At 43.6% G+C, this 144,179-nt stretch overlaps 2 long non-coding RNA genes across 2 annotated transcripts; one reads left to right on the top strand and one right to left on the bottom strand.

The window, feature by feature from the left end:
• Positions 1-29,114: 29,114 nt before the first annotated feature.
• Positions 29,115-133,560, bottom strand: LOC112583399. Its single transcript, XR_006548614.1, has 5 exons — positions 133,032-133,560; positions 98,030-98,093; positions 45,050-45,136; positions 35,647-35,777; positions 29,115-29,312 (listed from the first exon to the last, which is right to left on the bottom strand). It is a non-coding gene; the product is annotated as an uncharacterized LOC112583399 (long non-coding RNA).
• LOC123331830 lies at positions 133,320-137,338 on the top strand. The gene is made up of 2 exons (XR_006548636.2): positions 133,320-133,438; positions 136,427-137,338. It is a non-coding gene; the product is annotated as an uncharacterized LOC123331830 (long non-coding RNA).
• The last annotated feature ends 6,841 nt before the right edge of the window (positions 137,339-144,179 follow it).

The following is a 144,179-nucleotide window of genomic DNA, read 5'->3' as shown; positions in this document are numbered from 1 at the left end:
CAGCCACCAAGGGGTATATCTCTGCCTGTGTGGTCGGTGAGCAGGATGAGAAAGGGAGGGGTCGCTGTCCAGCCCCTGTAGAATGCAAGCACCAGGAAAGCATGAAAGATGGCCAGGCACCGAGATTCTCTAGCCTGCCTTTCCACATTACACACACACACACACACACACACACACACATACATGCATGCACACACACATACATGTGCACACACTGCCTGACAATGCAGCTCTGCACATCAGGCAAACTGAATCCCATTCATGAAACTAAGTGTTCCCTCCATTCATCGAGAGATTCGGAGTTGTGATCGCCACTGTGCAACAGTGGATAAACTCCAGCTAACCCAAATTGTCATTCCTAAGTGCAAAGGAACTTAGAATCCTGTGCTGGGGTTGTATGTCAGAACAGTTTGGTTGCTAGGCAGAAATATACCCAGCCTCCAGTGAGAGAGAATATACATAAATGCGTGGGGAGGTGTGTTTCTCCCAGGACCTCTTCCTGCCTCGCCTGCCATCTCTAATCAGCACAGTCAGCGACACAGGAGGCTTCCATGACAGCCTCCCTGCCAGGGCGTCCAGAGGCTTGAGCCATGAAACCTGTTCTGTAAACAGCCCAATCTCAAAGGGTCGGTTTTATTTGTTTACATGCCCTCCACTCAGAAATCCACAATGTACAATATTTGGTGACATTTCCAGCATGCAGATAGTAGCCGTGGCTAGGCAGTAGGCACGTTTGAGCCATCAATTTAGAAAGCATATGAGGTTAAAATGTTCTTTAATGAGGCACAACTCTGCAGGGACCAGCTCTGTATCACGGTTTATATGCATATTAGATTAATATGCATATTAGAAAGTGTGAATTACCTCTGCATACTGTAATAACCATCCATAAGACTCTAGGTATAAGAAAATGTATATTTTAGTACTAGATCAATGGGAAAAATCAGAGGTAAAGATTGAGTTTACATATGAAGAAAATATTACATTCATTGAGAAACGGGCAAAACATCAAGGCTGTAAGTGGTCCATTAAAATCCTAGAAAAAGCATCTGCAATAATAAATTGTTGACTATAAGAGCTCATCATAATTCCGTCACAAGAAAGACTATTCTTAGAGACCTAGAAGGAAAAAAGAAATACATCAGCAATGTACTTTGCCCTCAGGTCACAGGATTCTGCGTTTACAGGAAAGAATTCAGCCTGCAGGAATGGTCAGTAACAATGACCAGATTTATACCAGAGAAGCTTGTAAAGATAAAGGGGGACAACGCAGCAGGGGTGGAGGAGGCTCATAAATAAACGTGTCCAGAAGCAGAAATCCAGAGTTTCCTGCTCTTTAATAACATAAAGCTCGGCCAAGATAACACAGATTTATGGATGAAGTAAAATAAGTTATTCAACCAAACCAAGATGTTTGTTATAGCCATTCAGGCAAGAGCGAGACCCACTACAACCTTCCACCAGTGACTGAGGCCATGCAGGGCTGGGAGAGTAATTGAATCTGTCACGCAGGGCTTGCCCACAATAGGCAGACGCAGCAATGCAGCTGAGAATGCACTTCAGGGCTTACGCTTCAGATGGGTGATAAGAAATGGATTAAGACAATAAAGTTTTATAAGTACAAACCTGATGAATATATCTTTTAAAGACTTCCATGAAATATCCTGGAATAGGGCCAAAATAATATACCTTGGCCAGTGTATCACCAGACGTCTGGTTGGTTGAGAAAGCTCATGGAGGCAGGGAGCCCACCTGAACAGCCATCCTAGCTCAGTCCACGGTGATGAAGGAAGCAACACCGTGAATCCAGCACCGTGCCAAATACTTAATATACAATGGTGAAAAGTTTCTCAAGTTGCTCATAGTTAATTACCAAAAAATATCTCCCCAAAACATCAGTGCAGGTTGAATGTATAGTAGGAAGTTGCAAGGGAAAGTGTAGCTGAGAATGGCTTCCGTAGAGGTTGGAAAGCCTCCTTGCAGCCTGGTGAGTCTTGTGATCAAATAATACCTCCTTAATGGTCTAGTTTTAATTTGAGGGAGAGGGGTGGGCTCTGAATCATATGGAAACGTATTCTATCATATAAAGGGAAAGACTCAACTGCTACAACCCTTCGTACATTCACTTTTCATCAAATCTGAAGCAGCTATTTTGCAACCGTGAGGGAAAAGCCAAGAAAATCACAGAAATAACTCTGATGTCACCTAATGACTAAACCAACACCAGCACCTGCCACCTCCTTGCTGTCTTGTTAAACAGAAAAAAACCCACTGATGTGTTGAGACCACTATGCTTAGTGTAGCCAAATGCATTCCTGACTACTAAATCTTCAAAGGAGTGTCTCTCGTGCAGTAATTCCATTAACCAGTGGAACCACTGGTCCCTTATAGCTAAAGAAGTCCAGACTCCCTTGCCTTTATTTGAGATTCTTGTTAGTCTGACTTCTCCCTTCCTTTCAGCCTTGTGCACCCAGTGTGAGACGCTCTGGTCTCATTAGGATGGCCTTGCCCCAGCCCACCAACCAACCATTACTCCTGCCCCTGTCTGCCTGCCTGGAAGTGCCAATGAGGCACACCTCTGTTTCCATCAAGCCTCCCCAACTCCGATAGCCTTCTCAGAGCTGAGACTAAAGCACACGCTTACTTTCCCAGATCTCCTGTGACAACCAGCATACTGCTGGTCCCACCACGGGAGACCACACCGGAAATCCAACAGGAACAGGGCTTAACTGTGTTTGATCGGACTCCCTGGCTTGACTGGACAACTGAGACCCAACGAGATAAAGGGACTCGCTCAGGGTTACACACGGAAGTATTAATAGACCCAGAACATCAGGCGGCTGGCGCCTCGATGGACATGTTTTCCACTATACTTCATTGTCTAAAAGAAAAGTGCCAATTAGAAGCACAAAAAGTAACAAAGCTGGTGATGACTGTAATGGATGATTACGTCTTTTCAGAGGGCATGAAAAAGAGAGCTGAGTAGAGGCTGATGTGAAGGAGCTCCTTTAGTATATAATTAACTGCTGGCTTCTTTGTATTGTTCCTGTAATGAACTCAGCCACAATCTGCAGAACAACCTCGCCCGCAGGGGCAAGAAGCCGTGCCAGTCTCCGGAGAAGGCTGCTGGCGGTGGGGGTCCTCGCGAGGCTCTGAGTCACTGGGGACGTTTCTCACTCACCCGCCTTTACGATGATGTGACCTAACAGATGATTTCTTGCTGCAGGCAGTTGTCAGTTTAGGCAGAGATGCTGAGCGCACAGCCCTTGGGTTTTCCACGTGCCCAGACCTTACAGCAGAGGAAAGATGCGCAGAGCCTGGAGTGTGCCTCAGTTCCGATCCTCTTTCTAACCAGCTGGGAGAAGTGCTCTTGGCTGATTTGAGAAAAGGTGCTCAGCACATTTTGGGAGCCTGTGATCCCCCGAATGACTTAACTGGAGACCACAGAGGAGGCGGAAGATTCACAGACACAAAATCTTACATTTTCAAGGCAGCAGGAGCCCTGGAAACGACCCACTCCGATCTTTTTTTTTTTTTTTTAATTTTAAAGATGAGGAAACTGGGGCCCAGAGAGGGAAAGAGACTGGCCTGTGGCCACACAGCCAGGGGGTGGCAGACCTGGCAGATGCATCTCCCTGAACACACCCCACCCCCGTACCCCCCAGACCTGGGTTCTTTATGCCCAGAGTGTTGACTATCTCACAGCCCACTGAAGTGTCCTGATGCTCACAGAAAGATATGCTGACTCCAATCAAGAGGTGGGTTGGGGCCACCATTTTCCTCCCTTATTAATCAGTAAGTGGGCACAGGGGCCTCACTTGCCCAAAACATCATCTAAAAAGCAGTTTCCCAGGTGGTGAGTGAAGGACTTGACAAGACTGGCAGCTGCTTTCGTTTAAACATAGAAGGACAGACCAGCTGACAGAAGGGGAGGACTATCCAAAGTGATGTCTTTGTCTCGATATCCAATAGGAGGTTTTAAAAAACTCTGAAGGGAAGTGGGAACTAAGAACCAGAGATACTAATATCTGTCCAGAGCCAGGTAACTAGGGACAAACCAGTATTAATCAAGAAAGAAAACTTAGACAAGGATGACACACTGAATTCTTAAAAGGCCATGGAACACTTACAAACGGCACACAGAATCAGAAATGTGGAATTAAAAATGCACACTGCTATGAGTCGTCTGTGTTTCCTGCACTATCACCTTCCCAAACCCAGGCTGGGGCGCCTGAAGCCACGTCTCAGGTCAGGGCTGGCTTCGTGAGGGGTGACCAGCGCAGCTGTCCAGGCCCCTGGGACCAGGGCTTAAGGCCCTAAGGTCCCTGTCTCAAAATTCTTAATTCCATTTTTAATTTCTGTTTCGTAATTGAAGTCCGATGGGAAAGCGGAGCACACCTGGGCGCCTTGGAGCCTCACAGACTGGCTCCCCTGCTCCCCTGGCTGGGTCTCAGCTGCCGCCAGCTCCTGGTGCCCTGATTCTGCCCATCCTTGCCCTCTCTCCCCTCCTCCACCATCGTTTGTCTAGGCTGACAACCAAGTCACTTAGGTTGGGGACAGCAATGTCATCTCTCTCTGCTCCCAGGTGGGGGTGAGTGGGCACAGCAGAGATGCTAGGAGGCTCTGGGCTGTGTCTTAAGGCAGAGAATGGTGGCATCTGTCCCCATTCTGGCAGTGGACAGCCTGGCAGGCGTGAGCCTCTTGCCTACCTCAGATCCAGGTACCAAACACTTCCCCAAGTGGAGGCTGCAGTCCCTTTGAGGACACCAGTCCTCAGTGAGCTGGGTCTTTGGGCCTGAAAGGAAGAGGAGATTGGTTCCCATAGAAACTGTAGGGGCCAACAGAAGGGGATCCTGGAAGCTGGGGGACCACACTGCCAAGTAACAGGGTTGCCAGGAACTCGGGAGAGTGTATACTGACCTTGCAAGCAAGTACTCCTATGGCCAAGGGAGTACAATATTAAATTGCAAATAAAAAGCCAACATAATAGAGAAAGACATAAGCTGTGTGACCTTGGGCTAACTTAACTTGTAAAATGGGAATAATTGTACACACCTCACTGCTCTGCCTGTGAAATCATCTGGCACTCGGTACTCAATAATTTTGTTTTGTATTTCAATTGCAAACACCCTGGCATAAGGCAAAGAGTGTGGATTTTGGAATCTGGCAGTTCTGCGTCAGAATTCCAGAACCGCCACTCACAGTGTTACTCTCAGAGAGGGAATACATTCAAAGAGAGCCTAGGTTTTGTCATGCAAACACAAGGTGATGCTATCCTAAAATCCAGAGCTGTTCTGAGAATTAGGAGACAGGGAGAGAGATTTTATAAAGTGTACGGAATGTAGTCAGCACCTGATAAATGTTTACTTCCTTCCATCACACACACACACACACACACACACACACACACACACACACACAAAGCTTTAATCAGAAATAGAAAGTGAAATGTTAACTAATCCTAATTCTTTTTTTTCCCCAACGGCTAGGTATGTGAAAGCCAAACATACTTGTGGGAACTCAAGATTATTTTTACTTCCTCATAGAAAAAAGTAACTTTAAGGAAACAAAACAGCAAACATAAAAGTCAAAGACTTCTCTGGAAGCTCAGTGGTAAAGAATCCACCTGCCAATGCATGAGACACAGGTTCTATCCCTGATCTGGCAAGGTCCCACCTGCTGTGGAGCAGCTGAGACGCCCGCACACGGCAATGAACAGTACCCCATGATGGCTGCAACTAGAGAAAAGCCCTCGCAGCAACAAAGACCCAGCACAGCCAAAAATAAATAAGTATTTTTTAAAAATAAACATTAATTTTTTTAAAAAGTCAAAGACTCACTTTAACAATGGATGGGCAAACATCTCCTTAGATGACAACCTTGGTCATTGTGGTTTCCCTGCCTTCAGACATCGACTGCACCAGGGGTTCGGGCTGGACCACAGCCTCCCAACCCAGCTGCCTTCGCCACAGGCCAGTGACAACGGGCTCACCAGAATTCCCCACACAAACATCATCTCTGGGTTCCCACCAGCGGCTTTGCATCTCTCTCTCTTCTCTCAGGAGATAAAATATTGACTCACTATATATATATATATTTTTTAATAAAGGCAAATTTAAGCTTTAATTTGTATTTTAAAATAAGTTCTCCTAGGACATGGACCACCAGGGAATTAGTTACAAACGGCTCTTAGCGGTACACATTTAATGAACATTTAACTAAAGAAAGAAAATTGCTGGTATGCATGATCTCTTTTTTTTTTTTTTAACTGCTGAGTACCATAAATCCAACCTGTCATTTCTTTTTAACTACATTTGCCATAAAAGCACTTATTTTACAGCTGCCGTGACATAAGCACTGCTGTTTCACCTGATGATTAATACAGTAATTAGCATCAGTTCTAATATCCTCAGCAAAAAGGCCACGCTTTAGATGTTGCTGTCGCACTGAGAGGTTTTCGGGTTTCTAAAACAAGCTGGCACTCACAGAAGGCTGCATACGGGGGCCTGTGGAATGCATTCTCTAATGTACATCGTGGAGATCAATTGATAAATTACGTCAGGCTGGGTTAGTCATCATACAGAAAATATCATTAGAGGTAAAAAAAGGCAAGGGAGGAAGTGGGCAGGGGTAATTTGTTTTTCATGGTTGATTTATGTTATAGAACTATCCTTCTTAGTCAATTAGCAAAAGACAAAATGCTGGGGAAAATATAATAAATTTCAGAAAAGAAGAGGCTATTTCAGAGATCTATGGTACACAGACAAGAATGACAACTCTTTTGAAACCAGGATCCCGTGGAGTCAGCTGGAAATGATATTTCTGACTATGGATTGTGTCCATGGGGCCCCGCCAAGTGCAGAATTGGGCCCTGGGCTCCATCACATCCTTCCTCCCAACATGTGTTTCCTTAGAGTGGATCTGAGGACACCTCAGGGAGAGAACGGAAGAGGACCTAGGTGGTCCAGAGAGGTTCAGGGTTCGTTCCTCACAGAAACTTCAGGATGCTGAGCTCAGTCACCAGGGAACCTTTCGTCAACCAGAGCCCTCTGTGGTTACAAAAATAAAAATTAAAAATTGCATTGATTCATAGGTCTTGCTGAAAACAGACCCTCTCTCTTTTTAAGAGCTTGCCTTGGAAATCTATTAGGGAAATTTGATTCTTGGGACAGGATATAAATTTTCTTATCAGCCCTATAGTCACTGACTTCACTGTCCTTCCATCATTCATTCATTCAGTAAGCACTTAGGCTGTGTCTGACTTGGGCGTGGCCCTGGGCAGACAGTGACTCTTGTTTAGGGAGCCTGCTGTGTAGGGGAGATACTAGTGTGGGCTCTGGATCCAGGTGTCACTAGGTACTAGCTAAGGGACTTCAGGTAAGTTAACTTGCCCAAGCCAGGTCTAAAAGGGGGGTCATAACTGTATCTGTCTTATAAGGTTGTTGTGAGGATTAAACGAGGTAATGCCTGTGAAAGAGCTGAACACAGGGTCTTGCTCATCATCACTGTTCAATAAGTAGAAACGCTCACTCCTACGAGACAGTCTCAGGACTGTGCAGGGAGGTACAGGAGTTGCTTCTGCAATGCTGGGGATGAACTTGTACAGAGCCATCTGAGCTCTCTCCTTGGGGGTGTCTGTGGGGTCTCCCTGGGATCCATATGCCTATCTGCAAATAGCTTCTCAGATCTGCAAATAGTTTCTCAGATCAGAGAAAATCATCAACCAACAGAGACTGAACAAAGCATCTCACATTGATCAGCCCAGGGCTTCATTAACCAAACTACCCAACCCAGACATACCCTGGCAGGGACATTGGTCGTGTTTTCTTCCTCTCTTTCCTTCTCCTTCTCCCCTCCCCTCTCTCTCCCCTCTCGTCTCTCACTTGACACACCCTCAGACCCCCTTCCCTTCCTCCTAAGAGAAGGACAGAGCCTTTATGGTCTTGGATAACCCCTGTCATCTCTCAGGAGCCCAATCAGAGTGAACCAGGAGTCGGCTGCCCAAAAGAAAAGTGAGTGTAATTCACAGACTCAGATCTCCCGGGGCTGGGAGGAGTCTCAGAGGCTCTTCCTGTCGGAAGGTCTCAGGTCCACTCTCTGATACAGCCATGTGCCCTGCTGCCAGGCGTCCGGAGTGGAGGTGGGACGATAGCCTGACCTCCCTTCTCTGGGGCAACAGCGATGAGAGTGAGAAATCACCCTGTGTTCTTGCTGCATCCATCACCCCTTAGCTCTGCCCTTCCTGGCGCTCAGGATGCTCTGTTGGAATGTTTCAGATGGCTTCCTTCATCCAACAGGGGATGTATCGAGGACCAGCACACCGAGAGGCTTCTGGATACAGGGCAACTTGTCTTTGCTTTTTTTTCCAAAGGGACTACAGCCAACCCAAACCCACCCCAGCCATGTCTTCAGCCACTTCCCACTCTCTAAAGTGTGTCTGTTCTTGAGAGGTGCCTGATCAGAGGATGAGTTGATGCCAGTGCCGGGAGGGGTGAGACTCAGGGAGAAGACTCTGAAGACCAGCCAGGAGCCAGGGACTTGGAGTGGGTAGGACACATGGACCCCAAAGGTCTGTGCTAGCCTGCTGCCTTGGCCTGACCTGGACAGCCAACTTCTCTGTGTCTTCACAGGGTCCTCCTTTGTATTTATCGATGTCACAATTTCCCCTTCTGTTTTTGTTTTTGTTTTTTGGCTAAGCCTTGCAGCACGTGGGAATCTTAATTCCCCAACCAAGGATTGAACCCACGTCCCCTGCATTGGAAGCATGGACCACCAGAGAAGCCCCCTCCCCTTCTTATAAGGACAGCAGTCATCTTGGATTTGGGCCCATCCTAATGACCTCATTCTGACTTAATTACCTCTGTAAAGATCCTGTCTCCAGAAACCCCCACATTCTGAGATGCTGGATGTTAGGACTTGAACACATGTATCTGGGGGGCAGGGGGACACAATTCAGCCCATAAGAGGAGCACATTGGCAGCACCTCACAATTCCCGTCAAGCACGTCTAGGTTCCACCCGTTGCTACTAGCCTAAAGCCACCCCATGGCCTCCACGCCATCTTCTCAGGATAAGACTTCTTGACCCTTGAGAGGGGCTCTTGTCTGAGCTTAACACGTAAGGACATTTTTCAGTCCCCAGAGCAGCTGTGGGGAGTGTGACTTCTGTGGTGGACAGCTCAGGGTGAGGCTCACCCACGCGAGTGTGAGGTGACTGAGGCAGACACGCTTAGCCCTGTTTCTGGCTCCATTTTCACTCCTTCCGCCTGCCTTTTTGTCTCCATTTGCTCAAATGTGAAGGTGGCCAATTGGTCAAATTTCACACATCTTGATAAACTATCTGTACTCCTTTCTGCATTAAGAAGACTCAATTGAGCTGTTCTGTTGTCAGCCAGGACCGCCACCTCTCCCTTCTGAGAGTGGCAACGATAATTCCCCAGATCTCCCTTCTCTGGATAGTCCTGGGTTTGTTTTCCATCGAGAGGAACTCCCGTGAGATTTGGGATGGGGGCAATCATCTGCAGAAAGAGTTACAGCCAGATACGTGGAAAGATGAGAGATTTCCCATGGGTTCCTGATAAGTTCTGTACCAATGCAGACTGAGACCCTTCATGGAGCTACTTGGAGAGTCTCAAGAATCGCAGGCAAGCCTTTGAGAGCCAGCTTGGAGCCATGGGCTGACATCCTCAGTGTCAACTACTTTAACCTTCTGGGACAGGTCCCCCAAACCTGCGGCACCAACTTCTCTGAACTGCTGCTGCTGCTGCTGCTAAGTTGCTTCAGTGGTGTCCAACTCTGTGCGACCCCATAGACGGCAGCCCACCAGGCTCCCCCGTCCCTGAGATTCTCCAGGCAAGAACACTGGAGTGGGTTGCCATCTCCTTCTCCAATGCATGAAAGTGAAAAGTGAAAGTGAACTCCGCTCCCCTAAATCTTCCAACTTACATGCAAGATTCAAAATCTATTTTCAAAATCTATTCTGACCTCTTTATCTGCAGATAAAGTGGCTTATATTTTTCTAACCAAATCCTGTCTGATACATACATATATAATAAAAATAACCCATCATACCCTCATGCATTGCTGAGAGGAATGGAAAATGGTGCCACCACTGTGGGCAAGTACTTGGCAGTTCCTCAGAAAGCTAAACAAAGAACTGCCGTATGATCCAGGAACCCTGCTTCTAGATATATACCCCAAAGAACTGAAAACAGAGACTCAGACCCCTGTATACACTGATGTTCACTGCAGCACATTATCCAGAACAGCCAAAAAATGGAAACAATTCAGACGTCCAATAGATGAATGGACAAACAAAATGTAATATATACACACGTAAAAAGGGAATAGTTTGCTCAGGAAAAGGAAAGCAGTTCTGATACATGCTATGTATGAACTTTTAAAACATTATGCTCTGTGTTGACTTTCTGCCACATATCAACGTGAATCAGCAATACTGTAAAGCATTTATCCTCCAATTAAAAATAAATTTAAATTAAAAAAATAATCAAACATTATGCCACAGAGCAACAGAGCCCTGTGCACTACAACTATCGAGCCCGTGCTCTGGAGGCCAGGAGCCACAAGCACTTCTGAGCCCACATGCCGCAACCACTGAAGCCCACACACCCGAGAGCCCATCCTCCGCAACAGGAGAAACGGCCACACTGAGAAGCCCAAACGCCACGACTAGAGAGTAGCCCCCGCTCAGCGCAACTAGAGAAAAGCCTGTTGCTCAGCAATGAAGACCCAGCACAGCCAAAAATGAATAAATATATTTTTAAATAAGTATGCTAAGTGAAATAAAACCTGCCCAAAAGGACAAATGTTATATGATCCCACTTACATGAAAGATCTAGAATAAGCAAACTCATAGAGACAGGAAGTAGATTATGTTTCACCAGGGGCTGGAGAGAGGAGGAAATGGGGTGTTTTTATTTAATGAGGACAGAGTTTTTCTATTTGGGATGATAAAGAAGTTTTGGAAGGAGATCTTGGTGACGGTTGCACAACATTGTGTGTTCACTTAATGCCACTGAATTGTACACTGTTGTTCAGGACCCCAGCCCAGTGCAACTCAGCTTCAAAGCTATAAGGTTTATATCGAGCCAGTCACAATTGAGATCACAATCCTTTACGGGAAGTATTCGCCTTATGGGTATAAGTGAATACTACCCTTCTGTTTCCATTTCAATACAGACGACCATTTGTTTGCTTCTTTTAAAAATAAATCCTAAGAATGAAACTAGAACACTTCTAACTCCATACACAAAAATAAACTCAAAATGGATTAAAGATCTAAACATAAGACCAGAAACTATAAAACTCCTAGAGGAGAACATAGGCAAAACACTCTCCGACATACATCACAGCAGGATCCTCTATGACCCACCTACCAGAATATTGGAAATAAAAGCAAAAACAAACAAATGGGACCTAATTAAACTTAAAAGCTTCTGCACAACAAAGGAAACTATAAGCAAGGTGAAAAGACAGCCTTCAGAATGGGAGAAAATAAAAGCAAATGAAGCAACTGACAAACAACTAATCTCAAAAATATACAAGCAAATCCTACAGCTCAACTCCAGAAAAATAAGTGACCCAATCAAAAAATGGGCCAAAGAACTAAATAGACATTTCTCCAAAGAAGACATACAGATGGCTAACAAACACATGAAAAGATGCTCAACATCACTCATTATCAGAGAAATGCAAATCAAAACCACTATGAGGTACCATTTCACACCAGTCAGAATGGCTGCGATCCAAAAGTCTACAAGTAATAAATGCTGGAGAGGGTGTGGAGAAAAGGGAACCCTCTTACACTGTTGGTGGGAATGCAAACTAGTACAGCCACTATGGAGAACAGTGTGGAGATTCCTTAAAAAACTGGAAACAGAACTGCCTTATGATCCAGCAATCCCACTGCTGGGCATACACACTGAGGAAACCAGAATTGAAAGAGACACGTGTACCCCAATGTTCATCACAGCACTGTTTATAATAGCCAGGACATGGAAGCAACCTATGTCCATCAGCAGACAAATGGATAAGAAAGCTGTGGTACATATACACAATGGAGTATTACTCAGCCATTAAAAAGAATACATTTGAATCAGTTCTAATGAGGTAGATGAAACTGGAGCCTATTATACAGAGTGGAGTAAGCCAGAAAGAAAAACACCAATACAGTATACTAACGCATATATATGGAATTTAGAAAGATGCTAACAATAACCCTGTATACGAGACAGCAAAAGAGACACTGATGTATAGAACAGTCTTTTGGACTCTGTGGGAGAGGGATGATGTATAGAACAGTCTTTTGGACTCTGTGGGAGAGGGAGAGGGTGGGATGATTTGGGAGAATGGCATTGAAACATGTATAATATCACATAAGAAAGGAGTCGCCAGTCCAGGTTCAATGCATGATACTGGATGCTTGGGGCTGGTGCACTGGGACGACCCAGAGGGATGGTACAGGGAGGGAGGAGGGAGAGGGGTTCAGGATAGGGAACATGTGTATACCTGTGGCAGATTCATGTTGATATATGGCAAAACCACTACAATATTATAAAGTTAAAAAATAAAATTAAAAATAATTTAAAAAATAAAGGAGAAAAGTGAAAAAGTAAAGCAAATATAAAATAAAAATAAATCCTATAAGAGTTTCCTGGTGGCCTAGTGGTTAGGATTCCAGGCTTTCTCGGCCATGGTCCAGGTTCAATCCCCAGTAGGGGAACCAAGATCCTGCAAAAAGCAAGTGTGGCAAAAAAAAAAAAAAAGTAAAAATAAACCCTAATTACCTATTTTAGGTAATTATGAAAGCCATGGACAAGTCCTTATTTGCATTTAGGAGCACTGAGAAAATGACCTTGGGGGTCAGCAATCTTTGGTTTCCTTAACTATGTGAACTTGAAAATGTTCCTTCACTAAGCTTGAATTCTTCCATGTTAAAAAAAAAATGGAGGAAGAATTTGAATTGGTGAATTATCAGGTTCCTTCCAGGTCTTGGAGCTTTCTTCTTTGGTCAAAACAAAGCCCAGGTTGCACCAGATGTAAGCCCCTCTAGTTTTTAGTTGCTCCACAGGTCCAAGAAGCTTTCTCAAGGCAACAACCAGGAGAAGGCCCCACACTGGAGACCCCAGGAAAGGGAAATTCAGACACAGAGAGACACAGAGAAGTTCAGTGTCCTCACCTGAGTCCCCAGGCTGAGGATCCGATGCCACGGCTCCTCCCAGAGACCACCCTGCCTTTTCGTCTGACCAGCTGGTTTGGCCACCTCAAAATGGTTTTAGCTTTAAAAGCTTGTAGCCTGTGGTGTTGGAGAAGACTCCTGAGAGTCCCTTGGACTGCAAGGAGATCCAAACAGTCCATTCTGAAGGAGATCAGCCCTGGGTGTTCTTTGGAAGGAATGATGCTAAAGCTGAAGCTCCAGTACTTTAGCCACCTGATGTGAAGAGCTGACTCACTGGAAAAGACTCTGATGCTGGGAGGGATTGGGGGCAGGAGGAAAAGGGGATGACAGAGGATCAAATGGTTGAATGGCATCACCGACTCGATGGACGTGAGTTTGAGTGAACTCTGGGAGTTGGTGATGGACAGGGAGGCCTGGCGTGCTGCGATTCATGGGGTCGCAAAAAGTCAGACAGGACTGAGCGACTGAACTGAACTGAACTGAACTGAGCCTGTGATGGTTACGTAATTTCATGATGGGGCAATTTGCAATTTTGTATACAGAATTCATGATTTATGCTAAGACACTTCAGTTGTGTCTAACTCTGCAACGCTATGGACTGTAGCCTGCCAGGCTCCTCTGTCCATGGGGTTCTCTAGGCAAGAATACTGGAGTGGGTAGCCATGCCCTTCTCCAGGGGCTCCTCCCAACCCAGGGATTGAAGCTACATCTCTTACATTGCATTGGTAGGCAGATACATAGCCTAATTATAGGATCCTCCATAGAGACACACACAGGTAGAAATCCTGCCTTATGGCATAAAAAGTAGATATCCCTGGTTGGGGAACTAAGATCCCACAAGCTGCATAACATGGCCAGAAAAAAAAAAAGATTCTGATCCTGAGGAGGATTAATTCAGAATCCTATATGCAGAGGAAGAGAATGTAGACTGACTGTAGGGGATGGGAAGCAGAAGGAAGCCAGAGAAACTTAAGAAAAGGGTCACTCAGCATGGTGACCTGCCTCAGATGGCTCGTCCCCTGGGCTAACAGGCTCATCCTGAAGTTGGACCCATCGTCCCCAGTTTCGTCCACCTAAGGAACCATCAAGATTTGGAAAACTCAAAGAAAACACATCAAGAATGCCTACATTTGAAGATTATGCGGACTTTTGGGAAGGACTTACTTCTCTGGGATGTTGTCAAATTCCAGTGGAAACTTTACAATCTCCCAGCTTTGAGGGAGAATGGAATCTGCTGGGCAGGAGATGAGACAAGATACCGTCATAAAGTCTCTTCCATCCGGTCATAAGATGAGCCCGGGGCCACACAGTTTCTAGGAGGAGCAACCCAGCCCACTTCTAGGCCAAAGGATCGCACTTTCTGCTCCCACAGCGCTCACAGGCCCCTGGCGCTTTAATCCACGAGAAACAGCAGGGTGATGAATCTGTGGGCAGAAATCCAATTTCCTAAGGATTTCAAGAATGTGAATTGTTTCCTGGATAAGGGCTAATGACAGCTAATAGGCCAGTGCTGGGTACCAGGCCAATGACCTCGCAGCAGCTTCCGATTTCTGTTGGCCATAATCACAACTTCCACTGCTATTTTCATCCTCCCCTCATATTATTGGCAGCACAGCCACACGTTCACGATCCTACCGCTCCCAAAGGACGTCAGCATGCCTACTTTACAAACGTACACAAAAGCATCCGCTGTCCCCCAGTGGCCTCGTAGGAAACAAACCTGCACAGGGATAAGCTTAATGTCCCCCTCGATGGCTCTCATCTGTATGCACCATCCAGTTCTGTTTGTTCAAAAGCAAAGGAAATGGAGTTGCTTTAAATTTATGAGCTGACAAGTTTCTGAGTCATGGTGAATCACGGCTCAATATTCACCTGAAGCTCAGGGGGTGAGCTGGCTCGGGCTGCATCTCTTCGGGGGGCACAGCAATTCACTGAAGGATCACTCATGGCCCTGAGCCGCCCAGAGTGAAAGATGGAAGGCTGGACGAGGCCAAGGTCAGCACGCCCACGGAGAGAGGCTGCCGCACACCAGAAAGCACTTCAGAGGGCAAAGATGTCAACCCAAGTGCTGGTTAAGCAATGGTAAAATAGGGGTTGGGACCTGAAAATATGGAAAAGAAAACAAAAATATTGGCTTGACCAGGTAAGTCTTGGATGCTAGAGAAGAGCCCGCATAGCACGACCCCAGGGCAAAAACTGCCTTGGAATTAATCAGCCTAGGCCCTGGGACACACTCCCTATTTCCAAGCCCTGAAGGTAAGAAATTTCCAACTCATCTCTTAAGAATCTGCACAAAGTGATCTTTTTTGAAGTTCCTGCCTCGATTTCCCCAGAACTGGTCAGTGTGAGTCACAATTTTTACCACATGCAATATGAAGGTTTGGTTTTCTGGGGAGGTTCGCATCTTTTTTCATTGAGGTACAGTTGATTTACCATGTTGTGTTAGTTTCTGCTGTACAGTGACGTGAATTAGCGATATGTATGCAGAAATCCAAAAAAGAGGGATGTATGAAGATTTGTTTATATGTCTGTCTCCCCGACCTGAGAAGGCGATGGCAACCCACTCCAATACTCTTGCCTGGAAAATCTCATGGATGGAGGAGCCTGGTGGGCTGCAGTCCACGGGGTCGCTAAGAGTCGGACTCGACTGAGCGACTTCACTTTCACTTTTCATTTTCATGCATTGGAGAAGGAAATGGCAACCCACTCCAGTGTTCTTGCCTGGAGAATCCCAGGGACGGTGGAGCCTGGTGGGCTGCCGTCTATGGGGTCGCAGAGTCGGACACGACTGAGGCGACTTAGCAGCAGCAGCAGCCCCCACCTGAGATGATAATCATCTCAAGAGTGAAGATCAGCTTGGAAGTATCTTTATACCCGCAGGGACTGGCATGCAGCTGCTGCTGCTAAGTCACTTCAGTCATGTCCGACTCTGTGCGACCCCAGAGACGGCAGCCCACCAGGCTCCCCCATCCCTGGGATTCTCCAGGCAAGAACACCGGAGTGGGTTGCCATTTCCTTCTCCAATGCATGAAAGTGAAAAGTGAAAGTGAAGTTGCTCAGTTGTGTCCGACTAGCATAGCACTTAATAAATCCTTTTAGATAGGGAGAGGTGAGAAACAAATAGGAGGGAAGAGAAAAAGGCAGAGGGAGGAGGAAGGTAAAAGAAGGGTTTAGCTTTCAACTCGATAAGAGACTTGCTTTATCCAAAGGAAATGATCCAAACTGGGTTGTACTGGAAGACAGCAAAGAGCAACTACAATCTAAATTTGCTGTGAATACTATTGATAAGATTCTACGTTTTACATTCTTGATTGACGAGGAACATGAAAAGAACTGATGAGAGACTGTCAAAAAAATTATTTCTAAATGGGATGATCTTCTTGTGGATAAGATGCTGCAGAGCTGCACCCATAGCTGCCAGCCTAATTAGAGATGCTTACCCTCCACCCAGTCAGTCCCAGTGAGTCAGGACAGAGAGGAGCTGGGCCACTCTGCTCCCCAGGGGCACTGGGAGACTTCCTTCCGGCAAAGCGTTCTGAGGGATGCTGTGAGATTTCCGAACCGCCCACCTCACTGCAGTCCTGATCAGTTCAAGCCTTCCTGGAGAGATGAAACGAGGACGTGGGACGATTCAGCTGGAGGCAAGGAAACGTGAGAGAAGCACACGTGATATCACCGCCCCCTCGATTCGGAAGCCTCACTCCTTCCTTTCCCTGAGTGACTTCACCTCTTCTCCTCACATTCGGTTGGAACAAGGGCCCTACGGAAGGCATTTCCGCTCATGAGTCCTGCCACCAATGCAGAGGTCGCTCTGGATGGGTTTCTAGAGACACCAAGGGGAATCTTGAGACTTCACATCACTTGGTTGGATAAACACGAAGCACAGAGAACAGTACAAATTTGTGCTTTTGTTAAAATCTGTACATACACAAATATATAGAAATAAATGTAAATATGTGCATATGTGTACATATGTGTGTATATATACACATTCATAATAATACATGTATATGTATTGTGTACACATTCTTTTATTCCCTAGCTCCGTCCACTGAAAAGACCTGGAAGCAGTGACTCATCAAGTGCATTTAGCACACACAGCATTAGATGCTGATGTCTAAATGCCATCTGGCACTAAATGGGAGACAATCCCATTGAGAGATGTCCTGTAAAATCAGCTGCCTGAAATCTCTGAGACTGTCAGGGTCATGAAAGTCTAGGTGATGAGGAACTGCCACAAATTGAAGGTGAAAAGGCCTGACAATGAACTGGAACAGCAACTCTGGGATACATCCGTTTACTGTAAAGCGCATCATGGGGACAACTAGAGAACTCTGAAGAGGATCTGAGAATTAGATTGTAGCAATGTATCAATGTTAATGTTCTGATGTTGGTGACTGTGCTATGGTTTCATAGGAACAGTTTTGTTTACAGGAAAGGTACCCTGAAACATTTAGGGGTGATGGGACGTGATGCTGATAACTTTTCCTCAAATGACTCCGAGGAAAGATCTTTACACTTTATACACACACACACACACACACCCCTACATATGTAGGCGCATTGTAATATGTAGGAAAATAGGACTCTGTTCATAGATGATACATGCTGAAGTAGTCAGAGATGAAAAGTCATAATGTCTAAATCTTACTTTCAAATGATTTGGAGAGAAAAATGAAGTGTAGCAAAATGTTACTGATTGGTGAATCCCCGTGAAGAGTACCCTGGATTCATTCCTTCAGGTATTCTGAAGGCTTAGAAAGCAGAGGAGGTGACAAGCGACAGAAAGTGGTGTGAACAATAAAGCTTCTAGGAGCTCTAAATGGGGGGAAAAAAATTAATGAAAACCCAAAACCAAAGGAGCATGCTTTTAGGGATGTTCCTGACTTGCTTTATGACATGGAGAAACATGTTGGGACTTTTGCTCCCTTTCAAAACAAAAGACACTAACTCAGGAAAAGCTTGTCCTGGGGTCGTAAAGAGCTTAACTGTATTCTAGCTTCTGTTAGAGCGCCTTCTACTCCCACCAGGTGTACCAGGATGCAGCCAAGGCCGTACCGATTCCTGGCACACAGAAAACCACCTCTCATTCTTCCCGCCTCCATGTGAATGCACTGCAGGGCATCCCTCAGGCTCCCATCTGTTCTCCCTGCAGCGCCCTAAATCCTCCTGCCTCGTGGAGAGGTCACAGGAGGGGTGGGTATCGGAGCCCTCATCGGAAGGGACTTATAAGACCCTGTAATGGAGACGAATCCACTTGATCCTGTAGTTACACTGCATTGTACCTACAGCCTAGAAGCTTATCAGGGGCCCACAAAATGCTTGAGATTTTTCAAGTTAAAAAAATATTTAGTTTGAGAAAGAGAAAAGCAGCCCCTTACATCCAGGAGCTGGCCTGGTGCTATCAGCTAGGCCTTGGCATTCTCCTATCGAACAGAAACAATTGCCCAGAGAGGCAGCATCAGACGAGGCTATTGTGTAAGAAGGACGGATCAAGACAAAACAAGACCAACCCGTGATCATGTCAAAACACAGACAAAACCTGAACACTGTTTAAGCCAAAACACACCAAACATCCCCCCATCCCAGCTAAAATTAGTGACCTTAGCTGTTCCACCAGTCACAACTTAAGGCTCCATTAGTATCCCCTCGCACCTCCAGAGAAGATTTATGAAGATACCCAATCAGAATTACCCTACTTCCTGACAACTTCCTGACAATCCAGAGCCAAGCCCCACCTCCCTGAACTCTCTCCCAGAGCACCAGCCCAGATCCCATCCTTTCCAGCACCCACTATGAAGACGTCTGATGGTTCCTCACGGTGTATATTCTCCATCACTACAGTGAATAATGAACCCTGTGTGTACGTATGTGTGCTTAGTTGCGTCCGACTCTTTGTGACCCCCATGGACTGTACCCCACCAAGCTTCTCTGTCTATGGAATTTTCCAGGCAAGAATATCGGAGTGGGTTGCTCCTTCCTACTCCAGGGGATCTTCTTGACCCAGGATTCAAACCCAAGTCTCTTGAGTCGCCCGCATTGGCAGGCAGTCTTTACTACTAGTGCCACCTGGGAAGCATATAATGGACCCTAACTTGTTCAGTGCAAGTGTGTTCCAGGTGATCTTGATTAAAAGGCATTGACAAGCTCCATGTGCTAAAGAACATTTGGTGCCAGAACACTGTAAAGTGAGAGTGAAAGTTGCTCAGTTGGGTCTGACTGTTTGAGACCCCATGGACTATACAGTCCATGGAAATCTCCAGGCCAGAATACTGGAGTGGGTAGCCATTCTCTTCTCTAGGGGATCTTCACAACCCAGGGATTGAACCCAGGTCTCCCACATTGCAGGCGGATTCTTTACCAGCTGAGCCGAAGCCCAGAACATTGTTTAAAAAACAAAAACCCTAATTGGTAAATACTCAGCAAAATGACACTATGTCAACTTCCTTCGTTGTTAAATTTATAAGCCATAAAATTTTATGCCCTCTGAAAACAATTTGCATGTTACATTAGATTTTTGCACTGCACAAGAATCCCCAAGTCTGCCGGCTGATGACTGAGAAATAGTAGCCAAATGTCAGTTAAATGGTTAGCCAATTATATAAGCGAATTATGAATTATTATGTTTGACAGAACCCAAAAGTTAGGGTGCCTGGGGCCTGTAGAGACTGTAAATACCCCAATGGAGAAGGCGATGTGCAAGGTTTGTTTGGTAACAGAGAGGCGTGAGGGTCAGAGGGGAAGAAACACCACTAGGTCGTGGTTCTGCCCTTGAATGGAAACCAGTGGGCCTGGAGACTGGATCCACTTTCCCCACTACCCCACAGTCAGGCTTTTTTTATAATTATTATTTTGTTTGCTTTTTGTTTTTTATTTCTTTTTAATTGAAGGATAATTGCTTTACAGTGTTGGTTTGACTTCTGCCATTCATCAACATGAATCAGCCATAGGTGTACATATGCCCCTCCCTCTTGTACCTCCCTCCCACCTCCCACCTCCTCCCACCCCACAGTCAGCTCTTTAGTAATACTCTCCTGCCATCCCACAGGGCAGACCCTGTGTTGGTTGGCTGTTAGATGGGTCACATAGCCACAGGCGGATGAAGTCAGACCAGCACCAAGCTGCCCTTACCAAGGTCAACCCCAGGCTGCCGGCACCTTCGCCTCCCTCCTGGCAGCTCCTGGTTCCTGTCACCCCCATCTTCTTTTGGGGTGCTCTCCCATTGGTCCTCAGCCTCCCTGACATGAGGGCTCTTCTCTTACTCTTCATCTTCTTGCCTCCACGGCGCCCCGGGGATCCTCTGCTAAGTCCGAAGCTTCTTTAAACACCTCTCTTCCTTACGATCTCCTACCCCGTCTCTCCCAGACACACAGAGGAAGCCAGTCTGCCTGCGCCCGACAACAGACATCTGCCCCAGAGCATGACTGTCGAAAGGAAAGCCTCTGGAGGAACTTTCCTTGTCCATTCAGCAGTCACACTTCTGGGACAAAGAAATAAAACCCAGAACTAGAGACTCTGAGACATTTGGAAGTGGAAATTGAACTTGGAAATGACTTGTCATTTTTCATTTGAGAAAACCACGGGCTGTGGGGTTCAAGTTTTTTCCTGCAAGGCTAGGAAGCCTGATTTTTGCCTTTCCCCCTGAAGTCTCTTGGTTTTATAATTTAGTGGGAAGGAGAAACGTTTTTTTTCTTTTTCCTTAGTCAACTTTCAAAAATATAATAACTGTGAAATGGTACGTGGTTTGTTTTTTTTTTTCTAAAGCCCCCACAAAAGGCAGTGCAGTATGAATTATATCTTTGTCGGTACAGGTTATGAAATTACTCGGGAGAGTCATTTCTATAGAGACTGGCAGTGCAAAGCCTATAACTCAATGGAACGCAATTCCACTCAGAGCTCCCAGAATGTAATTGATGGAAGGAAGCAACATAAATTACCTTACCATTCTTCATGGATAATGTCTCTGTTTCCCACACAATCTCATTTTGCACACAAAACAAACAAAACCAAATTCAATCTCCCAAATTGTGTCTCCCCTTGTTAGCTTTCTTTTAAAAATCCTTCTGCCCACGTCACCCAGAGCCAACGCGCTCCTGCCAGGCAAATTAAGTCCGGTACTGGCAACATGCTTGATATCCTCTCCCCATTTCCCTCCCCCGTCCTGATCCTCCAGCCCTCCTTTATTTCAGACGGAAACTTCGTTTGGAGCAGTGACAAACGCATAAGAATCAAAAATTTACCAAGAAAACACCAGTCAACTTGGCTTTGATTTCATTTTCCAGGCAGACTTGCAGCAGAACAGCAGATTCCTTTGTCCCTCTTTGCAACAACTAGCAAAATGGTTAACTGAAAAAAAAAAAATCAAGTTCTCCATGGTCAGGAGAAAAATGATGGGGGCTGGGGTAGAAGGGAAGGGTAGGATACAGCGTAGATGCAGAATCTAAAAATAAATGGTATAAGTGAACTTATCCATAAAACAGAAAAGACTCACAGACTTAGAGAAGGAACGTATGGTTACAGAGAGGGGGCGGGAAGGGTCGGGGGAAGGGATAGTGAGGGAGTTTGGGACCGACATGCACACACTGCTGTATTTCAAATGGATAACCAGGGACTTGCCCGAGAGTCCAGCAGTAAATCCACTTTCCAATGCAAAGGACATACGTGGGTTCGATACCTGGTTGGGGAACTAAGATCCCACATGCTGGGATTGGGGGTGGTGGAATTAAGCTCATATGACACAACCAGAGAAACCTGTGCACCGAAATGAAGACCCAGAGTAGCAAAAATAAAATAAAGTAAAATGTATAACCAACAAGTACCTACTGTATAGCACAGGGAACTCATTCAATATTATGTAACAACCTAAATGGGAAAAGAATTTGGAAAAGAATAGATACATGTACATGTATAACTGAATCATTTTGGTGTACACCTGAAGCTAACACAACATTGTTGATTACACTCAAATATAAACTTTAAAAACAATTCTGAAGTATCACACCAAGAGCTTGATCCTGATCTTGAGAGCATTTCACTAAGTGAAATAAGTCAGACAGAGAAGCACATATACTGCGTGATATCACTTACAGGCGGAACCTAGAAGATCTGAACTCATACAAGAAGAGCGTAGAATAGTGGCTACAGGAGCTGGAAGTGGGGGGAACTGGGGAGATATTATTAAAGGGGACAAACTTGCAATCAGAAGATGACTAAGTTCCGGAGATCTAAAGCACAGCCCAGGAATGACAGGCATCAATACCATATCGTAAACTTCAAAACTGCTCAGAGACTAGATCTTAAATGTTCTGACCACAAAGAAGAAATGTTAATTATGTGACATGATAAAGGTGTTAGCTGACACTACAGTGGTAATCATACTGCAATAGATAAATGTATCAAATCAACACCTTGTACACCTTAAACTCACACAATATTATGTGCCGATTATATATTAAAAAAAAAAAAGGAAAAGACTGAGACACCAGGAACCAGAGCCCTAATCTAATAAGTTGCATTTGACTCTTTGCGACCCCATGGACTGTAGCCCACCAGGCTCCTTTGTCCATGGAATTCTCCAGGCAAGAAGACTGGAGTGGGACTTCCTTCTCCAGGGGATCTTCCCAACCCAGGGACTGAACTTGAGTCTCCTGCATTGCACGCAGATTTTTTACCGACTGAGCCACCAGGGTGTTGTATATTGCAGTAGATAGAGGCATCAAATCAACACTTTGTACACCTTAAACTTACACAACATTATGTGACAATTACATATTAAAAGAAAAAGACTGAGACACCAGAAATCAGAGCTCTACTCGCACAGGAGGTTAGGGCAGGTCCCCAGAGCTCATCCCAGAGCTCCAAGCTTCAGGGCTGCTCACTAATTTCAGCTCTGCCCACCTGAAGAAGTTAGATCTGCAAACACCCGACTCAGGGACTGAATGTGTCATTTGGAGTCTCTCTGATCTCTCAGGAAGGATTTGGGCAGATAGGACCTGACAGCTGCAAACAAAAACCTGTGCCTCTGTGTCTCCTGTCCCTGTGACCCTAAGAAAAGCAACGTGTGAAGCAGGTGTTATTCCTGAACTCTTCATCTGAGTCAGACTGATTTCCCGAACTCTTGATCTGAGTCTGATTTGAAAAACGAGATTGGAAGTTTTTGTAATCTCTTCCAGTTGTAAGTTCTCTCACTGAAAGTACTCAAGAATTTAGCTCTACCTATTGTGGATTTTGTTTTCCACCAAATAAAGTATAAGGGGCTAAAATTTGGTCCCTAGAAGTGTGTCAGACCAGTTGCAGGGGGTTTGTTAAGCCGAAGTCTATAAAAGCGATCTATAACCAAAAGACATTCCAGTGGAGGCTGACAGAGGATAGATGGAGTGATAACTCAAGTTCGGGAAGGTTGATTCAAGTGTCTCTTAAGACAATGCCGAAAGCAGCTTGATTCTGCTCTGAATTGTCCTCTAAGGAACCCCAAGACTGGGTATAAATCCACCTTTTATTTGCATGACTTAGCTTACACTCGTGGATTCGTTTTCCTCCTGCTCCTCCCAGTCCAGTTGACATAAACCCATTTGTTCTGTCTTCTATGAAGGTCACACCCACTTTAAGTGGACAGAGCCTAACACCAATTCTGGAAATGACCCCCTAGCAAAACACATCTGCTGAATGTTTTTGGCATCTTTAGACTGATAAAGAGTATAGCAGGTACAAGGTAAAAGAAATACACCTTTTAAAAAAGCCAATTAGAGAAAAAAAAAAAGGTGGAAGAACTTCCCTGATGGTCCAGTGGCTAAGATTCTGCACTCCCAAAGCAAGGGGCATGGGTTTGGGGAACTAAGATCCCACAGGCTTTAAGGTACAGCCAAAAAAATGGGGACAGCCCATTTGTGTTGTATAATTTTGACAGAGACAGAAGTGGAAAATTCATTCATTATTTCTTATTATTCATTGAACAAACGTGTTCAGAGGGCCTTGTGTCCCGGGTGGAGTGCCAGGTGTCAGAGATACAAAGGTAAAACTTGTCCTCCCTTGAGACGCCCACAGGGGAAGTGGGGAGCAGAGGCACTCACAGCTGAACAGTTAGCACACCCCATAGGGAACACCCAGCAACAGCACTGGGAGAGGAAGACAGATTGCCTGAGGACCAAGGCCAGCTTTGCAATGCAATTTTTTTCTGAGTTAAGACTGGATGTGGGGACTTTAGGACTGGATGCGGGGACTTTCCGGGTGGTCCAGAGGTTAAGACTCTGTGCTTAGATCCTTGGTTAGAGAACTAAGATCCTACATGTTGCACAGCACAACCAAAAAATAAATAAATAAGCGTGGATGTGCTAAGGAAAAAAAAAACAAAAACCTGTCAAGTCACAGAGGCCAGGCACAGGCTGAGAGCAAGATACAGCTGGTTATAGCCAAGGATAAACCAGTGGAGCTGATGAGGAAACAAGAATTCACACCTGATCCATCTAATCAGACCACTCTTTGATGTCTGTGTGTCCTGATAATATGAATTTTCCAACTGACACGGTGAGTCTTCCCACTGATACAGCAGCTCTCAGTTGATGTTTATTCTTTGTATCAGTGAGTTGTTTTTTAAATAACAAACTTGGGTGGGTTTCTCCTGGACTCTCTGCATCTGGGCAGACTCAGTCCTCACGTAGCAGAGGTCACCAATGCCCCATCACGTAAAAATGAACCAAACTGGATGTCCCTGAAACCACAGATTTTTTTTTTTTAATGATCTCCCTGGCCCCTAAAGGCACCAAATTTTCAAATCTCCAGTTACTGTGGCTTTAAGAGACTACCTGGTTACTGAGGCCAAAGAAGGATCCAGCAAGATCCATGACAGCAACAGAACGTATTCAGCCTGCAGCTGTTACAGGTATCATTTATCACCAGTATGCTTTCCTTAGGTTAATCTGAGATGTGTGTGTGTGAGTGAGCGAGTGTGTGTGTGCGCGCGCGTAATCAACAGGAATAATTTCCATTCCAGTCTTTTTTTCATAGTTAGTTTTTCCAGGCCCCTAAAAAGCCTAGTGGTACATAAGCCAACAGGATGCCCAGATGCTAATGTAGTCACTGCTTACATGCAGGTAGCATTTCTCTCTGACTTTGCTCCCTGGGGCTTCTGCAGAGAGTATTCCGGGGCTAAGCATTGATATTTTTTAACAACCTGTCCCAGAGTCATTTTTGTCTTCTCAGGTAGTAAATATGTAGTATTCATCTTCCACTCCCTTCTGGGAAAATGAAAATAAATAATGACATGAGACGACTTCAGCCTCAGGTCCCTGAACTTGCCGGCACCTAAGGGGACCCCGGCCTTTAGAGGGAAAGGATGTGGCTGGTCTGGAAAGTTCCTCACTCCTTCTCACTCTAAGGAACTGGACAGTGATCTTGAATTTCTGAATCTCTCACCGACTCCCTTGAATGTGTGTCTTGTTTTGAGATGAGGTTCAAGTAGTTAGCTTTTACTGGGGAAGAAGGCAGACACCAAGGTAGAGTGGAAAAGGAGCAACTGCGAATCAAGACAGCGAGTGGGGGCCCGGACTGTTGGATTGAAAGAAGGTGAGAGACTAGTTGATAGGAAGAAACCAGCCCAAAATAGTGACTCTAGTAAGCTTGAGTTGTGCTTCCTACTTTGTCACATCCTGTGCCTTCAAGGTACGGATCAGACTGTAATTTTGTCATAATGTGACACAAATACAGTGGCTGACTAGTCCTGTATTTTACTAAGTTCTGTTTCTCTTACTTTGCAGCCTTTCTAGTGGTCCAGCCACTATCACCTGACTCTCCGTCCCCTAAGGCTGCCGTAGGATATTGGACACCCTCTGCTGACTTCCTAGATGTAGGGCCAATGCCTTCTCCCCCCACCCCCACCCCCAAATAATTCAGTACTGGAGAAACACGTGGCCCCCCTAGAATTCTCAAGCCTAGCATTCAGCAGTCCCAGGCCCGAGTACCCCTCCTTGGCCAACTATCACCTGTATAATCTCAGGCAGACCACCCAAGTCTCCTTCACCTCACTATTTTTCAATGATAACATTGAAAAATGATAAGATTCCCTCAACCAAAGAGGGGTTTGGTATAGCACAGGGAACTCTGCTCAATGTTACGTGGATGCCTAAATGGGAGGGAAGTTTCAGGGAGAATGGATACATGTATATGTATGGCTGAGTCCCTTTGCTGTCCTCCTGAAACTATCACCACATTATTAATCAGTTATACCCCAATACAAAATAAAAAGTTAAAAAAACAAATAGGGGTTTGGTGGAGATGAAGTGAGACGATGTTTTGTTTTGCTTTGTTTTTAAGTCACTTAGCACAATGCCCAGCATAGAGCAGGAGTTTGGTATACAAGAGCTATTTTGACACATTACGATTTTACATTAGGTGTTCATGCAGAATCTGTAACAATCGTCCTTTCCTGCTCTAAGATGGTGATTCTCCTAGAGGCAGTAACTGGAAATGCATCTCCACGTCAGAAAATTTGCTTTCCAGGTTGACTCAGGGACCAAATTACCCTGAGTGGACAATCCTTTCCAATGTGGAAAAACTGGGAGTTAGAAATTTAAGGGGAACAAAAGAAGACACTTGAGAGTCCCTTGGACTGCAAGGAGATCAAACCAGTCAATCCTAAAGGAAATCAACCCTGATTATTCATTGGAAGGACTGATGCTGAAGCTTCAACACTTTGGCCACCTGATGGGAAGAGCCAACTCATTGGAGAAGATCCTGATGCTGGCACAGACTGAAGGCAGGAGGAGAAGGGGATGATAGAGGATGAGATGGTTGGATGGCATCACTGACTCAATGGACATGAGTTTGAGCAAACTCCAGGAGAAAGTGGAGGACAGAGAAGCCTGGCATGCTGCAGTCCATGGGATCACAAAGAGCTGGACATGACTTAGTGACTGAACAACAACAATAAAGAAGCTAAAAGCATATTTCTACAGAGAATAGTAACAATATAACAACAGCTGTGGTCTGTGGTAGACAAGCCCAGAATGAGTAGTAGCGTCCATCTCCCTGGGCTAAGTCTGTGTAGAGATGCTTAGGAAGCCTGGAATACACCATCTGTCACCAGATTCATTCCTTGTTGTGTTGTGTGGTGGTCAGACTCTATTGCATCCATTATCTATTGAAACCGGGATGCTTCAACACACCAAAACAGACGGGACCAAATCCTAAGGCAAAGCCTGTGGCTCTTAAGCTCAGGACAAGTTCAAAAACTGGGGAAAGAATGGGGTGGCCCTGATTGTCTTAGGTAAGGAAGCCTGCCCATCAGAAACTTGGGGAGAGTCAAGGTCAGTTCAGAAGTCCCAGACCCCCTCACCCTGTGCACACCCCAGACCTCACCAGCTCTGAAGATCCATCTCATCTCACCACATCCAGTCCAATGTTTCATCCAGTTTCCCTTCCCAAATAATTTCTGAGACCTCCTCTACCAGCACCAAGAATGCTCAAACCTTCTGCAAGTCAACCTCGGTGAGCTTGCCCCCAAGACTAGCTACTCAGCTCCATACAGCAATCTCCCCTCTGGCCTGAAACGCCAGCCTCCAGCTGCGAGTCACCTCCGCTCCCCTCTCCTCAAGCCACTGTCTCCCATGAATGGACAGAGACCCCCTTCCTGAACCCCTCCCCCACAGCAATGGAGGACACCAGATGGAAACTGTGGACAAGACCACACTGAAGGTTTTGAGGCTCACCAATGAGAAACATGATAGTTGGAATACATCTGCCATCAGAGGGGTCAGAACAGGCTTGTTTGGGGTCCCTTCTGGCTGTAGCCCCTCATCTTTGAGAAGCAGATCCCACCTTTCCACTCCCTTTGTCTCTTACCAAAAACCATCCACTTACAGAGGCTCAGATCCGCCTCAACCACACCCCAAGCCGACTATCGTGCCTTGGTGGAAGACGTCTGCACCAAGATTGCCTCCCCACGCTCCCTTCAAACACTGGCCACCCGCTCTGACGCAGGTGTCACCCAAGGGCCACTGAGGGGCTTCCAGAAAACAACCAGGGCTTGGTCTAAAGCAAACGGATGCTTTCACCAGAACGGCAAGCTGCTTTAAAACCTTTTTCCTCCTTTCTAGCCACCAAGACTTCAAAATCTTAAAGCCTGATTTCACCCAAGACACTATTAAAATAGAACCTGCTCTCTAATTGAAATCACTTGTAAAAAAGAAACTTCAAAGGACCCATGTCTCTACCAGCTGAGCTTCGTGACTCCCATCCTACAGGGGGCCGCTGGCTGTGTGGACAGACACAGACCCTCGGCGCTGAGACACCCTGTGCTTTGTCCCTCCCTCGGTGGAAGGGCAGCTCCCATAGACTCTGTGTGCCCGGCATAATTGCCTCCACTGAAGGCCGATGAGTCACCCCATCACCACTGCTTTCTTCCGTTCTTGCTTTGCGTCAGCTGAACTTAGTCAATAGAACGAACTCTGTATGGTTCAAGATACTGTAGAGAAAAGCTTTTGGGGGGGTCAAACTTAGGCTTTAAAAAATATCAATTGGAACTATAGGTCTTTTTCACAAGGTCAGGCACTCTCTAGGTGTTTCCACTTATGTTTCAATATTTTGGCAATCCAGCACAGATTCATAGAGGGTGTATGCAAAACACACATTTAGTTGTCTCAGCCTTGACCATGCCAGGCACCATTCACAGGTAGGTCTACGGGAGAATTCATCCCGAGTTCCAGTTGGAGATGTCTAGGCTGGAGATGTCTAGGCTTATCTTCCAGAGAAGGCCCTGGCACCCCACTTCAGTACTCTTGCCTGGAAACTCCCATGGACGGGGGAGCCTGGTGGGCTGCAGTCCATGGGGTCGCTAAGAGTCGGATACAACTGAGCGACTTCACTTTCACTTTTCACGTTCATTCATTGGAGAGGGAAATGGCAACCCACTCCAGTGTTCTTGCCTGGAGAATCCCAGGGGCAGTGGAGCCTGGTGGGCTGCCGTCTATGGGGTCGCACAGAGTCAGACACGACTGAAGCGACTTAGCAGCAGGCTTACCTTCCAGGCCCTTCCTCCCACCAGGGTCCTGAGGTCCATGTTGATGGAAGAAACTGGACTCTCCTCGAAGAGCTAGGATTTGAGGTTCCAGGGCTTCCAGGATCCTGGGTCAAGAGGGAGAAGAAGAGAGAGCCTTAGAAGCAAAGAAGAAAGAACTAGGATCTGTATGGGAGACAGAAAATTCCAGAGAATACATACACATTTGAAAAAATGTTGCAAAAATCACTTAGAGAATTAGCGTTGACATTTGAGTCAGGGGCATGAACATCCTGATTGTCTCCTGTCTTCATCAAACAAAGCTTGAGTTATTGCTTCCCACATGCCAGGGGACATGGTGTTGACCAGCTCCCGGCTCTGCTACCATAGAACACCCAGCCCAGCAGAGGGGCGATGGGGGTGCGGTGCTTTGTATCAGGTAGGCAGAGTTCGCTACAAGAACAGGCAGGACAGTCAGCCTAGTCTGAAAGATCCTCAAGCTTTCCTTAATGCCTGAGCATCAAATAAAAGGTGGCTTCCCTGGTGGCTCAGACGGTAAAGAATATGCCTGCAATGTAGGAAACCCGGGTTCAGTCCCTGGGTCAGGAAAATCCCCCAGAGAAGGGAACGGTAACCCACTCCAGTATTCTTGCCTGGGGAATTCCATGGACAGAGGAGCCTGGCGGGCTCTATGGGTTGTAAAGAGTCGGACATGACTGAGCAACTAAGCACACACACGGAATAAAAACTAAGCAATGTCTTCCATCCCACAAAGCGTGGATTTCTACCCCCATGCCAGGCTCTCCAGCCCTCCATCTCTATAAACAAGCTCCTTCAGCAACAACAGAATTTTGTGGATTCACTCTGATCTCCAGGGGCACGGCTGACGATGACCCTGGGTGTGGAGTCCAGCGTTGCCGGGAAAGGCCAGGCAGGAATAACCCACAGGGAGCCTGCGTGAGTGAGGCTGACATTCACACCCTGGTGGGCTGCCCCCAGCTGGCTCTGCAGCCTGGTTCCCTACTGCTGACCTGCCCGTCACACACACACACACACACACTCCAGATCTGGAGGGGTAGGCACTTAACGAATTTTGTTCCCCAGCAGGTGAGCGGCCCACTCAATCCCTGGCTCACAGGTCAGAGTGGGAAGCAGTCTTCCGGCAAAAAGCACGTCCTCCTCTCTCTGCAGAAACCTGCATTCAGCTCCGGGCCCTGGGCGTGAGGGAGCAAGGCTCATAAAAGTCTGATTAGCTGGCTCGTGGGCAGGGGTGAGCTCAACCCATAATTGGACAAAACAGAGCAGGAGCTCAGCGTTTGCCAAAGGGAAGAAGTCGCCTTTGTTCTAACGCAGCACTTGGGTGTTTAGTTAAAAAGACAAGCCCTGCTGACCCCTGATGACACTTGGCGGGTGGCTTTGTGCTTCTAATAGGAGCCACAGCGCTTTGGCTCATTTTAAATTACTACCAAGTGTTGTGTGGGTTGGGGCTTCTTCAAGGGGAAAAAAATCAATCTGAGGGGAAAAGCTATTCCTTAGCAACAAAGGAAAAAGAAAGAAGGCAGTTCTTTTAATGGAATCTGAGATGGAATCTAGCTTAGTGGAGCCAGAGCAAAAATAGCTCTTATCTGATCAAGGTGCCCGAGTTCCACTTGACGGCGGTTCAGGAGGCCCAGGCTCGGGGCTCGGGGGACCACAGCCAGCATCATCAGGGAGGGACAGTCCTCCCGGCGGAGGGGCGTCCAGCAGGCCTCAGGACGGCAGGAGTCAGCTGTCACAGTCATTCTGTCGACGTGTATTTTTAATCACACTCTTTTTCCAAATACAAAAAAGCTGAAAGGAAGTGATTTCAGCAGTCTGGGTAACAACGCCAACGGGTAATGGCCCATCCACTATGGCACTCTTTGTCGCACGTGCAGAATATGGTGGAAACTGGATGGTGGGCGCTTAGTTACACAAGCTCCCAGCACAGAGATGGGGAACAGGGTATAAACTGCACGGTGAAAGTAGAGATTAAACAAATAAGTGAGGAACCAGAGAAAAGGGTAAAAACTATTGGATGAAACCAGGAAATAAATATACCAGTCTGTGCCTGTAGGGATCTATGCGGTTGTGTGCTTCCATTAAGTGGATATGGTTAGCACACCAAAGACCCCACACACACTCACACACACACACATTCACACATTGTGGGGGTCTCTACAGCTCTGGGTGTGAGTGTGTGTGTGTGTGTGTGTGTGTGTGTGTGCATTAAGCAAGATCATCCGGCTTGAGGCACAGTTGTGATGCACAATAATCCACCTCTAGTCCCCACGCTGGCTTTCTCTATTGTCTTAGCACAGGGCTCAAATTTTCCACTTTCCAGAAAGAATCTACTCACATCTCAACAGCAGTGTGACTTAAGAGTTTCCTGAAGATTTTGTAGAGAAATTCAAGAAGGATACTGTGTCACATACTGCACACCACACTCTTCAAGTCTCTATCTACTAGTCCATTTCTCCCCAGCCTGCGGTCAGTGGGGCTCACTCTCTCTTCCCTTGAAGCTCTCATTCCTAGGAGTCCAATCTCTTAACTCCAAAATGTTCCTCCGAATCCCCTATCTCATCCCTTGCTTTCAGCTGCTGCCTGCCAACTCACATAATCTCCTTGCCCAGAAATCAGCAAACCAAAACTCTCAGCTCCAGAAAGAGACTCGGACACATAGAAAATAAACTTATGGTTACCAAAAGGGAAGGGGGTTAGGGATAAGTTAGGAATTAGGTATTAACAGATACACACTACTATATGTAAAATAGGTATGTAACAGGGACCTACTATATAGCACAGGGAACTATATTCCATATCTTGTAATAACCTATAATGGAAAAGAATCTGAAAAAGCATATATAAATATATGTATTACATATATGTGGGTGCTGCTAAGTCACTTCAGTCGTTTTCGACTCTGTGTGACCCCATAGACGGCAGCCCACCAGGCTCCCCCTTCCCTGGGATTCTCCAGGCAAGAACACTGGAGTGGGTTGCCATTTCCTTCTCCAATGCATGAAAGTGGAAAGTGAAAGTGAGGTCGCTCAGTCGTATCCGACTCCTAGCAACCCCATGGACTGCAGCCTACCAGGCTCCTCTGTCCATGGGATTTTCCAGGCAAGAGTACTGGAGTGGGTTGCCATTGCCTTCTCCGAACAGATACACACTACTATATATAAAATAGGTATATAACAGGGACCTACTGTATAGCACAGGCAACTATATTCCATATCTTATAATAGCCTATAGTGGAAAAGAATCTGAAAAAGCATATATAAATATATGTATTACATATATGTGGGTACAGATATATATAACTAAATCACTTTGCTCTACACCCGAAACCAACACGACATTCATTGTAAATCAACTACACTTCAATAAAAATAAATAAATAAATACATAAAAAAATGTTCCAGTTCCAAGATCTGCCCTTTTAGGAGGAAAGGGTTGGCTATACATAACCAACAACAAAATTTTGTCCTATCAAATGTATCAAGAATTCAGGCACAGAATTTGGAAGTCACTTCCAGTAAAGCAACAGGCCTATCATTAACCCTATATCGTGACAGTTATGCCCTTCAAGGGGCAGGGAAAGGTCTCGATGACATTTCTTCTAGAGTTTTCTTTTGTCAGGGAGTCTGTGACCACACCCACATCTGCCTCTGGGTTATTGTCATCACTACAAAAACATTCAGGACTAGTTCATCTGTTCTAATCCTTTGCACAGAACACAATCCCAAATTCTGGGCTTCTTACACAAGATCACACTCATTTTCAGTATATCTGAGTTCATAATCCAGCTGTAAAGTGATGTGGCTTTTTTTTTTTTTGCTCCCAAATTCTCAATAATGATCACAAGTGTAAATTAATTCAGGCTTAAAATATAAAATGGACTGACTGCCCACCACTCCCTGAATTATGCATGAATCGAGTGGACAGGGTTCTTTGTCATCTATGCACACGCTCTTCCTTCTCTATTTGTAACACTTTCTCTGCACTTTTGAAAGTGAGGCTACAGTTCATCAGTGGCTGTTGACAGCATCCACTCAAGACTGAACCCTTCATTCTGGACTCTTCAGAACTTGGGAGTTCCCCAGACCTTCTCCAGCCGTGGGCTTCACCTGTGCTCAACTGATGAGGCAGGAACCTCGGAAAAGTTCCCCACTGGGATCAGCAGAGTCCCAGAGAAAAACCGGTGACTGACACAAGTTCCCGAAGTCAAACCAGATACCAATTCATTCCAGAATGACGGCAATTGAGGGCCACCTAGTTTGACATTATAATGGAACTGAAGAGACTCGGGGAGAATCAGTCAATTAGTCAAGAACATGCAGCCTCTGGGAGCCAGAGCAAGGGTCTGAGCTTGGGTGGGCAGCAGCCTAATGCCTGGTGGACAATCACTGGGGTCAGACAGGTCAGGAAAGCCTAAGGACCTGGGAGAGATTAGCTCAGAATCAGATCATATTCAGTAACCAAAAGAAACGTCCTTCTCCTCCAAGACCCATGCAATAACAAACCAAATCACTTTCTCAGAAACCCTCTTCTCTGGTCAGATCTTCAAAATAAAGAATCTCTGGTGGCAGGCGAAACCCACTCAGCTGAGGGTAGAGGGTCAGGGCCCTGGGGGATGGACCTTGCCCACTCTCACCCTGGGAAATTCACTAAAGCCCTGCCAGCCTCAGGAACAGGAAGTTCTGCTGGGCAGAGTTGTTTCTGTTGGGTATGTATGGTGTCTTTGACTGTACATCCCATTTTAGAAACCTGGACAAAAAGAAAAGGAGAGGAGTCTGGTGCAGAGAGAAAGAGCTTTGTAGACGGGCCTGGGTTATGTACGTAGGTAACCCCTCTGACCCTTAATGTCTTCATTTGTGCACAGAAGATTCATAAGTACCAACACTGGTATGGGACTTAAAAGTGACAGACACCTTCCTAAGAGTAAGTGGTTCACATATACCAACATTTCATCCTCGGAACCCTTGCCGCTGTTATTATCTCCCTTCTTCTGAGCTGGATTCCAATAATGTCTCCTGTCTCTACTCTTACCCCCTTCAGACCCCACATGACTGAAAGCTGTGCTGGAAGAAAGGACCAAGGCATTACCCCACAGCCCAGAACAGAAACAAAGCGGGAACGTGGCTGCCATTGCTGCTCCTGTTGTTGTTATCATTTTTCTGGTTCAGTTCTGTATATGCTGATATGGCAGATCCAGCATGACCCCAGGGGATCTGTCCTCATAGGCTTACTATGTTCTCATTTCAAACCTCGTGGAGGCTGGCATTATGACCATGTCTGCATGGCCAGATCCATCAACTCAAATTTCTGATCCGTGACTTTTCCACTAAGAGCAGGACTCTTCCCTTTGGTCAGATACAAGCTTCAAGAGTAAGGGGGCTGCCGGTGGGTTCAAGAGTGAGGGGGCTGCCACCCACCGGAGGTTCTGATAGGAACAGAGACACCTCCTTCTCAACCTTTGCAATTCCAATGCGAAGATTAAAATGCGACATCACTTAAGGACCAGCACGTTGACAGACTGTGTGACTCAGCCAACTCAACTTCCTGGGCCTGAAGAAAGAATGCCTTTTTTTTTGTCCTCCGCTCAGGTAGATAATTCACTTCCTTGAAACACGTCATCAGTGTGGAAAAGTTGTTTTTGAGTGGAACCTTTCTGACGTCTCTATTTGGTGGCAGTGTTTCTACAGCGCTACTGTTGATCCTTGATCCAGAATTGTAGGTCGTGTTCTTGGCCTGGCCCTCAACAACAAGACTGTGAAGAGACAGAAACCTGGGCCAGAGTTATCCTGGCTAGAACATTTGCAGTTGAATCTACAAGACGCACTTTTCCATCAAGGTGGTGACACCCCACGCAATCTGCGGAGCCCCGTAGGGTTATCTCACCCCCTCAGAGTAATATGAATCTGAACATACGCGGTCTGCCAGATGTCCCCTGCCATGAAATAAAGGATTAGAGTTAAATAACAGAGTTTTACTGCACACTGATGATTGAAATTTACATTTGAAATAGGAGAGCAAACAGAAGCTGAGACAAGAGGTAAAGGAACGCCACATGCGCGCACCGGGTGCTGGGGCCGTCCTTTGCATCCTCAAGGGCAGCCAGGGAGAGTGGACAGACCGTGAACCCCAATGCTGCACGGACCAGAGGGCAAACCTGGAGGAGCGGGGTTGATTGTGAGACCTCAGGCATGACTCGGAGATTGCTCTGAGCCCGAGTTCCCTCGCCTATGTGAAAAATTCTTTTCTGAGACTGTCATGAAGCAAGGCGATATGAATAGATGCCCCCCACCTCGCCCCAGAGTAAATAATCAATAAGCATCATTTTCCCTGCTTTCTTGGCACTCCAATGGACTCTGGCTTCTTCTTAGAATTCGGACTCCTCCTGGGTTTTGGTATGGGTGAAATCTCTGCATATATGTTTACCTGCAGGCAGCATTATTTGAAGAAACTTCCCCTTTGCATGTTTCTTGCTCCACGGACACCCAAGTATCCCAGGACAGTTTCCTCTCAGAGAAACCACACAGCCCTCAAACTGTTGCTTCTCCTTTCTCCTGCTGTGGTTAAAAAAAAAAAAAAAAATCAGAAGAACACAGGTTTCTGGGCTTCCCTGGTGGTGCAGTGCTTAAGGCTCTGCACTTCTGCTGCAGGGGGTGTGGATTCCATCCCGAGTCAGGGATTGACTAAGAACCTCCAGACAAAAAAAAAGAACAGAGGTATCCCATCCATCCTCACAGGTAACCAGAGAAACATCAGTACTTTCTTCTGTTTTCCCTTTCTCATCCTCCTCCCGCTCATCCGTTTCTCTTGACTGTCCTCCTTCAAAGCTGTTGGTTTTGGTGCTCCCAGCCAAGGAGGAGAAGGGAACCAACAGGTACAGGTGTGTCCACATGTGGCTGTCTCACCCAGCCTACAGTCCCTGCTCCAGTTCCCTCTTCTGAAGCTTTCCTTCCCTCTCCCCAGATGATGAGCTCACACCACATTCCTCCTGTCCTCCAATCCCTCCTACTTCCCCAACCCCCATAACCCCCATCACCAATGGTAGGCGAGCATCCCTTCACCAAGCCCACCCTATCATTCCATCCCCTGGTTGTTCACTTAGGGGAAGGTGTGGGTCTCAGCAAAGCCATGAGATAAAGTCAGTGGTTCTGTACCCATTTCACAGGTGAGAATGTTGAGACTTAAAGAGTTGAAAGGACATAAGTTGATGGTAGCAAAAGAGACCTGCAGGGAGTTCAATGGTAGCCCCCACAAAAGATCTGTCCATATCCTAGGACCTGTGAATGTCCACTTTGGGGGGGAAAGGGTCTTTGCAGATATAATTAAGATTAAGGGTCTGAGGGGAGATTATCCCGGATTTTCTGAGGGGCCCCAATTCCCATGATGATGTTCTTACAAGAGTGAGATAGAAGGAGATTACCCAGGAAGAAGGGAGGGCCATGTGACAAAGGAAGCGGAGACCTGAGTGATGTGGCCACAAGTTAAGGAACAGCCAAAGCCACCAGCAGCTGGAAGAAGCAGGAGAAAGAGTGTCCCAAAGCCTCGGAAGGTCAGACTTCTGGCCTGTGAGAGAATACATTTCCACTGTTTTAAGCCCCCAGTACTTTGGCCACCTGATAGGAACTGCCAACTCACTGGAAAAGAACAATCCAACTAAAAACAGGCAGAAGATTTGAATAGATATGTTTTCAAAGAAGACACACAGATGTACCAATAGGCATATGAAAAGGTGCTCAACATCACGCATTATCAGAGAAATGCAAATCAAAGCTACAATGAGACATCACTTCACACCTGTTAGATTGGCTATTATCAAAAAGACAAGAAATAACAAATATTGGCGAGGATGTAGAGAAAGGGAACATTTGTACACTGCTACTGGGGATACTAATTGGTGTAGCCGCTATGGAAAACAGCCTAGAGGTTCTTCAAAATATTAAAAACAGAATGACCATCTGATCTAGCAATTCCACTTCTGGGTATCTATCCACAGAAAATGAAAATACTAACTGGAAAAGATCTTTGCATCCTCATGTTCATTGTAGTGTTATTTACAATAGCCAAGATATGGAGACAATCTAAGGGTCTGCCAGTGGATGAATGAATAAAGAAAATGTCTACAGATATGAAATACATGGGATATGAAAAAGCGAAGTTGTTCAGTCGTGTCCAGCTCTTTGTGACCCCATGGACTGTAGCCTACCAGGCTCCTCCATCCTTGGGATCTTCCAGGCAAGAATATTGGAGTGGGTTGCCATTTCCTTCTCCAGGGGATCTTTCTGACCCAGGGATTGAACCTGGGTCTCCTGCATTGCAGGCAGACACTTTTCCGTTTGAGCCACCAAGGAAGTCCATATGGAATATACTTATCCATAAAAAAGAATGAAATCTTGCCATTTGTGACAACCTGAAGTGGACCTAGAAAGTATTACGCTAAGTGAAAGAAGCCAGACAGAGAAAGACAAATACCATATGACTTCCCTTATACACAGAATCTAAAAATAAACAGACGAACCTCATAGATGCTGAGAGCAGATTGGTGGTTGCCAGAAACAAGAGGTGGAGGCGGGAAAAATGGGTAAAGGGAGTCAAAAAGCACAAACTTCCAGCTATAAAATAAACAAGCCATGAGGATGTAACGTACAGCATGGTGACTATCGTTAATAATGTTGTACTGAATATCTGAAATTTGCTAAGAGAATAGATCTTAAGAGTTCCCATCACAAGAAAAAGATTTTAACTATGTGCAATGACAAATGTTATCACACAGACTTATGGTTGGTGATCATTTTGCAATATACACAAATATTGAATCATTGATATACACTTGAAATTAATATAATATTACAGGTCAATTATACCTCAATTTTTTAAAAGAAGAGATTTATCATGGGAATTAACTCACAAGGTGATGGAAGCCAAGATGTCCCGAAATCTGCTCTCTGCAAGGCAGAGAGGCAGGAAATCTGATGGAATGATTCAGTGTGGGTCCAAAAGCCTGGAAACCAGGGCAGCCAGTGAGTCAACACCCTCCCAGATACACTCAGAAAAAATGTCTTACCAGTTATTTGGGCATTCCTTAGCCCAGTCAAGACAGCACATAATTAATTATCACAGCATCCTCCATAATAAAATAAAAAGACACGTAAATAGAATGACTGCTTCATAGTAAGGATGCAATTAATGTTAGCTAGTACTGTTGGGGGTTTTATTTTTGCAACAATTCTTTATTTGGGGCCTAATCATTCAGTATTTTACAAACTACTCAAAAAAGGGGATCACAGAGGCCCCACACGTCTGAACCACCATCACAGGTAAGTGAGTAATCAAGTGGCAGCCTTCCTCTCCATCACAGTAGCTTCAGGGCAAAGCCAAAGAGAATTGATCCAGCCTTAAAATGTCATATGAATCATGATGCCAAAATGATTTATGTTCACCTTAGAAGGTAGTTAATTCCATCCACCTCGACTGCCTGCCTTTGCCCTCCTCAGAGTCTGGGATTACATTTATTAACCGGAGAAGGGAACAGGATCCTGAGAATACTCAGCAACCTGCTGGGCTGGGAGGTGGTCTGAGACTCAGCTTCTCCCTGACATGGAGGCCTGGCCAGGGATCGTCCACAGAAAGGCCTTTGGGAACCACAGCATCACTAGGGGATAAAGACAGAGGAGGGGAGGAGATTGACTTAAAGAGCATCCAGTTGTACAAACGCTGCCTAGACTTATCATAGCTCCTTGGACAGAGAGCTATATCCAGCTGGGGAATTCAAATAGAAGGGAAATTGACGAGAAGATGCTCAATGTTGTTAATTATTACAGAAACGCAAACTGAAACTACAGTGAGGTATCACCAAAACCCCACAAATAATAAATGTTGGAGGGTGTGGAGAAAAGGGAACCTTCCTACACTGTTGGTGGAAATATAAATTGGCACAGCCACTATGGAGAACAGTATGGGGGCTCCTTGTGTGATCTGCTGTGCTCAGTCGCGTCCAACTCTTTGTGACCCCATGCACTGTGCCTGCCAGGCTCCTCTGTTAATGGAATTTTCCAGGCACGAATAATGGAGTGAGTTGCCATTTCTACTCCAGGGGATCTTCCTGACCCAGGGATTGAACCCACATCTCTTGCATCTCCTGCATTGACAGGAGAATTCTTTACCACTAGCACCACCTGGGAAGCCCTGGAGGTTCCTTAAAAAACTAAAAATAGGATTACCATATGTCCCAGTAAGCCCACATACCAGAAAAAAACTCTAATTCAAAAAAATATACGCACCCCAATGTTTACAGCAGCACTATTTGCAATAGCCAAGACATGGAAGCAACCTAGAGAGCATGTTCAAAAGCAGAGACAATACTTTGCCAACAAAGGTTCGTCTAGTCAAGGCTATGGTTTTTCCTGTGGTCATGTATGGATGTGAGAGTTGGACTGTGAAGAAAGCTGAGCGCCCAAGAAATGATGCTTTTGAACTGTGGTGTTGGAGAAGACTCTTGAGAGTCCCTTGGACTGCAAGGAGATCCAACCAGTCCATTCTGAAGGAGATCAGCCCTGGGATTTCTTTGGAAGGAATGATGCTAAAGCTGAAACTCCAGTACTTTGGCCACCTCATGTGAAGAGTTGACTCATTGGAAAAGACTCTGATGCTGGGAGGGATTGGGGGCAGGAGGAGAAGGGGACGACAGAGGATGAGATGGCTGGATGGCATCACTGACTCAATGGACGTGAGTCTGGGTGAACTCCAGGAGTTGGTGATGGACAGGGAGGCCTGGTGTGCTGCGATGCATGGGGTCGCAAAGAGTCAGACACAACTGAGTGACTGAACTGAACTGAACTGAACTGGAAGCAACCTAAGCATCCAACCACAGATAAAAGAATTAAGATATGGTACATATATGTAATGCAATATTACCCAGTCATAAAAAGAATGAAATAATGCCATTTGTAGCAACGTGGATGGAACTAGAGATTATTTCCAAATCCTATCTAGAGAAACATATTCTAAGCACGTGTGTGTTAGTTGCATAGTCATGTCCAACTCTCTGCAACATCATGGATTGGGGCTCACCAAGCTCCTCTGCCCATGGAATTCTCCTGGCAAGAATACTGGAGTGGGTTGCCATTTCCTTCTTCAGGGGATCTTCCTGACCCAGGGATCAAACCCAGGTCTGCCATGTTGCAGGCAGATTCTTTACCATTTGAGCCACCAGGGAAACCCTAATAGAATATTACCCAGTCATAAAAAGAATGGAATAATGCCATTTATAGCAACATGGATGGAACTAGAGATTATCATATTAAGTGAAGTCAGGGAAAAACAAATATGATATTACTAATTTGTGGAACCTAAAAAAATAATGCAAATGAACTTATTTACAGACTCACAGACATAGAAAACAAACTTATGATTACCAAAGAGGAATGGGAAGGGGAGGGATAAGTTAGGAGTCTGGAATTAATCTATATGCACATTACTGTATATAAAATAAATAAGGTTGCACTGTATAGCACAGGGAACTATACTTAGTATTTTCTAATAATTTATAATATAAAAGAATCTGAAAAAGAACATATATGTATGTGTGTATACATATATGTGTGTATATATATACATAAACATATATATGTAACTGAATCACTTTGCTGTACACCTGAAACTAACACAACATTGTAAATCAACAACACTTCAGTTTAAAAAAAGAGGAGTGATTGACTCTCAAACTCACATCCATGTGCCAGGGTCATTCATAATTTCTGTTCTTCAGCTTTCCCTGCCATGAAATCTTTAATCCCTGACTTCTTCCTGTTTACTTGCTTCCCAGAACTATCCATTCATCTGCTCTCTAGGGAGTAATGAGTCCTTCCTCATTCACAATCATTCAAACAAGGCTGCAACCTTCCATGCATTTTCCAGAAGAAGCATCTTTTAAATTCATCTTAGAGGATGAGACCTTTCTCACTGTCATTTATCAGTGTTGACATCTAAGACTGACTGAGCCAGGTGACCTGATTCCTGGTTGCAAACAGAAATAAATCTGAGGGCTCACAGTCCTTAATCTGCCAGGTCTCCTTCCCCAAAACTGTTCTCACCATAGTATTATGAAGTTAAGGGCCCTGGCTCTTGAAAGTTCCTAAATACTTTAAAAGATGTAAACACTTTATTCTCTCAATTTTAAAAGGGCATGCAGGGACTTCTCTGGTAGTCCAGTGGTTAAAAAAAGACTTCACCTTCCAACTGAACCAGGGTATGTGTTCAATCCCTGGTCGGGGAGCTAAGATCCCGCACGCTTCACAGACAAGAAACCAAAGCATAAAACACAAGTGATATTGTAACAAATTCAGTAAAGACTTTAAAAATGGTTCACATAAAAAAAAAGGGGTGGGGGACATGTAAGGGGTCTGGGGCTGCCACCCTAAAGTGGCTGTTAGGAAGTGAATATTTCAGATTTTTTCTTAGCAACAGCTCTGCAGGAACTTTCCAAACTGATTATTTGGCTCAGGAGAATCATCACTTCAGCCAACATTTTATATTTCTTATCTCTACTTTTCTTAAGGCATGAGTTTCAAAAGGCAAACTGAATGAGATTAATTCATTACCAGTCAGGCTAGGCTCTCTCCAGGTTGACATCAAGGCTGCACTTTTATGCACCTTTCCTTCCTTAGCCTACACGAGCAGTCTTCAGAAAAAACCCAACTAACTGGACTTGACTGGTATGATGGTTGGATGGCATTATCAACTTGATGGACGTGTGTTTGAGCAATTTCCAGGAGTTGGTGATGGACAGGGAAGCCTGGCATGCTGTAGTCGATGGGGTCGCAAAGAGTCGGACACAACTGAGCAACTGAACTATGTTCTGAACCTATCCTTACAACAAAAATTATAATTGAGCAATTTGTTATGAAGAGATAACCAAAACTGCATTTCAACAAATGTCCTAAAAAGAAAGAAAATGAAAAACTACAGGTGAAAAAACATTTATCCTCAATAGTAATCAAAGAATGCATATATGATGCTATGGCTTTTTAAATTACTAAGTATAAAAATAATAATATCCACTACTGGGTAAAGTACAGAAAAGCAGGCATTTTTATATACTGCTTTTGAGAACATAGGTTGGTAGAAGTTTTTGAAGAATACTTGCAACATAACAAAAATCTTAAAATATGCTTATTTTTGCCCCAGCAATCTCACGTCAAGGCATTTATCCTAGGTATATGATTTTTAAAAATTAAACATTAGGTATAAAGACATTAAGCTGTATTTATGATGGTAAAAAATTAGCCAAACAGATTATCCAATAATAGGACACTGGTTAAAATTAACAATGGAATAGAAATATGATAAAAAAATTTTATCACTAAAAAACAATACTTGAGGTTACTGATTACTAGTAATGATGTGCTAGCTTGTATCCAACTAACAATTCTACTGAAAATAATAAGAAATTCTATACAATTGAAAAAAAAAACTGGTTTTAACTTCCAGCTTTTGGTCTAGTATGTAAGGAACTCTCATAACAAGAAAAAAGCTGAACAAACAAAATTAGTAGCTCTTCATGCATCCATTAGAATATTGAGGTTACAGGGAACACACAGTCCCTCAGAATTGGAGTATTTAAATAGACAGGTGGATACAGAGAATTGGAATTTACTGGAGAATTCCAGGAGCAGAAACCTCCATGGGAACCAGTATTCAGGGAGGAAATCCTGAAATGTAATTGACAAATTGCTGGAGGCTCAGTGTAGACAAGTCAGAGAGAGAAAAACTCCAGGGAAGGGAGGGCCATCCTAGAGGAGTCACCACATTTTTTTAAGTGTTACCTCCTGGAGATCTATCAGGTCCTCCCAAGGGAGATCAGAAGAAAGTTCCCTCCTGCTCTTGGCAGGGAAGGGGGAAAAGTAGTCACATTGAAATACACCTAGAGCATTCTGTTCTTCATAATAAGGTTGGCTTTCAACAGACTGTTTTTTCAGAATCGAACCAACTGAGATTCTCCCAGAGCCTAACCATCCATGGGAAAGGAAACACCCAGTCCCAGCCTCTGGCCTTTCACCTGGTAGAAAGGAAATACCCAACTCCATCCTCCCCCCTCTAGCTTTCCTGCTCACCTATACATGCGTGTTGGAGGTAGGAACAAACTAAAAAGCACTGGTAAAATGTGGCAGCCCAGGAGCACATGCTCACTAAAAAACTGAGACCTAATTGTAGGAGTGTAGAATGCTCTCACCCCGCAACACCTTATACCATGTCAAGAGGATTCCTGCTGACAACCGGGCAATGCAACTGAAAGAACCACACATCTTAGAGCTTCTTTAAGAAGAAGTCTCGAGGAAAAAGCAATGAGGGAAACAAAAACAAAGACACCAGAGGAAATCTGATCCTCCAACACCCACAACTACAGTAAACAGTAAACATGACTGAACCCCCAGCTAGGTCATCATAAAAACTCACACTAAAGTACTATATATGTATATAGTATATATCATGTCCAGCTACCTAAAGAAAATTATAAGACATACTCAGAGGTAAAAACAAAAACACACAATTTGAAGACACAGAGCAAGCATCAGAACCAGACGCGAACATGACAGGGATCTTGGAAATAGCAGACTGTGAATTTAAAATAATTATGATGAACGTGCTAAGAGCTTCAGTGGAAAAAAGTGGATGAGTGAAAGAATGGATGGGTAATATAAGCACAGAAATGGATGATCTGAGAAAGAGTTGTAAGGAAATGCTAGAAATCAGAAACACTGTAATAGAAACAAAGAAGTGAACGGAAAAGGGTGAAAACAGATGTGGTTATATTAATATCAAAGCAGATGTCAAGACATGAAATATTATTAGAGATAAAGCTGATTACTTCTAAGCGATAAGGAGTCATTTCATCAAAAAGACAAAACAACTATAAATCATATGCTCCTGATGACAGAGACTCAAAATAAGAATAAAATTGGCAGAATTAAATGGAGAAATAACAAATCCACAATCATGACTGGAGTTTTTAACACCCCTGTCTCAGTAAATTGATAGAAGTAGAGAAACTCAAGAAGGATTTAGAAGACTGGAACAATTATACCAAACCAACTTGGTCTTACTTTATATATTTATAGAATATTATACCAAACAAATCCAGAATACACAATCCTTTCAAATGCACACAAAACAGTCATCTAGATAGACCATAAAACAATTTGGACTACTTAAAATATACAGAATATATGCTTTAAACACATTGTAAGTTAAAAAATGACAGAAACATAGCTTGAAAATCTTCCCACTTTACTTATAAATTAAGCAGAACACTCCTGAATAATCCATGGGTCAAAAAAGAAATCACAAATGACATCAGAAAATATTTATAACTCAATGGTAATAAAAAAATAAATCAATTTGTAGGATGGAACTGAGACAAGGCTTAGAGGGAAACTATAGTTTTAAATGTTTATTTTAGAAAATAAAAGTTTAAAAATCAATTATTTTCACTTTAAAAAGTTAAAAGATTAAAAATAAACTTAAGAAAATTAAAAAAGAAGGAAATTAAGAGCAAAAGTCAATACAACAAAAAATGAACTATAAAAAAAGAGCCTCTGAGAAACTGTCAGACTCTAGAAAAGCCTAAAAAGATACGACAACTAAATGTTAGTGGTATTCTCGATTGGATCCTGAAACAGAAAATGGATATTCGGTGAAAACTAAGGAAATGTGAATAAATAATGGACATTAGTTAATAATAATGTACATATACTGGTTCATTAGCTATGAGAAACATACCCTAGCGGTGTAAGTTATTAACAACAGAAGAAACTGGGTGGTATATAGGTATTACCTGTTATATCCTTGCAACTCTTCTATTAACCTAAAACTCTCCTTCTCAATTCATTTTATGAAGCCAGCATAAGCCTGGTCCTAAAACCTGAAATGGACATGACAAGAAAAGAAAATTATAAACCAATACTATTTGTGAGATATACATAAGAAGAAGAATAGAAATTGACTATTTAGTGCAGAAATGCCAAGACTGATTCAATGATCAAAAATCAATTTCTCACCACATTGACAAAATAAAGGAGAAAATCATATGATCATCGCAACTGGTCCAGAAAAAGCATTTAACAAATCGAACATTCATTCCTAACAAAAACTCTTAGCAAACTAGAAATAGAAGGAATTTTCTTTTTCTGTTAAAAGGCATCTATGAAAAGCCCACAGCTAACATCATACTTGCTGGTGAAATAGTAAATGCTTCTCTAAAGACTAGAAATAAGTTTGGGATAAATTTTAAAATTCATGAGCTATTTATATTTTTTCAAGTATTTCTATATCCAGAAAAAGTTTCAATGTAACTTAACATTTATTGAATACTTACTAGGTGCAAAACAGCTGCCAGGTGTTGGGAATTCTTTTAATGGTAAAAGTCCCATCTGTCAAGGGATTTTAAAATAAATGTAAAAGACAGATACTCAGTAAAAGTAACTAAAATCAATTCAGTATATGTTGGAGGTCCAAAAGAAGCAAATGATAATAAATAGCTCAGGCTTTCAGAATCCAGATTTTATGGGATACAGAATAACATATTAAGTAATTTAAATTTTATTTTATAGGCTATGGGGCTTTTTCAGCTCCTGTTTTAGGTCTTTGAGCAGAAGAATGATATAAAAAAGATTCTATAACCTGCATCATCAAAAGCACATTTTGCAAATATTTCAGTATGTTTGGGGCTCTGTGCTTTGACTAACATTTTACTACAAAGCAATTGATAACCAGAGAGGTAACTGATTTTCTCAAAGCTACAGATCAAATAAATAGGAAGAAAGTATGGGAAAATAGCGGAGAAGGCAATGGCACCCCACTCCAGTACTCTTGCCTAGAAAATCCCATGGATGGAGGAGCCTGGAAGGCTGTAGTCCTGAGGATTGGTCGCTGAGGGTTGGGCACGACTTAGCGACTTCCCTTTCACTTTTCACTTTCATGCATTGGAGAAGGAAATGGCAACCCACTCCAGTGTTCTTGCCTGGAGAATCCCAGGGACGGGAGAGCCTGGTGGGCTGCCGTCTATGGGGTTGCACAGAGTTGGACACGACTGAAGTGACTTAGTAGTAGTAGCATGGGAAATTAGAGTGAATATGAAACAGGATACAGACTTCCTTCAGCTTTTAGGATGTCTACCATTCCAACTATTGGTTAGGTATCTGAAAGAGTGGAAAAATGGAAACAGGAGTCATTTTTGTTTTTGTTTTTGACAGTTCGGTACATCAGAAACATCCAACACTGAATGTCTGTGTTCAGACAATGATAACCAGGGAAGGATGAAATAACTGGAGGAACAGGAGTAAGAGTTAAAATTGGCTACAAGGAACAGATGGTCTTCTCAACTGCATTCCCACCTTCCTTTCTCTCTTCTCTACACCCACTTGCCCACCATCCAAGTGCGCAAACGCTCACACACACGTGCACACACGCACACACATGCACAATTTGTGAGCTCCCCACTGCTGCCATTAGTACTGACAACTAATCCACAGATAGAGAAATCTGTCTTCTTCCTATTTTCAGTGGATAACTGGAAGGCATGAGTATAAGCAGATGTAGAAATTAATAATTATTTGAGTAAAAACAGATGAGATGCTGATAGCAAGCTGATGATAATGAGCAGTGAGAAAGAAAAGGCTTCCAAGGATCTCACCAGACAGATTCCAGAAGCATGAGATTCCTTGTAAATGGTGAATCCTACCATCATCAGGAGAGTGGGGTCAGATCAATCCAGGGGACAAAGTGCTGATTCTTAACAAGCACGCGATTCTTGAATGATTGTCCCTACCACATTTAATGCAGGAGAGAAAGCAAGACAGACTGGAAAAGTTTGGGGGGTCAGTCTATGCAGAGGGCAGAATCTTAGTCCCTGAGGAAAACAATCAAAGGATTCTGTATGGTAACACATCCACCCAATTTGCCTAGAACTGTCCCAATTTTAGTGCTGAAAACCCCACGTCCTAGGAAGTCCTTCAGTCCCAGACAAACCAGGACAGTTGGTCATCCTGGCTCGGGAAGGCTCTTTAACCCTAAGAACTGGAGGTCAAGGTTTTAGGCGATAGGTCATACGCTGTATGGCCTCAAAGCCCCAGATACTGTCCATCTAAATGAGCAGGAGAAGAGTAGATGCCACACCCCTCCTCTGGAGCCAACCCCACTGACATGGAGCCCATGCTCTCCAGACTGTTGAGGGTGTGCTATTCAAGACAGACATCCTATGGTCAAATCTACTGTTTCTTCTCTTTTTTTAACATTTTACATTGGGCTATAACTGATTAACAAGGTTGTGATAGTTTCAGATGAACAGCAAAGGGACTCAGCCACACACAGACATGTATCCATTCTCCCCCAAACTCCCCTTCCATCCGGGCTGCCACATGACATTAAGCAGAGTTCCTTGTGCTCTACAGCAGGACCTTGTTGGTTTTCCATTTTAAATACAGCAGTGTGTACATGTCCATCCCAAAGTCCCTGACTATGCCTTCCTTCCCTCCTTCCCCCACTGGCAACCACAGTCTACTGCTTCCTCTTGATGTACTATGGTAGCCTATCCTGAGAAAGAGGTGGCATAAGATGCCTCTCAAAGAGCACCAAACACTATCTGAGATGCTTTTCTGGGGTTCAGCAGATTCCTGAATATGGCTAGGGCTATGTGCTTCGGGGTGATGACAACAGCTGACACCAGCGGAGCACTTACTGTGCTCTACAGTCTAGGGCCATGGTTGACAACGTTGGCTGCACACTGTAATACCCTGTATTAGCTTCCTAGGTCTGCTGTAACAAAGTATGACACTGGACAGCTATAAATGAAAATGCATTCTCTCACAGTTCTGGAAGCCAGAAAAAGTCAAATCCTCAGGGACTAAGATTCTGCCCTCTGCGTACACTGACCCTCAAACTTTTCCAATCTGTCTTCCTTTCTCTCTGCTGCATTAAATGTGGTAGGGGCAATCATTCAAGTTCTGGAGGCTAGAAGTCACCTGGGACTTCTCTGGTGACACAGTGGATAAGAATCTGACTCTCAAGGCAGGAGACACGGGTTCGATCCCTCGTCTGGGAAGATTCCACATGCTGTGCAGCAATTAAGCCCGTGCACCACAACCACCAAGCCTGTGCTCTACAGCCCAGGAGCCCCAACTACTGACATCTACATGCCCTAGAGCCTGAGCTCCCCGCAACTAGAGAGCAGCCCCCACTCGCTGCAACTAGAGAAAAGCCCATGCAGCAACAAAGATCCAGCACAGCCAAAAATAAATAAATAAAATTATTTTAAAAATGTTTTTCTGGAGGGCTGTGAACGAGAGTCTGTTTCATGCCCTTCCCCTAGCTCCTGGCGGCTGGAGGTAATCCATGGCATTCCTTGGCACCTACAGACGCATGACTTCAACTCTACTTCCTTGGTTACGTATGTGGCACTGCTCCTGTGACTCATCACATCACTTTGTCTCTGTGTCTTTGTGCCTCTTCTCTTCTTGTGAGCACATCGGTCATATTGGTTTAAGGGCTCACCCTCACGCCAGTATACCCTCAGCTTAACTAATGACATCTGCAGTTGACGCTATTTACAAACACCGTCACATTCCGAGGTTCCGGGAAGAGCACGAATTTGGGAGGGGACACAATTCAACCCAGTACATACTGAAGGACGTTTTTATAATCCAGTTAGAACAATCCCAGTCCCTGGGAATGAGGCCCAGGCATCAGTGTTCTTTAAAGATCTCCAGGTAAATCCACTGTGCTACTAAGTTTGAGAACCACTGCTCTAGGGAGGTTACAGGTCCCCCTTTACATGAGTCTTCAGAAAGTTAGGTTGAGTTTCCTTCACCAAAATCTTTAGCTCCCATCACCTGACCCTTATGCCTCAGTCTTTTATTTGTAGACGGATGAATAAGCTTACCTTCAAGTCTCATCCCCAAATCACTGAAGAAGTCTGTATCTGGTTAAATATGTCTAACTCCCATCACTTCTTTGTTCTGTGTTCCCTCAGAACTCCTGTATTAAGTTGGGACGATATTAATCTCATTCACTTATTGTCGCCTTTTAAACATCTTAATTTTTTGTGTTCTATCTGCAAGTTTAACCCCAAATTTTCTGTATCTCTGATATTCGCTCCCATGCTATTCAATCCATAAATGCCTCTTGTCCTCTCTCTCTCTCTCTCTCACACACACACAAGTTACTACTGGTGCTTCTTAAATGCTGCTGAGAATCCACATTCTATGAACTATAGTCAGATGAGAACATGTAACCAAATCTCACACATTACTGTTTTAATGAAGGTAAATTTTGTTGAAAATCATTCATGTGCTTTTTTCTTCTAGATTTCTGAAGACGCTGTCATCACCCTAGAATTGCCCAAGGCCCTGGGAGGCTCCCAGCTACACAAAAGGCAGAATCTTTATCAAAAGAATAAAAACAGAATGGCAAGAATAATTTTCATTTCATGGCTTTCAGAAACCAGGTTACACAGTAAACCAGTAGGCTTGAGGCCAGGCTTTTGTCTTGAAAGCAGATTTTCCCCTTTCCACCCCATCCCCTTAACAGGAACCAAGGCTGGATGTCACTAATGCATACAAGCCCCTCTGTCACTTGGATTCTATTCCCCTCTACCCAGGGCTCCCTGGGCTCTACCCAGGTAAAGAATCTGCCTGCAATGCGGGAGAGCCGGGATCCATCCCTGGGTCGGGAAGGTTCCCTGGAGAAGGGAATGGCAACCCACTCCAGTATTCTTGCCTGGAGAATTCCATGGACAGAGGAGCCTGGAGGGCTACAGTCCATGGGGCCGCAGAGAGTCAGACATGACTGAGTGACTAACACCTTACTTTCACCCAGGCAGGAAAGCCAATGCATTCTACCCTATGGCAGAGGAGACTGTCGTAAGCAGAGTAGAGTGGACCAAGGATCCATCCCTTTCCAGCCTGGACGGTGGGAGAAGGGGAGGGCAGGAAGGCAGAGCTGTTTGACGTAGGTCTCACTTCCTTCTCTGAGCTTTGGCACAGAATAAGCAAACCAAGCAGAGTAGGAGGCATGGCCCTGGCTCCCTACATGGATTTCTTCAAAAAAAAACAACAACAAAAAAAAAAACAGTCTCAAGCTGCCTGCACCAACCTAGGGCCAGGCCACATCAGTGTGGCCACACAGCAAGGAGGGAGTAAGGAGGGCCCTCCTGTTTCACTCTCTCAAGCCAGGTTCCCTTCCAGCAGAGCACTGAGGGTGCGTTGACTGAAAGAGCCTGTCAAGGGCCTGCGTGTGATGACCATAGCCACTGAGGGTCAAAGGTCAGCCAGGGAACCAGCCCCTGGCCAGGCCCAGGTTATACCAGCCACATTCAAGGTGTGACACTGGAAGCAGGGGAGCCCAAACAATCAGCAACCTAGGAACACAGCCCCGATAACCAAGGACCCGGCTCCTCCCCTCGCCCAGGAGGTCCTAGGAGCCACGGCCCCTCGTCCAGACACTGAATGCCTCCCCTTACACCAGATGCCATTTTTGGGGGGGAAGAGAAGCAGGAGGAAGATGCAGGCAATCTGAGATTCAAAGCATTTTTTCCTAGAAAGGCTGAGCGTTCCTTGAAGGCTCTGTTTAAATGCTCAAATCAGACATTCACTCAAACCAAATTAGACATTTAGTTATTTTTTTTCCACTGTGGGGTGGGGAGGGAGGGAATCGTGAATTAAATGAAAACAGCTATAAACAAAATACAGAAATCACGTTGCCTCTTCCTATCCAAGCTGCAGTGAGAGTCAAGATTTTTCAAAGCCATTATACCAGCCTACCCTTTCCTGACAGGCCAACAGCTCTGGATTCATTTCTGAAGCTGCAAAATACCCAGACAACAATGAGAACAGAAATTCTTCTCCAAACTACAGAGCAGTGAGTTACCTAGCAATGGTCACTGATTTATCGTACCAGCTGTATATAAATTAAATTTTAAAAACACAAATTGATTTCATTTCCAGTTACTAAATATCCAGGTGGCTTGCTGCATTAATTACAACTGACGTGGAGGTTAATAATTTCACCCTCTGATCTCTACCTCTTTCAAAGCGAATGCCTTGCTAGTCCTGCTGATCACATTGTGGGGGATGGGGGGCAGGAGAGCGTGGGAGTGGATCAGGAAGCAGGGGCCTGATGAATCATGCAGGAGATGAACTGTTCAAAGCATCCTCCCCTCGCGCCTGAGCAGGGTATATTATCATGCTGGCAGCCAGCGGCAGGTGCATCGGAGGGATACAGCTGGGCAAGGTGACAATCGGTGAAGCCCCATCACCTGCACAGGGACCCTCTCTGTCCTCAGCATCCAGTGAAATCCCAAGGCGGGCTGCACCCTGGGGAAGAGCCAACAACAGCCCACTCCCAAGAAGCTCAGGCAGAACGAAGCTCCAGCCACAGGCTAACAAGCTCTCCTAAGATGGATTTAGTAGCACCGCCATGGGGCAAAACCAGGCACCAATAATCTGAGTTCCTGCTGACTGCAGACTCTTGCTAGATAGATGGGTCCTGGGGTTATTAAATTCCTAGGAAAAGGAAATCATCAGACCCCCTCATCAGAAAGTCCTGGGATATGAGACTCTGGCTCTAAGCTGCCACTCAGATGCTCTTCTAAACAGAACATATGGGGTTAACTGCATTTTCTTTTTCAGTCCCTCCGCAGACAGAGCTGTGTTTGGCAAGTGGTTTGAAGGTGAGGTTGCAGAAACCACTTGTGAAAATTAGGTGAGAAAACATCTCCTTCCTTCATCAGCTGCCAAGTGCTGTTGAGTCCTCTTCCAAATGTCCTTTTGTGGACTAAATACCAAATGTTTGACTGAAATCTCCTAATTCCAAAGACCAAAGCTACCTGGCAGATACCAAGATATGGATTCGAATGCCACTGGTGACAGGCACAGCACTATGGCAGCTCCATGAGATGCATGACTTGTTCACAGTCCCCACTCAGCTCAGGTTCTGACTGTTCACATCATTCTCAAAAACCAACCCAGGAACTTGAAACAATGTCGTAAATGATGATCAGAATCCCATATTCAACCAGGTCTCCCACAGTATTGAGGAGCTATTTGTGACTTGCTGAACTCACTTTAGTGTGTTAAGTTTCTGCTCAGCCTCTTTCTAACTATATACCCTGGATGAGTCGCTTCTCTAAATTGTAAAATAATAATCATGTTGACACCCAAAAGGCCTCCTTCCATTCAATGAACCACGTGTCAAGAACTACAGGAGGAGCTGAGGGTTCAAAGCACGAAGACTGGCCCACTGGCCTGGCTCTTCTGCCTCTAGCTGGGTACTCTCAGGGAGGTTTCCCCACCTTAAATTAGTAACCGAGGCAGGCTCCAGAGTCAAACTAACCTGGATAAATTCCAACTGCTCCATTTACTAGTTATCAATTTTGAGTAAGTTACTGCCATTTCCTTACTGGTTTAAAAAAAAAAGCATTCATAAAAGCAGTATCATAAAGTTGCTACAAGTATCAAATGATAGTATGCACACTGCCTGGAATCCAGGACGCAACTCAGGTGGTTATTTTTTTATTGTTGCTTTTAATAAGAAAGCAGCTTATGTTAAGGAGAATATTTAACTGGCACCATAAACAGTACTTAGCAGATGCTAAGTAATTATTTTCCTCCATCGGCAAGAACCTTCAAGAAGCAACTTGAGAGAGAGAACTCTTTGAGAGAGAATTAAAATGAAACGTGGTAAGTACAAGCACAGGGGAAATAAAGTGCTTTGGGACACAAAGAAAGGCTGATTCTATCCAGAAGAAAGTAAAAGACTTCAAGAAAGAGGTGACACTAGATTGAGAAAGTCTGATTAGGATCACAGAGAGTGTAAGTAGGAGAAGAGAAACTTTTCCTCTACCCTGTTATGTTTAGTGACTGGGGCCAGTGAATTAAAGTAACAAAAGACAGCTTAACAAGAGGAAAGATTTATTTCATATACACATGGAGTGGGGCTCACAGAAAAGGCATGAAACTCCAAGAGGCAGTTTGGTCTATGAGCTTATAGACCCTTTTAACAAAGGGCAATACACTGTGGAGAAATGACAAGAGAAAGGAGTTTGATCTTCTTCAGTTCAGTTCAGTCGCTCAGTCGTGTCCGACTCCGTGACCCCATGAATCACAGCACGCCAGGCCTCCCTGTACATCACCAACTCCCGGAGTTCACTCAGACTCACGTCCATCGAGTCGGTGATGCCATCCAGCCATCTCATCCTCTGTCGTCCCCTTTTCCTCCTGCCCCCAATCCCTCCCAGCATCAGAGTCTTTTCCAATGAGTCAACTCTTTGTATGAGGTGGCGAAAGTACTGGAGTTTCAGCCCCAGCATCATTCCTAGGGACAGTAAATTGTGGGAAGGTAAATATATAAGGGAAACTGATCGGAGATAAGGGTTATTTAGTAAGGTTTATAAGTAAGAAACAAGTCTGTAGAACAAACTTTACTAAATCTTACTAAAATCTTAAATATTGAGGCTTCCCTGGTGTCTCAGATGGTAAAGAATCCATCTGCAATGCGGGAGACCTGGGTTTGATCCCTGGATTGGAAGATCCCCTGGAGAAGGGAACGGCTACCTACTCCAGTATTCTGGCCTGGAGAATTCCATGGACAGAGGAGCCTGGCAAGCTACAGTCCATGGGGCCACAAAGAGTGGGACACAACTGAGTGACTTTCACTTTGGGCTTCCCTGGTAGCTCAGCTGGTAAAGAATCCACCTGCAATGCAGGAGACCCCAGTTTGATGCCTGAGTTGGGAAGATCCCCTGGAGAAGGGATAGGCTACCCACTCCAATACTCTTGGGCTTCCCTGGTGGCTCAGCTGGTAAAGAATCCGCCTACAATGTGGGAGACCTGGAAACTCCAAGAAGCGGTTTGCCCTATGAGCTTATATACCCTTTTAACAAAGAGCAATAAATTGGGGAGAAATGACAAGAGAAAGGAGTCTAATCTTCTTAGAGACAGTAAATTGTGAGAAGGTAAATATATAACAGAAACTGATGGAAGATAAGGATTATTTAGTAAGGTTTATAAGACACAAGTCTGTAGAATATATTTTATTATATCTTACTAAATCTTACTAAAATCTTAAATATTACAAATGAAATTTACATATCACTTATCTTTAGTATCAAGAGTCTAATCATCTCTGGTGACTGAGTCAATCTCTTCTTCCTGGTACAGGAGACAGGACAGGCACACTTTCAGAAAGGGAAATATATGCCCTGCTTTGGGACAGAAAGAAAAGCATAGAATTTCTTCTATGTCTTCTGTTTCTTAAATGCCTTCAGCTCAAAATAATCTTTATTCCAAAGTGGTTTATTCGGTCTGTAAATATATACATATATATTATATTATATATAAATATATTAAATATATACATTATATATATATATGCTAAGTTGCTTCAGTCATGTTCAATTCTGTGCAATCCCATGGGCTACAGCCCACCAGGCTCCTCTGTCCATGGGATTCTCCAGGCAAGAATACTGGAGTGGGTTGTCATGGCCTTCTCCAGGGGATCTTCCCAACCCAGGGATCGAACCTGTGTCTCTTATGCTGCATTGGCAGACGGGTTCTTTACCACTAGCACCACCCGGGAAGCCCTTATTGGTAGGGTGGCATATTCTGATCCCCCCAAGAGCAAGGTCATTTCAGACAAAGGAAGAGTTTAAGCAAAGGGTTGGAACTTGAACTGTGTGCAGCATGTGTGGGGGATAATGACAATTTTGATATGGTTAGAACCCCAGGCATGTGAGTGGAAGATCCAAGGATGAATCATTACCGGAAAAGAAGTTAAAAAGGCAGAAATAGGTAGGCATCAAATTGTCCTGGGCTTTGGACGCCATGCTAAGAGTTCAGGCTTCACCTTTGGGCCAGTGTTTCTCAAGATGGAGCCCACAGATGGTCTACATTAGAATAACCTAGAATGTTTACAAGAAAAGCAGGTCCCTGAGCTCCACTCCAAATTTAACAAGTCATAGTTTCTGGGAGAGATGCCTGGGGATCTGCACATTTCACAAGTTGGGCAAACTAAAGTTTGAGGACCACTGGTACAGACAGCGGGACCCTTCGAAGACTACAGATTACAGCTGAAGGTTACAGTAAAAACTGTGACTTAGAAATAGACAGCTGTGTGGACAATGTCTTGGACAGGCCTGGAGACAGGAAAGCAAGCAAGGCCAGAGGACTAAAACAGAACTATAGGCACTGAGGGCTGAGGGCCAAAATACAAGGCACCCCTATAAAGAAAGGGTGGTCAGCTAAGGGGAGACTTTTAGGCCTTTCAGAAGAAACTGAAAGAGCAAATGAGTATAGATAGACATTGAACAGGGATGTACAATCAGCAGATAGATCTGCAGAGGCTGTTAAGATCTGTCAGAGACTGTTTCCCGGGAAGTTAGATGTGGGCGAGTGACAAGATATTATCTTCTTTTGAGGGATGGAAGCCACCAATGGCTTTAAGCAACAAAACTTCACTGTCTTTATCTGACCAACGAATAATTCATTAGAAATCCCACCAAATGGATGTGTCCCTCACTGTATGAACTAGAAAAAGGAATGAGAACAGAATGGGAAAAGCTCATTTTGTCCAATAATATATATATATATATTATTCCTAACCCCAGGAACAGCCAGGCTATAGAAATAGAAAAATATTAGGGGAAAAAATGGAAACTGGGAAAAATAATATATAAAAATAAAGATATTCTTTTAAAAGTAAGGCGATCTGGGACAGAAGCTAGAGAGAGCAGAACTTTGAGATAAAGCAGCTCTTTCCTAGTTCTACTTCCATTCTTCCTGAATTCTCCTCACCACTTTTTCCAGCCATCCAGCTCTGCACATGTATTTCATTAGAATATGAATGAGGAGCCCTTTGGGAGAATTTTATGCTGTCATGGCAACGGTCGCCATGGCAACTGTTAATTAATTGGATGCTGATGAAGTAGAAGAAAAAAAAGCCAACCAGAACGGATACAACTCTAGAGGCAGTCATGGTGTATAGTAATTATATCAATTTCATTCAGCAAAGGCATGTCACAGGTCAGAAATGCAAATATCGCCTCCACAGCCACCACCTACTTGGAGAGGCCAGCTTTCAGATCAGACACATGTGAGTGGGTGACTAGAGCCCTGACAATGCAAAACAAAACAAACAAACACACACACAAAACCCCACATACGGCTGCCCCAGCCCAGGCAGATTCCCCAGGGAGATAAACTCATTCTAACATGCGAGTGTGTTGACCCTACTGAGAGTGGCCACACGTAGCGGCCACAACGCATAATAATTGTTGCCTTCACGCCTTCTTTACAGCAAATGATACCAACCAGGCAGGAAAACAATGACATATGACCCTGCAGAGCTGTTCAGCTGCGAAGTGTCTTCCGATGGAAGGGTGAGGACGCTTGGTTGGTCACCACCATCGGGAGATGGCACCATGGTTCCTATACACGCACAGGCAGCTCACAGTTCAGAAAGAACACTGATCTGAGGGCAGGAGAGGAGGATCAGCATAGGAGAGGCACTGAAAGAGGCTCCCACAAGTCAGCTTTCTCTGAAGAAAGCAAAGTGGATAACCAGAGAGGGGGGTGGGGGCTGGGGGGCAATTGCTTTGGTGCAAAAATTTCTCCACTATTGTCCTCCACCTTCACCCCACCTCAAGCCTGTTTCCTCAATTACCCAAATTATATGCAGACCCCAGGGAACTGGGGATTTGATTTCCTTGTATGTTTTCCCTAGAATTTTCCATTTCATTTGCCTGTTGAGGTTAAACCAGGGGAAGTAGTTAGGAAATGCTGAGCATAGATTAGAAGCCCTCCCACCGCACTCCCTCCTTCCTGGCCCTAACCAAGAAACCTCGGCAAACAGGACCCAAGGCAGTGACCTTGATATCCCCACGCAAGCACCGACACCCGCCCCCCCCCCGCAACTCCGGATTCTGTGGGGCTTTCTACAGACCTTCCCTGTGACCAGTAGCTACAAGTTTTGTAAGTGTTTGGAAATGGGGATCTGAAAGCAACTCCTTGAGCTGCAAATTCAGCCACAAACTGGCGCAGTGAAAGTGGAAGCCCTCCCCCCATGCCATTTCCCTGTTTTAACAATAATCTGAAAAACCCACGCCCTTCTCACAATCGCATCAGTCTCAGAAAGTGCAACCCACTCTTGCTGTCACTCACACCATTGTTACTATTCTACACGAGCATATCATTGTGCAGAACGCTGGGCCAGGTGTCACCCAGACAGGTACCTGACCTCTGCCTTCAAAACCCTGACAAAAACCAAATGACCTAATTCACACTTTCTATCCATAAAGATGTTTTTTTTGGGGGGGTGGGCAGGAAGACATCTTTGTAAGCCACTCTCAGAGGCTTATACCAAAATTCTAAGCCACAAGAGTACATTCCAACATCCTTCTTGTTATCAGCACCTGCATCACACTAGGTACAAAGCTAATATCTTCAATCTGAGCTGAGAACAAAGCACACACGGTCATCTAAAGGAGGGGCACCTTTTCATGTACTCAGGCAGCCATTCCTAGGGAGTAAATCTCCCCTTTTTTCCAGGGAGCCAATTACTGTTTTCGCTGCTAGCACTGAAGACAGAGTGGAGGAAGGGAGAGAGAAGAAAGGCGCTCTTGAATCGATGATCTGCTTCCAATCATAATCCAGGCCATCTGGTCTGACTTTCCTGCCTTACCGACAAATACCCAAAGCACCTAGGAGAAGGAACACAAAAACCAGATTCGTCTGTGATAATATCCATAATATACGTAATTTGTGGCTTAAATGATTAACTGAAAAAGTCAATTCAGTCTGTGATAAAGGAAACCATAAATGCCCCCTTGACCTCTGGAATATTTAAAATTGCTGTGAAGATTACCTCATTCTTGTTTCAGAAATCGTTAAGGTTTCACCATACAATTTGCAGAATGTCAGGGTTGCTAAGTGGCCATAAAAACTTCGGTAGACCCAGGAAGGGGACTGAATTGGAATGCGAGTGAACGTGGCTGCAGGCACCTCTGCTCTATCAGCAGGGAAATCATTTCACAAAATAATCAGAACGCAAGGACAATGCATTCCAGGTTTTCATAGTAAAAGATTTCATCTCCTTTAAAACCAGTTATATGGGATGTGTTCAAAAGGGGGCACCTTGCAGAGCCTTTCCTTTTATTAATATCTCTGTGATTAATTCAGATGGAACCATTTTTGAATGTCGGAAAAAGGCCAAGTGGCCCTATTAATTGGTAATGATCATAGAATGGTTTAAGTGTCCATATCCCTTTATAGCATCCTCAGGTCAGCACATTTATGGAAGGTCAGGGGGAAACTGATTTCTTTCACTTCCTCCCAGTCAAGTGCAAATACACACAAAGATATCAAGAGAGAAAAAAATGTGGACTGATGGGTTTTGTTTTTTAAGGTGTTTTTTTTTTTCATTTCAAGACTGTTTTAAAATATATTGCATATATGAATCATATACATATATCATTATTGATATATGCTATCAAAAAATCAAGGTTCTAATTCCATATAAAATATAACTCATTAAAGCAACCTATTTCTTCTGAATATATGCATTCAACGTTTCTCAGCAATTCTACACTAGAAGTCAGAAGATCTAAGCTTGAAACCTGGTCCTACTTCCAATCTCATACAAGACACTCGACCTAGTTAAGCTTCAGTTTCCACACCTCTCAAGGAGGTACAATACTTAGACAATTTATGTGGTGTTTAGAAATTCAAAGAAGATCATATTGGAGAAGGGCACGGCAACCTACTCCAGGATTCATGCCTGGAGAATTCCATGGACAGAGGAACCTGACGGGCTACAGTTCATGGGGTCGCAAAGAGTCAGACACTACTGAGTAACTAACACACACACATACATACACACACACACACTTGCAGGTGTACTGTGTAAACATGGAGGCTAAGCCCAGCAGGACAGAGCACAGTCCCTGCCTACAAGGAGCTTCCAATCTAGTGTGACATTCCTTTATTGTTTTTCTTACCTACTGCTCTGTGAACTGCACCCTCAAATTGCTTTCCTCTAATGCTAAATGTTGGCATGATCATGGCATTACCTTGGAGAAGTCTCGGAGACAGAGAATCTCTCAAGTTCAGCCTTGTCTCTTTGCTGAAAATTTTCACTCCACATGATCAAGCAGTAGGTTCTGAACCATCCCCTTCCCTTCACCGACCTCTTCAACACTCCCCTCCTTTACCCACATATAAAAATACTCCCTCCTCTGAAAGCCATGCTTCCCAGTTCTAACACCTTTGACCCTTTCTTGCACCCTCTTCACAGACCACCTGATTCACCTGAGAACTTCAGAATCTTTCTCCTGGTCTCTCCTGTCCTGGTCCTGTCATCATCCTACAGTCCCAGTGTATGAGAGAATGACCCCAGCTAACAGCCTGGCTGCAAAGCTCCTCCACCTCTTGAACTCAGTGAGATTTGCTCGCCATCGAATCTCACAGTGAGATTCCCACCCGCTATCACAGCCTCACCTTGGGTCTTCTTAGCATGGGAAAACAAAGACCAACATGCCCACGTCTGCCTCAGACCACCATTCCTTCCAGCCACCTTATTCCCTCAGGTCCGTCTTCCTTCTTGTTACTATATCCTACGATGACCTTCAGTTCTCAGCTCTTCTCTTATCCACCCGTCCATCACCTGTCTTATTATTTCTCATCCTTTCTTATCCAACCTAGTTTCCATAAAGCACCTCTTCAATTCTTTTTGCCAAAAGGCTCAGCTCACTTGAACTCCTTCATGACCGACCCTCGAAGCTGAGGAATCCTGCAGGAAGGCGTGTGGAGTGTCAGATGATGCCACTGCAAGCTTAAGCCCTCCGACAGCAACTGAGTCCTGAACGACTCTTACTAGTATTACCTTCCCTGATCACCTCTCTCTCCCATTCCCCTGTAGCAGCTGTTCAAAACCTCACCACTTTTTACAGTCCCTAACTTAACCCTTATCTATCTGACTTTGCAAATTAACCAGTATTTTATTTCACCAAGAAAACAGAAGCTATTCATAGAAAACCTCTTTGACACACACCTACCCACATATAACTTACCTACATCTACATTAATTCTCATCTTGCTTCCTAAATCTAGGGGCGGGGGTGTGTTTTGTTAACTTAAAACCTCTTGTAATAGGTGAACTTATAAAGTTATTTAATCTTTCCCATACTTTAAGCACTATGTTTTGATCGTATTTTTCTAACAAAACCCTCCCTTAACCAATTTCCCCCTCTCACTTTCCCACCTCTCCCACATGAACAGCTAAAGTGAAAAGTGTCAGTCACTCAGTTGTGTCTAACTCTTTGCGACCCCGTGGACTGTAGCCCGCCAGGCTCCTCTGTCCATGGAATTCTCCAGACAAGAGTATTGGTAATTGCCATTGCCTTTTCCAGGGGATCTTCTGGACCCCGGGTCTCCTGAATTGTAGGCAGATTCTTTACCATCTGAGCCAGAACAGCCAATCCCCTCAAAAAAGTCTGTATTTCCTTTTGTCCTTATTACTCCTTATCCAAACATTAAGGTGGATAATTTGTTAGATGTATATATTATATGTATATATCTACTCAGGATTGAAATTTTTAGGTCAGAATTCAGCACTTTTTCAGCTTTAATTGCTGCCCAAAGTGGTTTCCAAAGTACCAATTTATTCCCCCAAGAACAGTGTAGGAGTACCAGTCTGTCTACACCCTCACCAATTTTGATGTTTTCTTGTCTCTCATTTTAACCACTTTAGTATATATGTATTAGCATTTCATTACGATTTTAATTGGCATTTCCCTGATGACTAATGACACTGAACAGATTTTCACACACTTACTGGCCTTTTAGATATCCTTATTTGTAAAGTTCTTATTTGTCTTTTTCCTTATTGGTTTAGAAGAGTTTTTTACTCTGTAGATGAGTTCTGAGTAGAATATATGTGTAGAAAATATCTTTTACCACTCTTCTCACTCATCTCTTCTTTTCTTTCTTTCTTTATATATATATATATAATTGAAGTATAGTTGATTTACAATGTTTCAGGTTTACAGCAAGGTGATTCAATTATACATACAGACATATATTATTTTTGAGATTATTTTCCATTATAGCTTATTACACAAGATATTGCCTATAGTTCCCCATGCTATATTCACTCATCTTAATAATGGACTTCTTGGTGTTTTTTGGTGAACAGAAATTCTCAATCTTAATCTAATCCACTTTTTCCCTTTATCTAGTTATTTTTCTTTTGGATCTTTTTTTTTTTTAAATCTTTACCTCCTCCAAGGTCACGAAATAGTTACCTATTTTCTAAAAGCTATATTATCTTTCACAATTACATCAGCAATCCATCTGGAATTGATCTGTGTGCACAGTGCAAAATAGGATATTATTTGATTTTGAATCCGTGGCACCTAATACAGAGTTAAGTTAATCCTTAATAAATATTGCCAAAAGTCATGAGACAGCATTGGGAGATACAGAAAGAAAAAGCAAGATTGGGGCCAGGACTGCACAGCATCACATATTCTCCCTGAGAATACCCTGTGTTCTGGGCTTCCTCACCCCCGGTCACTGCCCAACTGCTGCTATGTGGCCAAATTCTAACAGTTGGGATAATTTCAGCAATATTTAATTTTCAACCAGAAGCCAAATCCCAGAATTTTTGTTTTAACCATTATGATTTAAAAAGCATCATCGTGGGGAAAATATAGCCACTTCACGTTCCAATATACATGTCTGGAGACTAAAAAGCTCCCAGAAATCTAAAAGTATCTTCAGCCACACAAAAAACAGACTGCTTAGATTAGGAAAAGCACTACTTCAAATCTTTTTAAAATAAGACATTTTTTATCAAAACAAAGATGACAGAGTACCATAAATAGAAAGCTAACTGCTTCTCTACCTTCTAGAGGTCCCTTTTAAGAAATGTCTAAAAAAAGCCCCAAAACCCATGATTATATTTCACACTCCTGGACTAGAAAAGAAATTCACCAGCCACTGTGGGTTGAGCCTGCTCTTATATTAACTGCCCACATTTTACTTCCTGCAGGTCCCAAGTGTTTTCATAGATTCATATTTCTAAGACCAAAAAGTATTAGAATTCAATATAAAAGGTGACAAGAGAAGGGATGTGATAAAATCTTTGACTTGATCCAAAAAGGAGTAGAAACCCAATTTCAGGCCTAATGGAAAAGATGCAATAGCCAGATCTATGGCAGAGAAAATTCTTTGGTCAGGGGTGACAGAGGCTAATTAGAAAACCGTGAGTTCCTGATCTAAGGCAGTGGCCTAAGAAATGAAAGGGCAGTGAGATTGCCTAGTCTAAGAAGACTCTGAGTTTAACACTGATTCCACATACAATAGAAAGGACAGATAAGAGGCAGCCAGGGTCCTGGCTTGAGGCTGCAGGCAAGTGACGGCTCTGGCCACCAGAGAAGCAACCTGGGCCCAGGCGAGAGGGAGGAGGAAGGTGCGCTGCTGGCAGCTGTTCAGGCACTGAGGTCTCTGCGGGGCAGATACACAGGGAAGCGAGTCACCCGAGTCAACCCAGAGCTGAGAGCTTATCTGAGAACCTAGGGAACCAAGACCCAGCTCGGGGTCCTGCCGCACCCAGAGCACAGAGCACAGGATGGCACGCCCGTATTGCAGAGCCTTGTTACTCTTCTACCTGTAACCCAAGCGCATGACAAGGTGACAAAGCGCCTTAGATGGCAAGGAAAACGGACTCAAACATCAAACAGCCTGAAGATGTGTACCGACGCAGGCTGGTCAATGGACGAAGTACTATGATTAATCAAACTGTCTCAAACTTTTCAACAGTCGGAAGGTGTGGATTCAAGTTCAAACTCTGTCCCTTATTAACCGGCCAGACTTTTGTCAAGTTGTTTATTTCTTTAAGCCTCGGTTTTCTCATCTGTCAAGACGAGTCTGAAATGAAGTGAAGTAAAGGGAAAGTCGCTCAGTCGTGTCCAGCTCTTTGCGACCCCATGGACTATAGCCTGTCAGGCTTGGTCTATCTGGATTAAAGATCTGCACTCTCTCCTGCTCTGAAACTCTGTGGCATTCTCTCCCATTTACCTCCCAATGGGGCTCAAGTTAATCAGCTCTCACCATCATCCATCATTTCTCTGTCTGAGGGTTTATTTCCCTAATCAGATTCGGGTAAATTTTCAGCCTGTGTCTGTCTCTTCCTTCCAATTCAATAAAACTGGTTCGGATTTGTTTTGAATTTCATTTAATGTCATTATTCATTCTAACAGTTACTGCCTAGCCATTTCCTTGCCTACAGCATCATCAGCTATTAAAGAGCCATGATGGCATAGTTTTCAAATTTGTATCCTCTTTTTCTGAGGTAGATTAGTTCTAAACTGATTAAAATATCCCAAAATTTAAAATACAATTTTTAAAAGGCAACAGATTTCCAAGACTCCCTTATAACCTTGCCAAGGGGGTTGCCAACTCTTGCTGACTGCCAAGGAAGACAAATAAATAGTTCCAACAGTGGTCCTGAAATGAGAAATGGATGCCCAGTTATTAGTATGACAATGCCACTCTCATCTATTGGCTTCCAGATAGTCAGCGACTAATGCTCCGATCTCCTGAAAAGAGAGACCAGCATCCTGGACCAATTCTAGGTATTTCTGAATAAATATCTTTGCCTCAAGCAGTTTCACCACACAACTAGTTGGCCATATGGTCTTCTTGCCATAAAATATAAAATAACTAGTTGATAGTCACATTGTGCCAGAAAGTAACATACCAATTTTTGCAAATCCTCTGGGGAACACAAGTCATCTCTTCCAATCATCAAAACTAAAAATTGACCAAGTTATCGCTGATAAAAAAATTGGCAGCTACCAATTCACAATAATCTTGGAGAGCATTAATGACTGATTCTTTAGCTAATTTAGATATGACAGCTTGTTATCTCGTGCCATCTTCACCCAATTTCTCACAAAATATTGGAAGTTGGAGGCAAAAGAAGTATCAAGCTCCTCCTAATCCCCCAAGAGAAAATAATTGCATGATTCCTAAGTTTTTCGAAAATGGTAAAAAAAAAAAAAAAAAAAAAAAATTTAACAGAGTCTGACTTAAATTACCTCACAGAAAGATTTGCAAACTGATATGCTATCGTTTTCTACTGTAATGTAAATGTAATGTAACGTAAATGTCAACCAGTTATTTTATCCTTTACGGCAAAATCAGTTGTGCCAGGAAACTGGTTGTGCCAAAGATGTTTACTGCAGAAGCACTGGACACATCCTGAACTAGTCCTCTCACTCAGAAGGCAGGAATCTTCTGCCATTTTCCTTCACATGCACCCACCCTCTTGGATATATTCCTTCTCTCTTCCAAAACTATGCTAAACTTCATCACTTCAGTGAAACCTTGGAAGGCTCTTTCTAGGTGTCGATCTAGACTCTATCTCTTAACCTCCTTGCCTGGAATCCTGGACCCCATGCTTCGGCCCTTACGTCAATGGACTTTTGTTCTAACCCTGCAGATGTCTCCAACTAGGACCAGGATCATGCTACAATCTGATTATCAGATAATTCAAACCTGACATGGTCAGTATTACCACCTATTATAGCTGCTGAGACCCAGATATTGGTCTCACTTACAGCTACCCCAACTCTCAGATATGCCCTAGAAATGCCCATAAAGTCAACCAAGGATTTCTGCAAGCCCTTGAACCCATTTCTGTGCTGTGATTCCTTTGGTTTCCTCCGATCTGGGACTATCTACGTATTCTAACATCATTCTAGGATCAGATGCAGATGGTCCCTGGCTGATGTCACAAGCACCCAGCCCTCACTGACTTAAGTGACCCTCTGGCTGAGCCAGGAGCAAAGTGCAAGGTGTCAACGCCATATAGAATTATGAATGTCTATTCTTCATTTTCATGCCTTTGCAATATGCACTTTCCTTGTCTTTCTTCTGTTAAATTGTAAGAGTCTGAAACTAAAATGATGTTTACGATGTGTGTTCCCTTTCAGTTCCACAACTGACTCCTTGTTTTGATTTATCAAACATTGCTACTACACTAACTATGAAAATACCAACTTAGAGGAAGGTTACCAAATCCTTGTGTGGTATCAGGGACCTGGATCTTGTGACCCCCAACAAGATCACAATCAAGACCACATCCAGGATCTATATGAAGAAGGATCCTGCCTCCATCAACCAGTTTCTCAGGCCAAGTTGCAGGAACAGAATCCCTCCTTGGCTGATAGAATGACCCTCCTGCCACAGCTGCACAACCCAAGCTAGTGACAAGCAAATTCCAAGGCAATGCATGTGACTTTAGATCTATGAGTCAACACCTCTGGTTGGAAGCTGGGGCCCCTCTTCTCAGAAGAGGCTTTTTATTTCTGGCTTGGTATAAAATTAACTGGAATATTTCTGTACTAAAACACACACACACAGATGGCAAGCTTTTTGATTTCCCTTCAGGTCAAGTCTCCAGACAGCGAAATTTTGTTATTAGGTTTGTACATATTCCTCACAAGGGTGATGAGATTCAAACTGAGTCTGGGGGATTTCCTGATAACAGCTCAGCCAAGAAAATCTAAACTGAATTTTCTCTCCTTGGTATCAAAATGTTCCTAGTCAGTAACCAAGTTGTTGCTGTTGTTCAGTCACCAAGTCATGTCCAACTCTTTGCCCAACTCCAACCCCATGAACTGCAGCACATCAGGCTTCCCTGTCCTTCACTATCTCCTGGAGCTTGCTCAAATTCATGTCCATTGAGTCAGTGATGCCATCCAACCATCTCATCCTTTGTCACCCCTTCTCCTCCTTCCCTCAGTCTTTCCCAGCATCAGGATCTTTTCCAATGAGTTGGCTCTTCACACCAGGTGGCCAAAGTATTGGTGCTTCAGCTTCAGTATCAGTCCTTCCTATGATATTCAGGGTTGATTTCCTTTAGGATTGACTGGTTAGATTCCCTTGCTGTCAAAAGGACTCTCAAGAGTCTTCTCTAGCACCACAGCTCAAAAGCATCAGTTCTTTGGCATTCAGTCTTCTTTATGTTCCAACTCTCACATCTGTACATGACTACTGGAAAAACCACGGCTTTGACTAACTACAGTAACCAAGAAGTTATTGAAAATTGCATAGGGCACTTCATGCTCTTCAAGGGACTGTGAGCCCCTGGGAAGCGCACAGTCTGCTATACAGACTTAGATGGACCTAAAACACTCAAGCAAGGTCATATGCTCCATACTCTTAGGAATAGTATCAAATGCTCCAGGAGCTTAGCACAAAGTGGGCCAGCCTTGATGTACCTGTAAGACTTCTAAACAAAGCAACAGGGAGGAGGAATTCCAAGAAGAGGAAAGTGCATGAGCAGAAGTAATGTGTACTTGGAAATAATGACGAAATCCAGTTTACTGGAGTATATTATGCCGGGGGTAACATAACAAAAAAGAACAAGCCTGACTCCATATGTTGGATCTATTCCTTCAGCTCTAACCTTCATGCTCTGTTGCCTGTGCTGAGTCATGCTGGCTCCACACCTTATATAAAGGATGTTGCCAGTAGCCCCGAAATAGACATGATAGTCCACTCTCAAGGCTCTGACCTATAAAGTATAACACTTCTCCACTGATACACAGAAAAAAAGTTGCAGAACAGAAAATAACAATTGTCTTGTTAAAGGTTTATAGGAACACTGTGATCACACCTACCTGGACAGCTGCAAGAACAAAGAGTGCCTGCACCAAGAAGTTTGCAACACCCAGACACACCTTTTAGTATAAAAGAAATCTGAATGCTAACCTGGGTAAGATGGTTCTTTGGGACGCTAGTCCACTATCTTCTCAGTCTACTGACTTTCTGAATGAAGTTACTATTCCTTGCCCTATGACCTCATCTCTTGATTTACTGGCCTGTTGTGCAGTGAGCAGTACAAGCTTGGACTCAGTAACAGTAGCATGGAAGGCATACTGGGAACCTGGAATTCCTGGAAATTCTTTCCATCATGAATGGACATTCATTTAACCTTTACAGACAATAAATACACAACCCTATTGACTGTGAGGATAGAGGAAACAGCTTATTGGAAGGGCTTATGTTCTTCAGAAGTTATTTGGTCACTATAGACCTACTGGTGACACCTGGTCTCTGTTTCTGTTACAGGCCATCGCACTACTTTCTTTTTCCTTTTTTATTATATATTTGCATCTCCCTATTCTGCTAGACTGTGAGTTCCTTGAGAGCAGTAGTTGTTTCTTATTCATCTTTTAACCCTTACTACTTGGCACAGTTCCTAGAAGGGCAACCCATTCTAGTTCTCTGGAACTAGAATTCCACAGAATTCCCAGAATGGTGCCCAATAAATGTTGGATGAGTTAATTAATAAATGAGTTAATAGATACTACTATGCACCCCCACTGCTCACGGTCACTTGTATTGTGCAAAAAGATACCAGACAAGAGTTGCATTTCACAAGGAGAGAGGTTGTATGAATATTAAGTGTGAAAACAGTATTGGTAATGGAGCCAACAGTGGAGGACTTCTTTTTGATACCAAAAACTGCCAGGGATGGACACCAAAGCCATGAAAAGCACAAGAGCCTGAGCAGAAGGCTTCATACCTAAGAGTGCCTAAAGCATAGCCTATCGTTCAAGACTGCTTCTCAATGGCTTTGAAGCAAAACACTGCATTTTGTAAATTACCATCAGAGCTAAGCAAACTGATCATGTGGAATTTGTAACTGGCTTGTTAGACTGTATCCAAGGAAATGGGACGGTAACAGGTTTGGCTCAGCTGTCTATAATTTTACACATTTAATGGGATGATAATTTGCTCTTCAGTGTGTTCATTTTGAAAAGCATCACTCTTTCAGAGGGGAAAATGAATAAAACCAAGCCTTTTTGCTCCAAATCTGTATGGAAACATCAATATCCTTCAACCAGGAAAACAGGTGGTTAAGACATGGGAGCATGGGAGAGACTGCCAGTGTCCCACAGAAAAATGTGTGTTGTTGCGTGGTTAGTTGAATTAACTTACCATGAGAAACTTCCTATTAAAAAAAAAAAAAAAGCTAGAATTCTAGTTTGTCTACACTATATATCCCGGACATTAAAAGTCCCCGGGAGAATTCATGGAGCCACAGACTAAAGGAAACACACAAGTAAACAGAGAGAGAGAGAGCGAGAGAGTGTGTGTGTGTGTGTGTGTGTGTCCACATCCATATGTATCAATTTATCAGGACTAGCATTTCCAGACAAGAGATTATATGATGACCTAGAATATTTTCCACTCAAATTAAATGCAATTTCTAATGACATTAATTTAGTTGATTTCTTCCTTGATGCATCAATGCTTTCACACATACTCTCCTTTTCCTTCTTTTCTCTTCTGCATCTGAAATTAATTCTGAGGAAATCAAGTTGGTCTTTATATACACTATAAGTTCCTCAAGGCAGCTCATGCTTCTGGTCACCTATTTACAAACCCTAAAGATGCCCAAACATTATCATTTTGTAAGAGTTAGAGGCAAATATGCTCCATGAGCCAAACAAAGGAGAAAGGAACATAACAAAACTGAGAAAACTATTCTCAGTAAAAGATCAAGATTTTTTAAATTCCCCAACTCATCACACATTTACAGAGCCCCAATGGTTCAGTTCCAGAAAAACTCCCTATTTTTTTGACTTTGCCAAAAGTCATGCTTTATTGACTATGCCAAAGCCTTTGACTGTGTGGATCACAATAAACTGTGGGAAATTCTGAAAGAGATGGGAATACCAGACCACCTGACCTGCCTCTTGAGAAATTTATATGCAGGTCAGGAAGCAACAGTTAGAACTGGACATGGAACAACAGACTGATTCCAAATAGGAAAAGGAGTACATCAAGGCTGTATATTGTCACCCTGTTTATTTAACTTATATGCAGAGTACATCATGAGAAACGCTGGACTGGAAGAAACACAAGCTGGAATCAAGGTTGCTGGGAGAAATATCAATAACCTCAGATATGCAGATGAAACCACCCTTATGGCAGAAAGTGAAGAGGAACTAAAAAAGCCTCTTGATGAAAGTGAAAGTGGAGAGTGAAAAAGTTGGCTTAAAGCTCAACATTCAGAAAACGAAGATCATGGCATCCGGTCCCATCACTTCATGGGAAATAGATGGGGAAACAGTGGAAACAGTGTCAGACTTGATTTTTCTGGGCTCCAAAATCACTGCAGATGGTGACTGCAGCCATGAAATTAAAAGACGCTTACTCTTTGGAAGGAAAGTTATGACCAACCTAGATAGCATATTCAAGAGCAGAGACATTACTTTGCCAACAAAGGTTCGTCTAGTCAAGGCTATGGTTTTTCCTGTGGTTATGTATGGACGTGAGAGTTGGACTGTGAAGAAGGCTGAGCGCCAAAGAATTTATGGTTTTGAACTGTGGTGTTGGAGAAGACTCTTGAGAGTCCCTTGGACTGCAAGGAGATCCAACCAGTCCATTCTGAAGGAGATCAGCCCTGGGATTTCTTTGGAAGGAATGATGCTAAAGCTGAAACTCCAGTACTTTGGCCACCTCATGTGAAGAGTTGACTCATTGGAAAAGACTCTGATGCTGGGAGGGATTGGGGGCAGGAGGAGAAGGGGACGACCGAGGATGAGATGGCTGGATGACATCAGTGACTCGATGGACGTGAGTCTCAGTGAACTCCGGGAGTTGGTGTTGGACAGGGAGGCCTGGCATGCTGCGATTCATGGGGTTGCAAAGAGTCGGACACGACTGAGCGACTGATCTGATCTGATCTGATCTAGTGGTTCAGCAGTGAAGAACTCACCTGCCAATGCAGGAGACACAGGTTTGATCCTTGGGTCAGGAAGATCCCCTAGAGAAGGAAATGGCAACCCACTCCAGTATTCTTTTTTTTTGTTTTTGTTTTATTTTTTAAATATAAATTTATTTATTTTAATTGGAGGTTAATTACTTTACAATATTGTATTGGTTTTGCCATACATCAACATGAATCTGCCATGGGTGTACATGTGTTCCCTACTCCAGTATTCTTGCCTGGGGAATCCCATGGACAGAGGAGCCTGGCAGGCTACATTCCGTGGGGTCACAAAGAGTTGGACACAACTTGAGCACACACACATTAGGTATGGTGAAGGATTAATAATAATAATAATGAACAATTTCTGCCATTTGTTCATTCCTTCAATATTTAGTTATCTCTAGCTTGTGTCATCTGTCAGGCACATCTATAAGTTAAAGATTCAAGATGAATGAGATATGGTGCTACCCTCCAAGAACACATACTCCAGAGACACATGTCCTAAAAATGGTGAATCTGTATGTGCTTACCTCTGTCCTAAGAACACGGAAAGGGGATGTGATAGAGATGTGGGACTTTTGCTATATCTCTAAAATTGTATCTCTTTATAAGATTTAACAAGTGTACATCAGAAACTAGTACAACAATGTAAAGCAATTACACTTCAACAATAAAAAAAAAAAACTTAGTAAGAAGAATGTTAACATTTACTAAATCTGGACGGCAGACAAATACACGGGTATTTGCTGTATCACTTTTCTGGAGTTTTCTTTTTGGGGTTAGAATTAGTACATAGATAAACATTGTTTTGAGAACCGAATCATGATGATGATTTAAAAATGTAAAAGCCATGTTAGAAATCTACACAGAGTACATGGAAGGGACATATAACCCGGTCTGGGAAGAAGGGAGGGTCTTGAAGTTTCCTCTATAAAGCCCAGAGCTGAAACACTCCCCCAGGAGTCTGCATCTGAGTCTTTGCCCCCACATCCAATGGAACAGATCAGCAAGACAGCCTGGCAGAGAAGCAAGGCAAGACCCCACACAGGTGATTCTGGCCCAACTCTCCAGAATTCCTGGGGGAGCTGCCAGGAGCACCAGTTTGCCCTCCTACCCTCTCCAGGGTCTTCCAGCTCAACTGACTCTACTTCTGTCAAGTTCCTGGGCTCCTCCCAATTTCCTGACCCCTCCCTGCTGGAGGTCAGATGATTTTTGAACACAGACTGTTTATATGGGTACCAGTTTACAGCCCCACCCCTGCTGGTAGAGCCCTCTTCCCTGCAGCGCCTAGAATCCCGCTTCTTCTAGATCTTCCTCTTTTCGGTTTCCCACTCAGTCAGTGACTCAGCAACATACCATCCATGACTCATTTTACCCCTGAGAATCCCGAGGCTCTGTCTTCACCCCCCAGATGTTAGGCACTAACTCAAGCCCCAGCTGTACACTGCTTACTACCATCTCTGCACATTTTAACTTGAACTACAGAACCCCTGCTTTCAGTTGAGGCCACCTCTGCTGTCTTAGAGAAGGAAATGGCAACCCACTCCAGTGTTCTTGCCTGGAGAATCCCAGGGACGGGGGAGCCTGGTGGGCTGTTGTCTCTGGGGTCGCACAGAGTCGGACACGACTGAAGCGACTTAGCAGCAGCAGCAGCAGCTGCTGTCTTACTCTGTCCCCTCGGCACTGGGTTCTAAGAAGGTCTGCAGGCTGAGACAAGAAAGACTCTCCAGATTGTTGACAAATGAGTGAACCTCACTTACTAAAAAGCCACTGTGAGCCAAGCACTCTATACGGCAATGCTTTCCAACCTTCCATTCTGGAGCCCAGGTTGCATATGAACCGCAGTCTTTGCTGTGAACAGCAGAGCCTTGGCCTTAACCAAGGAGAGCAGAGGAGGGACAAATACAAGCCTACCAAATTGAGGCTGAGTTCCTGTCCGAACTCACAGCTGCCATGTGGGAGGGAGGCCACACACCAACCCTAAAGCACAGTTGCTCAGTGGCTAGTGAGAGACCATGACCCAGACAGTATCTAGAGCAAAGGGCAGTCCAGGCGATACAGCTGGAAATTACCCAGGCTGGGTGGGGAGGACTTAACATCATGTAAATGGAGCGCATAGACCCTGCCTTCAAAAGCTACTTCCCCCATCCCGGTAGAGGATACAGGTGGAGCATACATGAAAGATACTAAAATCATTCAAAAGCTTCAAGCACTCTGTGTAACAAAAAAAAAAAGAGAATGAATCATACTTTAATAAGAATCCAGAAACTGAACTATTAATCACACATTCTGAATAATAAAATGAGCCAAAGTTTATTTTTGAACTCTGTTGGTTGATTGAGTTGAGGGTAACCAGAACCATTTTGAATCAGAACTAAGCTTGAATATTAAAATATTCTCACAAGTTAGGTAATATTTCACTAAGTTCAAATGGCAGACGAGAACAAAAAATAAGAACAAGGCAACACTGGATTGATTAAAGGGTTTTTCTCATAAGACAATTAAGAATTGGAAAGCCTATTAAGAATAAGAAAATTTTCAATCATTATGCAAAAAGAAATAATAAAGATAAGGAGAACACACTAGAGGGATACTTCTATTAATATGACTAATATGTAAAGAGTTCATTTAAATTAGATTAAATGAATTATAAGTGAATTTGTAAAAATCAATACCTCCATGGACACAAGCAGGCAATACACACAAGAAGAAATGTAATTGGTAAGTAATGTATGGAAAATGGTTACTTTTGTTAATAAAATGAAAACACTATGATGTCACTTTATATTCATTACAATTAACATCCTATCTGGCAACACTGGCAAATATGACACACATTTGCTCATTGTTTTTGTTATTTATACCAATACAAACAATATATATACAATTTGTCTTGGTATAATGCAACATACAGAGAAGGCAATGGCACCCCACTCCAGTACGCTTGCCTGGAAAATCCCATGGACGGAGGAGCCTGGTGGGCTGCTGTCTATGGGGTCGCACAGAGTCGGACATGACTGAGCGACTTCACTTTCACTTTTCGCTTTCATGCATTGGAGAAGGAAATGGCAACCCACTCCAGTGTTCTTGCCTGGAGAATCCCAGGGACGGGGGAGCCTGGTGGGCTGCCGTCTATGGGGTCGTACAGAGTTGGACACGACTGAAGTGACTTACCTTACCTTACCTTAATGCAACATAACACAGCAATATGTAGCAAAACAAAAATACTCACATCTCTTAAGATTCCTTCTCTGGAAATGCTGAAGGAAGTTATTAAAAACTTCCTTCAGAAGGAAAAAGCTATACACAAAAAGATACTTACTGCAGGGTGTTTTTGTAACAAGTATTAGACATGTTTAAGAATGAAGGATGGTTAACTGAACCATGGCACATCAGCTCTGAAATACCATAATACCACAGCTATAAAACAGCACTGATGAACAGAAACAATAAAAGAACATGTTTATCATAAAGTGTTACATGAAAAAAATAAACAATACAAAATTCTATTCATTCACTGATTATAATTACACTAAAGTATATCTGCAGGTGGATTAAAACCTTAAAAAACCAAAAGCAGTTGTGCTTGGGCTATGGACTTATAAGACTTTTTATTTAATTGCTTTTCTGTGATATTCTCAAAGTGTTGGTACCACACACACAGTGGGGGCAGGGGGAGCCCACCAGGGAAGCTCAAGCGAAAATTAGCCACATTTCCCATCCCTGGTAGAAGCATTCACAGTAAGCTCCCAGACAAAGAATGAGACGGCAGGCAGATTTCAGGAGCGCTGAGCTTGGCTCCCACACTGCGAAGATTTCCCAGTTCCCGCTCAGTCACCTCATTCACGCTTAAGGAAGAAAGCACAGCTAGCAGACAGGGTGACAGCAGATGTCCAGGCGCTGAGCCATCCCGGAGCTGTTGTTTGTCATTCACATAAGCATGCGCCGGATCTCGCAGATGAACCAGACCTACCCTCTTCCTCCTGGCTTTTTACTCCCCTACTGCTGCTGCTGCAAGAGCTAACTGCCAATTATCTCCCAAGCGTGAAAGCAAATATTGTGATAGCCCAACAAGTTCTACAAATGGTGGAGGACACTGGTGGGGATGAGTGTCTTTCCTGGTCTGGTGTCTCTTTATTCATCCGAACAACTCTTATTTAGCAGGATTTGGTAGGTGCACAGCTCTGGGCTAGCCCCTTCAGTACGTGGCATTCTTTATTTTTGCTTCCATCTCATCCCGTTTTGTCTCTGCCCCCGAAAGAACTCTCCAACCATCAACCCATTCTTGGGATCCAAAATAACACAGGGTGATATAAAGACTCTTCAGATATTTGAAGGCCTGACATGAGAGAGAGAGATTTTAAGGAACTGGCTTATGCAATTGTAAAGGCTGGTGAGTCCAGAATCTGCAGGGTAGACCAGCAGGTTGGAGACCTAGGGAAGAGTTAGTGCTGCAACTTCAGTCTTGAGATAGTCTGAAGGCAGAATTCCCTCTTCCTCCAGGGATCTCAGTCTGCATTTTCTTTAGGCTTTCAACTGATTGGATGAGGCCCACCCAGATGGAGGGTAATCTACATTACTGGCAGTCTACCAGTTTAAATGTTAATTTCACCTAAAAGATGCCTTGACAGCAACATCTAGACTGGTGCTGGATCAAACATCAAGGTACTGTGACCCAGTCGAGTTGACACATAAAATTAACCATCACAATAGGAATCAGACCAAGCAGATGTTAGAAGGATGCACATTTTGCCACCAGTTGGAGTTGTGAAAAAAGAAAAAGAAAACTAAAGTGTCTCACTTGTGAGGAAGTATACTTCTGATCCCAGGAATGTTCAAATTGATAGTGGCTTTTGATTCTAATATCTCATTATTGTGAGACTAATACAGTTAATTCATGCAAGCTACTTTTTTCATGCAAACTACTTTTAACTACAAGAAATTTTATGGACAAAGAAACTGAGATTTGAGGAGGTTAAATGGCTCATCCCAGTACCACCATCCAGGTCTTCCAGTCCAGGCTCTTTCCAGACCTGCAGCATGATCTGAGATGCTAATGGGATATTTCGAGACAATTACTGGCCACACACATCACTTCTTCAGGTCACTTCAAGTCTTTATGCACCCTGCTCATCAACCCACCTTCAAGGAAAAGCAACTCTTAGATAACTAAAGCATAAGATGGACTCTAAGAACAAACTGGGGCTGCCAAAGAGGGGAGTAAAGTTTTCCTGGAGTAGCCCAAAAGTTCTCCTGGGTCAGCTCTCCTTTTCTCAGCAGGAACTCACATCCAACCTGAAAGGACCATAATGGGGTCCAGGGGAAAGGAGATCTGAAGAGGAGGGACCCAGATCACCAGAGAGGAAATAATAGCAGAATTCGGAAATCAATCTCCAGCCATTCATAGCCTGTGGCCTTGGCCCCAAGTAACCTCTGGCTTATGGAGGCATTTCCACCCCTCAGATTTTGCAGAATGAAACATCAATGAGGCAAGCAAATTTTGGTCTTGCTCATATTGGTCACCTTGCACTGAGTAACTTCAGTGGATAATTATACTAACAAAGTCTCTCTTTTTATTCTCCTGGGGAGGAAGGAAGGAGAAAAAGAAAAAAGGCAATGAAGGCAGAAGGAAGCCCAACCTCCCACGTATTTATCTCAGTCCTTCAGGCACCCAGAATAGTAATCAGTTGGTAGCTGAAAATTCGGGCATTTAGAACATGGACCTCACCCCTTCCCAATACATGTGACTAACAACAGTGACATCACCAGGGATCTGAAGCAAGTTTCAGCCTGTGAACATCTTGGTGTTCTCCAAAAGAGAAAAGACACATAAGGACTCTTTTTGTAAGTTAGGACTTAATTAAAAGGCACAAGTGCTATTATACCACTCCCAGCCTCACTGCCCTCTTCCACGCCCTCTCCTTGCTGACCTCATCTTCCATCCCCGATCATACCTCCCACGGCCATACCATTGACACCCCGAAGTTGCTGGGAAAGACATTTTCTTAATGACGAATTGATTCACTGCTTTTCATTGTTGGAGAGAAATGCTTTTCCTTTGTGCTCCATGGTGTCTTTAGCCCATTGAAAGCATTTCTCATACATTTCTTTCTGTAGTCTTTAAAAAGAGGTAATTATATAATGGCTGACTTCTTCTAGTTACGTGGGGAATCAACATCTCCGTAGCTTTTTCAGACATACTTAATAAGAAAGCCATTAGAAAGGCAAAGAGAACCCTATCATTATTTCCCAGTTTCCTCCTTAATTATAGACAATCATTCTGAAGGAGGGGGGACAGCTTCTGCGACAAAAGTTGTCTAGCATTTAACAGAACAATTTAGAACCAGATTGAACAGATCAACGTTATGTCAACTTGCAGATGCTCGACAAAAAAACACTTAAAGGATGTTAGATGGAATGAGATGCTAATTCAGCCTTTTCTCCTTTCCCTTCACTCTGAAAAGAGGGTGTTTTTTTTTTCTCTGCTTAGGAAAATTCAGGTAGGTCTGTCTCAAAGGCTCCAATTAAAGCATGATACACCCCCAAATTCTTACTCTTTTTTTTCCCTAGGTAACGCAAATATGACCACCACCATAAAAGCCACTGACATTTTCCCACTTCAACACATTTTGCTTTGGCTACAATTCTACCTCCAGAAAATTAATTCTAAAGTTTTCTTATGCTTTCTGTCTTAGTTCTGGCAGCTCTAACAATGATATCAAAGACTGAGTGGTTTACAAAGAACTTAAATTATAGTTAAGTATAAACTTAACTATAAACTTATTTTTCAAAAATACACTTATTTTTCACAGTTCTGACCTCTGGGAAGTCCAAGACCAAGCGGACGGCAGATTCAGCGTCTGGTGAGGACTTGATTCCCGGTTCACAGATGGTCATCTTCTTACTACAACCCCACATGGTGGAAGTGGCAAGGGAACTCTCTGAGGTCTGTTTTATAAGGACACTAATCCATTCATGAGGTTCCACCCTCATGCGTGCATGCTAAGTCACTTCAGTCATGTCCGACTCTTGGCAACCCTGTGGGCAGTAGCCCACCAGGCTCCTCTGTCCATGGGATTCTCCAGGCATGAATACCGGAGTGGGTTACCATTCTCTTCTCCAGGGGATCTTCCCAATCCAGGGATCGAACCCATATCGCTTAGGTCTCTTGCCCTGGTAGGCAGGTTTTTTACCACTAGCGCCACCTGGGAATCCACTCCTAAAGGTCCCACCTCCTAATACCATCGCACTGGGAGTAAGCTTTCAACACGTGACTGTAAAGGGAACACAGACATGTAGCCTACAGTGCTGCCCTTATTCCCAAGCTGCTCTATAGGCCTAAACCAGAGAGAAACATGCTTCTGAGTCTAGAGCAGATATTAGCGCTGGGGGAACATGGCAGCTTTCACTCAACACAGACAGTCAAGTCAAACACCCTGAATCCAGAAGGAAAGAACCTCCATCCAAGAAAGTCACAGAGTGGCAAACCCAGACAAGATGCAAAATGTCTACCTGTTTCCTGCGCAAGGTGCTCATTTGTCTGAGGGAACACTGGTAATGGCCCAAACGAACCTTTAGCCAAACCGATAGTTTATCCTATAAAATAAGAAGGATAAATACTTTCTTCATCTATTTGATTGCTTGCGAATCAAATAGGATAATGCTACTAAAGTTGCCTGGAAAATTATAAAACATACAACAAATTCTTTACAGTTTTCCACTGAATTAACCCAAACACTGCAGATTTACTTTGCTGTTTTGCATGCATTAGGCAGGTATCCCCCACTGTTTTTCTGCCTGAAAGGTAAAGTGACTTCTCCAGGTGACACAGCTAATAAACAGAAGAGCTGAGATTCAAGCAAAACCTCAGTGATGTCAAGAGCCTGATCTCTTGAACACTACTCTTTCTCTAAAAATGCAAGAGGAGAGGTAGGTCTAGGGCCACTATCCAAAGCCACCAACCTTGCTTTAATAAGTGTCTCTCCAGCTCTCAGTATCACACGAGTGGGGATATCTGTTATATGAGGGAGGTACTCATGTGTTTATTTTGTAAGTAATCACTTTCCAGTAAAACTTTTTTGAATGTTTTTATAAAATACAGCTTTAATATTAAAAATCAAACAGTAGAGAAGGCTCCATGTGGGAGTGGGTGGGGAGATTCTGCAATTCTCCAGTCATCCCTCACCTTTCTCCCACTCTCCATCTTTTTTTCTAATATTTGTTTATTTTATTTATTTGGCTGCACTGGGTCTTAGGTGCAGCATGTGGAATCTTTTAACTGCGGCACGTGGGATCTAGTTCCCTGACCAGGGATCGAACCTGAGCCCTCCACACTGGCAGCTCAGAGTCTTAGCCACTGGACCACCAGGGAAGTCCCCCAACTCTCCATCCTAACCTACCATTGTATACTACTGGGGTAACCACTGCCAAGAGCTCCATGTGTTGTGAATATTTTGAATGTTTTTAGATACAAATAGGATCATTCTATACATATTATTCTGCAACTTGTTTTCTTTTTTTGATTTAATACATGTGAGCTCTTCCTATTAACACATACATATCTACCTGATTTTAGTAGCTATGAACCATGGTGTGCGTGGACCATAATAAATGTACATGGCCACTGAGTTACTTAGGCTATTTCTTAGTGTCTATGTGTTTGTTTATGTCATTATTAGAAAGCAGCCAAGAATATCCTGTATACATAATTTTGCATATTTATGTGAGTTCATATATGAAATAAATTCATAAAAGTAGAGATGGTGAGTCAAAGGAACTGAGCATTTTAGGTTTTCATAGATATTGCCAAATTTATCTTCAAACACTTGCACCAATTTGTTCTTCTACAAACAACAGTATACAAGAATATCTGCTGGCATATACTTTAGCCAGCTGAGGAGATTATCAAACTTTTTAATCTTTGCCAATTCGGTGGGGGCAAAACACTCCTCTGCCCATTTATTTTGTATTTTGTTATCAGTGAGCATGCATCTCTTCTCATTCTTTTTATACAACCTCCCTCTTTATGTCTTATGCTCATTTGTCTCTGAATTTTTGGTCTTAGTCTGTTCTATTTTTAGTTCTTAAGATATTATGGAACATGAGTCCTTTTGTTACAAGTTTAGCTGCTATTTTGTTTCCCAGTCTGTCTTTGGACTTTCTTTACACTATTTTTTTCAAGTAGAATTTTTTTATTTTTATATAGGCAAATCTGTTTATCCTTTGCTTTATGGTTCTAAGCTTTATATCATGATTAAAAGAGCCATACCCATTCCAAGATCATTTTTAAAATTTATAAAAGTTTTAGTCTAGTGTTTTTCTAGATCCATATTTTAATGTTTAAACATTCGATCCTTCTGGAATTTATTTTGGTATAAGAAAGGAAGTCAGTATCAAACTTCACCAGGTGGAACAGTTTCCCTTACCAGGAAACCATGCTTAGTTCATGTAACAAAAAAATTTATGTTGCATACATACCACATATTGAGTGTGCCAGGGCCATTTCAACCCTTACAAGCTCTTTATTTTGCCTAAATGATGACCTTGAATCATGCGCAGCTTACTGATTAGGGCCTCAGTTTACCTACTGGCAGGGCACCTGGTAAAGGTACTGACATCAGTCACCTGGGTATCTCTTGATTAACTTATTTTCCTAATCCAAGAACTCTTTTCTACCTCTTTGGCAGAATGTCTGCTTAGTCATTCAGTCACATCTGACTCTTTGCAACCCCGTGGTCTGTAGCCGCCAGGCTCCTTGGTCCATAGGGATTCTCCAGGTGAGAATACTGGAGTGGGTTGCCATGCCCTCCTCCAGGGGATCTTCCCAACCCAGGGATCGAACCCAGGTTTCCCACATTGCAGGCGGATTCTTCACCATCTGTGCTACCAGGGAACCCCCTTTGGCAGAACAGTGTTCTTAAAACACACAGTATTACAAAAGAAACAAGTATAATACATGAGAATGCAGTTCTACCCAAAGACCCCTGGGGTTACTTAGGATACCTTCCTTGTCCTAACTTTGCAAACACACTTCATGGAGGCAGACACACAAGTCTGTCCAATGGGCTGACTCTCTCCCTCCTGCTGCCAGCTGGGGTCTCTACATCTCGAGCTTCCCTCTGCCTCAGCGCCTCCTGTGCAGTCACTGACTCACACTTAGCTAGTCTGCAATTGGCTCTTCCATATCAGATGAGCCACTGCCAAGTCTATTCAGTGGTCCCCAACCTTTTTGGCACCTGGAATGGTTTCATGGAAGCCAATTTTTCTATGGACCAGGGGGATGCGAGAGATGGTGAGTGGCTGTAAATATAGCTGGAGCTTCACTCTCTCACCCACTGTTCACCTCCTGCTGTGCACCTCCGTTTCTAACAGGGGGTTGTGGACCCCTGATTTACATCCACATATTACTGTCCTGTTATATACATGCAAAAAAAAGAAAAGGAACATAGTCATATATTTTCATGAGTACGTGTCTATCCTAACTTTGGTTGGGTTTTCTGGTCCCTACATAGGTATATCCTTCCCCATGTCACCATATTGTAAGTCCTCCTGATTTCCGCTGTGAGAAATGACATCAGAAGGTCATTTCTGAAGAACAGTTACCCAAGAGTATTTTGAAAGTAGAAGAAAAATGGTAACAGTGGATTCATGTGATGAGAAAATTTGGGGAATGAGCTATGAATTGAGTGAGGCATCATGCAAAGGGGAAAAGCTTACCTTGCAGACAACAGGAAATATAAGTCTGATTTCATTGGCTTTGTCTGTGATGTGTAACATTACTGAATCATTAGCCTTTGCCTTTGCTCAAAGCCAACTCTAGCATCTGGATCAACGGTAACAGAGCCCCCAAGGGCATCACCACATTAAGAATTCTACAGCCCATGTGGAAGAACAAAGAGTTTACAGTATATTCACCATTGACTTAGAGAAACCCTCCTCAAAAAAAAAAAAAAAAAAAAATCAGTAAGATAACATTTGGCTCCTTAACACCCATACTCTTTCTTTCTTGTCCACTCTATGCTGAAAGAGTAATTGAAAAGATGATATAAAACGTGATAAAGTGGCGAGTTCCTTGACAAAAGCAAATGGCATTAATCAGAAACTCAAACTTCCTCTTAGATGGACCACTTGGACTGTAAGAAAAAACACACACACGAACAATTTTAACCCCTAAGTGAGAAAATTTTCACAGAACTGCTACATTAAAAAGAGATTGTAGGGACTTCTCTGGCAAGTCCAGTGGATAAGACTTTGCCTTCCGATGCAGGCGGTGCTGGTTCAATCCCTGGTCAGGGAACTAAGACCCCACATGGCTTGCAGCCAAAAATCACAGAACAGAAGCAACACTGTAAAAAATTCAATTAAGACTTTAAAAATGATGCACATCAAACAAAAACGGTAAAAAAGAAAGAAAGAAAGAAATATAGAGAGAGAGTGTAGACATGAAAATACATTTTTTAACTTGTAAAAGACAAGTCCAAAAAAGGTACAATGATCATCAACAACACTGATAGTTGTCTTCTCTGAACCTGGCTCAAAATCATAAAAGCTTCAAGTTACAGACCTCAGAAAAATTATTTTAGACCTCTTTTGCCTGACGTAAGATTAATCATCCTTGTACACACAACACGAGGCCAGGAAGAAACCATGGAGGTCATCCAGTCTCACTGCTGACTACAGATGAGGAAAGAAGCGGGTCAGAAAGGTTAAGCAAAGTGTTAGAGGTCACAGTGAGTCAGCACATGGCTGGGACAAAACCGCAGATTTACTAACTCTGTGGTCTTTTTGGTGACCCACTTCCACCTAGGAGAAACAGATTTATAAAGTCACATTGTGATACAAAGCCTGGCTGGACTGCCCAGGCTGCTCATCCTCCCCATGTTTTGGAGTCAGTCTGCTCTCTGCCCCAGGAGGTTAATAGGCACCAACTCCCTCAACCAGCAACCTTGCCCTCAACTTCCAGCTGAGTTTAGGCAAAAAGCTTCCCAGGGGGGAGAAGGATGGAACAGAAGACACCCGCCCTCCTCTGTGTGGGCGCTGCTCTGAGATTACAGCTTGCCCTGGCTCTTTCTGCCTCCATTGCCCTGCCCCTTCATGCCTGAAGGTCTGTTTTCATTTCCTAAGGCTGCCATAACAAATTAGCATACACTGGGACTTCCCTGAGGGTCCAGTGGCTAAGACTCTGCGCTCCCAATGCAGGGGGCCTGGGTTCGATCCCTGGTCGGGGAACTATTAAAAGATCCCGCATGCCGCAACTAAGACCCAGTGGAGCCAAGATAAAAATAAATAAATACAAATAAACATTAAAATCATTACCATATATTGAGTGGTATAAAATAACAGAAATTTGTCCAGGGACTGTACATTTGAAATGAAGGTGTTGGCAGGCCCATGATCTCAGTGCCCAAGGAATGGCCCTTCCTGGCCCCTGCCTGGCTTCTGGGGTTTCCTGGCCGCCCTTGGTGTGCCTTGGTTTGTAGAGCTATTGCTGTGTTCTCTCCGTCTGCCATCACGTGGTGTCCTCCAAGTGTTTCCGTGTTTCTTCTCCTTTCTTATAAGAATGCCAGTCATATTGGAGGATGGTCTGCCTTTGTAACCTCATCTTGACTTGCTTACACTCACAGATTCTCTTTCCAAATACGACCACATCTCTAGGAATTGAGGATTAAAACTTCAACAGATCTTTTTGAGGGACACAATTCAACCCATAACAAGGTGGTAACAGTGCTTGGCAATTACCAGCCCCGGGGCTGGTATTATCACTTGTGTTTTTGTGTATAGGTGCTGTATTATCACTTGTGTTTTCATGTATAGGTGCTGTATTATCACTTGTGTCTTTGTGTATAGGTACTCTATTATCACTTGTGTTTTCGTGTGTAGGTGCTGTATTATCACTTGTGTCTTTGCGTATAGGTGCTTATTATCACGTGTGTTTTCACATATAGGTGCTGTATTATCACGTGTGTTTTTGCCTATAGGTGCTGTATTATCACTTGTGTTTTCGCCTATAGGTGCTGTATTATCACTTTTTTTTCATGTACAGGCAGACCTCGTTGTACTGCATTTCCCTTTATTGAGTGGATTTTATAGATTGAAAGTCTGTGGCAGCCCTGCATTGAGAAGCCCACTGCTGCTGTTTTCCAGCAGTGTTTGCTCACATTCTGTCTCTGTGTCACATTTTGGTAATTCTCACAATATTTCAAACTTTATTTACTTTATTATTAAATTTGTTATGGTGATCTGTGGTTGGTGATCTTTTTAATATGATAGTTTTGTTTTTTATTGAAGTATGGGCTTCCCTGGTGGCTCAGTGGTAAAGAATCCACCTGTAATGCAGGAGACACGGAAATTCAGGTTCAATCCCTGGGTCAGGAAGATCCTCTGGAGGAGGTCATGGCAACCCCCTCCAGTATTTTTGCCTGGAGAACCCCATGGACAGAGGAGCCTGGTGGGCTACAGTCCATGGGGTCGCAAAGACTCAGACACAACTGAAGTGACTTAGCACAGACATATAGTTGATTTACAACACTGGTTTAATTTTAGGTGTACAGCATAGTGATTCAGTTAATAGTTTTTTCAGATTCTTTTCCATTATAGGCTATTACAAGATACTCAGTACATTTCCCTGCTATACAATAAATCCTTTTTGTTAACCTTGTTTTGTATTTTTAAATCAAGGTATGTACACTTTTTTAGATGTAATGCTACTATTGCCCACTGAGTAGACCACAATATAATACAAAAGTAACTTTTATATGCACTGGGAAACCAAAACATTCACACAACTCATTTTATTGGGGTACTTGTTTTATTGCGGTGGTCTGGAACCAAACCCACAATATCTCTGAGGTATGCCTGGATGCTATATGCATTCCTATAAACAGTTCCTTCACTAAAGTTTACTAAACTCTTCCATGTCCACTTAGGATACAGAAAGCCACAAGGGACTACTGAGCCACCCTAACAATGAGAAAATGCAAAGTAATCTACAGAATTATAACTACTCTTGAGCCCATCAGAGAGCTGAGAGCATAAAGCATTCACGTGAACTAAATTCCCATGAGTACTGAACCCTCCGAGGAGGGATGGACGATACAAACTACTTCCCTCTTGGCAGAGTCTGAAAGGAAGCGGCAGCTAAAAGTGGATAAAAAGAAAATGGCTAAAATTTTAACAAATTCATAAAGGTCAAATGAGGGTTAATGAAGCAGTGTGGAATCCCTGGGAACCCCATGCACAAGCAGAATCTGCCCCCCTCACAAGTTCTTTCTCATGAGGCTTTACCAGCTACTCTTGAGAAATACTGGAAGCAGGACAGGAAACGTGAGTGAGTGCCCTTGGGGGTGCCAATGTCTCATCATGAATATCTGTGGCTGCAGTGGTACAAGCACAAGGTCTCACCCATTTTCCAGACTCTTCTAGACACACTAATGCTGCTGGGGGAAGGCAGGAAACCCTGATTCTCAGAACCCTGATCCCACAATGACCCTGTTGGGTAAGATAGAAGGGCAATTTTCATAGTTATTTCCAAGTAGGTAATATAGGGGCTTCCCTGGTGGCTCAGTGGTAAAGAACCCACCTGCCAATGCAGGAGACTCGGTTTCGACCCCTGGGTTGGGAAGATCCCTGGAGAAGGAAATGACAGCCCACTCCAGTATTCTTGTCTGGAGAATCCCATGGACAGAGGACCCTGGTGGGCTACAGTCCATGGGATCACAAAAGAGTCAGACACAACTTATCGACTAAACAGCAACATAATACTTACAGGTGAGGTATCATATTAAGTGACTCGCCAAAGATTGAGCCAGGACATAATTTTAAAGTACAATTCCAAGTACAATTTTCTTTCCACGATTCTCTCCTGATTCTTTATACTGTAGATATTTTCTGGAGAACCAAAGCATCTCATTCCCTGCCTTCTGGGTGAACCCAAAAGTGAAATAAATCAGGGGCAAAATAAAAAACGTTTAGCCATGGTTAAGTTATTGAAACATCAGAAATTTTATAAAACACTTGAAGAAATGTTTTTTCTCACCAAGTTTACACAGGTCCAAGATGACAGCCTAGAGTCTTCATAAGCATTCCAAAAGCATTACCCATTGGCTGAAAATTGGCCCCCTCGAGTACTTTTCACTTAACAGAAAGACCTTTTCAAAAGATAGCTGGACTTCCCTCCTTTGGATCTAATAAATGCCAAATTATCCATCTAAGAAACATCACAGTTGGAACATAATTTGGATGAACTCTCTGTTCCATTTTGGACAAATGGGATCCCAACTTCTTGAACACAACCAGGACTCTGGTTAATTGTGTCGTACTTTCAGAAAACAGTCATAATTAGAAAACCTCTGCTATTATATTTGATTCAAATCTACTTCCCTACATCTTCTACCCATGATAATAGAGGAGCATTTTAACGAACATGATAATTTGGATTTATTTAATCAGAAAACTCACAGGGCACCATAATCAAGATGTCTTTTACAGTGGAAACGATGGCAGGTAACTTATTTCTGCTAATAGCCACTCGACTGGGCAGCAATCCTAGCCAAGTGAAGAGTTTATTTCATCCATATAATTACTTGTGTGGATACTGTGAGATGGTATGGAGGATACATGGATGCTTTTCATGCCTCGATGCTTGTTTTTTTTTTTGTTTTGTTTTGTTTTTGGATGTGTAGAGAGAAATGGACCAAACATCTATTGAATTTACACTATATATTATACACCATGCTAGACACTTTATAAGAACACTCATTTAATTCTTACAGTAATCCTTACCCATGTATTACTACTTCCATTTTGTGGATGAAGGGTTAAAGGTTCAGTAACTTCCCTGAGGCCATGAAGTTTCTAAATAAAAACTCAGGGCTTGCACTCATTTTCTGAGTTTCAAAGCAGATCCATGCATCATATTGCCCTGATTAAAACCAAAACCATGTGACATATGGGATCCTAGTTCCCACATGCCTAGTTCCCCAAGTAGGCACTGAACCCAGGCTTCTTGTATTGGAAGCACAGAGTCATAGTCACTGGACTGCCAGGGACGTCCTGCAATTGCTTCTGGATGCCACAGTTGCCCTGAGAACCTTAGTCTACTTGGTGAAGATTCTCTCTGACCCAAATTCCAGCACAGGGCACCGCTCTTCAACAGAGTCTGAGTGCTGGGTTGGCCAGGGGCCCCATTCTGGGACTCCAGTATGCAGAGTCCCACCTACCCTTCAGGTGTCCCATGGTTCATATCTTATTAATCTTTACGTTCCCACTGCTAATACAATTCCTGGCCCATGGCAGGGGTTCAATAGCTCTTTGTTGAGTCAATGACAGGCAGAATGAACAGAAGAACATGGGTTGAATGGATATGTCATTGGCTCCAGCTCAGTCAACTCAGTTACTTCATTTCTCTGGCCACTGTCCTAAGGAAGCAATGACATTAGCCATAACAAAAACATGTGTGGCCATGTCTCCCTTGTAGAAAATCAGTCTGAATAAACAGGATAGGAACTCAGATAATAAAGAGACCTCATTCCAATGAGGGAGGCAATGCAATTCTATCCAAATGCTCAGAGATTCTGAACATTCAGAACTTAAGAAAAAGTACATCCAGACTTCAGGAGTCATTAAATTCTCAAAGCCGTGTCCTTTTTTTCACTATTTTGTCTCAGATTTGAGATTTTGGACCCAGCACTTTACAACCTATATGAATACTCTACAAATCCAGGATATATTGTAGGACATCGGGAAGTGAAAAGTAACAGTGTTAGGTGCTTAGTCGTCTCTGACTCTGCAACCCCATGGACTGTAGCCCTCCAGGCTCCTCTGTCCATGGGATTCTCCAGGTAAAAATCCTAGAGTGGGTAGCCTTTCCCTTCTCCAGAGGATCTTCCCAACCCAGGGATCAAACCCAGGTCTCCTGCATTGCAGGGAGATTCTTTACCATCTGAGCCATCAGGGAAGCCCACAGCATGAGGGGAAAAAGCCAATATTGGAAAGGATCAAACTGTTTCTGAGTATTTTATCTGCATCTTAGAACAAAGCTCAAGAAGACTTATAGAAAGACAGAAATATCCATCAAGTGGAAACCTTTTCAAAATGGAAATCTATGCTTATTTTAGGCAGACAAGAAGCTGCCCCCAAAAGAGAGACTGATTGATAACTTTGGCAAGCAAAAGGGTAATTCCAGTCATGAAGCTCATGAGGATAAGAAGGTTTGGAATATGTGACTCAGACGGTAAAGAATCTGCTTGCAATGCAGGAGACCCAGGTTCGATCCCTGGGTCAGGAAGATCCTCTAGAGAAGGAAATGGCTACCCTCTCCACTATTCTTGCCTGGAGAATTCCATAGATAGAGAAGCCCAGCGAACAACAGTCCATGGGGTCTCAAAGAGCTGGACACGACTGAGCGACTAAAAGGACCTCCGGTTCTGACAAAAGCGGGGAAAGGAGTCCTGAAAATTCTTCTTCTATAGTAAATCTAAATCTTCTATAGTAAATCTAAAGATGCTGGATAAAATACAGCAACCACTCTTTAAAAGTATAGGTGAATTTGCAAGAAAATAAAATTCTCAAATGCCATAAATAAGAAGCAGCTAAAAACCAGAGAGGTAAACCTTCCAATTGGTATCACATGGCAAGGTACATAGTAAGGAAGGGGACATTATTGTTTGGGGGGTACTCCAAGGGTGTCAATTTTTTTGTCTGTGTTGGAATTAGAATTCAGGCTTCTGATTTAAGCTGGGACCTTGTAAAGACTCACTTTCATGAAAAGTGGATTAAGGAAAAAACAAACTAACCAGAGGTATGGAGATTAAAAAAAAAAAAAAAAGTTGTCTATTTCAAGCCTAATCTTCGGTGGAAAAAATATTCTCTCCTAAGAATGCATATATCTGAGTCCGGGCAACACCCAGATTTTTTGGTTTGAGTTTTTATACTAGTACATGACGTGCTAACCCTCAATCCAAGATATCAACATAAAAATTTGTCTCAGGTTGTTAAGCCCCTGGAATGCTAATGCAAACCAACTCTGAAAGGCTATGTTCCCAATCCTGGCCACATAGCCCACAGATAAAGTACCAATGAAGATGAACTTGGAGCTCAATAATTATAAACACATGAGCACTATTTCATAAATCCACTACGAATCTGTGCAGTACCACAATAAACTGCAGGATTCGATCTTCAATCTATAAATACAGATAATCTGAAAAAGCTAAAAAATAACTACGTTTCAAATGATTAAGAACATAAAAGAAGATATGGGAAAAGTGTAAGAACAGAATATTGTTCAAAAATTAAAATCAGCAAAGAAAAAGCTCAGAGAGAAGGCATCAAAATAAGAAAGTAATATTTCTAGGAACTTTATTTATATATATATATATATATATATACACTTATATGTATATACATAGAAAGAGAGACTGAAATTATAAAATTCACGAAATGCATTAAAGAGCAGAGTCAACACAGGAAAAGAGGACTAGTGCCAAGATCGATCTGAGGAAATTGCTCAACACGAATCTCAAAGAGACAGAAAGAGATGAAAATACTAGGCAAGGTTAAGAGACAGAGGATTCAATAAAGAAGGACTAACACACACCTTGAAAGAGTTCCAGGAAGGGATTCATTCAACCAAGAGAAAATGGAATGGATTTTATTTTTTGAAGACTCACATGAATCTAGGAAGCTTAAATGTTAAGTTGTCCAAGTTGGCCCAACTGGTACACGAATTCTTTTTCTCTGATCATTTCAACCCACATTCTTCGCCCCCTTCTCTGAAGTTCTCTGGTAATTTCAATCCATACCTCACAATGTTCCATCTGATTATACACTGTCTTGCTGACGGTGATGACAGTTTGATACACGCTAGCCGTATCTCCCTAACTGAGCTGCAGGATTCCAAAAGAAGAGGTCGTGTCTTACATTTCCTTTGTATTTTCTGCAGTACATGGCATTACTTACTCTAGAATTTAATGAGAGAAGTAATAGAATGCAAGGTAAAAACCCCCATTTAAATCCTACAATATATACTACTTTCTTTTAGTAAAGGCATATTCATTTACCTTTTTATAGGACAAAACATATGCAAGTCAAGAACACACATTTCCACCAAGCCTGGCTGAGTAGGAGTTCAGTTAAACTTTAGCTAAAAATTCCTTCAAGCATTCATTCTTTTAGTATGCATCTAGCAAGTTTGCATGCTGAGCATATTTTGTAAATCAAACTATAAATAGCTATAATAAATGTCATATGTAAATTGATCTATTTTCAAGGTTTCTGAGTACAACAGATGATTTGAATAATTTTTTGAATGGCTGACAAATACTTTTTTGCTTTTGCATTTGGAAAGCTCCCAAACAACTGAACAAATTTTCCTAAAACTTCTACAGTTCTCTGTAAGATTATAAATGGACATGAGAAAATTCACTTCCTAAATAGGTAGTTAATGAAGAAGGTCCACAGTTATAAGAATTAATGACTTGAGCTGGATAAGGGGTCCCTACATTCACAAAGATTTATTTCAATCACACAATGAAGAATGCATGGTGGTAACATAAAAAAATAATCAGTGGAAAACGTGTATAGACCCACAATTCATAATGGTTCCTTACTGCTGATGTTTTTAGCATAAAAATTCATTGTTAGGACACAAGTAGAGGGTATCTCAAAGCAATAATCTACACTTTGTTCATAATCTCTAAAGTGGCTTCATGAAAGTTTTGGTTGTTCAGTCGTGTCCAACTCTTTGCAACCCCATGGACTGTAGCCACCAGTCTCCTCTGTCCATGGGATTCTCCAGGCAAGAATACTGGAGTGGGTTGCCATGCCCTTCTCCAGGGGATATTCCTGACCCAGGGATCAAACTCAGGTGTCCTGCACTACAGGCAGATTCTTTATCGTCTGAGCCACCAAGGAAGCAAGTCAAATCTGAAAAAGGTTTCTACACCATTAAATCAGCTGGACCCCTTCATCACATTGCTTTAGTCCCCCCATGGTGTAATGATTAAGTACTGAACAGGGGCAGTACACTGGCCAGGAAAGAAACTAGCCCGAAGAAATTAATAGATCAAAAGATACAAACCGGTGAACTCAAAGGGAGAAGAACTCAGAGAGACTTCCTCTCAGGTTCTGTCTCCCACAAAAACATTCACACACACACACACACACACACACACACTCACACACACTTAGAGCCAAAAGAAAGAGAATGTCAAAGTCCAAGACAGAAAATGACAAAGCAGCAGCTGTCTCAGCTGACTAGGACATCAGTTTAGGTTCCCTTTGACTCAGAGAAAAAGAAGAAAAAAAAAAACAACAACAACAGTTAGAACATAAAATCAAGTCCCAAGTGTCCTTTGCCAATCTTTGTAGTCAACTCCCTTTACTGAAAGTACCCATTTTCATGAGGGGAACATTTAAGCTGGGTAAAAAGTTTGATCTACCATGTTATATTGACTCTATGAATTGTCTTGAGAATCTAAAATAAAACCCCAAATTCTAAATGAAATTATACATGATATTAAATGCACACAAAGTCAACTGCTCCAAAACCCTCAATTGTCCATGCACTCAGCTCTTGCATGAGCCAAACTCACCCAGCCAGCTCAAGGTAAACACACAGACCAAGCAGTGCAGGGGAGACCAGCCTGCTTCCTGCTCTGTGTTTATCTAGGACGGGTTGTGCTTACAGCCTCCCATTGAGTAAAGATTTTTAGCCGTGAAAATTTCCAGCTGCAGTCTGCCTACCTCCTGACTAACAACCAAGGGCTCCCTCACCAAACCTCTCCTTGGGGATCTCTGGGACTTAATTCCATCAAAGAGTGCAGCCTTCTCCAGCTGCTCACCATTTCATCCGTTAAATGCCCAGACCTCTAACTCAAGGGAGGAAGTCTAATTAGCAGAGAGAACAGAGGGAGGTTGCACCAGTCAGTCTGCGAGTTAGGGACCTCTGTGCATCATGAGAAGACAAGCCTCAGTTCCCCCATGTGCCCTTCACAGGAAACTGACAATTAAGTGCTCTGGGTCCCTGGGAAAAAGAGGCCTAATGTACACGATCTCTTTTGAAAGCATTCCCTTTTGCAAACCCAATCCCCGAAGTGTCACCCCAGAAGCCAGTAGAAATTATGTCTCCTGGTTCTTTTGAGTCATAGGGACACTGAGGGCACTTTTGGAGCTACTGTGAAGGCATCCCATGGTTAGGGCTAGAGTCACTTGACATTCAGATTCAGGTTACCAGCAGGAGCAGAGTTTCTTTCCCTAAGAAACCTGAAAGTGCCCCCACAAATGCAAACTATTTATTAAGCTTAACACATCTTGGTGAAGCCATGACCCTCAAAGGCACTGGAGGAAAAATTCATCTTCTGCAATAGATCATTCTTGGATAAAGTCTGGTTTTTCTTATTCCTTTAAATATCAAATATTGGGAGCTCCCTAGTGGTCTAGTGGTTAGGATTCAGCACTTTCACTGCCGTGGGCTGGGTTCAATCCCTGGGTCAGGGAAATGAGATCATGCAAGATATACTTCATGCCTCCCCTCCAAAAAAAAGATTCAAATATTGCATTCATGGTATCATGATCCAGATAAGACCAAAAATAGGATTTCCCTTATGACTTTCTGAATAATAGTTCAACACTCTACTTCCACCATTTTGAGATGGGGTATGCTGGAGAGGGGGCTTCCCAGGCGGCAGTAAAGAACCCACCTGCCAATGCAGGAGATGTAAGAGACACAGGTTCGATCCCTAGCTGGGGAAGATCCCCTGGAGGAGGGCATGGCAACCCACTCCAGAATTCTTGCCTGGAGAATCTCATGGACAGAGGGCTACAGTCCATGGGGTTGCAAAGAGTCGGACACGACTGAAGCAACTTAACACACACACGAGGGCTGGGGAGGAGAGTCTTTGCACCTAAAAAACATAGACTGTTCTCACATTTGATGGATTAAAGTGTGCTTGCTAAATAAATAAAAATAAAAAATAAGTAAAACCTGAGAATTAGAAAGCGTCTTAAAATCACTAGTCCGACCCTCTTATCAAGACCCAGAAAGGGTTTGGCATCCCATGGTTAGGGCAAAAGCCACTTGACATTCAGATTCAGGTTACCAGCAGAGCAGAAATCCTTCCATGCACCTACCGTGTACCCCTGTAGGACTAAAGGATCTCAAGGCATGTGTGATGTACCAACTGGGGGATGCAAAGTTACATGATACTCCATTCTGGTCAATACTGCTACATATAATTTAATATTCATATTATATCTTTCATTTCTCCTCCATGGGTCACCATTATGCATAACCCCAGTGTAAAGTCATTGCCCTAAGTAGTGGGGAAAGTAATGTCTTTTGAGTCCACCTCTCCACAGCAATTCCAAGTTTTTCTTTGAAGCCATCTAAGTCAGTGACTTCCAAGATTCCAACCAAAAACTTGTTTGATCTGATCTAAACTTACCACGTTTCAGTGGGAAAACATGGTTTGGGTCAACCTCCTTGAGCTGCCTATGCTCGAAATGCTTCCTCCTGCTTCCTGAACACACCGCTTCTCCACACTGCCCAGTACAGCAGCACTAGCCACATGCAGTATGTAAATTAAATTCTAATTACTCAGCGGCTTCCCCAGTGGTCCAGTGGTTAAGACTCCATGCGTCTAGTGAAGGGGGTGTGAATTGGATCCTGAGTTGGGAAACTAAGATCCCACATGCTGTGGAGTGCAGTCAAACAATTTTTTTTTAATTCCTCAAAATTAGATAAAATGCAAAATTCAGTCACATGATCTGCATATCAAGTGTGCACTACCTGCAGGTGAACTGTGACCAGGAGACTGGACAGCACAGATACAGAACATATTCGGCTTCAAGGAAAACTACTGGCCAGTGCTGCCCTGGAAGCTGCAGCTGCTGCTGCTGCTGAGTCACGTCAGTCGTGTCTGACTCTCTGCGACCCCATAGACGGCAGCCCACCAGGAAGCTGTAGATTTCTTCCCAACTAGACTGCAAATTTCTTAGTCTTCTCAAACACTGCATCTCTGAAACCCATTTGCTTTTTTATTTTTAAGTCCCTGCCAAAATGTGTGCATGCTAAGTTGCTTTATTTTGCCATCCTGATAAGTGTGTAGAAATATCTCTTTGTGGCTTTAATTTGCATTTCCTTCAGCAGTGACCACAGGACTGGAAAAGGTCAGTTTTCATTCCAATCCCAAAGAAAGGCAATGCCAAAGAATGCTTGAACTACCGCACAATTGCACTCATCTTACACGCTAGAAAAGTAATGCTCAAAATTCTCCAAGCCAGGCTTCAGCAATACGTGAACTGTGAACTTCCAGATGTTCAAGCCGGTTTCAGGAAAGGCAGAGGAACCAGAGATCAAATTGCCAACATCCGCTGGATCATGGAAAAAGCAAGAGAGTTCCAGAAAAACATCTATTTCTGCTTTATTGACTATGCCAAAGCCTTTGACTGTGTGGATCACAATAAACTGTGGGAAATTCCGAAAGAGATGGGAATACCAGACCACCTGATCTGCCTCTTGAAAAACCTATATGCAGGTCAGGAAGCAACAGTTAGAACTGGACATGAAACAACAGACTGATTTCAAATAGGAAAAGGAGTACGTCAAGGCTGTACATTGTCACCCTGCTTATTTAACTTCTATGCAGAGTACATCATGAGAAACGCTGGGCTGGAAGAAACACAAGCTGGAATCAAGATTGCAGGGAGAAATATCAATAACCTCAGATATGCAGATGACACCACCCTTGTGGCAGAAAGTGAAGAGGAACTAAAAAGGCTCTTGATGAAAGTGAAAGAGGAGAGTGAAAAAGTTGGCTTAAAGCTCAACATTCAGAAAACTAAGATTATGGCATCCGGTCCCATCATTTCATGGGAAATAGATGGGGAAACAGTGGAAACAGTGTCAGACTTTATTTTGGGGGGCTCCAAAATCACCACAGATGGTTGCTGCAGCCATGAAATTAAAAGACGCTTACTCCTTGGAAGGAAAGTTATGACCAACCTAGACAGCATATTGAAAAGCAGAGACATTACTTTGCCAACAAAGGTTCATCTAGTCAAGGCTATGGTTTTTCCTGTGGTCATGTATGGATGTGAGAGTTGGACTGTAAAGAAAGCTGAGCGCTGAAGAATTGATGCTGTTGAACTGTGGTGTTGGAGAAGACTCTTGAGAGCCCCTTGAACTGCAAGGAGATCCAACCAGTCCATCCTAAAGGAGATCAGTCCTGGGTGTTCATTGGAAGGACTGATGCTAAAGCTGAAACTCCAGTCCTTTGACCACCTCATGCGAAGAGCTGACTCATTGGAAAAGACCCTGATGCTGGGAGGAGTTGGGGGCAGGAGGAGAAGGGGATGACAGAGGATGAGATGGCTGGATGCCATCACTGACTCGATGGACATGAGTTTGAGTGAACTCCGGGAGTTGGTGATGGACAGGGAGGCCTGGCATGCTGTGAGTCATGGGGTTGCAAAGAGTCGGACACAACTGAGCGACTGAACTGAACTGAACTGAACTGAATGGCTGATGATGCCAAACATATTCCTCGTGTTTATTTGCTGTGTGTATAGACTCTTCAGTGAGATGTCTGTTCGTGTCTTTTGCCCATTTCTATTGGATTGTGTTTTTTTACTATTGACCTTTAAGAGTCTTTACATATCTTCGACACTAGTCTTATGTGACATATGTGATTTGCAGATATTTTCTCCCAGCCTGCAACTCCTTGTCCTCATCATGAGGTCCTTCGCAAAGTCTTTAATTCTTATGAGGTCAATTTATCCATTTTTCCTTTTATGGATCATGCTTTTGGAGCCAAATCTATGAAATCCTCACCCAGTCTTAGATCCCAAAAAGTTACTTTTTTTTTTAACTGAAACTTTTATAATTTAACATTTTACATTTAAGCCTATGATCCATTGCTAATTAGTATTTGTATAAAGCGTGAGGTTGAGTTCAGTTTTCTGCCTATGAATGTCCAACTGCTCCAATATAATTCACTGAAAAAATTAACTTTCCTCTATTGAATTATTTTTGTACTTTTGTCAAAAATCAGTTGGGGAGGAAAAGTTTTGAAGATCTTTGCAATATACTTAACATTACTGAACTGTACACTTAAAAATGGTTAAGATGATAAATTTTATGTTATGTGTTTTTTACCACAATTTAAAAATTCAGAAAACAATTAAAAATTAGTTGGGCATATTTGTATGCATCTAACTCCAGATTCTACAATAGATATTTAATATGTGTTAAAATCAGATAGAGTGATTCCTCCCACAGTATTTTTTTTAGTTTTTCTTCAGCTATCCTAGGTCCTGTGTAGAAATTTTTATAATCATTTTATCCTTTACAAAAAAATTATAAAAGAACATATTTCATATAAGGAAAAAGAGACATTGATCTCTAGTCATCAAAAATTTACTCATCAAATACACTGTCATTTCTTGGGCTACTTCTCTATGTTGGCACTTTCTGACAAGACCTCACTTAATCTTCACAAAAATCTATGCAACATGTACTATCTCCATTTCTCCATACCAAGTAACTGAAAATCAGATAGGTTAAGTAGCTTTCCCAAGGACACGCAGATGAAAAGTGGTAGAATCAAAATCTGCACATGAATCTGTTTGATCCCAAAGCCCATGACCTTCCACTGTGCCATTTCCTACACATTTCACAGTGTCAACCATGTGTTTGATGATCTCTGTTTAATCTCAGAGATACAAAGGGGAGTAACACATGCCCCTGTTTTGAGAATCTCTTAGATTTTTTCCAGCAGTTTTCAGCCCTCAAGCTAACAGGCTAGGAGTTGGTTCAGTCAAGGTTCAGTGGCCTTTTTCCATCTTCCTTTACTGAAACTGCTTTTCTCCCTTCAATCTTACCTTTTCTAACAATGACTAGCCACTTAATCCACCCAAATTTCTCAACCTGAAAGATCACAACCACTCTTCTCTACTAAGCCTACCATTAACTCTCAGGTACTGAGAGTCCTATATTATCCTACTCAGTAGGTAGGGGAGACAGGAGACGGACCAGCTCCTCAAAGATGAGATAAATGGCTTTAGTCTTCAATAGAAGTCACCTTTACCATTTGACAAAGGCAAGCTGATAGCTGGAATACTGCTTGTCTGTGCAGGGGATACTTTGCAGACACTATAGCTCCTTATGCATTCCCACTGTCAACACGCAGGCAATTGGGTCACGACACAATAATGCAATTCTATTTAAAATGGTGTTTGCATTTTATTAGCATCTGCTTTTAAGGTATCAGTCAGGAGAGGGAACGGCAATATGGAATTGCCTATCTTCACCATTGCAAACATATGACTTCATTAGCATTCTCATGTGAGCAGTGAAATTTCTTACTTTCCTAAAAGGTTAAGAAGGTCAAAATGGTTTCCATTGCCTATCATAAAAATAACTACTGTTTTCTACAATGGGATCTTGTGCATATAATGATATCTCACCAGAAACTGATCAGTAGAGGCAGGTCATAGTAAGAACTCTCTAGGGTCTATGTTCAAATATCGTGCAATGCAACAGGCTTACAGAGATGATAAAGGACTGACCCCAACCTTAAGAATCACAACAGCAATTAACTATAAAATAAAACATGCCAAAACAAATGTTCATATTGGGCTCCACTGAAGCCAGAAGGAATAAAAATTTTTACTCAACCAAAAGAGGTCAGGAGGGCTTCCCTGGTGGCTCAGTGGTAAAGAATCCACCTGCCAATCCAAGAGACATGGGTTTGATCCTTGATCCAGGGGATCCCACATGCTGCAGAGCAGCTAAGCCCATGCACCACAACTACTGAGCCTGTGCTCTAGAGCCCGGGAGCCACAACCACTGAAGCCCACACACCGTAGAACCTGAACTTCGAAAGAAGAGAAGCCAGTGCAATGAGAAGTCCTAGCACTGCAACTAGAGAGTAGCCTGAGCAGCAACGCAGACCCAGTATGGCCAAAAACAATAAATTCTTTAAAAACAGAGGTCAAGAAAAACTACAGAAAATTTGAGATTTGAGTTAGTTTTAAAAGGTTTCCAACCACAGACACAAGTCAAGAAAAAGACTATCTTGGGAAAAAAAAATTTTTTTTAATGTATGTTCCTCAATGAGAAGTTTTAACTTCAGAATTCTTCTCCAATATGAGTATCTGTCAGATCTTTATCTGTAAAGCGGTGCTGACATCACCTCCCTTCAAAGAGATATTGTGAAAAATGCCTGTGACACTCCTGATAGAATGGAAATAATTTCCAAAGCAGGTGTGCAAAATATGTGTCCATACTCTCTGTATGACGCCCATTCCTGGAGGCTGCACTTCAAGTCTGGCAGAACACAGACTTGCAGCAGACAGCTCCCCTCCTCTGACCACCTCCACGTCACTGGGGGAACCTACCAATGAATCAGCTCATACGCCTGAAAAAAGGCAGAAAATACTTCAAGCGGTGAACCTGCTTGACATCAGACCCCCACAGATGCATCACAAAGACTGAGATGCGTAATATGGAACAAAATTCAAATACCAGTTAAACAGCATGTTAGTAGAGGGGAGATTCCCAAAAGGGAATGTGAGAGATGTCAAAGGACTCTCTGCTGTCCAGACAACGTGGTCCCCTTTCACCAGTGACCAAATCACTCATTTTTCACCCAAACACCTGAAGCAGTACTAGAGAGTTTAAGTGCTTATCATATGAGGGTATGCATATTTAAATGATGTGGCATCCAATAAGACTTCAACTGTACTCCCAGCAAACTCCAGGCTGACTCAGTTCTCATCAAACGTTCACGTGGGAGAAATCCTGTTTGTTGAAGCTGGTCCCAGGGATGAGTTGCTCTTGGCCTGCTCGGTCAATGAGGCTGTCAGAGCACCGCCTAGACAACACCAAAGGAGGCTAAAAGAAATAGTCCTATGAAGTCCTTCTTACCTGTGTGGCAGGTATGTCATGGAACATATTAATCAGCCATATAAAACTCACCTCTTCTGTGGAAACACCAGAAAAATTTTCCTTAGATCTTGATACAATACAGGTTCTGCATCTCCTGGAAAGAAGGTAAATTTTTATTTTATAGGCATAATAACTATCATTGCTCATTCCATATATATATATATTTTTTTTTTTCCTTTGGCAACTAGGAAACACACATACAGTTATAATGCACACATACAACTGACGTGCCTTTGTGGTTATTACATAAGCTCTGTGGCATTATTATTTTTTCCCTCATTTTTTCCTTCACCCTTATTGTTTATTTTTTTTATGTTCTTATTGCTGTAGGATATAAAAAGTAAATTCCCAGACACACATTATATGTTGTTGTTTAGTCACTCAGTTGTGTCTGACTCTTTGCAACCCCATGGACTGTAGCTCTCCACGCTCCTCTGTCCATGGGATGCTCCAGGCAAGAATACTGGAGTGGATCACCATTTCCTTCTCCAGGGAATCTTCCTGACCCAGAGATCAAACCCGTGTTTCCTCCTTGGCAGGTGGATTCTTTACCACTGAGCCACCTGGGAAACCCACAAGTTGATATCTGTCTATAATTTATGCAGGTTAGTAAATGGCATCACCATAGGCTGTGGAGCAGGAAAAGAAGAGTTCCGGGACAGAATGTCTGTGATGGTACCAACGATTCTAATGCCAGGATTCACAGGCTGCAGTCACTCTCTGAATGTGTACCAAATGTCTTAAAAACATTTCCTCAGAATGGTCATAAAAAGGAGACAAGGAAGGAAGAATTGATGGATACAGTTTTAAGGTTGTTCCACTTCTTTAAATGTATAATTAAATTTGATCCTACGTTTATACTTCTTTAAACATTTTAGAAATAAATTCAGAATCATAAAAGGATGATTCTTTTAACCCATATTTTCATGAAATACAGCAGATAGAGTTATAACTTAGTCACTTGTCTTAACATGGATTGCCCCGGAAAGCAGAGTTTGGAAGAAAGACTCCTGTGGGTCCTTTACTGAGATACAGGATTCCAAGGAAAAGGTATGAACAACAGTGTGAGCAAAGCAGGCCAGAAGGAGAAGCCACTATAAATATTCATTCTCAAGTTGGTCTCCACTATTGACAACTGGCTTCTCGGTCCTACAGGATGGTCTGATATACCATATAAAAAATGTTTCAGAAGCAATTCCCTGGTGGTCCAGTGGTTAAGAATCTGCCTTGTAATGCAGGGGACGCAGGTTCTATTCCTGGATGGGGAACTGAGATTCCCACACTCCATGGAGCAACTAAGAATGCACGCAGCAACCACGGAGCCCATGTGCTACAACTAGAAAGAGTATGTGCATGCAACGAAAGGTTCTCATGACACAACGGAGATCCCCTGTGCCACAACTAAGACCCAACACAGCCGAATAAATAAATAACATTTTGTAAATGTTTTAGAACTGTGAGTAGAGAGAAGAAATATTATCTAATGTCCCAATGTTCCCAATTTGATCATGTTTCCAATGTCCATGATCAAAGTTCACCCCATCAGTATTAATGACCCAACATTTCCAAGTTGTTAATGTGTGGACACCCAGTGGGTTTGCATGGCACCCCCTGCTGAAACAACAACAGAGGATCCCCGGGGTGTGACTAGAGATGAGATTAACGGGCCAGAGGCATCTGCAGGAAGTAGGTCAGATCCCGTGGAGAACTGACCAATGCCCACAGTGTCATATTCCTGGGAATTTATTCAAAACAAACAAATAACCTCTACATTATTTTCTTCCCCCCGATCTGTCTATAATCTGTCTAAAGATTGAAAGAAAAAAAAAGAGCAGCCCGCACAAAGCATTGGTCAGATTAAAAACCAAAGACTAAAGCTGACATTAGCACTAGAGAACAGGTGGACTGGAAGTATCCCACTGTGTGATGTGAGTATTAAATTAAATTAAGGAGTAACATCGCTGCAGGTATGACAAGGGATCAGGTGCCCAAGCATCGTCTATCTGAAAGAGCCCATCATGAGGGACCCAGCCCACTGGCAGTTTAAACACCGTGCACTCAGTAATCTCTGTCTCGCAAAAGAATGCCAAGTTAAAAGAAGCAGACAGCAGCTGTGTGAACAGAAAACTCAGGCTCAGACATCCGAAACGTATTCAGAAACTTTGGCAGCCTAAGATTATCAGGGCATAAGATTAGAACCTTTTGCTCTTGCCATTAGAATTTGCAGCAAAGACATTTAACTCCAGCAGCAGAAGGTAACTGCAAGAATAAGGCAGGAGCTTAAAGAAAAAAAAGATGGCAGGAGCTGTGAATAAGGCTCAGGGCCTTTTCACACCTTGAATAAGTGAGTGACAGTTAAACACTTCTCCTTAGAGGGAAATACAATTTCAAATGCATTATTAAAAGACTTAATACAAAATTAAGGTAATGAAAATAAACAGTCTTAACGTAATGAGAAATTATCACAATATTTCTATAAAGGCTCTATTCCTTTTAATATAAATTTTCTATGAATCATTTATAACTATTCATTAAATTTTTATAGGGAAAACATAAGTGAGTGGGCTTTATGGGGTTCTAGCTCTGTCTTACATCAGGGAATCATCTTAGCAACATTTCTCAGAGTGGATTGTATGGATATTAAAAGGGCTTCTGTGAAAAGAGAGTTTCCTGGTAAGATGTGCTTGAGAAACTCTGGGTTAAACAAGGCAAACCAGTCTCCTTTCTGTAGACATTTCATCTTCCTGAATCAAGATGGTGACATAGGTCATTTCCTACTTTGGTCTCCATCGCCAGAAGACCAACCTACAGCTCTCCAGAGACAAGACTCCACTAGGAAAATCCCAGAGCCTGGTGGAGAGGCACAGAGACCAAGAAGGATCTCACTAGAAGGGGAGGAGGAGTGCCTTCACTTGGAACGCACGGAACCTTCCCCAAGGCCAGCACAGAGCCCCACTGAGAGGGCCCCCATGGGCCTACGGTTCCTCCAGAGAAAAAGAGAGCCCAAGGTGGACACCCAGCATCCTCACACTGCAGGCCTTCCCAGAAGGCCCACTCGGGTCTCACCTCACGGGGCTCACTAGGGGAATGTGCAGAGTTTGACCACAGATGGAAAAGGGGGTGAGGCTTACAGCAAGCAGCATCCAGATGGTAGTGGACTAAGATCTTCCTTGCAGCAGTCCCCAATAGACATACCTGCCAGAGGTCTGCCTCCCTGCGGAGCTGAGCCAATAGCCCCACCTGGCCAGGAAGCTTGGTCGTCAGCTCTGCCCAGTTTGGATATCAAGACAATGGGCAGTACCAGTGTGGACCCCATTCTATGGCCCTGCTCTGCCCGACTGCTAAGCACAGCCCCCAATCTCACCCCTCCAGGAAGCCTGGCTACTGATGCCTAGAAGGCATGGAGCACAGCTTACAATCCATCCAGGCAGAGAGTCATGCAAGCAGCCCAGCACAAGTGGTGAACACTGGCTAAGGCCCTGCACAACCAGGGAGACTGAGCAGCCTCAGAGCCTACAGCCCACGCCAGCGGAGCTGAGTCTACAGCCCTGCCCTCCTGCTGAACAACAGCCTTGTGGTCTGGTCCGGGCAGGGAGCCCAGCCAGTGGCCCTGTGCAATGATGCAGCAGAGTCTGCAGCCCCACCCAAGCAGGGAGCTCTGAACAGAGACCACACCCACCCCTGAAGCACACTCTCCTGCCCCGTCCACCTGAGGGACAGCTACCGGAGTGCAAAGCCCAGTAGGGGCCCTGCCCAACTTCTGGATATAGCCTGTGACCCCACATGAAGCCAGACCCCCTAGACCCCACCGGTCCAGGAGCAGTGGTGGAGCACAGCCCAGGGCCCTGCCCTTCTGCGGAGTCCAGCTAGCGGCACCACCCTGATACTGCATAGAGCCTCCCACCCTGCCTGATCAAAAGTGACTGCAGAGCCCAGCAGTGGCCCCACCTGAATGCAAAACCAATAGCAGCCCCACCCAACTAGGGAACCCACCCCAGGGTCTCTGCTTGAACAAGAAGCTCAGCCAAAGTGCTACCAACCATGGAGCCCAGCCAGCAGCACGCTCCTCACTAAACCGCAGAGCTCAGGCAGTGACCTCGCCCAACTAAAGGTCCTGACAGCAAGCCCACCTGCCAACAGGTGCTACCAACCAACCTCTCCAGTACCCACAGGCTGAGCTGAATGAGATAAATTAAAATGGAAATACAACATACTAAAACTTATGAGATGCAGCAAAAGCAATTCTAAGAGGAACGTTAATAGCTATAAATGCATAGAGTAAGAAAGATCCACATAAACAGCCTAACGTGCATCTCAAGGAACCAGAAAAAGAAGAATAGACTAAGCCCAAAGGTAGCATAAGAAATTACATAATAAAGATCAGAACAGAAATAAATAAGAAAAATAAAACTAAGAGTTCGTTCTTTGAAGAATAAACAAATTGACAAACCTTTAGCAGAACTAAGCAAGAAAAAATGAAATACAAATGTAAGAGGAGGAACTGCAACAGATATTGAAGAAATACAAAGAATCAGGAGAGACCACATGAGCAATTACACACCAATAAATTGGACAATCTAGAGGAAATGGGCATATTCTATTTATTATTCCTGTACTGTACAGGAATCCATGTAGAAACATACAGCCTACCAAGACTGAATCATGAAGAAACAAAGTCTAAAGAAACCCATAACAAGTAAGGAGACAGAATGAATAATCAAAGCCTCTCAACTAAGAAAAGCCTCTCTATTATAGGTACTGGGGGTACAGCAGCGAACAATTTTGTGAAGTTCAATAAACTCAGCAGCTTGAAACAACACACATCTATTCTTCTGTGGGTCAGGAATTCGAGCCTTGGTTACCTGAGTTCTCTGCGAAGCTGGGATAATGTATAAGACAGAAATAAACAACAGTCACGTGGTGTGAAAATTAAGAGTTGGAGCTGATGGTTCTGCGGCACCAAGGGATGAACTCTTTAATGGAATGTCCTAGTTTTCTGTCCTTATCCCTATCTGCCCAAAGAGAAGATGAAAGAAGAGGGAGAGAGATAAAGGCAAGTAATACTCACCAAGTGCTTACTATCTGTGAGGCACTATAGTAAGTACATAAATTATCTTGTTTATTCTCCAAAAGGCTTTGAGATGATAACTGTCATTCTCCTTTTACAGAAGAGGAAGTCAAGATCATATATGGCTGTTAGGATTAAATAACAAAATATGTATCAAGCACCTGGCTCAGTACCTGGCAAACAGTAGGGAGTAAAAACTCTTCAGCATCGCTTCTTTCCCCTTACAGAGAAACATAATCAGGCTGGGAACAAAGACGTCAGCAACTTGCAAACTACATCTGCAATTATTACAGTACTACTAGGGAAAAAAAAGGACCTGAAAGGATAAATGAGTCAAGATTCAAAATTAATCCTGACAGTCGAGAGTATGGGGCCAAAACTACCAAGATGAAATGAAACAGGGTTAAACTAAAGACATACGTTTAGGTTTGAAAAATTAACCTTTCTTGATGAATGTAAGCTTAGGAGAAAACTTGACTAGACAGTAACTCTCATAAAACAGAGCTAGGGTTAACCACAAGCTTAATATGAGCCAAAAGTGCTGCATGGATCCTAGAAAAATAATTATCTTGCTCTTGATCTTCATTAATTCAAGAACAGTATATTAACAGCGATCCAAGAAGAAAGGAATCCCAGCACACTCAGCCCTGGCCAAAGCGCAGCTGGAAAACTGGGCTGAGGTCTGGGCTCTGTGTGTTAAGAGGAAACTGACAATTTAGAGCTCTCTGGATCTGAGTGAGCAGTTTGTGAGGCCTCTGGACTATGCCACCCAAGGCATGACTGAAGGAATGCAGATAATCTAAACACTGATTCAGCCCATCCCCACTGCTCATGCGGCAGCCAATGTCTGCTCCACTAGCCGAACTCACAGTTGTGCCCTGTGGCCCGTCACACCCAGTGTGGGCATGGAGTCGGGTCTGAGCATCAGAGGACCGTGGTACTTATATCAGCTCCCCAGCTAACTTGGTACAACCTTGAACAAGCTCCTTAACCTCTCTGGGCCTCAGTTCTTTGAGTTATCAAGTGAAGAGTTGGGACTGAGATCTCTACAGAGTATCTGAACTGAAAACAGAAAGGATTCTGTGCCCAGTCATGACCCAGGCCCACAGATTAGATTACTGATAGCACAGTCATTCAGTTAGCCTCTGAATCCTTACTAGAACACATCCTGAAACTTCTATATCACCTAACTCAGGGTTACCAAAGGATTTGCCATGGGGCATGAATGCCACCATATTAAGGGCCCTGGAAAGTCCCACAACCAAGAAGCCCGTATACTTGCTCAGGTGAACATCTTTAAGTTTACCATAAATGTTTGCACTAAATATCTGTCAGCAGCCCCACTATGTCAAACAGTGACTTGGATTAAGGACAAGTTCTTTTAGCCCCCACTGAGCCTTCCTTTCTTCTTTTGGAGCCTCAAAGCAGCATCAGCAAAGAATAGTAGCCGTCAGACAGCCACACACTTGTGCTCTGGACATGTGTTAGCAAAGAAAGTAAGATGTTTCAAATCATCTCATCCATCACCCACAATTCTGGATGGAGGGGGCATCTAACCAACTTATCATTTCAACCACGTGCATACACTAGAGTCAGACCTCAGAATACAGTGCTGACATCCAGATATTCTCAAATTATGGGTTATTCTCAGGTTATGCTGCTGCTGCTGCTAAGTTGCTTCAGTTGTGTCCGACTCTGTGCGACCCCATAGACAGCAGCCCACCAGGCTCCCCCATCCCTGGGATTCTCCAGACAAGAACACTGGAGTGGGTTGCCATTTCCTTCTCCAATGCATGAAAGTGAAAAGTGAAAGTGAAGTCGCTCAGTCGTGTCCGACTCTTAGCGACCCCATGGACTGCAGCCTTCCAGGCTCCTCCATCCATGGGATTTTCCAGGCAAGACTACTGGAGTGGGTTGCCATTGCCTTCTCCGATTCTCAGGTTATAGACCTCTAAAATCAGTCACTTAAAACCTGTATTGAAAGAAGAGAAATAGTAGATGTTTTGAAATATTCTTTCCAAAATCCTTACATTAAAAAAAAAAAAAATAGCCAAGGGGACTTCCCTGGTGGTCCAGTGGTTAAGATTCCACACTTCCACTGCAGGGATATGGGTTTGATCCCTGGTTGGGGAACTAAGCTCCTGCATGCCATGCAATGTGGCCGGGGTGGGGGCGGGGGGGGGGGGGGGAATGTAACCAAAAGCCTCAGTTATTAATGTAAGTGGTAATATTTAAGGTCCAAAATAAGAATGATAGATACAAATGAAGCAAAGTATGAAAAAAAAAAAGACTTTTAAATCAGCAATTCATATTAGCACTGCTCTGTTGTCCATTTTAGCAAGAAATTGATTGTAAGGGCAAACTCCAGTGTATCCTACAGCAATAATCTATGCTGTCTTTATAACCTTTAAAATGGCTTAATGAAGGCAAAGTTAAGTCTTGAAAGGTTTCATTGCGATTAAAGGCGTGGTCCATTCGCCAGTTCTCTTTCATAATGTTAATGTGGTCTCCCTAAGCACGTAAAATTTAATTACTGAGAGACATAAAAGATCGCCTGGGGACCCACCTTGGATGGAAAATTGATAGGACCTTCATGTCTTTCCTCCCATTGCCCCCGCTCATCCATCCAAATCCTGTTTATCTTTCAATTCAAGCTCTAGCTCTAGCTCTCCCTCTCTTGCTTGAAATATTCCTCAGTCTTTCAATGATTGTTTTATGTTTGAAATCCTAGTGCTCCAGAGTGAGCCAGAAGCATAAATCAGACCAGTACAAACCAAGGGACACAGGAAAGCCAGCACAAAGGGAGACTTGTGTGTTACAGATTGTGGGGGAAAGCTGGGCAAAGTCGGGAGGGTGGAATGAAAAAGCTCTCAAACAAAGCAAGGAACTTGCCATAGAATATCTGATGCAGTGGTTCCCTTATACCAGATACTCACTTATTCAGTCATTGTTACTTAAATTACCAGGTTCTACCCTTTACCTTTTCTTAACAGTCTATTACCTAGGGCAAGTCACAAAATCTTTCCGAGTCTCAATATATAGTTAGGGTTAGGTTTTATGGGAGACTTTGGGGTGGAGAATAAAATAAACAGCAGTGCCTAAACAGGATAGAAATTTATTTCTCTCTAGGATAGGTAGGAGCTCAGAGATTCTGCAAGCTGGCATGGAGGCCTGGCTAAGTCCTCAGGGACCTAACTCCTCCCACTATAGAGTGTGGTCTCACCGTCTCGTCCTAAGCAGTTGCTGCATTCTAGGCAGCAGGATGGAAGGCAGAAGAACAGAGGAGTAAATGATTAACAAGGGGACTTCCTTGGTGGTCCAGTGGTTAGGACTCCACGCTTCCATTGCAGGGGGCTGTGGGTTCGATCCCAGGTCAGAGAACTAAGATCCCACACGCCAGGTGGTACAGCATAAATAAACACTTCTATGTCAAAAAAAAATTAATAACAGAGAAACACAGTGGTATGAGCAAAGAGAAAGAGAGCTTATCTCATCAAAGGGAGTTTATCAGACAGACAGACATTTTTAAAAAGGGAGGAGGAGAGAAGTCTTGGCAAAAAGGAAAGAAATTATTTGAATTAACAGAAATATTGTTACATACACTATATTAAGGAAGAATCCCATTTTGAGTGTCCAGTTCAGTCTAGTACTAAGGCCTCACAATTGAAAGGACCTGCAATAGAAGTCTATAATTAAATGAGAAAGAGAATACTGGAAAGAGATACACCAAAATGTTTGCTCACGCTTAGAACGTAGGGCTGGACGTGATTTCCTCCCTTACTTATATGATCACAGACAGACTCTGGAGTCAGACAGACATGAGTTTGATCTGGGTGTCTATAAGGTCTGGTTGTGACCTTAGAAAAGTTATTTAGCTTTCTCTGAACCTTAATACCTCTGAAGTATATTGTAAGGTTTTAATGAAATTATATGTGAGTGTGTGTATGTGTGCAAAAGAGCACAGCACTTGGCAGGCATTAAGCCATGAAAAGTTGTTATTGTTACTTGCAGGGACCTCTGCCTCCCTTTACCTGCCTTCCCCCATTTCTGAGCATTACTCACAGAAGGGCCACGTGAGGACACAGCAAGAAGACACCCATCTGCAATCCAGAAAGAGAGCCTTCTCCAGAAACCAGCCCTGCCAGCACCTTGATCTTGGATTTCCAGCCTCCGGGGCTATGAGAAAATCAGTGTCCATCATTGAAGCCACCTAGTCTGTGGCAGCCAGAACAGACTAATACCGGTAGGCTGGAAACAGAGGGTACATTAATTGCTACCATAATTGTAATTCCCCACCTCTGAGATTAAGAAGCTGGCATTTTTCTTCTGAAAGCTTCCAAAATCTACCAGACTTTTAATATGTAGGAACAGGGACCAACTCAGGTCATGCTGGGAGACTCTGGATGAAACCTGGGAGAACTGGCTAATAAAAGCAGGCAAGAATGTCTTCCACCAGCAGTCGGTGGGAAGGCAAAGTGAATTTATTGGCTATTCCCAGGGTCGAGCAGGTTTTCTGTGTGCAAGTCTGGAGACAAAAATCTCTTTGTCAGCAACTTTGGTCGGGGGGAGGGTCTAGATTTGAGGTTGAACTGTTTGCATTTCTTTTATACATTGGGGTCCCTAAGTGAATTAAAGTTCAGCTACTTTAGGTAATTACAGTTAACTGGTTTTCTCTGAGCCAGGAAAGTCAGGGAGAAGGAGAGGAGATATGCCATGTCCCTGAACCTCTCTCCTTTCCTATCAAACCATCCTTCTTCCCTTCAGCCTCATCAGTTTGATAAACAGCTGTATTAAATTTAATCCTGAGCCACTCTGCCACAGCTTCTCTTCTGAAAAAGATCCTCGGGGGAGTTTTCACACATTAAGAGAGTCGTCAACAGGCTGGCAGGAGGCGAGTCTTCCTCACTTATCGGATTTATGTCCACCCAGAGGCAAGACCGATAATCAAACAGCAACGCCTGCTGAGTGCATATCATAGACCAGGTTCTGTGCTAAGAATTTTATACACATCAATCTCTGGTCTTAGTGAAAGTCCTCCCCATCCCTGACAGCAAATCGCCCTTCCTGTCTTGTTCCCCCACCCTACCCCATTTCCAAGGAGGTGATTCTCAAATGGCCCTGATATGAGCAAGAGATGGGCATGGAATGCAGATTGGAAAACCCATTTTAGGCTTTGTCCTTTCCTGACCTAAGAATGTCAGACATTGTAAGAGCAGCCTGGGAGAGAGTGGGATGGGAGAGGAAGTGCTAAGGAGAAAGGGGGTGCTGTCTTAGTATTTTCTGGCAGGAGAAAATACCAGCAGGAGAGTAGATGAGATGAATGATAATATAGACCTAACATAGGGGCTATCGCACAGTGAGTATCAGTAAATATTTATACCCAATAACCGTCTTTTAATTTTTAAGAAGAAATTAAGAAGAAGGAAGTATTTTTTAATTTTAAAATTAGGTACTTCCCTGGCAGTGGCTTCCCTGGTGGTTCAGACGGTAAAGAGTCTGCCTGTAATGTGGGAGACCTGGGTTTGATCCCTGGGTCGGGACAATCCCCTGCAGAAGGAAATGGCAACCCACTCCAGTATTCTTGCCTGGAGAATCCCATGGACAGAGAAGCCTGGTGGGCTACAGTCCATGGGATCACAAAGAGTCGGACATGACTGAGTGACTCACTTTCACTTTGAGCTTCCCTGGCAGTCCAGTGGTTCTGGAAAGATTCTACCCTTCCACTGCAGGGGGTGAGGGTTCAATCCCTGGTTGGGGAACTAAGATCCCACAAGCCACGAGGTGTGGCCAAAAAACAAATAAATACATAAAAATGTTAAAGATAAAGATTTTTTTTAAAGTCCAACATAAGGTAATCTCTCCCACTTGCTATAGTCAGACCACTAGTACCCAAAATTTCAGTGCCGTAGCCTAAAAACCATTTTTTTTACTGAACAGCTTTTTAAATTTTTAACCCTGGTAAGTATTTCAGAGTTATATAGTCCAGCCATTAAAGCCAGCTTTAAACAGTTGGAATCTGAAAAAGTTTATTATAGTGACTTATGTCTGGTCCTAAGAGCATCCACTCCATCCTGAGGTTAAATCTGGCCAATTATTTTTCCCCCAGAAGACCCCCTGAAATGATTCAAAGATCCTGAGGGTTAGACTTACAGCATTGTTCTCTTAACTCCTGACTAAAAGTGGAGCTGTCTTAGAGAAGGCTATCAGAAGGCAGTCACCCTGTTTCACTGCCGGGTCAGCAAAACTCAAGGGTTGGTGGCAGGCATGGAGGTGCTGCCACTTAGACAAGCCTTCTCCATGGCTCAGGTCCCAGATTTGCACTCAGACAGAAGCATGAGCTTCTCAAGGGGCCTCGATAATAAGAAGCCAAATTTATCCTGGATGGCCAAACAGCTCTCTGTTCATCTCCTAGAAATACCCACACCCAAAACTGCTAAGTGAAAATTTACTGTTTATAGAAAACTGTTTTCCAGAGGGTGTTGTGTTCCCAGCAGGACAGCATTCTCCTCTATGCTGGGAAAGCCCTTAGGAACCAGCCAACTCAGCAATGATGAAGAGGGCAGGACACAGTGTGGGTTTAAACCCCCTTGGGGAAGGGGCAGCTGGGTGGCAACGCCCCACCGGAGCATTCTCTGTAATAACACATCAACCAAAAAAGAAACAAGAATATTCCATTTGAACAAACCTATGATGCAGCCCCACAAATAATTGTAAGCAAATGTGCAGAAGGGTGAGTTTGGTCTCTATGCAGTGATCTGGAAGTGTCTCCAAAGTACACTATTAAATAAACAAGCAGGAAAAAACAGCCAATGTGCAAAAAGGCGAATATTGACCCCAGGAGTACTTTAGCAATGAACAGATATTTACAAGAGGGCACTATTTTGATAGTCCTGTGATCTTTGTTTCTGTATTTCCCGTTACTCTGTGATCTTTCCCCCAGTCAGGCAGCAGTTAGAATATGCTAGGTGGGCTACGTGGGCTGACTTGGAGAAGCACTACACTGAAGGAAGAGGTCAACTCCTGGCTTCTGTGTTTTTAAATAGGTCTTGATAATCCTGGCAGAAATAACAGGCGTGAGGGGTTCAAAACTCAAGGCCTTTGAGTTTTAAGAAGCTGGGCTTTTGAGATGCCTATCATTTTATGCCTCAAGCCACAGTCTTAGAAAACTTCTACTCACTTTCAGTCTAAATGAAGACCCCTTGGACTAGCTGAAGGCAGTGAGTGAAATGCTCTCAGATCCCTAAGAAACAGCCCTATGCCCTGCTACTGACCTTCCCCACCAGGTGCCCTGGGAGGACCGGAGAGAAATCCCAGAGGAGGTGGAAGATCTGAGAGCAGAAAAGACCTGGGCCTGGCTGCAGGGAAAGAGCCCCCAGGAAGGAGGCAGGCATGCCGGAGTCCTCCCATGACCTGGAGGCAGAAGAGCCAAGACAGTCACGTGGGGTAACCCTGAGACACAGCCAATTTCCCCTTGAGTAACACCCACCATTTCTGGGAAGATTCAGATGCTTCCTGAAGACCCCAAAGGAGCCCAGAAGTAGCTGCAAGGCCAGAGCTCAGAGGCCTGGAAGCCGGAATGAGAAAAGCTGCCATTAGCACCTGCGTAGACCAGTGACGGGACACTGATCAGGGACAAGAGCTCTAAGGTACCTGGGCGGCAGGTGACACAGAGGAACGCATCCTTTGTCCACCCCACACCTTGACCCTCTACCATCCTCCTTTCAAAAATCCCTCAAAACTTAATCACAGGTCCAGAAAAGAGAAGTGGTAAATGTTGAAATGTCTAAGATCAGGTTCATATGTCATAATGGAAACTTAAAAAACTATTTCAGCAACATGCACGGACCTAGAGATTTTCATAACTAAGTGAAGTAAGTCAGACAGAGAATGACAAGTATCATAGGATATCACTTCTATGTGGAATCTTAAAATATGTTACAAATGAACTTTTTTACAAAACAGAAACAGACTCGCAGACATAGAAAACAAATTTATAGTTACCAAACGGGAAAAGTGGGGAGTCAGTCCAGTTCAGTTAAGTCGCTCAGTTGTGTCTGACTCTTTGCAACCCCATGAACTGCAGCACGCCAGGCCTCCCTGTCCACCATCAACTCCCAGAGTCCACCCAAACTCATGTCCATTAAGTCGGTGATGCCATCCAACCATCTCATCCTCTGTCGTCCCCTTCTCCTCCCGCCCTCAATCCTCCCAGCATCAGGGTTTTTTCAAAAGAGTCAGCTCTTTGCATCAGGTGGCCAAAGTATTGGAGTTTTAGCTTCAACATCAGTCCTTCCAATGAGCACCCAGGACTGATCTCCTTTAGGGTGGACTGATTGTATCTCCTTGCAGTGCAGGGGACTCTCAAGAGTCTTCTCCAATACCACAGTTCAAAAACGTCAATTCTTCGGCACTCAGCTTTCTTTATAGTCCAGCTCTCACGTCCATACATGACTACTGGAAAAACCATAGCCTTGACTAGATGGACCTTTGTTGACAAAGCAATGTCTCTGCTTTTTAATATGCTGTCTAGGTTGGTCATAACTTTCCTTCCAAAGAGTAAGCGTCTTTTAATTTCATGGCTGCAATCACCATCTGCAGTGATTTTGGAGCCCCAAAAAATAAAGTCAGCCACTGTTTCCACTGTTTCCCCATCCATTTGCCATGAAGTGATGGGACCGGATGCCATGGGCGGAGATAAACTAAGAGTTTGGGATTAATGGATACACACTACTATATACAAAGTAGATAAACAACAAGGTTCTATTGTATAGCACAGAGAACTAACTTCAATATCTTATAATAACCTATAATGGAAAAGAATTTGAAAGTGAATATATATATATATATATAACTGAATCACTTCGTTGTACACCAGAAACTAACACAGCACTGTAAATCAATTATACTTCAATAAGAAAAAGGAAGAAACTTAAAATTAGGATTCATTTCTACTACAGAAAAAATATATATTAACCATATTCTTGCCACCTGGTATGGTCTGAAATTTGCCTCTGCTTTTCCTCATCTATATGCAGGTATATGTAGAAAAAAATTCCGAAATGGCTAACAGTAGTTACCCCTACAGAATGGAACTGGAGAAGACAATGGACATTTGTCTTTTTCATTTCATATGGCTAGTTTTTCTACCAAGAGCAATAACATAAACACCCCTTTCACTCAACAGAGATAATGGGGAGAATACGTTCCTGGATATGGAATACTGACTCCCTCGAAGCTCACAGGGTTGTTGTGGTATCACCTGGGTCAACATGTGACCCCAGAATCTTCCACTGCCAATTACATACAGACTGTTCCCTTCACATCCTCTGAAGTCAAACAGGCCTTTTCCAGCTCAAGTAACTGCTACCCACCTTCACTCCCAGTTTGCAAGTCATTCCCAGGTTGCAATCGTTCTTATGGTTTTATTCTTTTTTTAGAGAGAGAGTAGATCTTTTTATTTATTTATATATTTATTTACTTATTTGACGGCACTGGGTCGTGGCTGCAGCACATGGGATCTTTAGTTGTGGCGTGTGGGATCCCTGACCAGGGATCAAACTCCAGGCCCCCTGTACTGGAAGCATAGTCTTAGGCACTGGCCCACCAGGGAAGTCCCTATCGTTTTATTCTTAATGTAAGAGGATACCCACCAGTTCCTAACTGCTTACTAAATTTTACCCCCTGTTTCTGCAATGATGTGCTTGAAAAAACTCCAGATACCAAGCAATTCAAACTTCAATATCCACCATGATGTTTTCATTTGGTTCACGGCAGGCCAGCACCATCACTAATACGCTTTTGACAACTGTTACGGGTCAAGATGATTCACCAGAATACAAAGTAATTGACAGAAAGAGAGACCATAATAAACAACACTTTGCAAAATGCAGTCAACTCACGATAGCATGATAGAGCAGTCATTGGCTGAAAATATTTGCTGCGTGGTAAATTAATGCCAAGTTTACATAGAATAGCTAACAGGTGTAAAGAAAGCAGACTGTGGAAGAATGGAATTCTGTACTATGGGGCAAAATTTGCATCAAGTATCCATTATTTCAAACAGGCCTAAAGGGGAAAAAATAGTTTAGAAACGGTTGCTTTCTGATTAACAAGAGAATAGACACAGTATATCTAGTGGAAAGTCAATTAACACAGTTGGCACATTCACTTACAAGAGTGGTGAGTTAATTAACATAGGGCTGGCAAGGTCATATATAGCTTAAGTAAGCAAATTCAATACCCTATACAATTTATGGCTTAGGTAAACGACTCCAGTTTTCTACAATAAACACCTTTTTCAACACTTTTGGTTATCAACTTTCCAGTTAAAATGTTACTTTCCCAGGAATTAAAAGTATACAATTAAAAAACAGAAAGACTTAGAAAGCCTACAGTTTCTTCTCCTTGTATGTTCACAAGTATGAAAAAAGGAAGTATAACATGATGACAAGAAACAAAGCAAACAAAGTTTTAAATTCAAACAGGATCTTTGCCCCCCAGGTTAGTAACTAACAGGGGTCTTTGCTCCCTTTACCCTGTGGTTAACAGAATGTAAGAGGTTACAACCTTTTCTAGTTTACCTCGCTGAGCCACACAGTAGAGCGACCTGCACTGACATTTTCAGAGGACTTCTCTCAACAAGACGTATTCTATCAAGTCTTCCATAAATTAGAATTGGTACCCATAATTACTTGTAATTTTATGAAAGGTGGATTCAAAGTTCTAGTGTGTTTTCTTGTTTCTTTTAAAGCATATACTGTTACTTCCATGGTTCAATAACACTCAGAAAATGGAACTTTTTAATATAGATAATGTATATAATATACTGTTTTCTGTAACTGATTGTTTTACATAAACACACACGTCTATTTTAGAAAAATGTTTCAGAGGGAAATAGTGTTATAACAAATTAACACTGCAGGGAGCAGTATTAAACTGTTATCCATATATTACTTCTCTAATAATAAAAAAAGGCACCCAGTAAATGCAAAAATAACTTTTTCCCAGAACCTAAGGCCATTTTCAACATCAGTCAAGACTCACTGAAAGTGTTTTTAATAACACTCAGAGTTAGCATGTCCTCAACCGATGCTTATGCCTGGTTGCTCACCTTGGCTTTACTGCTCTGCTCTCCTGTGGTTGGTTGATGTCCTACAGCCAGAAAAAAACCACCTTGCTAGGTAACACAGCGGGTCTTCTCTTACCCAGTCCCTCTGAGGACACTGGGGTGAAGGGTTGGGTTGAGGGGCTGAGGAGCAGAAGGAAACATGGCGCCCGAGAGCCTCCACAATCCCACGTACGAAGACGCTACAGGAAGATGGTACCCGGTACCTGAGAATGCTGGCTCCGGAACAAGACCAGCTGGACTGCCAAGCCAACGGATGGAAACGCAAGGCTCAGGAAAAGCCTCAGCATGAGATTCTCCACTTGTTATTCCAACACACTCGTCTCTTCAGCCAAAACTACACTTCCGGCTCCTTCGCGGGGCGTGCAGTTGAGTGTCCAGCCTCCAGTAATGTGAGGCATCAGCAGGACTGGCATGTGCTGAGGTCGCTAAAGCTAGAGTCCCTTCTCCTCCCCTCTCTTTCCCTTCTGCTGACTTGACGCAGCCAAGCACGGAGACCTTGGGAGCTACACGTTAGAGCTAGTTGAGCTCTGATGGAGGAGCCCCTGCCTCCTCCTCATTGCCTGGAGGAAAACCCCGCTGACCAAAAACACCCCTTTAGGATCACAGAGAGGCATAAATGAACTTCTACTGTGCTGGGGTCACTATACACTTTCGAGTTTGTAATAAAGAGCTCACATAGTCTAGTATACAAGCCAACATGCAAAACCTGCTCCAACCTTTTGGAGAAGTATTCTTTCCCCACCGTAAGTGAAGTCACTTAGTCATGTCTGACTCTTTGCGACCCCCTACCAGGCTCCCCCATCCATGGGATTTTCCAGGCAAGAGTACTGGAGTGAATCGCCATTTCCTTCTCCAGGGGAATCTTGCCAACACAGGGATCGAACCAGGTCTCCCACATTGCAAGCAGATGCTTTGCTGTCTGAGCCACCATGGTGCTTCCCTTCCCCACCATAACATCTCCCTTATCTTTCAGACAATCCATTGCCTGAAACCATTTTTCTACTTAATGTTTCAACATAATGAGTCCCAATTCATCCTCAGGTTCTTTTTTTTCCAACAATATTAACTTTTTTCACCTATATTAAAATTATTGACAAGTAACTAATATATTTAAAGTGTATAGTAACTCAATATACATAGAAATTATGAAAGGTTCCCCCTATAGAATTAATCAACACATCACCTCACAAATTTACCTTTTTTTTTTTTTGGTGAGAACCCAAGTTCTAATCTCTCAACAAATTTCAGTTATACAATATAGTATGATCAACTATAATCATCATGTAATACATAAGTTGCACAGACCATAAGTTGCACAGACCTTATTCATCTTGTAAATCAAAGTTTGTACCCTTTCACCACTCTCTTCCTATTTCTCCCACAATGGCAACACCATTGACTTCTGTGAGTTTTGACTTTTTTTCCATATTTCTCATATAAGTGATACCATGCAGCATTTGCCTTTCTCTGCCTTATTTCACTTAGCATGATGCCCTCCAGGTTTACCCATGTTGCTGCACATGGCACAATTTCATTTTTTGTGACTGAATAAGATTGTTTATTTCTATCATATCTTCTTTATCCATTCATCTGTCCATTTCAGACAAACACTAAGGCTGTTTCCATATCTTGAAGGCTAGTATGAATAATACTGCAGCAAATATGGGAATACAGATTGAATCCAGGATTGCTTCTAACTCAGAAGCCGAAGAAAAGTGTAGAAAATTGGTCTGAAAGAAGTTCCAGCCAACTCATCTTTCAAGACTCAGCCCCTTGCTACCTTGACTCCTGTGCCTGCTTCTACCATGGCAACCATCACACTACTTTTCTAATTTGCTTTCATGAATCACATCTCCTTCCCATTCTATTATAACACCCTTAAGGGCAGGCACCACTGATCCCTGTCTGCATCTCTAACATTTAGAGCAATAGTTTGGGGCTCAGACTTGGAGATCAGATAGGATGGCGTTCTATCCCTTCCCCTTACAAGATGTGTGACCTTGAAAAGCATTTTTTTACTTCCTCTCTGTGAGCTGACTTAGTGGAAGGGAGGATTCTTGAGAAATATTATTCTCCCTAATTATTGAGATAATCATAATTACTATTATTAATGCAAGTTCAGCGTGTGATTCAGTGCCTGGCACCATCCATCACAGCTAAATAAATGGTTCAAGGTTCACAAGGGCTGATTTTTCACCCTCTTCTTGCCTCTGTGACTGTCTTTGCCAGGAAACTGTTTTGAGAAATGATATGTACAACTGCTAATTCTAAAACTCTCTTTTCCTGTTTCCAGATTCCCGACCCAGGCGTTCCAAGTTCTAAGGCTTCTAATAGACAGGCCCTTGATTACAGAACTTGTCTGGCTTCTTCCCCAGAGCATGCTCTGTGACAGCACTGGCTTGTCCGTGTCCTCTGCAGCAGAGACTGGATCACTACCTCAGCCACTGGTACTAGCACGATGCCAATTATCACTTTGTCCCTTGCGTTTATGTCACTTACATCTATGTCTCATTCCTTCTCCGGTCAAAAATGGCAGAAGAATCACAGTCCCTCATAGAGGCTATTAAAAGTGCAAAAATCAAACTAGGAAAGTCCAAAGTGACGTTTCAATTCTCTTGAGAAAGAGCAACTGCAGCATGGACTTTTGAAGGATCACTCAAGCCTCTACAGAAAAAAAGAATAACCCACACTCAAGACATAAAATACATGAAAACCTGTAAGACTGTCTTCTACCCATGTCTATAGTCCAGAGTTACACACACACACACACACAATAAGTTCCATTTTCAAAGAAAAAAGATTTCCTCTCAAGAAAATCAAGCCAATAAATGAAGAAAACATGAATTAATACGATACAAAAATTAAAATTTTAAGTAACCAGGATAACTTCCAGAAAGGAGAAGTCAAACCACAAAATTGGAAGATAATACTAATTAATATTTAATAATTCAGCCAAAGAAATAAGATAACTAGTATTGTAGAAATCTCTAGATTGTGTATATGCTGAAGTGTCAATTTCATCACAGTGGACAGGGCACCCAATAACTTGAATCAAAAAGAATCTGTATTCCAAATGACACAGCAGAGCTAGCCCTGGATGAGCACTGCCTTCTCCACCCGATCTGGTGACAAGATGCCACTGGTAATGTGCTTGAAGACTTCAAGAACCCAGAGAACAGAGTCCACTGGACAGGAGTTCTGGCGACATGGGCTCAGATCTCCTCACCACCACGGTCCCCTACCCCCAGCCAGGTCAGCTCCTTGAGTGCTACCTAAGCCGCCCCTGTGGATGGCAGCTGTTGATGACGGTTAACGGGAGTGTTTATCACTGCATGTGCTGCAAGTTAAGTTCAAATGGGTGTAGTTTGGACTGCTGGGAGTGTAGGGCCTGATTTCCGCCTTCAAAGGCCATACACTTGTGGTAATGACAAATGTCAATACCCCGCAGATGGCCATGTCAGGTTCTGACTCACTTGACATTTTTATCGGGGATCCAGGAGAGTGGAAATGGCATGTTAATGGCAGCTGCACGTGGCAGCTGGACACTGAGCCCCTGAAAAGGTGAGGCTGCAGACAGTCCCAGGGGCTCAAATGAAGGAAGAAAACCCAGAGTCAGCCTGGCAGAGACAGATGAGCTAATAGGCTTAGGAAGGACGGACAAATCACAAGTAATGGACAGGCTGACCGGCAGGCGCCAAGAATAGAAACTCTGGGTGTGAGTCACATCCACGCAGGACAGAAGCTGCTCCGTCAGATCACTGTGTGGATCCCCAGCTCCAAGCCCTGCCGGGGAGGAGAGTGTGTGCTCTCATAGCAAAAATAACTGCAATAATGAGTCTGGAGGGAGGGAGGGCATGAAAATAGGGGACCTGTGGGGAATTGGGGAAGGAAAGGTCAAGGCATTCTGCAAAGGTCAAGAATATGAACACATACTCTGCTTCTTTTGTTGCTCACACACCCTGACCCTGCTTCTCAGTCACAAGGTGAATGAACTTCACACGCTCACTCTCAAAATGGTGCAAGTAATGCATATGGTTTGGGGGTCCACAAATGTTAAACCAATGTCTAGAGTGAGCCCAGGTGATCTTCTACCTGGCTCTCAATTTCTCAAGTATAGGCTCTAACCGTGAACCAAACCTTTTCAGATGAAGAAATGCATCCCTAGGACTACCAGAAGTCTCTTTACCCTTATCACCAACTACTACAGAATACCAGGCTGTCTTCTCTGGAAGTGTTTAAGGACACTGCCAACAGCTATTGCAAAAACCCCGAGAAGAAATGGGGTAGGGCGAGGTGGGCATCTTCATGGGAGCCAGAGACAGGGCAATTCTCCTCTAACCTGTTTAATCTGAGGGTCGACAGAGTACATGGTTAATTTGCTATTGAACAGGTTTTGAAATTCTGCTGTGTTGGCTTCCTGCCTTTATTCTCTCTTCTTTGCTGGCAAGTCCATCCTCAAGCCATTAACTGCTCATTAGCACCTTCACGGAAAAGAACAGCATGGAAACTGGAAAGGGATGGGGGTAAAATGCGGAGTCCCAACACGACCTGAGACAGAGAAATGGTTTAGCAGATGGATGTCTTAGGTGTCACCTAAAATAACAATCTTCTACACCTAACTCTCGAATTGTCCTTAAAATCAAGGTAAGAAGGATTGTTTCATCCTTTTTTCTTATTTTCTTTCTCTTTTTTTCTTAAATGGTCATGTTATACGACCCTCAAAACTCAGAATCTTGGGATACTATCTATTAATATCTTAATGATAACCCATCTTCTAATTTATAGAAAGGAGTATGAATGGGATGAATCTTCTCTTACTGAGACTTTGTCTCTATTTACAGTAGTTTTCTACTGGCAACCTGCAGTTTTCCGATTCTTGTGGGCAATAGAAGGGGGTAAAGAGATTGAGGGGAACACTTTCTAGAGTCACTGGAGAGCCTGGGGAAGTGGTTACTTCCGGAAAGATAGCCAAGGCCATGGTCTCTTGGTCATCTCTGCAAATTAGGTATTGACAGTGGTAACCCTCTGGGAGGAAACAAGAATTTAGCAAGCAGGCAAAGACTCCAGTTTTGAATTAAGAGAAAGCCCAGAAACCTCTCTCAGCCATCAGATTGGCCCAGACTATGCCGGGAGTACTCACGATGAAGACTCGTTCATGAACATCACAGCTGAAGGGAGTCAGGCTTCTCCAAAGGCAAAGACCACCCTTAGGAAGTAGCAAATATGGATATTTATGCAAAATGAATGAAATGGGCTGAAGATACAGATTTTATGCCGTGAGGATATGAAGAAAAGTAAGTTTAGTATCGAAGCACTTCTTGGAGATATTCATTCTTGATGTAGCCATAATGGTTTCTGTTTTCCAAACCAACCCCTGACTCCTTCAGATGTTGAAAAGTCATCTCAAAGTTGACATGTCCAAAGACTTAATATGTCCAAAATCAAGTTCAAGTTCACCACCCCCATCTCAACAAGTGGCAACCTTGTCGTTTCAGCTGCTCAACTGAAAAATCTTGGAGTCTCTCCCTTGACCTCTGAGTCTGTCTGTCTCTCTCTCTCTCACATACATACACACACACACACACACACACACACACACACACACACACACACACCCTACGTCCAACTCACCAGCACCTCCTGCTGGTTGATGTTCCAAGTTCCCTGACATTCCCAGCACTTTCACCAGCTCCCACCCTGGGACCAACTGGTCTCCCTCCACTCTCACCCCAGAGTCTATTCACTGAACAGCGGCCAGAATGATCCTTTAAAAACTTGAGTCAGATCATATTATCTCTCTATCCAAAAACTCTCCCAGGGCTTCTCATGTCACTGAGAGTAAAACCCAAAGCCTGTCCCAGGTCCTGTGAGGGCCTGGCACTCTGGCCCTTCTCCTGGCCCTTCCATCTCCTCCCTCACTGAGTGCATCTTCCCTTCCCGTGGCTCTTGGCTGTTCCTAGACCTCCCAGGCAAGCTTCCTCCCTCACACCCTCCAGATCCCTGCTTATTAGAGAGGCCTTCCTGCAACACCCTACATAAAACAGTCACCACCCACCCACTCCCCATCCCCTTTACCAGGCTTGACTTTTCTCCAAAGCCTTTCCCCAGCACGTGTATCTAACTGTTTCTCATCTCTCTCTCCCCCACTATAGGATATGAGCTTCACAAGTTCTTTGTTTCACAACCACATTCCCAGGACCTGGAGCAAAGAGGGACACATCATAGAAACCCAACATGTTCTTGATGACTGAATATTTCTGTTCGCTTTCTACATACAGTTTGCTCTCTATTTTCTTAGTATGATATGTTTTTATCCATTAGAAAGCTCTTTTGAAAAATTTCTATCTTGTCCAGGACTGGCCTAATGGAACAGATGATCTGTCCACACGAGGCTTGAAAGCAGAGAAATTATTCCCTGAGAGGCCAGGCCTGGGGATAGCAGGGGCCACGCCAGGCTGAGGTCCTAGAAGGAATGAATGGAATGGGAGGCAGGTCCAAAGGAGAAGGAGAGGACTCAGGATAGCTCAGAACATCAGTCTCTTCTCCCTGTGGTTTTCCTCATGAAGTTAAACCCAGAAAGAGTAAGTGATTCGTCCAAGGTCACACAGTTGGGAATGCAAATCAAACTCCTCATTGTGTCCCGGCGTTATTTCCCTCCAAAGTGCATTTGTGAAAGAAAAAAAAAATCATTTCCAAAAAAAAAAAAAAATTGTTAGGGTTCTCCTTGCCAGTCCAGTGGTTAAGACTCTGAGTTCTCAGTACAGAGGATGTGGGTTCGATCCCTAGTCAAGGAACTAAGGTCCCTGCACGCTGTCCAGTGCAGCCAAATAAAAAAGTTGAATCACTCTAAAAAAAAAATTTATTAAGCTTATTTTAGTCCTGGGTATGAACTGATGAACCCTTCAACCCTAACCCTTTATATTCAACACTTTTTTCATCAACCTGCATGAAGAGAAGAAGGCAAGCTTTTCTCATTTGCAGCTGGCAGAAATCTGGGAGAAAACAGCTAATAGAGTGAATGACGGGACCAGGATCAAAAAAGACAATGAGCAAAAGCAATGAGCCAAAACTGACAAGACAAAATTTAGGTAGAGTCTCAAAATTTAAATGTAAGAAGGAAGAAGGAAATGGGATACAGCAGCAATGCCTATGAAAAACAGAAGTGCTTCAGGCAACCACAGAGGTTTAATCAGAGGAACCCAATGGAGTACACAAGTCTGGGCCCCAACCCCTGATACAGGAGATTCTGGTCCAATAGGCCCAGATATCCGTATGCTTTCTAATTTTGTTTTGAATTTCAATTTTTTGGCCATGCCACACGGCATGCGGGATCTAGTTCCCTGACCAGGGATGGAACCTCTGCCCCCTGCATTGGAAGTGTGGAGTCTTAACCACTGGACTACCAGGGAAGTCCTTGGTATGCTTTTTAAACGTCACCAGTGATTCAGAAGTACACCCCAACTTGAGGACCACCTGATGACAGAAAGATAAGGGTCAGTCACAAATACAGCGGGGCCTCCGCAAGCATCAATGTGGTCTTAGGTTATGTTAATAGAAATATAGACTCTAAAATAAAGGTAATTGCATTTTCTTGTACGTAGATCAAACTTTTTTATTTATTCTTTCATTCATTGCTAAAGCGTTAATCAAGTGCCTGTGAAGAGTCGGGCACCAGGCTTACAATTAAAAGACAGACCCAGCCCTGTGCTCACAGAGCTTACAGTCAAATGGGGAAAGGCCACACCTGTGTAACTGGGGCTTGGCCAGTCTGTGGGTGCACATGAGGATAAGTCTTCCCACATTACTCCAGATCCTGATGATGCTCATCTCCATATGTTTAGAGGAGAAGTCTAACCTCTCCCTAGGATTCCTCACTCTAGACATTTCCAACAATCTAAAAGAGTTTATCACTTTCCATAATTCACTCCCAATTTCTTTTCACTACTTGGCAAGGAGCCAGACTTCATGGAGACTTGTGTGTAGAGGCCAGACCTAATCAGAGCTGGGCTGTGGTCTTCTGCCAGTGGACTGGTTCATCGGTGCAGGGCAGACACTAGACACAAAGCAAATGGTTAGGATACCATCAAAACACCCAGGGTATCAGACAGGGAGCTTCTGAACTAGACAAGGTGTGATGAGAACTCCAAAAAAAAGAGGATTTGAGGAAAGAGATATTATGGAAGTAGAATTCAGAGGACTCAGCCTCTGGACGGGGGAAAGGAACAAGGAAGAGAAAGGAGTCAGCACTATTTCAAGTCCAAGTCTAGGGGATCAAATAACTTAAACATGTTACTTGATGTTGCTTGAGAGAAGAGGGTGGGGAGGGACTGAGGCCTATAAGTAAAGAATATTTATTCTGTTTTGGACACTTTGAGATTGAGATCCTGGTAGGCACCCAGAGAGAAATGTCAAGAAGACAGTGAGAAGGTAGAAATACCTCCACTGGAGTAGGCTGAAGTTGATGGAAAAAATACTAAATTAAATAAGCAGGTGAAGGACCACCCTGCTGGTCCAGTGGTTAAGCATCCACCTTCCACCCTCTTGCACTGTTGGTGGAAATATAAATTGATACAGCCACTATGGAAGAGATTCCTTAAAAACTAGGAGTAAAACAACCACATGAAGCAATCCCACTCCTAGGCATATACCCTGAAGAAACCAAAAGTGAAAAAGACACATGTATCCCATTGTTCATTGCAGCAGTATTTACAATAGCTAGAACATAGAAGCAACCTAGATGTCCATCAACAGATGAATGGATAAAGAAGTTGTGGTACGTATACACAATGGAATATTACTCAGCCATAAAAAAGAATGCATTTGAGTCAGTTCTAATGAGGTGGATAAATCTAGAGCCTATTATACAGAGTGAAGTAAGTCAGAAAGAGAAAGTTAAATATCATATACTAATGCATATATACAGAATCTAGAAAGATGGTACCAAAGAACTGATTTGCAGGGCAGCAATGGAGAAACAGACAGAACAGACTTATGGACACGGGGAGAGGGGAGGGGAGGGTGAGATGTATGGAGAAAGTAACATGGAAACTTACGTTACCATAATTAAAATAGATAGCCAACGGGAATTTGCTGTGTGACTCAGGAAACTCAAACAGGGGCTCTGTATCAACCTAGAGGGGTAAGATGGGGAGGGAGATGGGAGAGAGGTTCAAGAGGAAGGGGATATATGTATACCTATGGCTGATTCATGTTGAGGTTTGACAGAAAACAAAATTCTGTAAAGCAATTATTCTTCAATTAAAAAACAAACAAACAAACAAACAAATCCACCTTCCAATGCAGGGGTCTTGGGTTTGATCCCTGGTCAAGGAACTAGATCCCTTATGCCTCAAGGGATAACTAAATCCATGAGCTGCAACTAAAGAAGCCCAGGAACCACAAGAGAGGCCCAGGGCAGGAAAAAAATTTTAATTAATTAATTTAAAAAGCAGATGATCTCTGATCTTTGTAATCCCAGAAAAAACAACTTCAGGAGAGATTGGGAGATGAAAGGTGAGAGGCAAGGGTTGGTAAAAGAGGCAGTTAGTTAGAGGAAGTGCAAAAAAACAAGACAGATAATAAGGCCTCTTATAATTTTAAAATTAATACCAATTTTGAAAATTTTGAGGACATATAAGGAAGAAAATTTTAATTTCCCATACTTCCACCCCAGAGAGAAACACTAAGAACATCTTCAGATAATTCCTTCCAGACATTTTTTTATGTATATTTTAGGAAGGTTTGTATTGTTTTTTTTTTTGGAATCATACCTTAATGCACATTTATTCCTGATTGTTTCATTCAAATTCTATCTGGAGAATTTTCCTGTGTAACTAAATAGTTTTCAAATACTGTTTTTAATACTTTGAGTAATAGTTCACCTTTTGCCTAAATCGAAGTGTATGTCAACAGCTAGGATTGTTGTTTCAAGTCTCTTTCTGTTATACAAATCCACCCTTCTAGATGTTGGAAAGAAAGACAAAGACAAGAAGTTTGCTCCAAGGTATGGCAGATTGAGGAGGAAGCGTGATTTTTTGAAGAGTTTTGTTTTTAATGCAAAAGAAACCTGAGTTTGTTTGAAGACAGAACCAAGAGAAACTGAGGCAGAACACTGAAAGAGGAAGGCTCTGGAGAAGGTGTAAGTCTGCAGGAAGGTGATGCTTTGCGCTTCTCCCCCTAGCCTAGAGACAGCAGTCCCAGGAAGACCCCACACGATCACCGTCAGCTACCACGTAAGACAGAGACGTGGCCCCACTTCTGTCCGGCCTCACTGCCCTCCCCTTTGGGGGACTGGATTTCCAGCTCAGGAACCTGGGTCTCCCAGCTGCCCTCAGGGCTAATGAGATTGAGTCCTCTGAGCCCCTCAGAGAAAGAGGTTACCCAGACTCAGGACCAACTATTGTGCTAATTATTTCAATGGGAGCAGAACAATCACGGGCCACGCTGTTTCCTCATTTCCTGCAGGATGATCAAGCCAGGCTCCAGGGGCTCGAGGCTACTTCTCTTTCCCTCATTTTCCATCCCCTCCCAGGAGCCCGTGGGTCTCTTCCTTCCACTCCTCTCCACCTTCCTCTGGTCCCCTCCCGGTCCCATCCCCAGCTCAACCCAAAGGAACAATTAAGATCTCCAAGGGCCACTGTGTGGGTTCAGTTCCCAAGCACTTGAGTCACCCTTCCTCTTTGTGTCTGCAGCCCAGATCCCTCCACAGAGGTTTTGTTGCAGCATCTTCATATGCTCCACAGCAAACTCTCAGTATTTTTGTTCTTGAAAGCACCCAAACAGTGCATTGCCAGAAAAGAGACAAGTCTCCAAGGGGTAAATATCCCTTTGCATTTCTGATCGTCTGAGACTGTCACGTCAGGGAGTAAATGAAGCAGCATTTATTAGGCCACCTGCCTTGGTGCCACAGCCAGACAATGCCAAGGAAGCTTGAATGAGAAGGCAGAGCAGAGCTATTCTGTAGCCACGGGCGCTCTCTAGTGTTCATTGGAGGCCTTAACTCCCCCACAGCCTGACAAGATGAATAAAACAATATGCGGATGCACAATGGATATTCTCTCAGAGCATCTTAATTTCTTATTGCATTACCATTTCCAATCTAGGCCACACAAAGAAGAGCTGTCTGCTCTTCTGACAGATTATTCAGAGTGAATAAAAGAGTACCTTGGGTTCTCTTAAGAGTGAAAGTAAAAGTGTTAGTCATGTCCAATTCTTTGCAACACCATGGACTGTAGTCCGCCAGGCTCCTCTGTCCATGAGACTTCCCAGGCAAGAATACTGGAGTGGGTTGCCATTTCCTCCCCCAAGGGGTCTTTCCAACCCCCCAATTGAACCTGGGTCTCCTGCATAGCAGACAGATTCTTTACCATCGGAGCCACCAGCCTACCTTGGGTCATTTAATTCACTAGCCATTAGATGCAGTTACTAAGCTTAAACCCTGAGCACTGAGCATTCTACATCTAGTAAGCTAATGCCAGAAAATGTTTTCATCATGACATCCAGTACTGTCAAAATTGTAGAAAAACTAACAAACTCATATTTTGTTGGCATCATTGTATATTGGGAAAGCAACATGACAATATGTTTAAGTATCATGAAATATAACACCTTTTGATCCTGATTCCGAGAAATAATAAAACAGAATTTTTAAAATTATATAGACAGGAATGTGAACCACAACTTTATCTTCAATGGTTTTTCACTATTATATTACTCATCCACTTAAAATAATGAGTTTAAAACCTCTTGCATGTGGTTTGATGTGAAGTGAAAAGAGCAGGTTATAAATTGCATTACAGTATAATTATAAAATGTGTATATTTTATGAATATGGAATATAAAGTAATGACAACAGTTCTGTTAAATGATTGAAAGTCTTTTGTTTTTCATTTTTTAAGTGTACTTTAACTGCTTAGTAACAGATATTTAGTTAAGGTTAAAATTTTTAAATCTACAGTACCCTTCCCCAGTCAAGACTAAGTGGTTAACTCTCAGCTTACAGCTTGAGGCCAAAAGACCATTTCAAGGCTTATATTTCTAAAGGTCAAGAACCCTTTCCTAATTGGAAAGAAAACACAATAAATACACAGTAAAATAAAAGAATTAATAAAAACAAAAGAGCTTATCAGTAAAATTACATCATATGAACTGCATGGCTATCAGGAATGATCATAATGTCATTATTGAATGCCAAGGTGAGGGTAATGTTGATACAAATAAATTGGAATAGAATCTAAAGAAAAATACTAGGACAGAAAATTACACAGTCACATTTATTAATGACAGTTTAGTCACTGGTAACGGAGAAGGCAATGGTACCCCACTCCAGTACTCTTGCCTGGAAAATCCCATAGACGGAGAAGCCTGGTAGGCTGCAGTCCATGGGGTTGCGAAGAGTCGGACATGACTGAGCGACTTCACCTTCACTTTTCACTTTCATGCATTGGAGAAGGAAATGGCAACCCACTCCAGTGTTCTTGCCTGGAGAATCCCAGGGACGGGGGAGCCTGGCGGGCTGCCGTCTATGGGGTCACACAGAGTCGGACACGACTGAAGCGACTTAGCAGCAGCAGCAGCAGTCACTGGTATACGTACAGACAGACTAGAGAAAAATTTGAACAGCTTCCTGTTGATGAAACTGTTAATGCAGGAGACCTGGGTTGGATCCCTGGGTTGGGAAGATCCGCTGGAGAAGGGAATGGGTACCCACTCCAGTATTCTTGCCTGAAGAATCCCATGGACAGAGGAGTCTGGCGGCTACAGTCCAGGGGGTCACAAAGAGTCTGACAGAACTAAGCAACTAACACATACATACACTCGTGTTACTCATGTCACACTCATGTTACTCCTGTGGTTCAGAATTTTTTACAGCAACTAACCTTAGAGATTAAGGACACGGGGGTCGAGCATATTTGTGCATAGTTTTGCTCCCTGCTCAGGAGAAGACCCTGTGGTCCCAGCAATTTCTCAAGAGACCCAGATGTTTTCAAAAGCAAGGAAGCAGTAGCCAAAACAAGGTGATAGTCTAAAAGGCAGCATTAAAAGGGCCTTTGGGAGAGCATCAGTAACATCAAGTCAGGATTTGGGACAAGTAAAAATTTCAGGCAGGGTTAGGATTTTGTTCTCTCCCTACAGGTCTGATTTAAGCCCCTGGAGTGGTCATAAGGGGCTGCCCGGGTGGCACTTGTGGTAAAAAAAAAAAAAAAAAAATCCACTTGCCAATGCAGGAGACATAAGACACACGGGCATCTTCCCTGGGTTGGGAAGATCCCCTGGAGGAGGGCATGGCAACCCACTCCAGTATTCTTGTCTGGAAAATCCCATGGAAAGAGGAGCCTGGCGGGCTACAGTCCCTGGGGTCACAAAGAGTCCGACACGATTAAAGCGACTTAGTATACATAGTGGTCATAAGACAGATTGGAAATCACATATCATGCTCATACCCAAACAATCTAAAACTGAGACTCCATCCAAATAGTTCTAGATTCATGATGTGGGGATAGAGACCCAGCCCAGGGAATGCTTCAGAAACAGCCAGACCATCCAAAGGCCGAACAAAAACATGTAAGGCATGTCCTCAAAGCAGGCCGGACTGTGGTTCAGGGACAAATAAGTCAATCTGGCAAATAACATTACTGTTCTCATAGATGTTTTCCTGGCTGAAATATGTATGCAAATCAATTTAACAGTGGAAAGTTAAAGGAGGAAATGGAGACTATTCACAATCAAAGTAAATAAAAAGCCTTCACAAAGATGAACAAATTATAATAAGAAATAAACCCCTAAGGAAATGTGAATAATTTCTTGTGTAAGAGGGCTTCTCTCATAGCTCAGTAGGTAAAGAATCTGCCTGCAATGCAGTAAACCTGCTTCGATCCCTGGGTCGGGAAGATCCCCTGGAGAGGGAAATGGCAACCCAAGAATATGTAGTCCACTTGCCAACAGCATGAAAACATGACAGTCGTAGCAAAAGTAATGTGCAAATATCACTGCAAAGTGGGTGCCTTTAGCTTCATGGTATAAAATTCCATGCGGGCTATATCCAGGGGAAAATGGAGCTTTCTTTTCTCTTGCTGGGATGAATTTCACCCTTCTACCTGAGAACCACTTTTCAGAGTTCTGGGCTGCTGCTTATTTCTTCCAGCCTCCTCTCCTCACCCTTTTTCCTTCCTCTGACATCTCAACCTATGAAAGTAGGGACTCCCAGATGGGAGTGTTTGGGGCAGACTCCAGGCTTAGGCAAGGGCCTGGATCTTTTCAGAGCTGTTTCCATTGCCCTTCAAAACCACTGAAAGCTCAGTGGGATCCGAAAGCTCGCTGTAGACGGCTTACCTGGAAAGCCAATAGCAATGGGTGAGAGGGCACACAGTGGGGAGTGGGTGGCTCCAAGCCAGAGAGGAAGCAGGGGATCGAGGTTTTTTTTCAAGTTTAGGATTTTAATTACATTCCAAGATAGCACCCTACAAACAAGATGGGTGGAACTCATTAAACTCCCATTGTTGTTCAGTCGCTCAGTTGTGTCCAACTCTTTGTAACCCCATGGACTGCAGCATGCCAGGCTTCCCTGTCCTTCACTGTCTCCCAGAGCTTGCTCAAACTCATGTCCATTGAGTCGGTGATGCCATCGAACCATCTTGCCCTCTGTCATCCCTTTCTCCTCCCCCCTTCAATATTTCCCAGCATCAGGGTCTTTTCCAATGAGTCAGCTCTTCGCATCAGGTGGCCAAAGTACTGGAGCTTCAGCTTCAGCATCAGTTCCTTCAGTGAATATTTAGGACTGACTGGTTTGATCTCCTGAACAGCCCTCAAAGCCACAGATGGAGACCTAACTGCACGTTAACTGTAGAATCAGAATTCTAAGCTGGCCCCCAGATCCCTGCTCCCTGGTGTTCACAGCCCATAAAACCCTCTCCCTTCAGTGTGGGGAGACCTGTTAATATGATAGGCTCGGCTTTCCCTTGCTTAGGTTCCACTGTCTGACAAAGCTAGTGAAGCAGCACTCCCTTGCTCACATTACACTACACATACCTTCTAGCAGCAGACTGGAGAGAGTTTTCTCCAGCTCACTTGTTTTATTTCAAGTGTAAATGCTTTTTATTTAATTTTTAAAACGTTGTGTTGGTTGCTGCCAGACAATAATGGAAATCAGCCATAATTATACATAAAGAAAGCTGAGTGCTGAAGAATTGATGCTTTTGAACTGTGGTGTTGGAGAAGACTCTTGAGAGTCCCTTGGAGTGCAAGGAGATCCCACTAGTCCATCCTAAAGGAGATCAGTCCTGAATATTCATTGGAAGGACTGATGTTAAAGCTGAAACTCCAATACTTTGGCCACCTGATGCAAAGAGCTGACTCATTTGAAAAGACCCTGATGCTGGGAAAGATTGAAGGTGGGAGGAGAAGGGGATGACGGAGATGAGATGGTTGGATGGCATCACCGCCTAGATGGACATGAGTCTGAGTAGGTTCCGGGAGTTGGTGATGGACAGGGAGGCCTGGCATACTGCAGTTCATGGGATCGCAAAGAGTCAGACATGACTGAGCGACTGAACTGAAGTGAACTGATCCAGTCCCTCCAGAGCCTCCCTCCCTCCCAAATCCCATCCCTCCAGCTCATCATAGAGCACTAGGCTGGGCTCCCTATGCTACACAGCAACTTCTCACCAGCAATTCATCTTAACACTTGATAGTGTATATATGTTGATGCTACTTTATCCATTTATCCCACGCTCTCCCTCCCCCACTCTGTCCACATCTCCATTCAGGAGGGGATCTTTTATGAAGGAAGAGAAAAAGGCATCAGTGTACCTAGCAGAAATAAATCAGGTTAAATTAGTAAGTGTAGAAGAAACTGAGCAGAACAGCCAGACCCTGTAGTGAGAGGCAAGAGGTGGAGGAAGGAAAAGGTAACAAGCAGAACTGTGGAATGCTTTGCATCTGTGACTTCAAAAGTCAGAGGAGAGACCTCCCTGGTAGCTAAGACTCTGCGCTCCCAATGCAGGGGGTCCCGGTTCGATCCACACATACCCACTGCCATTGCCCCTGGTGCCCATCCCCCTTCATTTGCCAGTAGTTCTTAGGTAAGAATAAAACATATTTCAAAGAAGAAAACAGTAATGTAGGTCTAGACTCTGTGCAGGCTAATTGGCTCCATCTTGGATGGGTAGGGAGTTGTTCAAGAGAGGAGTTTGCAAGAGTTTGTGCTTTGGGCAAAGAATGAACAGAAAGACTCTGATTTGTGTATGGAAGAGAGAAGTTGGACTTCTGGGGGTTATTGACTTGTTGCTCCTCCTGCTGATCAACCAGGGAATAAACCGTGTAATTACACATCCATATCCCCTCCCAGTTCTACACATCAGCATCAACCTGGAAGGCACCATCATCTGGAAATGGTGAATGATCATTCTTCCAGGGTCCTGGGTAATTGGCTTGGGTCAGAAGCAATCCATACAGGCTGCACTCTAGATTGCACTCTATTCATTAGAAGTTAGCTTGGAGCGATCAGCAAAGAAATAAATCGAAAAAAGGTTAACACTGGCTTCCACAAATCCAAATAAACAACCCAAATTGCAAAGTTTGCTCCACTGTGACAGGAACCTAGGTTCCCTCTATCTTGTGGCTCTTACCACGTGGAGCCTTGATCTCATGATCCAAGATGACAGCATCTCCCTTCCAAGCAGCAAGATGAACAATGGTTCTCAAAATGGGCTGCACAATATTTCCACTTGCACCCACTGGGCTACATACAGTTTAGTCACAGGTCATACCCAACTGTGAAGGAAGTTGCAAAACGTAGTGTTTATTCCAGTCAGCTAGATGCTGAGCTAAAAATTGAGAGCTCTGTTACCACAGAAGAAGGGGAGCACAAATATTAGGAGAAAATTAGTGATCACTGCCTTCCTGTCCCTGACTTTAACCTCATCCAGATGGAACGGGGAAGGGAGAACAGGGAATAAACGTACAGCAGCACAGGTACTGATTTTAGAAACGTCAGTGCCCAGGCCGTTAGAGTTTTGGTCTAATGTATATTTTAATTTTAATAGAAACAACAGTGCCCAGATGGTTGGAGTGGTCCAATGTATATATTAATCTTAATGACTTTATGCAGACCAAGAACTGACCTTTGAGAAGAAAGGTGTCTCCTGGATGGCCACTGCCATAGCCACTGGAGAGGAGTAGGAGATTAAACGAGAGGATGGTGGGAAGGTGCAGGAACCTGAGAAGACAGGCCTTGGGCTCCCAGGAGAGGGAGAGGAACTGAGATGGAGGAGGGAAGGCACACAGATGTCAAAAGCAGCCATCGTCTCCACGACTGTACAACACTAGGAGTGTCTGATACCTGGTCAATTCCAAGCTTCCCTTCAGGCTTTCTTACCTCCCAGAAACCAGGCCTCATCTTTGAGAAACACCAACAAGGATATCAGTCTGAAAACAGAAGAGCAAGCCTGTCTTGAAGGAGGCCACCACGGCAGGCGTCTAAGGTGGTGTTCCTATGGCCTCAAACAGCCATGGATCACATACTACACTAGCTTTTGTTCCTGTCTCTACCAATAATGTGCTGAATCGTCCAGCAAGTCTCCTAGAATCTCTAAACTACATTTTCCTATGGGGTCACACAGAGTTGGACACGACTAAAGCAACTTTGCAGCAGCAGCAGCAGGAATAATATTTCTGCCCTCTGGCTGTCTCTTTACTATTACTATTATTACGTCTATATTACTATTTATAATACAGATTTAGAGTCGTGGAAAGCATAAAGAACTTTAAGTGCCTTGGAGAAAGACAATTTGTCTATTATATAATTATAATATGCAATAGATAATCTATAATAATACCTATAGCTATACATTAAATAATATATATATCAATTATATCGTATCATATATAATATAAATATGTATATATGTGATTATATTATACAAAATATAGTATATAGTATTATATAATATATAGTATATAGTATAATATAGTATATACTAATTATATAATCACACAATATGATTATCATAGTCATATTATGGTAAGTATTGTCACATAATATAACATTATGACAATATAATGTATACTTTTAGATAAGTACATAATATTACATAATATAATTTCATAATATATTTATAATAAAATTATATATACTTATATGACTATATAATTATACAATATAGTATATAGTATATTACATATAACATTATTTCTATTTAAAAATAGGAAAGTTTAGGAAATCTATATTACTATTTATAATATAGATTTAGATATATATAAAATAGTCTCATACAAGTTACACAGTTTCAACTATGAACTAGAGGTGTGATGGAAAACCTGGAGGTGGAAAAGCAAACTTGGGAGGAGCCGCTCGCTGAGCCTGAACCACCCATCCACCCTCCAGCCGCCAGGAGGCGACTTTAACGGCCTCCTTCACCGTCCACGAGCTCCGGCCCCAAGGCAGGCTCTTCTTAACTCACCCCCGCACGCGCATGCTTTCTGAAAAAAAGCCCTAGGCCATTGAAATAAGCTTCCTGCGAAGGGTTATGACTCGTACAGGGCGCTTTGTAGAGGGAGACCAGCGGTGGAAGAAACCACGGGGCAGGTTCCGCTCCGGCTGAAGGCCCGTGGCCCCGGCTCAATCCCAGCCGACCCCTCCTCCCACCTGGTTCCTCTCCCTCAACATCTGGGTCCACGACAGTGCTGAGCGATCCAGTCCCCCGGAGCCGGCCACGGCCACGGCCTCCGGAAGACCCGGTGCCCCCCTGCTTGCCCCCTCGCCCCATCTGCCCAAGGCGTCTGCGCCCACCCTGAGCTGGCCACCTCTCCCCGACAGCCCCGCGTTGGTGCTCCCTCACCTGGTCCTGCTGGGCTGACCCCGCTCACTGAGACGCTCACTCACTCCTCGCTGTGAACACGGCTCGGCCGTGAGAAGAGCTGGGAGGCCGGGCTATCACGTGCCGGTCTTAACACTACATTCAGCAGCTGCTGGGTCCCTTCTCCTGGGAGCCGAGGGTCCTCGCGCCTCCGCCTTCTCCTGCCACCCTCTCCTCGGGACCTCCTTGGGGTCTCCAGTTCGCCTTTAACCACCTGGGTCTGAGCCAAGGCCAGCACACGCTGGCCACGGGGCCAGGCACGTGGTGGAGGAGGTCACGGAGAGGTCGCGACTGCGCTCACCCGTGAGCCAGTGGGCAAGCGGAGGCGGGCTTTTGAGATCCTGCCGGATGGTGGATGCTGGGATCCACTCCTCTTGCAGCTGCCCGAGGTAAGCCTCTGGGAACGTTTATCAAACCCACCACCTACCAATCTGCCTCTTGGTCTCTCCTTGCTCTCTATATTCAGGTCCAGTTTCAGATCCCACCCAGGGAACTCTGAGATTTTCAGCCAACAGGACTGCAGTGCCCTGGAGTCATCATTTCTCCCTTCGCTTTCCTCCAGCCTCACATACTCCCCAAACTCGATCCTACAAGGCCCTTCTCTGGTGTCAGAACCCCAGGACCCACACTTCAGGGAGAGGAAGGACCCCAACAGCAGATGCTTTCCAAGAAGGGAGGGAAACGTGCGCTTGCATCTGGAAGCATCAAGCCTGACCCCCTCCCCCTTCCCTCACCGCATCCTCCTTCCTAGGACCACGAGCTACCCGTCAGAATCCCCAAGTGTGCCAGACCTTCTGGTTACAAATTACAGATTCTTATGTAAACCTCCAAAGTGAATAGCACAGGTACATCCTAAACACTAGAGAAGTTGGTGGTGTGTTGCCCTGCAGAAGCTTACAATCCAGTTAGAGAGGCGAGAGTGAGCCAAATAAAACAGAGCCAGAATGAACAGCATAAGGGCTATGACGGGGCAGAATGGCATGTAAGTCTGTTTCTTCAGCACACAACAGAGCACCTGATAAACTTACTAAAAACTTATTAAAATGTTTATTTAGAAAAAAATAAAAAACAAATCCAAACCATTAAAAAAAAAAAAAAAACTTTGTTAATAGGTCTGGAATAGGCTTGTGATCTTTATTTTAAAAAATCCCAGGTGATTTTGATGCTAAGAGGCCAGAGATACAGTCCAGTGGTATAGCACAATAGGTATCATAGATTAGTTAGTGGTTTACTACTTAAACTATTAATATTGAAAACTATGTTTTCTCTACTAGCCAGTTCCGTTACTGTACCAGTCACCACTCTAAGCAAAACCAATTACTCCATTTCAAAAAGGAAAATCAAAAACTACAGAAGTGCCGTACTATGTGGAAAATCTCAAACACATTCCTTGACTTACAAAAGCAATCGAAAGAAATTTAAAAAGCTCATTTTGTATCTCTGACCATCAGGCAAAAAAAAAAAAAAAAAATATATATATATATATATATATATATACACACACACCTTTTCTTTGGAGGAATTACTAAATTTTGTTGCTGTGGGTTGAATCAGGTATCTGGGGCAGCTGCTGTAAAACTCAAATATTGTTCGCTTATTCAGGCCTTGGACTGAAAGCATCAGTACCAGCCCCACCCGTCCCATGTCTTTCTGGGACTTCAACACTTTACCAGCAGGATCCAGCTCAGAATCACTAGAAGGGGAAAGCATTCTGATAAAAGAAAATCATAGTTTGATTCCATCTGTATTTCCAGATCAAACAGGATCTTAATAAATGTTCTTTACTATAGGAGTAACAAAAGCTTTACTGTCAGTTGCCCAAATTATTTCTCCTATAACTGAAAGACATGTGAAAAGAAAAGGAAAAAATGAGTTCTTTTAGGGAGATTTGGATGAATTTTTCCATTGATCCAAAGGTAGAGGAGATTTCTCATTTCTTGTGGTCTTGATCAATCTGCTCTGCCTTCAGAGCCATCAACCTTAGGGCCAGAAAGGAAGCCAAACTGCTGCCCACACCACCCAGCAAACTCTCCTTCGAGCTCTTACCAATCCCAGCTGCTAGGATAGAACTGTGCAATTCAAAGATGGAAGAGATTATGGTCATCCATCCTTCCACCAGCCTCTATTTTACAGGTAAAGAAACAGAGACCCAGAGATTCATGGTTGCAGAGCTAAGGCCACCTCTCCTGGAAGTGGGAAAGGCCCTCAATCACCTGGCAGCCCAAACTTGGTTGCTCCAGTGTCCCCTCTTTTGGAAAGAGGGCTATAGAAATGGGAGTGGGTTCCTCTTGCCACCTAGCCTTGTGTGTTTTGAAATCATCCATTAATCCACTTGGCAGCCTTGCAGTGACAATACATTTAGCCCTGCTGGTGGTCCAGTAACACTTCGTCACTAGTGGGGATGGGGCTAAATGATTTGCAGTAAATGGGATGACTCCCCAGAGAGACAGAGGATGTCAGGAAGGAAACCTGCGCTCATGGGGTCACCATCTCCCTGCACAGAACCTGAAGCTAAAGAAAGGACTCAGGAGAGGCACCTGCCCAAGCAAGGGAGTAGGTCAAGGTTTGGTTGCAGGCTTTCTCTGTCATGTTGGTGCTGCTGCTGCTGCTGCTAAGTCGCTTCAGTCGTATCCGACTCTGTGCGACCCCATAGACGGCAGCCCACCAGGCTCCCCCGTCCCTGGGATTCTCCAGGCAAGAACACTGAAGTGGGTTGCCATTTCCTTCTCCAATGCATGAAAGTGAGAAGTGAAAGTGAAGTCGCTCAGTCATGTCCAACTCCTAGCCACCCCATGGACTGCAGCCTACCAGGCTCCTCCATCCATGGGCTTTGCCAGGCAGGAGTACTGGAGTGGGTTGCCATTGCCTTCTCCATCATGTTGGTTGCTGCTGCTGCTGCTAAGTCACTTCAGTCGTGTCCAACTCTGTTCGACCCCATAGACGGCAGCCTGCCAGGCTCCCCCGTCCCTGGGATTCTCCAGGCAAGAACACTGGAGTGGGTTGCCATTTCCTTCTCCATTGCATGAAAGTGAAAAGTGAAAGTGAAGCCGCTCAGTCGTGTCCAACTCTTAGCGACACCATGGACTGCAGCCTACTAGGCTCCTCCTTCCATGGGGTTTGGAGCCGGCAAAAAAGGAGGAGATTGGGGAAAGCTCCATTTACACCCTAAAGGTCTGGCAGGCCTGTGTTCTCCTAAGCTCAGGGAAGATGTTCAGCGCCCAGTAGCCTAGAGCCAGCCTGGACGGTGGGGTGCTGGCAGAGCCAGGAACGGTTGCTGGGCTGCCTCGCCTCCAGATTCCAGTGCCAGCCGGGTGGACAGGCAAGGAAGGAGGGGGCCATTTCCGGATGACTCACCTCCTACCCCCCACCCTTCACAGGTGCTCTCCCTCCCGACTCTGCCATCCTCCACACCCACCCTTTTCCTGGTTTGAGTTCAAACCTTAGCAACTAGTTCCGGCAGCTAACAACACCTGCTCACTCAAAAACCTGGCGCACCGTCAAGGGACCGGCACAGAATCTACTAGTTTGACGCCACGCCTTCCAGAGAAGCCAAGATGCTGGAGAGAAAGAGAGAGAACACGGCTCAGAGCACTGGCCCCTGGCCACGTGGCCGCCACAGAAGCTCACATTTGCATCAGCTTCTTCGGGCCCCCAACCCCGGACCCAGGCCGCAGAGTGCACAGAAAACAGGTGGCATGCGTGCGCGGCCTCTGGCGGATGCGCTGAACGCCCACCCCAGATGCAGCGACCCCCTCCTGGCAGGTTTCTTGGCACCTTCCAGCCCTTCCTGAGCCAGAGGCTCACAGGAGCTGGCTTCCTGGGGCGAGATGCAGCCCCTTCTTTACAACCATCCAGGATCCGTCACTCACCCCCACAGGAACTGGGCGCTGCGTTTTCTAGGTCATGAAAGCCTCTGCCTACACCTCCCTGCCCACAGCTCCTGCGAGGTCACAGAGACACCAGGCCCAGGAGAGACCCAGATCATGGAGGCCTCCAGGAGGAAAATCGTCATCCCCAGCCACTGAGCAGCAAATAGAAGATTCTGGAACCCTCTGGAACACAGGTCTCCAGGTCTAACCACTTACTGGTCCCAACCTGGACCAGTCAAATGATGCCCTGTTTTCACAAAGGTCTCCTCACACCTGGAACAGTTTGACTTTAAAAAGAAATTTTGTTGTTGTTGTGTTGAAATGGCTACTGAATGTTAGCTTTCAAATTTCAAATCACTGGAACTTTCTGAGCATGAAGTTGTTGACCAAAAAAATACAAAAATACATGTAGCCTAAAAGTTGAGAGCTATTAATATGTTTTATTTGGTGAAAATATTTAGTCTAGGAGGCAGCATCTCATGTAACCCTGAGAGAACTACTCTGGGGCGGGGAAGGGGGGTGCCACGGGGGTGGTTGTTGGAAAGCCAGGTTATATAGAAGTTTTGCAACAAAGGGCAGGTATTCTGAACATCAAAAGTTTTGTTGTAAATTAAAGTACACCAAATATCCCAAGTTAAGGAATTTAGGGCTTTTCTATGTGTGGAAAAATACAAGTCTTAGCTCACTGAAATTTTCCTTTGATATGCACTTCAGTTATCTGGGGCCTGTTCCTTTTGTTTTTCACATCCTGAACTTCCTCGCTGTAGGGAGTGGCTGCAGTTTGATGGCTGTTCAGTCAGTCAGTTCAGTCGCTCAGTCGTGTCCAGTTCTTTGCAACCCCGTGAATTGCAGCACGCCAGGCCTCCCTGCTGCTCTAAGTCGCTTCAGTCGTATCCGACTCTGTGCGACCCCATAGACGGCAGCCCACCAGGCTCCCCCGTCCCTGGGATTCTCCAGGCAAGAACACTGGAGTGGGTTGCCATTTCCTTCTCCAATGCATGAAAGTGAAAAGTGAAAGTGAAGTCGCTCAGTGGTGTCCAACTCCTAGCCACCCCATGGACTGCAGCCTACCAGGCCCCTCCATCCATGGGATTTTCCAGGCAAGAGTACCAGGCCTCCCTATCCATCACCAACTCCCGGAGTTCACTCAGACTCATGTCCATTGAGTCAGTGATGCCATCCAGCCATCTCATCCTCTGTCATCCCCTTCTCCTCCTGCCCCCAATCCCTCCCAGCATCAGGGTCTTTTCCAGTGAGTCAACTCTTTGCATGAGGTAGCCAAAGTATTGGAGTTTCAGCTTTAGCATCAGTCTTTCCAATGAACACCCAGGACTGATCTCCTTTAGGATGGACTGGTTGGATCTCCTTGCAGCCCAAGGGACTCTGAAGGGTCATCTCCAACACCACAGTTCAAAAGCATCAATTCTTCAGTGCTCAGCTTTCTTCACCGTCCAACTCTCACATCCATACATGACCACTGGAAAAACCATAGCCTTGACTAGACGGACCTTTGTTGGCAAAGTAATGTCTCTGCTTTTGAATATGCTATCTAGGTTGGTCATAACTCTCCTTCCAAGAAGTAAGCATCTTTTAATTTCATGGCCGCAATCACCATCTGCAGTGATTTTGGAGCCCAAAAAAATAAAGTCTGACACTGTTTCCCCCATCTATTTGCCATGAAGTGAAGGGACCAGATGCCATGATCTTTGTTTTCTGATTGTTAAGCTTTAAGTCAACTTTTTCACTCTCCTCTTTCACTTTCATCAAGAGGCTTTTTAGTTCCTCTTCACTTTCTGCCATAAGGGTGGTGTCATCTGCATATCTGAGGTTATTGATATTTCTCCCGGCAATCTTGATTCCAGCTTGTGCTTCTTCCAGTCCAGCGTTTCTCATGATGTACTCTGCATATAAGTTAAATAAGCAGGGTGACAATATACAGCCTTGATGTCCTCCTTTTCCTATTTGGATCTAGTCTGTTGTTCCATGTCCAGTTCTAACTGTTGCTTCCTGACCTGCATATAGGTTTCTCAAGAGGCAGGTCAAGTGGTCTGGTATTCCCATCTCTTTCAGAATTTTCGTTTCTTGTGATCCACACAGTCAAAGGCTTTGGCATAGTCAATGAAGCAGAAATAGATGTTTTTCTGGAACTCTTTTGCTTTTTCAATGATCCAGCGGACGTTGGCAATTTGGTCTCTGGTTCCTCTGCCTTTTCTAAAACCAGCCTGAATATCTGGAAGTTCATGGTTCACGTATGGCTGAAGCCTGGCTTGGAGAATTTTGAGCATTACTTTACCAGTGTGTGAGATGAGTGCAATTGTGCAGTAGTTTGAGCATTCTTTGGCATTGCCTTTCTTTGGGTTTGGAATGAAAACTGACCTTTTCCAGTCCTGTGGCCACTGCTGAGTTTTCCAAATTTGCTGGCATATTGAGTGCAGCACTTTCACAGCATCATCTTTTAGGATTTGAAATAGCTCAACTGGAATTCCATCACCTCCACTAGCTTTGTTCGTAGTGATGCTAGAAGGCCCACTTGACTTCACATTCCAGGATGTCTGGCTCTAGGTGAGTGATCATACCATCGTGATTATCTGGGTCATGAAGATCTTTTTTGTACAGTTCTTCTATGTATCTTCTGCTTCTGTTAGGTCCATACCATTTCTGTCCTTTATCGAGCCCATCTTTGCATGAAATGTTCCCTTAGTATCTCTGTTTTTTTGAAAAGTTCTCTAGTCTTTCCCATTCTGTTGTTTTCCTCTATTTCTTTGCATTGATCACTGAGGAAGGCTTTCTTATCTCTCCTTGCTATTCTTTGGAACTCTGCATTCAAATGGGAATATCTTTCCTTTCTCCTTTGCTTTTTGATTCTCTTCTTTTCACAGCTATTTGTAAGGCCTCCTCAGCCATTTTGCTTTTTTGCATTTCTTTTCCGTGGCTGCTAGATGGCAGGTATTCTTTCTTTCCTGAGTTCCCTCAGGGCTCACCAGCTCACCTTCCCTGGGGGCTGCCAATTGCTGAAGACTGTGACATCCTTTATTTACTGATATGACAGAAAATATTCTATCTTTCAAAGTCAAGTCCCTGACCTCAACGCACCTGTGTTCTCACAAGAGAATTCAGGTGAGCAGCTGTAGGTAATGTATGTGTAGCTGGTTTGTACAGCTCCATGACAAGAAAGACATTAAAAGTGCCAGTTTCTACATTTTAGTCAAATTAAATCTATTAAGACTGTCCTTTCCAAAAGTGATGAAGAGTCTAGTGTCTGTCATTTCAGAAGGTTCTTTCCATCTCCCATGAGCATAAGAAATCATGGAATTTATTATTTAAAAAAAAAAAAAAAAGAGGCAGCTTCTGCTTATCATTCCAGGACATAGACGCTGCCTTGGTCCTTGTCCAGGCTATATGCTAGGTGTGTCCAGTGGCAAGCACTTTTAACCCCTCCTTTGTGCCAAGTTCAACCATGAGTGTGAGTCCTCACTCAGCCCAGCAGCCACAGCCTTTGCATGTCTTTCCACCTCTGAGCTGTTGCAGTCAAGTGAGCTCAGCTCTTCCCACTTCATGAAACTCACAAGCCTCTTTCCAGCCCTAGGGGACTTAGCTACTGCCTCCCCATCCTTCCAGGCCTCAGTTCAACAGCTGTTCCTGGCATTCTACACCCCATGGCCTGGTCACAGCTTCTTCATAGCACAGATCAGTATCTGAAACCACTTGATTTATGGACTTTGTGTTGATTTTCTGTGTTCTTTGGAAGAACATAAATCCCCTGAGAGCCAAACCCTACTTTCTGGTACATATCCAATGCATGGGCTTTCCAGGTGGTTCAGCGGTAAAGGACCCATCAGCCAATGCAGGAGACATGAGTTTGATCCCTGGGTGGGGAAAATCCCTTGGAACAGGAAATGGCAGCCCACTCCAGTATTCTTGCCAGGAGAATCCCATGGATAGAGGAGCCTGGCGGGCTGAAGTCCATAGGGTCACAAAAGAGTCGGACACAACTTAGCAACTAAAACAACAGTCCAGTGCCTAGAAAAGTGCCTGGCACGTGTCAGTGACGGATATCTGCTGAATGAACAATGGAATATGCCAGGTCTCCAATCTCCTCCTTTCCTTATACTGTCTGTCCAACATTCTTCTGCCAACAGACCCCTCCCCTAATGGACCTAGGTCTTCAAAAACAACATAACTCAGGAGTGGAAAATGGAAAAGTGTTTTCATTCTTTCTAGCTCAGTCCACAGCAGAAGGAAACAAGTTATTAATTTTCCAATTACTATCACACACATGTATACACAGATATATCTTTAATGTCAGGATTATTTTAAGGAAATAGTTGACTAGGGTCTGAGCTGGATCACATCACAAAACTGATCTGAATTCAGTGATTTTTCAGAATGATGATTTGGACTTAGTTTAAGGTTGTTTCTGCTTTTGCCTGGTACTCGACCACCCAATGAGCAGTGAAGTGAATATACACAAGAAGAAAGCTATAGATGAGTAGACTACTACCTCAGTTCAGTTCAGTCGCTCAGTCGTGTCCGACTCTTTGTGACCCTATGAACTGCAGCACGCCAGTCCTCCCTGTCCATCACCAACTCCCGAAGTTTACTCAAACTCATGTCCATTGAGTCGGTGATGCCATCCAACCATCTCATCCTCTGTCGTCCCCTTCTTCTCCCACCTTCAATCTTTCCCAGCACCAGGATCTTTTCTAGTGAGTCAGTTCTTCACATCAGGTGGCCAAAGCATTGGAGTTTCAGCTTCAACATCAGTCCTTCCAATGAATATTCAGGACTGATTTCCTTTAGGATGGACTGGTTGGATCTCCTTGGAGTCCAAGGGACTCTCAAGAGTCTTCTCCAACACCACAATTCAAAAGCATCAATTCTTTGGCACTCAGCTTTCTTCATAATCTAACTCTCATATCCACACATGACTACTGGAAAAAACATAGCCTTGACTAGATGACTCTTTGTTGGCAAAGTAATGTCTCTGCTTTTTTAATATGCTGTCTAGGATGATGACTACTTCCTGATTGCTCCTAATTCCACATGGAGAAGCTCCCAGAATTGAGTGGTTTCATCAGATCAAGTAGAGTAAGGAATCCACCAAAATGGAAGAGCCCAGAATCTCAGGTTGTCCACTTTCATACGAACTTCCTAAGCCATATGAGCAACTCCTGGCTGCACAGAGGGGCATACTGTCTGTTATCTCTCACAGCACCAGTGGGCCAGCTTCAGGTGTGGAGAACTAGGCTTGGTCACCACCCACCGTAGAAATTGTGGTAGAAGATAGTTTAGTGTCATCTAAATATAATAATAAATTATTGGGTTGAGTCTTCTTGTTTAGTCGCTAAGTCATGCCTGACTCTTTGCAGCACCATGGCCCGCCAGGCCCTCCTGTCCATGGAATTTCCCAAGCAAGAATACTGGAGTGGGTTGCCATTTCCTTCTCCAGTAGTTTAAACAAGAAGAGTAATGTACCATGGAAGACAGGAAGAAGATGCTTTCAAGCCTATGAAATGGTTTTGTCTAAAGACTGGGAGGAGAGTAGAAATTGATTGTGCAGAGGGGAGTAACCCACAAAAGTAAGCCTGGCTCAAAAGCTGGCTGTAGGCAGGGTTTACACTGAGAGACTAGAGCCACCTGGTGGAGAATATTGAAAGCAACCAAGAAAAAGAAATGAAATCAACTGAAGGTACTTAAGCAGAAAAGGAACTTGCTGAAGGATATTTAGACAGCCATGAGAATTCCTGGGAGGGGTAGAAAGCCAGCCACTGAAGCTAGGTGAGCAGGAACAACACCCAACCACATTGCAGAAACTTCTAGCAAACCACCTTTGCTGTCTTGCTCTGTCTATGGCTCTCGAGGCTAAACGTTCTGAAGCTCCACCATTGCTTCCCCCAAGAAACCAGCCATCTGTCACCATGCTAGTCAAAAGAGTAATTTCACCACGTAGTTGAACTCCTATGCACTAACCAAAACCCATGACCAGATTATATTTCTGTTACTGTTAGGTGTGGTATGTGCCTGAGTTCTGGCCAATAGGATACATCAAGAAAAGAAGCATACCACTTCCGAGAAGAGCCCGTAAAATCTTCCTGCAACTGGTTCTCTGTTGCTTCTTCCAGTGCCCGAGTTTCTGAGAGCCCATGTGGAAGTCTGCTCCACCAAGAACTCCAGCATCAGACTTGGTTATGCGAAGTAAGTGTATATTGGGTTTCAGTGCTGAGGGTGAGGTTTTTTAACAGCAGCTACTGTTTTACCCTAAGGAAATCACTCAAATCGTTCCCTTCTAAACAAAGTCTTCTATGGGACGAATCTAGGTTAGACACTGCACTCTCGTTACAAGAGAGCCTGACATGATTTTGTTTTCTGACATCATCCTTGTTCAAGAAGGATTCTGCATGTGGACAGTTATTAAGATATAGAGAATACTTAGAGCAGTGATAAATGAAGCAAGATCCCTACAGAAAAGAACAAACAGAAAATGAAACAATGGCCAGTAAATATGTGAAAGGATTGTCAGTTTCACTAGTCATCATGGAAATGCCAATTTATAACAAAAATAGACTATTTTATAGACAATAGATTGCTTTTTTTTTTACCACATGGTTTGTAGAATTTTAGTTCCTTGATTAGATATCAAACCCAGGCCATCGACAGTGAAAACTCAGAGTCCTAATTGCTAGACCACCAGAAAATTCTGGCAAAATACTTTAAATTTTTCAGAAATTGGGTGATGATGTGGAGAAATGGCCCTTTCTTATCACCTTGGTCAAAATGTAAATTATTGCAGCTGGTACAAAGAGCAAAAGTAGACATATAATACGGTTGAAGTTGTATGTGACAACACAACCCAGCAAGTCTGCTTCTAGATATTAGCAATGGAGTGTCTCATACAAATGGATAAATGGTGCAGTCCAGAAGCAACAAGTATTGCTTTTATTCCCATCTCATTGGCCAGAACTAGTCACATGAAAGAGAAAAGAGTATTCCTTCCACTCGTCCAGAAGGGGTTAGAAAACTGGCGATCACTTAGCACTAGAAATCTCTGCCAAGCTTTTTCAGAAAATGTCAGTGTTAAAGTCTTTCTTGCATGAATCAGCAACGAAAGTGTCAACTACAAATTGGCATTTACCAAGAGCATTGCCAAGGACTGAACCACAAAGGCGTTTGCCATCTGCTTCTACAGAGACTGAAGCCCATGCTGCTACAGCTGATGACTTTCAGCAACCCCTGAGGGAGTTCAGGGTGGAGGCAGTCTGTG

This window comes from Bubalus bubalis, chromosome 1 (genome assembly GCF_019923935.1).
Source record: "Bubalus bubalis isolate 160015118507 breed Murrah chromosome 1, NDDB_SH_1, whole genome shotgun sequence".
Taxonomy (NCBI): Eukaryota; Metazoa; Chordata; class Mammalia; order Artiodactyla; family Bovidae; genus Bubalus; species Bubalus bubalis.
This window is presented reverse-complemented; position numbering and strand designations above follow the sequence as displayed.